The following is a 121,896-nucleotide window of genomic DNA, read 5'->3' as shown; positions in this document are numbered from 1 at the left end:
AAACTGTAAAGTCAGCTACCTGGTGATGGAATCTTGTTTTAATCTACATCCAAAATTGTATTATGTATTTATTTATTTTTTTGCCATGATGTCTCCCTGTGCAACAGCTTGGGTGTGATGAGGTATGAGCTCCAATCAGTGCCAGGCAGCTGATCAAATTTAGACCAAAATGGCACATAATCAACAGTCATGTTTAGATCCAAACCATAGAGCCAAACAGAAGAACTAGAGGGCTGAACTCTCACGTGACAATGTGCCACCAGCAGCAGCGCCGCCATCACATTGCAACCAATGCAACGTTGGGCAATGCTGGAACCAGCTCAGTTGGCTTGTTTACAGTTGTGTACTACTTTATCTGGCTCTATGGTGTTTGTGAGCCTTTGTGTTAGTGTCGTAACACATTCTATCAGTGCGTTATGGTTGTTTCAACAGGAGAAAAGCTGGTGAACAAAATATTTCCACAAGTATTTACAGAAACTTTTTGTCACTGCTGTTTGTGTTTTTAAGAAAAGTTTTAAACAACCTGCACCAAGATGACCAGGAGTGCTGGTGACCATGATGCCAACAAATGAATGTCGATACAGCAGCGTGCTACAAAGCTGCAGAAATACTAAAGATTTTGTAGTTGTTAATGTTTTACATTTTGTCAGGATATTCAGCATCCAATTCTTTATGCATTTGTAACATATGCAAGAACTGATGCACGGATTTACTAAGTTTTGTGTGCACGGACGGCTTTTTAAGTATTATATTGTTGTAACTCACTGAATGCTGTCAAGCTTATACTGCACATAGCGCCAACTGGTGAGTCCAATTCAACGCTGTCCAAGGACATTGTCCCTAAACTGTCAGTTCAAAATAAGAAGCTCTACTTTTTTGCATTTGCAGTAAGTACTAGTAATTTATTTTAATGATTTGGCTAGGATAAATTTATATACTGCTTCATAATTAGGTGACTGGTTTCCATTGTTTGCTAACACTTCTAGTCCCATTCAGTGATGACAGATGGCTCCATATGGTGGCGGAACAAAACAAAATATTTGAACATGTAAATTCAGCCACGCTTCACACAAGATAATTGCACAAAGATGCAATATTTCTGTTAATCATGGACATGCTCTTGGACCCTCTGAAACTCTCCAAGGCCAAATTTTCAAGCCGTGAGCTTCCAGGATGCATATCTGTGAGAACGGAGCCTTACAGCGACATTAGCACATCTGTAACTTTACACCTCTGCTGTCCCCGTCCATCTCCTATGACACCAGACTTTACTGCAAAGAGGTTCAGCGAGTCCTTTTATCTCAGTTCTCTGAAGCACAAACAACAAAATATCATTGCATCGAAACATAAAAACTATGATAGAAAAAGGTTTTTGACACTTCAAATTCCGCAATATGCTTATTCACGTCAGTTGCTGAGAACATCTGTTAGCTATCAAAAGTATAAATGGGTTCATAAGAAGAGTGCTTTCAGTTCGCCAAGTCCTCCGTGTATCCTGTATAAAAACACTATCAAAGAAAGACGAGAAGAAGCCTTTGGGCTCGTGTTGTATCTAGCATCATTAAGGCATTATCTATCCAGTATTGCTAAAACAACAACTAGTTGGTGGACATGAAATGAATAACTATGTGTTAAAGTAACACAAGAAAACCCACACTTCAGAATAGAGTGCAAAAATACACGAAAAAACTCAAAAACCGACCAGTCTCTCGTTGCCTCGTAAATACCAAGCATCCTCAGTAAGGAATGGTGTTGACGGCTAATTTACTCTGGTAGCTTCTAATATGCAAAGTGCACATTTATTTAGGAAATAAACAAGTAGTTTTTTTATTATTTTTTGAAATGTTTGGTTTTAACTGCTTAATCTCCATCAGCAACTGGAAGGATATATAAGTCTTTAGAAACTATCACCTTAGTTAAAGCTTCACTGTGCAGGATTTAGTGTCATCTAGTGGTGAGGTTGCAGACTGCATTGAGCTGTAAACAGTCATGATTTTTTTCCCTTCATTTTTTTGCTGTTTTAGTGACAAGAGATGAAGATGTCCACATTGTCTGGTGAGAAGGTGACAATAATAATTACGTTTTCACTCCTGTTTGTTTGTCTGCTTGTCTGAACATCCTGGAGCCCACAATGTTTCATATATTGTTATGAACATTTTACTGAAGATCCATATCCTCATAGGCAAGAACTGATTCAATTTTCAAGGTCATAGGTCAAAGGCCAAAGCCAGGAAAAATCTTGGAATATTGGAAAAATCCCTATCTAACATTGAACAAATTTTCAAAAAATTCATAACTCTTGTCAAAAAAGATCAAATTTCTCTCATATTTGACGGTGTTATGCAAGATGTCATCTTTTATTGCCTGACAAAGTTTGATCTGGATCTGATCCAGATGACAGATTTTGTGTCCATTTAAATTTAATATTGAAAATCCCATTTAATTTATATTTAACATTATATGTTAAACATAAGTGCCCCAATCACTCTCATATTTGAAAGTGAGGTGCAGACTGGCACTCACTATCACCTGACAAAGTTTGATCCAGATCTGATCCAGATTGTGGATTTTGTGGACATTTTAATTTTATATTGAAAAGCCCATTTGGGGTATATTTTGCATTATATCTCATTCAAAAGTTCCTCAATCACTGCCATTTTTTCTGTTATGGATTTACCTACACCACCAAAATTGGATGGAGGTTCCAGTTTTATGCCTGCTTGTCTGTCTTCCAGTTATCAGTCAGAAACCGAATTGTTCAACCAAAAAGTTGAAAACAAAAACCAAAAAAAAAAAAACCGACACCACAAAAATAATTCGATTCAAGTGCATGAACTAAATACATACTCCTGACATTCTAATTTAGCTTATGAAAAGCCACGACTTCTAACAGGACTTTGACCTTGAAAATATTTTTCTAAGGCAAACATTTTGTGGGATTGGAAACTAGTGTTGGTGGAGGTTAGCACTCTACGAGTGCAGTGATCTAGTTTAACTACATCTGTGGTCCTGATGAGCAGATGCTCAGTAACTGTTGGAAATATGTATTGTCTGGAGTTGTGGGCTGGATCACAACTGCACAGGGAAGAGACGAGGGACACTTTATCCTCAACTCTTTAAAAAAGAGTTTAAAAAAATTTGTGGGTTGGATCCAGAAGTGCTGAGCCTGTTGTTCTGCAGCAAAACATGAGGCTGAGCGCGTGCAGTGACAACAGGTGCTCCAGTATCTCTGACAGGCTTTAAAAAAAAAAACAACAAAAAAAAAAACAGGCTGTGTGAGCGCAGAGCAGCTGCACTTCTACTCAGTGATTTTACTGTAATTGCATCAATATTAGCGCAGTCATCTTTTTAAAATCAAGTCACCATGCAATGTGCAACCTTACCAGTAGATGACATTAAAACCTACACTCTGTAGCTTTAGGAAAATCAGGTGCTCAACTTTCATGTTGGCGCCGGTGCTGTTTTGGCGCCGGTGTGTGTGGCTCACATACCAATGACCATTTATATGCGTTAATACCATAAAGTTAATATCAGGTTGGTTTTTTTTGGTGGGCAAAAATATCCAGTGATGGCTGTTACGGTAATGAATCAGCACAGAAACGTTAACCATAATCTTAAATAGGTGGCAGCAAAGTCTGAGGTAATAATTATCTTCAGGTCAAAATGTCACTAAACCATACACGGATAATTAACTTACACTTTATATAAATAGATACCTATAACATAAAGGAGATCCTGATGAAATTTCGGGGGGTTGAACACAAAGGGAAGACGGAATATTGAGGAAGACGGCTGAGGTTGTGAGAAGAAGTCTGATTCTGAGAGTCCAGAGTGGATGGAATGAACAGAAAGACTGGGTCTAAAACCTAAAGCCAAGATGAGCAGGAAGTCTGGCTTTGATACATAAACAGTCCCATTGGTGTAGCTAACAAATTAGTGCAATTTAAGAAGAGACCACCGTATTCATGCTCTCTGAAAGCTGCCTGCACAAAAACAAAAACCTATGACATCAACCTCTGGTAGAAAGAATTCCAAAACACAAAACACTTCACCTTTCAGTCCGTCCTGGTATACATTCATGAAAGAGGGTTTAAGGAGGAAGATGACAGAAGAAAAAAAAAGAGGCCACGAGTCTCCGATGAGCTCCGTTCAAACGGCAGGAGAAAGTCCAACGTCTTCCTTTCACTTGGAGACGTCAGCCGTTCTTGTCTCCGCTCTTCTCTCCTGCAGCCTAAAAACAACATTCATTTCAAATCTTCCCACCATGACGTCGCACTGTATGCATCATTGGGACAAAGGCTGCTGCTGCTGCTGCGTGCTCACCCCGGGTTTGTGGAGCGTGCTGTCCTGCAGGCCGAACAGGCTGGTTCCTGGCCCGCCCTGCAGGGGGGAGGCTGTTGCTGAGGACAGTAGGTTGGGGGACTGGGTGATCAAGGGTGAGTTTGGGGTGGAGGTAAGTGCTCCTGTCAGTGTGAGGCGCTGCAGCTCCCTTTGTCTCTGCTGCTGCAGCATCTGACACACCACCACCTGCTGCTCCTGGAGGAGGGAGAGAAAAGGAGGGCTGGATGAGGCGTTCAGGACAACTATGACATCTCAAGTGTTTCTAAAAGTCCTCATTGAACAAACATTCTGAGGCATCGCAGACTTTTGGTTTGTAGTTCACAGTCATGACAGGAATTAAATACTCCACAAACAAAGTCTAGAAAGGCATCTGGTGTAAAACTAACGCCAAATCCACATGCGGCTCACAACAGATCTGCTGTGGCAACTCCGAGCAAAACGAGAGCAGACAAGAGAATTTAGAACGACTATTTCACAGAACTATGTTCTTAAAGATTCACACATAGTTAATATGAAATCACATTTCTGTTGGTCACATGACCGTTTGACCTTGGGTGACCTTGCAAGTTCAAACCTGATTCATAACTGTTTACAGCGCATCCAGAAAGTATTCACAGTATTCCCCTTTTTCCACATTTTATCTTCCAGCCTCATTCCAAAATGGAGAAAATTCATTTTTTTCCTTCAAAATTCTACTTACAACAACTCATAATGACAATGTAAAAAAAGAGCCTTTCTTGAGATTTTTGCAAATTTATTAAAACAAACAAACAAAAACCCAACTAAGCACATACTGTAAGTTTTCACAGTCTTTGCCATGAAGCTCAAAATTGAGCTCAGGTGCATCCTGTTTCCACTGATCATCCCTGAGATGTTTCTACAGCTTAATTGGAGTCCACCTGGGGTAAATTCAGTTGACTGGACGTGATTTGGAAAGACACACACCCGTCTACATATAAGGTCCCACAGTTGACAGTGCATGTCAGAGCACAAACCAAGCATGAAGTCAAAGGAAGTGACTGTAGACCTCTGAGACAGGATTGTCTCAAGGCACTAATTTGGGGAATGGTACAGAAACATTTCTGCTGCTTTGAAGGTCCCAATGAGCACAGCGGCCTCCATCATCCATAAATGGAAGAAGTTCAGATCAACCAGAAGTCTTCGTAGAGCTGGCCGCCGGTCTAAACTGAGCGATCGGAGGAGAAGGACCTTAGTCAGGGAGGTGAACAAGAACCCGTTGGTCACTCTTTCAAAGCTCCAGCATTCCTCGGTGGAGAAAGGAGAACCTTCCAGAAGGACAACTATCTCTGCAGCAATCCACCAATCAGGCCTGTATGGTAGAGTGGCCAGACGGACGCCACTCCTTAGTAAAAGGCACATGGCAGCCCACCTGGAGTTTGCCAAAAGGCACCTGAAGGACTCTCAGACCATGAGAAACAAAATTCTCTGGTCTGATAAGACAAAGATCGAACTCTTTGGTGTGAATGCCAGACGTTATGTTTGAAGGAAACCAGGCACAATCCCTATAGTGAAGCATGGTGGTGGCAGCATCATGCTGTGGGGAAGTTTTTCAGCAGCAGGAACTGGGAGACTAGTCAGGATTGAAAGCAAGATGAATGCAGAGATGTACAGAAATATCCTGGATGAAAACCTGCTCCAGAGTGCTCTTTATCTCAGACTGGGGTGACGGTTCATCTTCCAGCAGGACAATGACCCTAAGCACACAGCCAAGATATCAAACGAGTGTCTTCAGGACAACTCTGTGGATGTCCTTGAGTGGCCCAGCCAGAGCCCAGAGCTGAATCTGATTGAACATCTCTGGAGAGATCTGAAAATGGCTGTGCACCGACGCGCCCCATCCAACCTGATGGAGCTTGAGAGGTGCTGCAAAGAGGAATGGACAAAACTGCCCAAAGATAGATGCACCGAGCGTGTGGCATCATATTCAAGAAGACTTGAGGTTGTAATTGCTGCCAAACGTGCATCAACAAAGTACTGAGCAAAGGGTGCGAATACTTATGTACGCGTTGTTTCTTAGTATTTTATTTTTAATACATTTGAAAAAAAAAAAAAAACAGAAAAAAAAAAACTTTTTCAGGTTGTCATTGTGGGGTGTTGCGAGTAGAATTTTGAGGGGAAAAAATGAATTTACTAAATTTGTTTGTTTGTACTAAATTTAAAAAGTGAAGCACTGCTTTCTGGATTTCTGGATTCACTGTAACTCAAAGGAGCCGATATGGACTAAACATGGTGGAAGGACATAAACTCTTTAATTTATCCATTTGTTCAAAGGTAAATGGTAAATGGACTACATTTATATAGCGCCTTTCCATCTGCATCAGATGCTCAAAGCGCTTTACAATAATGCCTCACATTCACCCCAATGTCAGGGTGCTGCCATACAAGGCGCTCACTACACACCAGGAGCAACTAGGCGATTAAAGACCTTGCCCAAGGGCCCTTAGTGATTTTCCAGTCAGGCTGGGATTTGAACAGAGGATCTTCTGGTCTCAAGCCCAACGCCTTAACCACTAGACCATCAGCATGGTGGATTAGTGGTTAGCACTGTTGCCCCACAGCGAGGAGGTCATGGGTTCAATTCCCATGGCCTTTCTGTGTGGAGTTTGCATGACAATTTTTAAAATTGTCCTTAGGTGTGTGTGTGGGTGTGTCTGTGCTTGTTTGTCTGTTTGTGGCCCTGCGACAGACTGGCGTCCTGTCCTGGGTGTACCCCGCCTCACGCCCTATGACTGCTGGGATAGGCTCCAACCCCCCGCGACCCTTAATTGGACTAAGCGGTAGAAGATGAATGGAATGAATGAATTTTAAAAAGTTGATTTGCATTTAGTGAGGTAAACATCTACGTTTCGCTTTGCATTGATGTTTTTGCCTGTTCGTGGAGACAAGAAGCAGTTCACTCTAGTTCTTTGAGCCTCGTACAATAACATTAATTAGCCTGTTAGCTTCTGCTCACTAGTGTGGCATTTATTTTATAAACAAATAACATACGCATTAAATTAATTGTGCTTCGTCCTGCATGAAGCGGTACTACAATGTAGGAAAGATAGATGCCACATAAATGTTTTTTCCTCTTGATGATGCATTTGTGGACATACACGAATAATACTCCAGTGCGACTCATCGCCGGGAAAATATGCCAAGTCTTTTGTTCTACACCAGTATGAGTAAATATTAAAATGCTGTGCCAAATAAAAAACAGTGTACTATTTTCCAGAGAATAATTCTTCATCTGAGTTCTTAATGCTGACTAATTAAATCTGTCAACAGACAGACAGTGTTTTGTGCAGCAAAGTCTTTGGGAATGTGACGAGAATATGAACATGCTGCGGAATAAAGTGAAACTGCACGTGAGCGAGTGCATGCGGTAAATAGATATGATGGAAAGTTTGTGCTCACAGGAGTGAAGTTCTGTGAGGTGAGAAACTGCTGAAGCTGCTGCTGCTCGAGAAGAAGCTGCTTCTGCTGTTCGGATAGGAGAGAAGACCTGCAGGGCCAAGAACACACAATTACAACACAACCACAGACAGCTTTTATTATCAATCATGTTTTTTTCTTTTAAACCGGTATCGCTGACCGAACAGTCCCCCCTAAAAATCTGCCCGCCCTGCCTTCACTGCGCATGCCTCATTAGCCGCGGTTCACAGATTATCACCTCATTTCTGCTTCAAACTTCACTCCAGTCATCATCTGTCTCAGCGACAGATATCTGAAGCTAAATTCAGCATTATTTCATCATAAAAGACAGACGAAGCGATCAGAGCAGTGCGGCGACACGAGCTGCTAGCTGATGCGTTCACTGCGTGTCGGTCATTTCAAAGCATCACAGAGTATCGCCTCGTTTCTGCTTAAAACTGACTTTAGAATGATTTAAGAGGTTTTACCTTGTCATCTGATGGTTAATAATCCCATTAATCCATTTGATCGCTTTGGGTGAAGTGCCATGAGGCAACTTTGTTGAGATTTGGTGTTATATAAATGAAAATAAATTGAAATTGGATGAAGAGACGCTGTCTCAGAGCTCCAAAATGAAGCATACTCAGTGGAGGCACGGCAGATCAGTTTTTAGGGGCGGACCATTCGGTCTGCAACACCGGAAGTTAAAAAATGTTTTTTCAACAACATTTGAACCAAATATACTGCAGATTATTGTGTTCCGAGGTCTCAGAGACTGAAAGGTGCACATTACACAAAAGAACTAAATGTTATGTCAATACAAACGAAAGAGCCAATTATTAATCTAAAGGAGAGACATTTTCACATTTTTTTGTAAGCAAAGCAACTATTATACAGGGAGCTCCCAGTGGGCTGATGCTCAAGAGGAGGAAATAATAAATGTTTCAAGGATATCTTGAAAGTGTAACTGTAATCCCTCAACACTCATGTGGCCTCCTGGGAAACCCCCCCACAGGATCGCTCTGCACAGCGCAGCAGCATCGAGGAAGGACACATAAGTTCTGAAAACAAAAACCTACTGCTGAAGGACAACTCAAACGTGAAGTGCTGTAAATCTGGAGCTCCTGCACTGAGCTGCTGCACGTCTGCCCAACATTTGCCAGAACATTCTTTGCCAGAATCAAATAGGTTTGTCGTCACCTCAGAACTCGTCACTTACCATCATTTACAAATTAAGGTGTCGAGGTCATCATAGACTATGACAGATGAAGAAGAAGAGGAGGAGGAGGAGTTCATTTCTCATGGTTCCAGTTTACATAGCTCTCTGTGCATTATGCACTTACAGTAATTTCACTGTGAAATCTTTTCAAATTTACGTGAAATTTCAGAAAAAGATTACCGTAATTACTGATGTACACAGCATTATAACAGAGAAAAGGCCCATTATGCTGCTGCATGAAAAATTACGCTACAGTTGGGCCGTTACACTGTCTCCAAGGGAGTGTAATGGGGAGTGTAATCATTTTTTTTCCATCAACCTCAGTCAAACCCATTTAAAGACGTCAATTGTGACTCACTTTTCTGCTGATTAAAGTCGCTACCGGACTATCGTTTGTAATTACGGGCAAGAAAAGAAAATCGTCCACCGTTTCACAGTTTTTTTCATTTAATGTTAAAATAAGGAAACTGTTTTTTTGAAATAATAAAATAGTTGCTGTTTAAAGAGCCTTTGCTTTAATTAGAAGCGTAGCAGCAGGTGTGAGTTTGCAGAGATGACGGGTGAGATGGACTTTCAGCACATTTAACCAGATGAAGGTCTCCTCTGCAGCTTCAACTTCAAATTGGTGGCATTTTTAGAAATACTTTCCTCACATTTTGAAACACAGAGATGTTCTCTTCTTCTTTCTGGACATCAGATTTTGGTATATTTATTTAGACTAACAAAGAAGGCCCTTTATAAGCCCATAATGCAAAAGCTTGGGGGGGGGGGGGGGAGCCTAAGCATCCCCCCAAGGTGATTTTTCCATCCCATTACGCTGAGAAAAAATCCTGCTGAGAACCCTGGTAGATCACAAAAAGGCGTCGGATGTGGATCCAGGCTTTTTAAGGAGATCAGGATTACTCATAACCCGCCCACTCTGGTATCAGCACATCCTTAGGTGCACATATTGTACAAAATAAAAATGGTGTGTAAACACAAATTTAAATTCAGTGTCATAAAATTTGCTATTAAAGTTTGTACAGGTATAAAAATTATGTTCATATAAGAAATGATTCATAGTTTCAACATCATGCTGTTTTACACATAAAAAAAATTGTAAGTTCCATTCAATGAAGTGTACAGTTTTTAAACTAAATGCTTTTTCTCCTCTGTAACTTCATGGTTATGCAATAGCTTCAATGCAGTCGTGAACCTTTCGCAGATCTTCGTCGGGGTTAACACACTGGTGGGTGTCACAATGCAATTCACAGCCACAACAGTGAAACTGGAAAAGTGAGATTCTGGACATGATGTAGTTAATGGACCAATCACATCCTGTTCGTTCTCTGTCGTCTTGATGTGTACTTACAATTTGTGGGTGTTGCAGGGGCTCAGAGGGGCTTCACAAGAACGCAGAGGGCTCTGCGTGGCTACGGAGTTGCAGATATGGAGTAGTATAAATTGGGATTAATGTTTAAAAAGCTGTGGTATCTGATCGGTATCAGATACTTACTGACACCCAAAGCTGGTGTATTGTATCGGAAGGGAAAACGTGATTTCAATGCATCTCAAAAAACAGATTTTTGCATGTATGTAAACAGCTAGGTTGACGTGTAAAGGTATAAACTCCACAGTGCACAAAATGTTGACACATGAAGAATCCTGATTGAATTTACTGTGCACGTGTGGTATTGTAGTGCAAGCTGCTCCAGTTATTTTTTCCACCATGGTCCATCGTAAACACAGGAACCTTTGCACGGTTAACACTGTGCTCAGGAGTTAAAAACAGGACAGGTACTTACGGGCTCACACTCTTAGGCAGCTGAAAATTCTGTGCCAATGTTTGGGGGTTGAGCGGTGGAGGCTGGGGCCGTAGTGCAGGGAGCGCAGAATGGGAGGTGTTCTGTACAGGTGACTGAATGACGCCGTTCAGACTGCCCAGCACGCCGTTCATGTTCAACTGAGGACTTCCTGTGAGGGAAGCCATCAGGCCGCCCACCATAGGCAGAGCGGAGCTGCCAGACTGGCCGATTGTCCCCAAACCGTCACTCAATCCGCGACTCAGTCCATTCAGCAGGGGCTGGCCAAAGGAGGCGGGGCTCTGTTGAGGAGGCGGAGTACTGTGGAAAGAGAGGGAGGAGCTACTGCGGGACGGACTACCAGAGTGGAGCTCCTGCATTAAAAAAACAGAAGGTTTGCATTTAACTTTTAAGTACCGCATTCAGTAATTTTTTAATTTACTGCTTAACTACAAATAATTATGATTGCATATGAAATGTGAAATAATCTCCTGTGATTGTGTTTATGCTCATTTTGAGAGCAAATCCCATAAACTGCTTTGCTACAAAGAGGATTAAAAGGACAAAAACATCTTCACAAATATTGTTTGAGGTCAATGTGGAACATTGAAGTTAGGAAAGGATCTAAGGATTCTCACCTCAGAGGAGGTAACAAAGGAGGTGTCATTCAGGAAGCAGGTTTTGGACAGGGGACTCTTATTGGTGCTCAAGGGGTCTAAGGAAGAAAGGCACAAATAGAGGAAGTCAGATATTTTTTATGAGGGTTGTCCAAATTATGCGTTATTTCGATTAATTAACAAAAAATTATTCAAAATATTTATAGGTCATTCCGTGTGAAATCATCACGTGCCTCCCAGGTCACCGACTCGGATGCTCATGCTTTTTTTTTTTTTTGCAAGTACCTATATATGTCTGATGAACACATGCAAAGTGGCTGAGCACTTGCTCACATGGTCAAATCATAAAGAGACTGGAGGCCTATTTTTGACATTCTACGGTCATGTTTGATTTTCAAGAGTCAATAATTCAAAAACCCTTCAAGTTATGACCACAATGTTTTACACACATATAACTAGTACCCCAGATATGTGTATTCTACAATATAAAGATTATCCATTGAATCCCTTCTTTAATACAGCTCTTTGAAATTTTGTAATTTTTTCCGAGAATGAACAAACTGCCATTTTTGTGATGCTACAGATTGAAAAAAATTAGCTCTGTATCCCATTTTTGAAATTTACTACTGTATCTGGGGTGCCCGAATTTGAGCTTTATATCTGCATTTTTAGCAGAGATAATGCCTTTTAAAAATGAAAAAAAGCTCAAAATGCATTCGCGAGTGTAAAATAGGATTGTGGGTACCCTGATTTAAAAAATTATAACTAAAAAAAAACTACTTGAATTAAGCAGAAATATTTTGCATGTGTTCATCAGACACATATGGGTACTTGTAAAAAAAAAAAAAATCATGAGAATCCGAGTCGGTGACCCATAAAGATTTTGGAAAATCTGATGATTTCACATGGAATGATCCTTATGTGATTAATGTAATAATTGCTCATATGATTAATCCCACTCCACGATGCCCTTTGACTCTGTCGCATTACGGATGGCCACGTCATCATCAGCAGCATCATGTCAGTGCTTTGCTGGACAATCACGACATATGCAGTAAACCATCACGATGGACAGTGACATGCGGGGCGGCAATTTTAATGATCCACTCATTAAAATGTTTCCACATAAATTAAATAACAATAAATCACTGAGTATTTATTTATTTACCAATACTAATTTATCATAACGGGCTGAGTTCCAGTGCGCCTCAAATGATTTTCCCAAGCAGCTGTCACCCAGAATTCAGGGGGGGGAAAAAAAATCCAAAGTCCATTGTGACTCCAGGTGAGGAAACGCTTCTTGATATCTTGGATTATTTTTTTCTGTGCACTGAGGGAAAATTATGCACTGAGGTGGCACACCACCACCACGGCCTCCGGGCAGCTCAGTGCCCAGTAACAGCACAGTGTCTCCCCGCTGAGACATTTTGCTGGATTGCACCCAAGTATCTCCACTTGTTTCAGCCTATGCATGGCTTGCAATGAACGCATCTCCTTGGATCTCCAGGGAGGGGAACTCTTCTTGATATCTCAGATTACTGTTTTCTGAGCCCATTATTAAAATTGGAGGCCAGGCTGCATGCCACCAGGACTAGCTGAAGAGCAGGACACACTGCTGAAGCACATGCCAGCTTTGTATAAGCCCAGGCACGGTGCAGCTCAGTTGCTTCACATCAGTGCTGGGTTAAAAAGATCGATTAAATTCTCATTTTAATTCCCACAGATCAATTCATACATCCAAAAACTGATTTTTTTTTTTCAAAAATAATAAAAAATATATAAATATATATGCACTTCTCACCAGCTTTATAACAGCATGTCTGAACAAAATTAAGCTGCAGTTGGACCGTTGTGCTGTTTCCGAGGGTGCGCATTAGTCATTTAAAGATGTTAATCATGACTACCGGGACTGTTGTTGCAGGCAAGAAAAGACAATCTTCCGCTGTTTAATTCATACAGTTGTTTTCCCCCCCCATTCCTCATAACATGCCATTTCCGTGGAAAAGCGCACGAAGACTCTCTAGTATGGACTGTGGGAGCCGTGTTCTCCTGCTGCAGGAGAACTTAGAACTTCACCCGCTGCAGGAGAACTTTTCAAATATCCACATTCTCCTGCTGAAGGAGAACTTCCTCCCGCTGCAGTATAACTTTTCTAATAGTCGCATTCTCCTGCTGCAGCATTCTGCAGCAGGAGAGTTTTGCATGGGAGACCAGAACTGTTATCCCCCAGAAAATTTTTAAATTTAAAACTCTCAAACATTATTATCTGCATTTTAAGGGCCAAATTTTGTGAAGTGGTATTAATATGTTGCATAACTAGACAATCAGGTAACAGCTCAAAAATCTGTTTTAATAACACTAACCCAAATCGATATCGGATCAAATCAAATTGAAATAATCGATTATGAATCTTAAGAATCAGAATCGAATTGATTCTTTAAATTTGAATTGATACCCAGCTCAACTTCACATACAAATAAAGATTTGCCAACATCTTTCATTTATACATGGTCTTCAAGCACACTGCCCTCAGTGCTCAACTTGATCTGAAAGATATTCCCAGATGCAAACAAATAAATATATCTTTAACTTATAGCAGGAACGGTGGAATTTGTTGGTGTACGGCATCAAGGTCTTTGTGTTGTGAAAGTGTAGTGACACGGACCCACAACAGGGGGCGCAAATGAACGGCCAATAGATGAGCCAAAAAGTAACAATTTAATGTTGTGAAATGTGCACAACGAACATACAGACAATCTCAGAATATGATTACAGTCAATCCACAAAAGGTGACGTGTGGGCAGGCTCGAGGATAGAAGACGTCTGTCCTGAGAAGAGCCGGAACCACACGATTTCCGCTGCCACAGAACCTGGTGAATACTGGAGCCGCCAAGTCCCGAATTCCCAGGTGATCACCGTCCCCGACTGTCGGATCTGGTACTGCTGGCGAGAACAAAGACAGTCAAGTGTGGGTGTGTGTACACCCAGTAACAACAACGGTGGGAATGCCACCTCCACCTCTCACTCAATACGGAAAAAGAGTGCCGTCTTGCACAGCCTCCACAAACTAAGGACCTGCAAACACTCACAATAAACAGATTCAGAAAATACCACACAAAAAGGCTGAGGATATTACCTCTAATGAAGTACGATATCTCGGCGATGAGGTGGAGATGACGTCTGGGTTTTATGGAGTGCGATGATGTAGAATGTGTGACAGCTGTCAGGAATTAATGAGTGACAGCTGTCACTCCCGGCTGTGTCCGTGGCGGCAGCGCCCTCTCGTGCCTGAAGCCCGCACTTCAGGCAGGGCGCCCTTTGGTGGTGGGCCAGCAGTACCTCCTCTTCTGGCGGCCCACACAACACTCTGTCTTTGACAGTGGAATTATCCAACTGCCCAACTCTATGTCAAAGCAAAACACGGATGCCCTCAGCTTTGTTTAATCCTACTCTCGCCCAGGTGTCCAGATGTAAACTCACCCTTGATTCCACCAGGCGCAGCTTTATGAAGTCGCTACGGTTTTAAATAAACATGCTGCTTCAGATCCCACCAACACAGTTTTGTGAGCAGAACATTTGTTTACTTGGGATTTGAACATTCTTCCCTGGATATTATGTTTCTACTATGGGTGAAGAGTCTGTGTTGCTACATGATTTTTTTTGTACATTTTAACTGTATTCAATGTTGCTTTAATTAATGAGCTGAAATAAAATTTGCAGTCTACATGGGGTGTGATGGCATTTGTATTTTGACTTCCTGTCTGGCTCAATCTGCTCTGTGCAGTTTAAACCCGCCTAAATTGACGTGAGACTGCTACTTTTCACATTTAAAAATTATTTTCTTTTGTCACTTGACAGCCTTACTTTTTAATAAGCTGAAAAGACCTCAATTCTAGCCATCTGAAACCAGATTGAATGATTCATGTGGGTGTGGAAGGCTGAAAATCTGCCTTTTCAGAAGTTTAAGTGTATTTTTCATCAGAGGGACCAGAGTCCCTGAAGACTGTGAGGTCAGGAACAGAGGGCGGACTCACGCAGAGGGTGTGTGGAGTCTGACCTTGAGTGGATGACAGGAAGCTGATCTGGGCAGAGGGGTGCATGGAGCCCTGCGTGGAATGAACCTGCAGATGGAAGGGAACAGCCAGTTCGGTGTTGAGCAGCTGCAGACGTTCCTTCTTGGCCGTCAGGCTGAGTATCTGGTCCTGGAGGCGCTGGTTCTCCTGCTGCAGGGAGTGTAGCGACTGCAGCATCTCCACAACTAAACATACAGAAATCACATGTTCATTATTATTATTCTTATAATTATTACCTCCTGCAAGAAGACCATTTTTCCTGGTCCTTCTATCATTTGCTGGTATGGCTAGTCAAAAATATCTTCTTTTTTTTTAAAGAAAACTTGGTGATAAGGTACAGAAGATCTGGCACAGAAACTACTACACTTTGCAAAAAGAGTTTTACTTTAAATTGCAGAGTAGGAAATGGTAATGCAACCAATTTTCAGAAAATGAGGTGAAAATATCATGGAGTATTCTGTTTTAGACACCATTAAATACTGGTAGTGGATCTGGATGGAGGGACAGAGACATTTTCATTATTATAGATATTTAGTTTTTTTTATTTATTTATTTATTTAGAAGATTGCAAGGCAGAAAATTTTAATAACTGGTTTTGAAATAATATTTTAAATAGACTCCTGATGGCTATGTGGAATAGGTCCGATTGCATAAAAAAAATACATAAGTAAAATGTGTATGTTGCCCAACTTTGCATGGAACAGTTTTCCCCAAATAGCTTTAAAACAAAACAAAACAAAAAAAGTTAAATCTGGCCTGGAATCATTTCCATTTCATTTTCAGTTGGTGCCACACAAAAGGACCGGGTGAGGAAATTCAAAAATCGTTTTTTCACATTGTGAGATTATGCATTTTAGTAATAAACCAATTTTTATTATAAATTGTTTAAAAGTTGTTTCTCCCCTTGAACAGAAACAATTAAAATTTGAGGGACAACTGCAGACTGGAAACACCGAAATGGTCCCTTCGATTCCGGGTTTTTTGGGGTGGGGTTGTAATTTTAATGTTATTTTTGCATAATTGCATGCTCACTTTTGTAATTTTATATAAACTTCTTATACTGTAGCACTTGTTGTTTGTAAAAATATGAGTGATTATTATTATTGCAACACTAATATTTACTTTTTTTATTATATTTGGTTTTTGCACAATTCAATCACAGTTTAAATTAATAGGCCGATAGAAAAATCCAACAAAATATTTGTCCTGCAGTAAGTAATATAAACATTCCTGTAATATCTAATAACTGTACTTATAATGTACTTATAATCTAATAAAGTGTACTTCAGTATGATTGCTTTTAAAATGTACCCGAAAGTCCACACCAGAAAAGCCAAACTTTGATATAAAAAATTTTGAAAATAATGCAAAGTGGTTTTTGAGAGTTGGCAAAATAAATAAATAAATAAAAAAGATCCCATTTTTGATTTTGGGAGAGATAACAGTGGTATGCATTTGTAAGAGAAAGGAAATGAGAAAAAAACAAAAGTATGAGCAAGAAAACTACAGTTGTGACGATGGTACAGTGTGGAGGAATATATCGATTATAGATATATTAAAAAAGAAAGCAGTGACTGTCAGAAAACAGTGAGCAGTTGACGATACCTCAGAGAAACAGTGTCATCTCGTTAACAAGACAACTGTTATGTGGGCCGCTGAAGAGGAGGTACTGCTGGCCCACCACCACCAGAGGGCGCCCTGCTTGGAGTGCGGGCTCCAAGCATGAGAGGGCGCCAGACCCAGAAGAAGTGACAGCTGTCATTCATCCTCTGCACCAGCTGTCACTCGTTCATCATCATCATCACCATAAAGGCCGGACTGCAACTCCACCTCCTCGCCGAGAAATCGACTACTGAAGAGGTAATTTCTCTGCTGACTCATACGTTGTGTAATAATCTGAACTTCTGTTACAGCCATTTTCCTGGTGGTTTCCTTATCTGTGGAATTGGCGTTTGGTGTGACAGCGACGGCTTCGCCTCACACCCCAAACCAGATAAGTGGTTAATCAGGAGCTGCACGAGTGTGTGATTGGAGGTGGAGGTGCTCCCTCCTAACTGTGTGCAGACTGTGGATTACTGAGTGTGCGGACTCACACTCATTCATCTTGTCTCTGCTTTCTGCCAGCAGTACCAGGGTCGACAGCCGAAGACAAAGGCCACCTGGGGACTCGGGACTTGGCGGCTCCGGTGTTCTTCAGACCGTTGGTGGTGGAAGCCGTGTGGGATGCGGCTTCTCTCTCGTCGGGGGTCTTCTATCTTCGAGCCTGCCCACACGTCACCTGGTGTCAATTGACTTTGCAAATCTTGTGTATTTAGTTGTGTATTATCACAACATTAAATTGTTACTTTTTGGCTTATTCATTGTCCGTTCATTTGCGCCCCCTGTTGTGGGTCCGTGCTACGACACATTCCCAACAGGATTTCTCGGCCAATCGTCATGGATTCCGAGGGGCGTCAACCCGAGCTTGAACGGCCAATGGAAGAGCCAGGAGCGCAGGCGTCAGCGGGAGGCGTGTTGAGTGAGCTGCAGCAAATCTTAACCGCTTTCACGGCTCGGCTGGATTTAGTGGCCGAGCAGAATGTTCTCCTTAACCGGAGGGTGGAGGCTCTCACCGCCAGGGTGGAAGCGCGCGATCAGGGCGCTGCTGCAGCCACTCCTCTTGCTGGTCCTGGGCCTGTAACAGACGTTCCACTGGTCGTTCAACGACCCCCCCCACCGTCCCCTGAAGCATACATAAGCCCTCCGGAACCGTACGGAGGCTGTGTTGAGACGTGCGCAAACGTCCTCATGCAGTGTTCGCTCGTCTTTTCACAGCGTCCTGTCATGTACGAGTCAGACGCCAGCCGGGTGGCTTATGTTATTAGTCTGCTTCGAGGTGAGGCACGCGCCTGGGCTACGGCGCTTTGGGAGCAGAATTCACGGCTCCTAACGTCTTATGCTGAGTTTATACGGGAGTTCAAACAAGTTTTTGACCATCCCAACAGAGGCGAGACCGCTTCGAGCGTGCTGCTGTCAATGAGACAGGGGCGTCGCAGCGCAGCCGAGTATGCAGTCGACTTCCGCATCGCGGCAGCGAGGTCCGGCTGGAATAACGTTGCGCTCCGCGCCGCCTTCATAAATGGACTGTCTCCGGTCCTGAAGGAGCACCTGCTGGCTAAGGAGGAACCGCGGGATTTTGACGGGCTTGTCGATTTGGTTATACGCTTAGACAACCGTTTGAATGAGCATCGTCGGGAACAGGCCGGGGGGCGTGACCAGGCACGAGCCGTCCCTCCCCCTTCCGGTTCCGAAAGGGTGACGTCGTCCCCACGCTTCACTGCCAGAGAGCTCCATGTGGCTACAGCTCCCCCTGCTGAGGAGGCTATGGACACGAGCAGGGCCAAAGTAAAAACAAACGTCAGAGAAAGGAGGCTGGCCCGCGGGGAGTGTTTTGTCTGCGGCTCTTGTGAGCATATGCAGAAGGACTGCCCCAAAACGGTCAAACTACAACGCCCGTCCTTAGAAACTGGGCTAAGGGTGGGTCATAACACGCACGCGGGGAAATCCCGCAAATCTGCACGAATCCCAGTGACGATGCTTTGTGGGGATCTAACCCTTCACGCCCCAGCACTGGTAGACACGGGGTCGGAAGGGAATCTGCTGGATAGCAGATGGGCAAAGGAAGTAGGGCTCCCCCTGGTGGCTCTGCCGGCACCATTGCAGGTGCGAGCACTAGATGGCACCCTGCTTCCATTAATCACACATCAGACACAGCCAGTGACCTTGGTTGTGTCTGGAAATCACAGGGAGGAGATCGTGTTCCATGTAACACCTTCTACCTCCCGAGTGATTTTGGGATTTCCATGGATGGTGAAGCACAATCCCCGGATAGATTGGCCGTCCGGGGTTGTGACGCAGTGGAGTGAAACCTGCCACCGGGAGTGTTTAGGATCCTCGGTTCCTCCCGGCATGACGGCTAATGAGGAGGTTAAAGTCCCCCCCAATCTATCGGCGGTGCCAAAGGAGTACCACGATCTTGCTGACATTTTCAGCAAAGATCTGGCGCTCACTCTTCCCCCGCACCGACCGTACGATTGTGCCATCGATTTGGTCCCGGGCGCTGAGTACCCCTCCAGTAGGTTGTACAACCTCTCACGTCCGGAACGCGAATCAATGGAGACCTACATCCGGGACTCTTTAGCTGCCGGGCTGATCCGGAACTCCACCTCCCCGATGGGTGCTGGTTTCTTTTTTGTGGGCAAAAAGGACGGCGGACTCCGTCCATGCATTGATTACAGAGGGCTGAACGAGATCACGGTTCGCAACCGATACCCGTTACCTCTGTTGGATTCAGTGTTCACGCCCATGCATGGAGCCCAAATTTTCACCAAATTGGATCTTAGAAACGCGTACCACCTGGTTCGGATCCGGAAGGGAGACGAATGGAAGACGGCATTTAACACCCCGTTAGGTCACTTTGAGTACCTGGTCATGCCGTTCGGCCTCACTAACGCCCCCACGACGTTCCAAGCTTTGGTAAATGACGTCTTGCGGGACTTCCTGCATCGGTTCGTCTTCGTATATCTGGACGATATACTCATCTTTTCCCCGGACCCTGAGACACATGTCCAGCATGTACGTCAGGTCCTACAGCGGTTGTTGGAGAACCGGCTGTTTGTGAAGGGCGAGAAGTGCGAGTTCCACCGCACTTCTTTGTCCTTCCTGGGGTTCATCATCTCCTCCAACTCCGTCGCCCCTGATCCGGCCAAGGTTGCGGCGGTGAGAGATTGGCCCCAACCAACAAGCCGCAGGAAATTGCAGCAGTTCCTCGGCTTTGCAAATTTCTACAGGAGGTTCATTAAAGGCTACAGTCAGGTAGTTAGCCCCCTGACTGCCCTGACCTCCACCAAGGTCCCCTTCACCTGGTCGGATCGGTGCGAAGCCGCGTTCCAGGAGCTGAAACACCGGTTCTCGACTGCACCACTTCTGGTGCAGCCTGATCCTGATCGCCAGTACATAGTGGAAGTGGACTCAGGGATAGGAGCCGTGCTGTCCCAGAGCGTGGAGGCTGATAAGGTTCTCCATCCTTGTGCCTATTTTTCTCGCAGGTTGACCCCAGCTGAACGGAACTATGACGTCGGCAATCGGGAGCTCCTCGCGGTGAAGGAGGCTCTTGAAGAGTGGAGACACCTGCTGGAGGGGGCGTCGTTGCCTTTCACGGTTTTCACGGACCATCGGAACCTGGAGTACATCCGGACCGCCAAGCGGCTGAACCCCAGGCAAGCCCGCTGGTCTCTGTTCTTCGGGCGCTTTGACTTCCGGATCACGTACCGCCCCGGGACCAAAAACCAAAAATCGGATGCATTGTCCCGGGTGCACGAAGAAGAAGCCAAAGCGGGGCTGTCGAACCCCACCGAGACCATCATCCCCGAGTCCACTGTCGTGGCCTCCCTCACCTGGGACGTGGAGAAGACCGTCCGGGAGGCCCTGGCAAGGAGCCCGGACCCGGGGACCGGCCCCAAGAACAGAATGTACATCCCACCAGAGGCAAGAGCTGCCGTATTGGACTTCTGTCACGGGTCCAAGCTCTCATGTCATCCCGGAGTGCGTAGGACCGTGGCAGTAGTCCAGCAGCGCTTCTGGTGGGCGTCCCTGGAAACCGACGTCCGGGACTACGTCCAGGCCTGTACCATCTGCGCCAGGGGCAAGGCAGACCATCGGAGGACCTCGGGACTCCTCCAACCCCTGCCGGTGACAGCTGTCATTCATCCTCTGCACCAGCTGTCACTCGTTCATCATCATCATCACCATAAAGGCCGGACTGCAACTCCACCTCCTCGCCGAGAAATCGACTACTGAAGAGGTAATTTCTCTGCTGACTCATACGTTGTGTAATAATCTGAACTTCTGTTGCAGCTGTTTTCCTGGTGGTTTCCTTATCTGTGGAATTGGCGTTTGGTGTGACAGCGACGGCTTCGCCTCACACCCCAAACCAGATAAGTGGTTAATCAGGAGCTGCACGAGTGTGTGATTGGAGGTGGAGGTGCTCCTTCCTAACTGTGTGCAGACTGTGGATTACTGAGTGTGCGGACTCACACTCATTCATCTTGTCTCTGCTTTCTGCCAGCAGTACCAGGGTCGACAGCCGAAGACAGAGGCCACCTGGGGACTCGGGACTTGGCGGCTCCGGTGTTCTTCAGACCGTTGGTGGTGGAAGCCGTGTGGGACGCGGCTTCTCTCTCGTCGGGGGTCTTCTATCTTCGAGCCTGCCCACACGTCACCTGGTGTCAACTGACTTTGCAAATCTTGTGTATTTAGTTGTGTATTATCACAACATTAAATTGTTACTTTTTGGCTTATTCATTGTCCGTTCATTTGCGCCCCCTGTTGTGGGTCCGTGCTACGACACCTTCCCAACAACAACAGAACATTTTAGCAACGCCGCAGTTTCGTGGTGTTACACTCATCACCACTGAAAGCTGGTAGAATGGCCTAAGCAGTGGGTCACCTCTGTGAGTCTGGTCTGCTTGAGGTTTCTTCCTGAAATTATCAGAGGGAGTTTTTTTCTTTACCACTGTCACCTGTGTGCTTGCACTAGCGGTTAGTAAGGTTAGACCAGGGGTGCCCAAGTTCGGTCCTCGAGATCTACCTTCCTGACACTCTTAGTTGTCTCCCTGCACCAACACACCAGAATCCAATGAAAGGCTCATTAAAAGCCTGCTAACGAGTCTTTCATTGGATACAGGTGTGTTGGAACAGGGAGACAACTAAGAATGTCAGGAAGGTAGATCTCGTGGACCGAACTTGGGCACCTCTGGGTTAGACCTTATTTCTGTGAAATGCCTTGAGGCACCTTTGTTGTGATTTGGCTCTATATAAACTAAATAAATTGAAATTCTTGTATTTTGTTTTTATTAACATTTTTGCCCACCTACTGACCAAGTGTTTGGCATTTACAAATACTCTAACAGAGCACAGAATAAATATTACAGCAGCATCTCACTGTCCCGACGTATTTTATCTTTTTGAATGGACATCGGTTCATACGGTTATGAACAGACCGGGCTGTGTCCAGTTCCACTCACTGTTGACTCCCATCTCTCCATTGCCATGTTTCTCCAGCAGGAGCTCGATGTGGGAGCTTGCTGCAGGGACGTTCTCTGGACGGGCTCTGACTCCTGCACCCAGACTGTCTCTGTGGTCAAAGAGTAGAGGAAGACAGCTCATAGGAGACCTGAGTGTGGAGGAGGAGAAGCACAAAGAAGGAGGTAAACATCAGTGCTTGGAAACTACCAACAGCCACTTTGTGGCTGCGGTTGGTAAGATTTTCCACTCAGCCTGGTGGGTAACCCGCTGCCAGGTTACTGGTGTTTTCCAAATGCTGGTTACTGAAATACAAATGGCTCTGAATGTAGCAACAGTACAGGAACAATGGTCTGTAAAATGTGGAACATGGTGCATGGCAAAATTTGCCATGCCATGGTTGCTGAATTAAAAACACACACATTATCAGGTAAACTCCAACAATGTGAGGCTGGACTTAGATCTATAGTAGATTTGGGGCTTGGATACGCTCCTGTATACTGACTTAATCTAAGCATGTTTTGGACCAGTCAGCTAGTATTAGCGGATAGTCCAGTCTGTCCACTGTGAGTATTTCCTCGTCCATGGCACATAGAAAGAATGCAAAATTATTTAAATATCATTTCAAAACAAATACCCTTGTTTGCATCTATCGTAGCACTGGAGAACTTTAAAAACAAGAATGCACAGTTGTGCACCGAGTATCCCCTGTTGGTAGTTTGCACCACAGTATTGGCTTAGTGTCAGCTTGATCTCTTATATATCACATCTTTAGTGTTCTGATACTCTATTTGGAAAGAGCATCAACCATCTGCGTTTCTGACCTAACCACACTACCACATTGGGATTTGGGTGATTAGAATAACGGCAGTTCTGCTTCAAAATTTTAAAGGCAGAGGGTTTGTAATATATTTTTCTCCTATTTTGTCCTACCTGTTAAAAAATGCCTCTCGAAGAGGGAAAAATATATAATGGCACCTTTTTCAGTATTATCAGCACTTCAATTTGGGATTTTTATGCAATGTTGTAATGTAGTTTTTATTATTGGTTTTTATTCTTTGATTGTTGGGAGTTTATTTTGTTTAGTGTGTTGATTTCTGGGAAAGCCCTATAAAATGTTATTATAATTATTATGATTAACAAATGTATGACTTCTCGGTATATAAGTCCCAAGACCTCCCAAACTAGCAACAAAAAAAGTCTCTGACTTATATTCTGGAAAATAACCTGGGTACCACTACCAGGTTACTACCCATTTATACCTGAGTGGACTGAGACAATACGAATCACCTTATTTTCCAGAATATAAGTCAGAGGATTTTTTTTGTTGCTGCCTCAGACTGGCATCCCGGTGGAAGTCAGACTCTCACCCGCTTCACGCTACAGAATCAGGAAATACTAAGCTCAGCACCAACGAGCCTCGGGGCCTATATAGGACTTACTTCTTCAAATTACCATGAGCACAATAAAGTGTGACTAGCACATGGACAAACTGGCAGAGTGGATTTATGTGTGACAGGGATAAAAAAAAATGTCTGTTTTAGACTTTTATACTGACATATCCATATGAAGAGTAAACAGTAGACATACTGTGAGGAAAGACTTTCTCTGGGCGAGTTTCCCTGACATGGGAAGCGACAGTCATCGAGGTCAGACTCTAAGGGAGAGAACGGAGCAAGAGTCATAAAGTTGTACCTCTGTTTGGACAGTAGGACTGTAAAGACACAATACTCACTCAACCAGCTGCAATTTAACAACAAATGCAAATAAGTGACGTTATTCTTGCTCGACATCGCTGGCACGCCGTCTCTTACCTGGCAGTGAGGTCTGGGCGTGGCTCAGTAGTGGCGGCAGCGGTGGTGCAGTGGAGAGACAGCTGGCAAATGACTGAGTGGAGGTCAGGCTGTAGGAGGTGCTGGAGCCTGGATGAACCTACAAGAAAGAAAATACTTAATCATGCAGACTCCAAATTCCCCTGGTTTTAACAAGTTACAGTTGCACTGGTTACCACATACTGGTCTAAGCTTAGGAATTATATCATCGCATGCATTACCCAAAACAGTGTCTGGGGTAAAATACCAAATACAAGTAGCAGCACACATTCAGGGGTTTTTAAGAGTGACTTTACAACAGAGTGTTCTGTTCCGTCTGATAATATTTAAAACTGAAATGTGTGCCATGTTTGGTCCATATTGGGGTGAAGATCAAATTCCTTGACCTTTGCCAAATGAATTCTATAAAAGAACATTTTGAGATAACCCTTCCCTGAGAGAACAAGTATGGTTAAAAAATAAATAAATAAATAATCAGCAAAAGGACCTGGGAGGAATAGACCTACAAACAGACATGACCTTGACTCCAACTACTGGCTGTTGGCAAATCTGACTATAGTGGGCCATTCTGAAACTCAACCCATATGCATGCCAATTGTGGTCCAAATTTGAGTGAAAAAACTTACATTCTGACCTTTAAGCCCAATGACCTTAACACCAAAGGCTGTCCCTTGGTAAACTTGATTTCGCCGGGGCAACAACCCAACTACATATGGGTGCCAAGTTTGGCTGACGTCAGAGTGAAAAATCTAAAATATTGTACTTTGCCAAAGCAAACCACTTCAGGTTGACAAAAGGATCCAGAACATTGCTCAATTTGTATGATTCATTCATTTTCTATACCCACTTACTCCAATCAAGGGTCACAAGGGGGGGCTGGAGCCTATCCCAGCAGTCTTAGGGCATAAGGTGGAGTACACCCTGGGCAGGGTGCCAGTCTGCCGCAGGGCCACATATAGACAGACAAACACAGTCCTACAGTCAATTTAAAGTGGCCAATTCACCTAACCTGCATGTCTTTGGATGTGAGAGGAAGCCGGAACACCTGGAAGGAACCCATACAAACACAGAAAGGTCTCAGATGTGAAGCAATCCCACTGTTACCTCATGCTGTGAGGTAACAGTGCTAACCACGAAGGCACAGTGCTGACATAATATGATGTAAAAGTCTTATACAGACCCAGAAGCCCATTGATGGTGGTGATTAACCCAGGAAGTTGCAGTGTGACGCAGCTGACAGACAAACCACTCAAACTGGATGAGACGCCAGTCTGAAGCAGCTTAATTCTCCAGCCAAGGCTGGTACCCATTTACAGCTGGGTGAACTGGGACAATGCAGATGAAGTGTCTTTTCCAAATGACAGAGACAGGTAGTTTGAAGCACACACTGGGAATCGAACCCTGGTCTCGCTATTATATTGGTAGTCACACTTCTACCCCACAGCACCACCTGCCTTACACAGCAAGATGACACAGCCTTTTTTCTTTGACAGCACAGTAGGGCTTTTCCCCCTCTTTTCATAAATTACCTGTGTGTTTGAGACAGCGCTGACTGACGGAAGTGAAAGCGAGGAGACGTGGGACGGAAGAAGTCCTGAGGAGAGGGGAATAGTGCACATGCCTCCTGCCATAGACAAGGAGGTGCTACATACGCCTCCACCCAGGGAGAGTGGGGTACTACACACCCCTCCACCCAGTGCGAGAGGGTCCTTGAGACTGGAATAGATACCTGAGAGAAAGATTGAAGAAATAAAGACCAGTAAAGTGATATTAATATCACTTCAGACGCTCAGGTGGAAGTAGGGCAGCAAATCTGCACTGCACACAAAACCCATATCTGGGACAACATCTCTGCGACACAGATTTAGAAAGAAAAAGTTTTTGTTTTTTTGAATTTACAGCACTTTCATGCACAAATCGAGCTGCACAAACAATACATTTGTCGTGCGCGGCTCTTATTTCCACTGGGTGGTTCTGTTTGAACGTGTGGTCTGATCTGCAGATAAGCTGCTGCCTTGCAGACGTGTGTCATGGAAAACATTTCACCACTCTGCACACACTTCAAAGCAATACACAAAAGAATAAGGGGATAGATAGCTGTTTTTTTTTTTTTTTTTTGCAGCATAAACTCTCTCGCAGTGTGAGCGCACAGGAAACTGGGGGCTACCACACACACGCACGCTGAGACTCACCGGAGGCGAGCAGCGAGTTGCCGCGGCCTGTAGAAAAGCTGCCAGCAGAGGAAGAAGAGAAAGATGAGGAAGAAGTGGAAGAGGATGATGAAGAAGTAGTAGAAGAGGCGGCAGTGTGAGGTAAGGTGGAGGGGAAGGCAGGGTGAGAAATGGAGGATGGACTCGGGTAGAGGGAGGAGGTTAAGGCAGGAGGAGGCGGCGCTAAGTGATGATGGTGGTGGTGATGCTCCTCTTCCCTCCTCTCTCGGTTCTTGCTGCCCCGTGGGCGTCCTGGGCCGTGGCGGCTCTTCTTGTTGCCGCGGTGCCTCCTTTCTCGAGGCAGTGAAGGAGGCGTGGCTTTGTCCTCCAGGTCTGCCTCCTCCAGGATGGGCGGCGTGCTCAGGTGAGACTGCTTGCAGAGAGACTTGGAGGGCTTGTAGTCCCCTGAGGAGGAGATCTTGCGGATCTTGCTACTGCTGCTGAGCCCCGACGAGGTGGTGATGCGCATGATGGAGCCAAAGGTGGAAATAGTGACCTTGTTTTCGAAAGGGCTCGAGTTGCCCTCTGACCTGTCGTGACCCTGTGCCCCTGAAAGGGGGCCATCAGCGGGAGTCAGCGCTGGTGGCTTGTGGTATTTACTGTCCTCTTCCTCCTCCTCCTCCTCCTTGTCCTCCTCCTTTTCATCCTCTTCTTCATCTTCATCCTCCTCCACCGCCGGCCTCCTGTGGCGTTCCTTGCGGTCTTCATTACTGTGGTCGTCAGCTCTTCGCTCGTGGTCCCGCTCCAGGCGTGAGGATGATGAGAACTGATGGAAATCCTGAGACGTAGACAGTGAGCCACCTTCAACCAAAACACAAACAATCGTCACTAAGCAAGAGGACAAAAAGTGTTAAACAAAAACCTTCTTGGCACAAATTTTATTAAATGTCTTTGGCAGATTTGAATGTTCTCCAAGACAAGTCAGTGAAGCCATCTTTTAAAGAAGAGCAGCATAAGAGGTCAAACCAGACCTCAAGGAAACCTAGAGACGTAATCAAGTTGATTTTGAGGTTACATATAGCAGCAAAACAAGCAATTTTGGAACCCATGAACACAAGTGCAAGAGTGACTGGGATTTGACCTCCTGACCTTTCTGCTGGAGGACAATGTAGATACCAAGAGAGATATCAGATAAACTGTTCAGCGGCTCGGCTCTTCGCTCCTCATCTGGTACCTGTGTTGAATGGACTGGAGGAACACGATGAGGAAGAGCAGCTCTTGCCCGTGCTTCCTGCTTTTTTGCTGCGATGACTGTGGGAGCTCAGCTTCTTGGACTTTCCCTCACTTTCCTTGCTACTGTGGTGACTGGACGAGAGCTGCAGCGACACAGATAAATCATAACAGATTTCAGCTGACGTTTAACATGACTTACACAAAGAGGCCTATATGAACTTTGTTGGGTCGACCGAAACAGCTGTTGCATTTACTCCTGATCCGGACAACACACAATATTAATTTTCAGCAGCAAACCTTAATTTTCTTTTTTGTTTGATAACAATGGCTGAGCTACATTAGCTCACTGAAACAGCATATAACACATATTCACACATAACTTCATCCATCTGGGCTTATTGGTTGTTGAGATATACAAAAAAGTATTTTTCAGAGCATGTTTTCCTTGACCTTCAGCTTTGACCAATACCACTCCAAAATCTAATCACTTCTAGATAACCACCCAAGTCATATTCCCACCAAGATTGAAGGAAATCCGTCCAACCATTTTTGAGTTATCTTGTCCACAGACACACGTGCCAGCGAAAACAATACTCTGCTATCCCTCTTCAGATGTGCAGGGCAAAAACCAAACCAAACCAAAAATAAAACTCAGCAACAGGTTTTGTAGGTCACACCTTATCTATGCTGCTGGTCGTTACAGAAGTGGTGAGGCTATCGGACGACTTCTTGTGTCGCTCTTTTTGCCGAATCTTGTCCTTATGACTCTAAAAATGCAGAAACACAGAGGGGCTGTCATACAAACACAATGCACTCCAGTCCAACACAACACACAGATACAAGCATAAACACAAACACTTACCTTCCTCTGTCTGTGGTGATGGTGTTTGTCCTGTGTAGGAGAGCTGGAGCGCCCCCTGGAATGACTGAAGGAGCTACCTGTGTTTCCACTAGAGCGCAATTTCTTCTGCTGTTCAAAGCAAAAAGGAAAAGAAGAAGATAGTGAGAAATGTTGCCAAAAAAAAAAAACAATAAAGAAAAACCTTTGTTTCTCCTGTGGCAACCCTGAGCTAAAGACAAAACAACAACAACAACGAGAGTGCCAAGGGGCCTGTGGGTACCAGTGTTGCACACCGAACGGTTCACCCCTAAAAATTGGTCCGCCCTGCCTCCACTGCGCATGCGTCATTTCAGCACTCAGCCACTCGTCTGAGTCTGACTCTCTTCACCCAAAGCAATCAAATGGATTAATGGGATTATTAACCATCAGATGACAAAATAAAACCTCTTAAATTATTCTCAAGTCAGTTTTAAGCAGAATCGAGGCAGTTTGAAACTGAAACGAGACGATACTGTGTGATGCTTTGAAATGACCGACACGCAGTGAACGCATCAGCTAGTAGCTCATGTAGCCGCGGTGCTCTGATCGCTTCCTCCATCTTTTATGATGAAATAATGCTGAATTTATGTGGAAATGATTGTTGTACAAAAGCTTCAGATATCTGTCACTGAGATAGATGATGACTGGAGTGCAGTGTTAAGCAGAAACGAGGTCATAATCTGTGAACCGCGGCTGATGACGCATACGCAGTGAAGGTAGGGCAGACCGATTTTTACGGGGGGCCGTTCGGCCTGCGTCACTGGCTCAATTAAAGCCCAAGGCAAAATGGCCATTTTCGAACAAATGAATCTATGCCAATAATTTGGGGATGGGAACACTGTCAATGACTATTGTGCCCTTGTTAAATTAAAAAAAGTTATGGGACAGTTTTTGAGGAAATTGGGTCCAAATACCCAAATTGTCTGTTTTCTGCATTTAAATGGTCACCATTTCCACACGAACAAATCTATGGCTATAATTTTTTGACGTGAAATATGTTAACGACACATATTACGCTCTTGACATAGAAAAAAGTTGTCAGTTTTTGAGAAAATTGACTTTAAGTGCTCAAAATGGCTATTTTCGGCATAAAAATGGCCACCATTTACAAACGAACTAATCTACGAATATGATTTTTAGACAGGAACAATGTCAATGACCCATATTGCACCCTTGCCAAGTTAGGAAAAAGTTATCAGACAGTTTTTGAGATATCGCAATAAACGGACGCCGACGCCTGCGCCTACGCCGGACGCTGCACCACGACATAGAGTTAGCTGCCTATCGACCAGTAAACCCACAACAACTGCTCAAAAGAATATATTTTATAATCAGGCTGATTTGTCCTGTGTCAAATGATCCATCACTCCAAAAATATTAACTGTCGTTTGAACAATGCGAACATGCCAGGGACAGGAAGTGAATGACCCTATCTGACACCCACCATAAATCAGTGCAAACCCAACCAGAGTTCTACTGATGATTTATTTTTATTCTTTTGCTATGATATTGCTATACAAAAAAAACATGCCCTTGCTGCGTCATCTTCACTGTGTACACAGAAAGGTTGGAGTTAAATAAATCCTTCAACGAGCCAGTAATCCTTTGCCTTGAATGGTTGATGTCATATTCAGACAAGATTTCCCATGAATTAATCAACATTGTAAACACCACTGTTTTTCACTCGGTACTTGGATTTTCACTGGCATTTCCCGCCAGTTGAATAATGAAGTGTGCTGGGACATGCCCTAACTGTTGTGTCTGCCATTAGCATCTTGACTTTTTTCAGTTATTGCCACATATAATGACAACAAGAAATTGCTCATTAGTTATTTACCTTGAAAAACAAGAACAGGTCGTCAACACTGAGTTATGAACAAAGTCAATTATGTCGTAATCAGCATTATTTGGCACAGACGCATCACTCAGTCTAATGAATGTTAGCTCGCCATCTAGCTTATTGTACATCTTACCATTTTGTTGTAGTGATGCTTGCAGTAGCCACAGTATTTCACATTGTCAGCTTCTGGGCTTTCCTCCTCACACAGCAGACCAGCCATCTGAGCACTGAATAGCGTAACACAGTCAGACAAGCACAGAGTGACAATCATATCACAGCTTTTGTCTCACCAGTTTGCGACAATATGAAATCAATCAAAGCTCCCTGTGCTCGCACACATGCACACACAAAATTTGACATTTGATCTTCCAGGCTTGATTTTACACTGTTGCTGTTTATATTGTCATATGACTCCTTTGCATCGTTGACAATTTCGGTGCACAAAGAAGTGGAATAGAACATTAAAGGGACAGAGAGTATGTGTTGTGTGGGCCGCTGAAGAGGAGGTACTGCTGGCCCACCACCACCAGAGGGCGCCCTGCCTGGAGTGCGGGCTCCAGGCACCAGAGGGCGCCGCCGCCTCACGTGAGCAGCTACGGTGACAGCTGTCACCCATCACCTGAGACAGCTGACGGCAATCATCTGTGGGGTATATCAGCAGGACGGCACCTCCACCTCATTGCCGAGATATCGTTTCTACCAGAGAGGTAACGTATCGAAGCTACGGAGTGTATCTTTTTGGATTTGTGCTTAGTTTGTGGATTACTGTTCCAACGAGAGGTGGAGGTAACTTCCCTGCTGTTCGGAGTCCTGGGTGCAAACGCGCCCCCATCTAACTGTCCTTTGTTCCTCGCCAGCAGTACCAGGTCCGACACGCGGAGGCAGTGGCCACCTGGGAGTTCGGGACTTGGCGGCTCCAGTATTCCCGGGGTCCTGTGGCGGAGGAAGCCGTGTGGTTCCGGTCTTACCTTGGAGAGGCGTCTCCTATCTTCGAGCCTGCCCACACGACACTTTTGTGAATTGACTGTTGTCCATTGCTGTGATTGGTTGTATTCGTTGTGCACATTCACAACAGTAAAGCTTTGTTATTTTGACTTACTCCATTGTCCGTTCATTTGCGCCCCCTGTTGTGGGTCCGTGTTCCTACACTTTCCCAACAGTATGCCTGTGTAAGTGTATGTATATGTCAGGTAAATTTAAAATTCATGCAATTTTGTGTCATCAGCAAACAGGACTGTGATATTAAAAAAAAATAGGGTGAACTGGTCTGTAAGTTGCTTTTATTTTATTGCTTTATTCAACAAGAAGCTCAATGAATTTAATCAGAGCATCTATATTATAACAGACAAGTGGCTTCTGTGTGTGTGCTAGCATGTGTATGCTTCGATCATGGAGAAACTGCGGAGAGCTGACATTTGACTTTTGGTATGCTTATGTATTTTGCGTCAAGGAGGAATGCCGCAAAAACGGAAAGTGGATAGGACTAATATTTTTGGAGAAATTAGCTAAATTAGATAACAACAGTGAACAATGGATGTTAGGCCGCAATTCACCATGGGAGTTCAGGGTTTTAGGATTTTAAATGTTTTTGTGGTTCATATTAGTTTAACAGTGCTGTTAGTGTCATTGATTTATTGTGTTGTTGTAGTTCATTTGGTTTAGTCAGTTTATATTGCCGTTACCATAAGTGAGAAGTGTAGTGTGTTTGAGGTCTTCCGCCACTGTCTCTGTTTGTAGGTATGTAAAAATAAAAACACCTGCTTGCAGCAGAATGTAGAAAAGACAAAAGCTCTGTGGGCGTGTGTGCATGCATGCGTATAACGTTGATCATGGACAAACTGCGGACAGCTGACATTTGCTGTTTTGTATGCTTATGTATTTGGGTCAAGGATGAATGCCACCAAAATAAAACGTTGATAGGACAAATATTTTTGGAGAAACTACTGACATTAGCTAACAACACTGAACAATGCACACTGATAATTACATTCTAGACTCACACACCATTCCAGCACGGGGTGGTAAATCATCAGCATATTAAAAGGGTGCATACGTGAGTGTGTGCTTTTACTTAGTAAGTTCAAAGTAAGTACATAATATAATTGTAAATATGTTAAAAAATACATGGATGACAGAAGAAAGTGAAAACACTTCTTTTCATTGTGGTCGATTTAAAAATAAAATGACAAAATAGAAGTAATAATAAAATAAAATAATAATACTGATAACAATAGTGTACATATGGCAACAATAACCTAAAGAATTTATAAATGCATTAAGACAATAAATTAACATTAAAAATACATAATTAACAGGAAATAAAAGGGTTGAGTTCTTCTTCTAAAAACTGTTGAGGTCTAAGGTTCTAAGAAACATTCTGGACTCAGACGCCAATCCAACTCATTATAGAAAATTTGCATAATTTATTACCACCTTTGAAAAATGCCAGCTAACTGTTTTATAAATATTAACAATCTAGAGCCTGTGGATCCCCACGGGCAACACACTAGTTATTTATTTATAATGCAAACACTACATTAGCAAGCAGAAGCAAATGGGCTAATTATTTAAGCACAAAGAACTCAAGACTAAACTGCTTTTTGTGGCCAGTACATAAAAGTCAATACGGAGCTAAATGTGTACACATTTACCTCAGTAACAGTAATTAAAACATTTTAAAATGCATATTATTTTTAAAACCTAACAGTTTGCCTTACCTTAAGGCCTGGTTACACTGCACTAACAAAAGACACCGAAGCCAAATCAAAACAAGAAATATGGACTTATGTTGACTTTCAGAGATGTCGTGTAACCGTCATCCAGCTTTGTTCCTGTAGCTAGCAATTCATGAAAATTTTCAAACTGTTGAAAAATGTGAACGAATCCTGATGACAACCTCAATTCGTCCGTATTCCGTTTTGCTCTCAATGTTTGTTCCCGTACTGTCAGCATTCCATTTGATTGTTGTACAACTTCGTCCAACCTCCCAAGTCCGACATCTTGCACAAACATTGACGATATCTGAACGGATCAATATCTAAAGATCTGATGAGCTGAATGTGACTCGTCCATGTGTGGGATGCAAAGCAAGGTTTCCATACAGAAACAACAGCAGCAAGATCATTTGATCAACTACTTTAACTATTTATGCACATTCGCATGCCGTCTCTGGCTCCAACGTGCATGTGCGCACACACATCCAAACCTGTTGTCAAGACAACGTAGCTGGAGGTGGCTGTGGAGAGCACAGACTCGCTGCAGAAATGATGACAGTGTCAAGGTAGCCGTTCGCTTCATTTTTCACATATTCAGAAAATATTGTCTGAATTCTCTGAAAATATAATTCATGTTTCAAGGACTATATAACTGTTAAAGTATGGACAATTATGTTATCAATTTTGTATTAATATATATATATATATATATATATATATATATATATATATATATATTATGCGATGTGTGCCTATGATGAGGAATTTGAGTTTATTGATTATTTAAGATGTCTGTGTTTTGCTGTTCTGCTCACTTTGTTTTGTTGGTTTTGCTGATGTAAAAGGGGTAGGTGTATATAAACTTTGCTTCTCCCTACACCCTTTCGGTTGCATGGCTTGACTGGCTGACAAATCAGTTTTATTTATTTTGTTTTGTTGCAAAGTTCTTTTCTCTGAACAGAATAAACTTGAAACTTGACCTTGAACTTTTCTTTTGTTAGTTTCGTTTCGGTCTTTTATGCGCTCTGCACTCACAGGCTTTTCGGTGGTAGGAGACGTGCTGGCTCATTCGTCCACTTTTTCTCGATGATTTGTGGCTTTGTGACTTTTTTCCTTCATTCAGCAAATGCCGTGTGCCGTGTGACCGGGCCATTAGCCTAGCTACCATGCTTATTGCTGTTTTAACTGTCCCAGACAGGCCAAACAAGTGGAGTGCTGAGTTTTATGTGAACGTCACATTTCCTCTCTATATTCAAGAGCATGGACTTTCAGTTTGAGAGCATGATTTATTGTGTTCATTCATTCTCAAAGACCCGCCACATCCTTCTCATGCAGATGTTCTTTTTTTTTTTTTTTACAGTGGTTGCATCCAACTTAATGCTCCAATATTATGACCTTCAGCTCTGGCATGTGAACCACAATGCCGCTTTCAAATCAATATACTCCAGTAGCTTTTCATGCACGTAGACATGCCATCTTGTAGCCGTAGATGACGTAGTATTTTTTTCATATACATTCTGACATATACTACACGGGACTAGCAAAACACAGTTAAAAAACAAAAAACAAATTTGTGAGAGTCTGGAAAATATGGTAATTTTTTTTTTTTTTTGGCTTAGATGAGCCATCCTTTCCCACAACTGCCTGATGCTTCACTTCCAACTGTATCTCTTGGCATGTATTTCTCACAAAATCCATATTATTGGGTATTTTATGTCAGATAATTTCTGGCAACATTAAAATCACTGCTGCAGGTCCTTTCAGGGAAATCCACACCTTCAGTGAGTGGTCATTTTGCAACACTGACCGTCTTGCCATCCATAATCTTTTATGAGTATTTCACTATCCTGTTAGTGACACTTACCAGGTGACATGGAAAGCCTGTCTGCAGCCTTGCCTGTTGCATGTCATGCAGGCGCCACAGGCAGCCTTGCTCTCCCTCCCATGGTCTTCACAGATATAACACGTCTGGTGAAGAAGAAAAGACACAGAAGGAAAAAAAGGCATTTCAGAGTAATGGTCACCTCATTTTAAATACAGTATGCCTGCAAGCAGACATCCAAAGATTATAATAAGTCCTTGTACAGCAACAAATCCTGTACGTCTGAGGGCAGGTTCCTTAGTCACGTCCATGGTTTTGTTTATACTACAATGTACTGTTTGGTTTGTGGGTGTGTTCCACACATGCATTGTAAACTGATCCCAATCTCAATTCAAGAAGAGCATCTGTGCAGAGGTCTACACAGAAGTCACTGTAGAATCACACTGGTACATAGTCAGGCCCATAAGTATTTGGACCTCGATCTCTGCACAGCAACACAGCGACGATGAAATGAAACAATCAGGATGTACCTGTCGAGAAGACTTTCAGGTTTCATTCACATGGTTTAATAAAACATATCGCAAAAGTCAGAGAGGCGAGATATAGATGGTTTGGACATGTGCAGAGGAAAGACCCAGGGTATATAGGGAGAAGGATGCTGAGGATGGAACCACCAGGCAGAAGGAAAAGAGGGAGGCCAAAGAGGAGGTTTATGGATGTGCTGAGGGAAGACATGTAGATGGTTGGTGTAACAAAGGAAGATACAGAGGACAGGGTGAGATGGAAACAATTGATCTGCTGTGGCGCCCCCTACCGGGAGCAGCCAAGACAAGGAGAAGAAGAAGAACTATTAAGTTGTTTGAGTCATTACAATATGTAGTTCTTTTGTTTTCACAGGCCATAACTATTGGACAAATTAAGCAAATTCTAAATCTCAGGATTAAATCTTCACTTTTTCACACTTCTTTACACAAGTCAGGGGATGATGAAATGAACATTTCCTGCAATCATTATATAAATTTTTTCTGAAATAGGCACTTCTCAAAAAGCGAGCAACTGTGCTCGATAGAGGTAAGTGAGGGAAGCCACCAAGAAACCCATGTCAATTCTTCAATTGCACCACAGACTAAAACAGTTAAATGTGGTCTATTAAACATTAGGTCTCTTTCTTCTAAGTCCCTGTTGGTAAATGATATAATAATTGATCAACGTATTGATTTATTCTGCCTAACAGAAACTTGGTTACAGCAGGATGAATATGTTAGTTTAAATGAGTCAACACCCCCGAGTCACACTAACTGTCAGAATGCTCGTAGCACGGGCCGGGGCGGAGGATTAGCAGCAATCTTCCATTCCAGCTTATTAATTAATCAAAAACCTAGACAGAGCTTTAATTCATTTGAAAGCTTGTATCTTAGTCTTGTCCATCCAAATTGGAAGTCCCAAAAACCAGTTTTATTTGTTATTATCTATCGTCCACCTGGTCGTTACTGTGAGTTTCTCTGTGAATTTTCAGACCTTTTGTCTGACTTAGTGCTTAGCTCAGATAAGATAATTATAGTGGGCGATTTTAACATCCACACAGATGCTGAGAATGACAGCCTCAACACTGCATTTAATCTATTATTAGACTCTATCGGCTTTGCTCAAAAAGTAAACGAGTCCACCCACCACTTTAATCATATTTTAGATCTTGTTCTGACTTATGGTATGGAAATAGAAGACTTAACAGTATTCCCTGAAAACTCCCTTTTGTCTGATCATTTTTTAATAACATTTACATTTACCCTGATGGACTACCCTGCAGTGGGGAATAAGTTTCATTACACTAGAAGTCTTTCAGAAAGCGCTGTAACTAGGTTTAAGGATATGATTCCTTCTTTATGTTCTCTAATGTCATATACCAACACAGAGCAGAGTAGCTACCTAAACTCTGTAAGGGAGTTAGAGTATCTTGTCAATAGTTTTACATCCTCATTGAAGACAACTTTGGATGCTGTAGCTCCTCTGAAAAAGAGAGCTTTAAATCAGAAGTGTCTGACTCCGTGGTATAACTCACAAACTCGTAGCTTAAAGCAGATAACCCGTAAGTTGGAGAGGAAATGGCGTCTCACTAATTTAGAAGATCTTCACTTAGCCTGGAAAAAGAGTTTGTTGCTCTATAAGAAAGCCCTTCGTGAAGCTAGGACATCTTTCTACTCATCACTAATTGAAGAAAATAAGAACAACCCCAGGTTTCTTTTCAGCACTGTAGCCAGGCTGACAAAGAGTCAGAGCTCTATTGAGCTGAGTATTCCATTAACTTTAACTAGTAATGACTTCATGACTTTCTTTGCTAACAAAATTTTGACTATTAGAGAAAAAATTATTCATAACCATCCCAAAGATGTATCGTTATCTTTGGCTGCTTTCAGTGATGCCGGTATTTGGTTAGACTCTTTCTCTCCGATTGTTCTGTCTGAGTTATTTTCATTAGTTACTTCATCCAAACCATCAACATGCTTATTAGACCCCATTCCTGCCAGACTGCTCAAGGAAGTCCTACCATTATTTAATGCTTCAATCTTAAATATGATCAATCTATCTTTGTTAGTTGGTTATGTACCACAGGCCTTTAAGGTGGCAGTAATTAAACCATTACTTAAAAAGCCATCACTTGACCCAGCTATCTTAGCTAATTATAGGCCAATCTCCAACCTTCCTTTTCTCTCAAAGATTCTTGAGAGGGTAGTTGTAAAACAGCTAACTGATCACCTGCAGAGGAATGGTCTATTTGAAGAGTTTCAGTCAGGTTTTAGAATTCATCATAGTACAGAAACAGCATTAGTGAAGGTTACAAATGATCTTCTTATGGCTTCGGACAGTGGACTTATCTCTGTGCTTGTTCTGTTGGACCTCAGTGCTGCTTTTGATACTGTTGACCATAAAATTTTATTACAGAGATTAGAGCATGTCATAGGTATTAAAGGCATTACGCTGCGGTGGTTTGAATCATATTTGTCTAATAGATTACAGTTTGTTCATGTAAATGGGGAATCTTCTTCACAGACTAAAGTTAATTATGGAGTTCCACAAGGTTCTGTGCTAGGACCAATTTTATTCACTTTATACATGCTTCCCTTGGGCAGTATTATTAGACGGTATTGCTTAAATTTTCATTGTTACGCAGATGATACCCAGCTTTATCTATCCATGAAGCCAGAGGATACGCACCAATTAGCTAAACTGCAGGATTGTCTTACAGACATAAAGACATGGATGACCTCTAATTTCCTGCTTTTAAACTCAGATAAAACTGAAGTTATTGTACTTGGCCCCACAAATCTTAGAAGCATGGTGTCTAACCAGATCGTTACTCTGGATGGCATTTCCCTGATCTCTAGTAATACTGTGAGAAATCTTGGAGTTATTTTTGATCAGGATATGTCATTCAAAGCGCATATTAAACAAATATGTAGGACTGCCTTTTTGCATTTACGCAATATCTCTAAAATCAGAAAGGTCTTGTCTCAGAGTGATGCTGAAAAACTAATTCATGCATTTGTTTCCTCTAGGCTGGACTATTGTAATTCATTATTATCAGGTTGTCCTAAAAGTTCCCTAAAAAGCCTTCAGTTGGTTCAGAATGCTGCAGCTAGAGTACTGACGGGGACTAGCAGGAGAGAGCATATCTCACCCGTGTTGGCCTCCCTTCATTGGCTTCCTGTTAATGCTAGAATAGAATTTAAAATTCTTCTTCTTACTTATAAGGTTTTGAATAATCAGGTCCCATCTTATCTTAGGGACCTCATAGTACCATATTACCCCATTAGAGCGCTTCGCTCTCAGACTGCGGGCTTACTTGTAGTTCCTAGGGTTTGTAAGAGTAGAATGGGAGGCAGAGCCTTCAGCTTTCAGGCTCCTCTCCTGTGGAACCAGCTCCCAATTCAGATCAGGGAGACAGATACCCTCTCTACTTTTAAGATTAGGCTTAAAACTTTCCTTTTCGCTAAGGCTTATAGTTAGGGCTGGATCGGGTGACCCTGGACCATCCCTTGGTTATGTTGCTTTAGACGTAGACTGTGTTTCATAATTATTGTATGGCCTTGCCTTGCAATGTGGAGCGCCTTGGGGCAACTGTTTGTTGTGATTTGGCGCTATACAAGAAAAAAGTTGATTGATTGATTGAATTCTGTAGAAGCTATAGGCTTCTGTGACTGTACAAACATAGTGCGACTTTACTCTCTTGCATCAACAATCACAGCTTCTTGGTGAAGTGGAATAGAGAAAGGTTTTTTCCACAGTGCAGTAAAATACCTGATCTCCTGTGAAATAGGGCAACCAGGACAAAGTCAGATTAGTTGACGAAAAAAGTAAATAAATTCTGGTCAAACTGTGCAAAACAGAAATGATTCTATGATGTGAGTGAAGCTAAAACAAATGGGAAATACTGCTCCTCAGGTCAACATATGGAGACACCAGAAAGAACACTGTTTGCATGGTGCAAGATGTTATGATGCTGTTGACCAGATGTTCAAAGATGTTGGGGCGGAACTACTTAACACTGAAATTTTTATGCATATCCAATTCCAGCAGGGAGCTTTAGGTCTACAACACAGGAAATGAAGCTTTTGAAGTTTTAATTTCTGTTGCCTTGCTTGTTACTTGTTACAGTCCTTGTCATTCATTTATTTATCTCTACTTGATAGCTGTGTGATGGTTTCTGCAAAAGGTACACAAGGACACACACCTTACTGCAGGGATTTTTTTTTTGTGAACGAAAGACTGGAAATAATTTCTTTTGGCGCATAGAAGCTGACAGTGTCGAGTGTGAAGAAACCGTCGGTATGCAGTCTCACAGCCATGTAACTATATACACATACATAGTACACACAAGCGCACACATACAGCTTTTGTGCAGTTTTTGCCCAGTGAGAGGGGGCTGTCTGGGGTGGAGAAGAGGCCTAGCAACAGGTGCGGAACAAAGGAACAGCAAGCTCTTTACCTTCTTCTTTCAGCTCTCTTTCTCTTTGTTTTGCATTTTCTCCGTCTTTCTCTCCTTTACTCTCATAGGATGTCTGGTTTGAAGAACAACGCCAGATGCACAACTGCACCAAGCATGAAAAAGGAAGACCGGCTTCTTATGTTTTCACTGTCCATTGTGCGGCTGTCTCGGAATGCAGGCAACAAACTGTGGATGAATGGCTGCGACGGGGTAAAGCTGCATGCAATTTACTGTAGCCAACACAGTAATATGAAACTGGGGGCTCAAGCGCTCACATGTGTACATTTATATGCAGGCACACTCGCGCGCACGTGCATACAGAGCACGTCAGTGACTGGCCGCTCAAGTCTACACGTCAAAAATCAATTTCTTTGTAATGCTTTTTGTTTCTAAAAGGCTGCTGCCTGTTGGTGATATGACAACTGCTGCACACACAAATCACTGCTTTTGCAGTGCACACGGCGCCAAATACAAAGGCCACAGAGGGACAAAAATACGAGCAGGGAGAAAGTGACAATGCAGCTTATACATGGATCATATTAAAGTGATAGCACGCTATTTGAGTTGTCACTTTTTTAGCCAGTTGTGCGTTATTTTTCTTCCAAGAATATCTTTAAATCATCTTATTTATTCCACAGAAGCAAATGAGAAACCAGCACCAGTTCAAACTGGATCACAACAATGATAAAATTTGCAGAATTTTCCCCCCAGTATCTTCATACGATTCATCTCACACTCAAGCATGTGCCACTAAAAAACGTAACCACGTAGAAGCATTTCCAAATTGCTTGCTTCCCATTACAGGTCGCCACAACAGATCACCAGTCTCCATTTCACACTGTCCTCTTCATCTTCCTCTGTCAGACCAGCCACCTTCATGTCCTTCCTCCCCACATCCAAAAACCTTCTCTTTGGCCTCCCTCTTCCTGCCTGGCAGCTCCATCCTCAGCATCCTGCTCTTGATATACGCTGCATCCCTCCATCACATATACTGTATGTTCAGGCGTATAACTCCTGCTTTTTTTTTTTTATCTCCGCCAAGGAGGTTATGTTTTTGGTCGCATCCGTTTGTTTGTTGGTTGGTTGGTTTGTTAGCAGGATTACTCAAAAAATCCTCAACGGATTTCAATGAAATTTTTTATCAGGGGTGTATATTGGCCTAACTTAGAATTCATTAAATTTTGGTAATGATCCAGAACACGATCCGGATCCAGTAATTTTTTAAGGATTCTTTATCATTGCAGGATAGGGCCAATTTCAACAATATTCGTTTCTCCTCACTGAATAAACTTGCTATTAGAAAATAAAAAAACTTGTGTAGTTCATGCAGTTTCTCTTTATAAATACATTTGCTGAAGATCTAAGGGTTTAACCTTCTGGGGCCGACGCCATCGGATACGACTGCTGAGACCAAGCTTTACTAAATTATAAATAACTTTTTAATGAGATAAAAACTTACTTTTTTTTGCTGAAAAGTTAACAGATTCAACTCACGTGACACACCAAAGATTGTTTTTAGGAGTGATGTGTTACTAGTTTATTATAGTTTGCTATGTGTTTTGAATAAATGTGTGTGGAAAATTATTTTCTGCTTTACTTTTTCCTTATTTCTGATTGTAAACCTTTATTATACTTATAAAACACAACTATAGCATATATATTTTGAAAGTACAGGTTTTCCTGAAAAAAAAAGAGACATAAAACTTGACTGTGGGATGCAGGGAGAGTTGTTAACAGCAATAATAAAACATTTATGCCAGGCGAGTGAACTGTCCAAAAAAATGCCCTCGGACCCCAGAGGGTTAACCACTGAGTCTGAAACTTGACGGTAGATGTGTGAAACGACGTGGAATAAGTCTCTTTGCCAAAGGGTATTCCATGTGATGTCAGTGACCCTATGGATATGGCAGAGGTTTGCGCTCTCTGAGTGATCTACTTTTTTTACTTTTCTTGCCGTTCCTGTGGCTTGTATTTTCAAAGTGACTTACGTATTTAAAAAAAAATATTGCATTATCAGCTATGGCCACAAGATGGCAACTGTTACATATGTGACACACTGCTCCTGCATGGTGATCTGAAAGAGGTACTGCGAGTCCCACTCCAGAAAAGAATGTAGCAGTAATGCACCATGAAGCTGCATGCCACACAATAATATTAAAGAGCCCATTAGTCTCTGCTTGCTAACAGTGTTCGTGTTGTAAATTATGTGCAGATTAAATTCATTTTGCTCTTGTTGCATGAAGAAATAACACCGTATTTCAAAAATAAATGGAACTTGTAACTTGTAGACTGGTGCAACCTATATATGTTTTTAACCTCTTCATGATGCATTTTTGGACAGATATGACTAATAGTCCAGTGTGACATATAATCCGGAAAATATGGCACTCACACCATTTAGTCCATCTCATTTTGTACCTAAACCTGCATGGTCCATCTAATATACTTGTTCTTATTCATAGTCTTCACTTACATGTACTTGCTTCTATTGAGTTTTTATTCCCCTTCTCTCCAGAGCATACCTTCACCTTTCTAGGCTTGATCGAAATGTCATCTGTAAACATGACAGTCCATTGAGACTTCCATCTGATTTTGTCTGTCAATCAACCATCTTCATTACAAACAAGAAAGAGTTCAGAGCCAACCCTTGATGTAATTATACCACCACCTTAAACACGCCTATTAGGGATGTGAATCTCATCACTGCCAACTTTTCAATACGCATCTCGATACACTACTAGTGATACGATACATCTTGCGACTGACGATACGATGTGATACTAATCACCCCTGTTCCCCATTCGATGCGATTTGATATCAGCTTGGGACTCCGGCGAGGACGGTTGCATCTCCTCCTCTCTCCTCTCCTTCTGAGCTTTTCTCTATCTCTGCCCCACCTTCAAAAGTCCCAACTCCACCAGACTGTGTATTCTTCGAACTATATTCAGAATAACTATGGAATTGATCAGCTGGTCTCTCAATGCTACTGACACCATTTATTTTTTGAACAAGGAATCAGGGCTGGGGGTCCCTGCATGCACAGATGGAACCTATCCTGCAGGCTATGTTCTCGACACCTGGGAGAAGTGGTGCGTCGTGTGCTTGGCACCACTCTCCGTGGAAGACGTTGAGGATTTATTCTTATTTGTCTTTATGGTAGGACGTCTTTTGCTGCTTGAATTATATGCTGTCCTGACCTACCAGAAAATTGGCAGGACGGCTGCTACCAAAACCACAACCCTACATCTATCCGTCATGATTAACGAGGTGGGAAAGGTGGTACAATCTCAGACTGCGTTAACTTTTGAACTTAAACACAAGTGGAAACCATCTCGGCGCAATCTGTCTGCCTTGCAAAGGAAGGATGTTGGAGACCAGTGAATATTCACAAATGGATCCGGACAGTTAAAGAGAGGCTGTATTGGAATTCTGTGTCTCTCTGCCTAACCCAAACATGGCAGCCTTATCAGCTACCACAGGTCAAACTGTCACAATGTTTTCCTCCAGAAGGATTTCAATGGCCTTGGTGAAGCATTTGGCTCCCTCTCCATTTGCCCTCCCCTACAGACTCTACACACACACGGACAGAGACTGATATGAACATATCTGCACACATGACGCACACCCCCACCCCTACCCTTCCTTTGTGTTTCTGTTCACACCCCCGCCCCATCCCGGCCTCCAATCTGCCACTCTGGGAGGCGCGGCACAGTTTAGCGTACATAAACAAATCAAATGTATATGTGCAGCTGTTTTAATTCTGATGTGTGCCATTATTACGTGCAACCAGTAATAACTGTGGATTAATTGCTGTATTTCTGAGGTAAATGGGTGTGAAGATAATTTTGTTGCACTTGTAATGACGATAAATCATCATTCAATCATATGTATTAGACAGCGATTCAATTCCTCACAATATGATACGATGCGATTTGGTGCGATAAGATGCGATTTAACATGATGCAAAGAAATTATTCCAAAAATTTAAACAGGAAATAAGAAGCTGCACTTCAGTACAGTACTATGGTATTCTTCTTCTTCTGATTCTAATAGAGGCAGAGGATTTGTTTTACTCCTTATAAGCAGCAAATTTACAAGATGAAACATTAAGGAACAAGAATCTGTTCCCTCATAAGTGGAACCTGTTTGATCACACTGTCAGAACTTAAACAGTACAGTAAACAGTAAAACAACGTCACTCTCAATTACTGACTTAAAGTGAGTCACTCATCGAGAGAGTACCGCCTTGGCAACTAATTTCAGATACTTTCTTACCAGTCTTGCCAAGTGGCAGAGCAGCGGCCATGGGATTCTTTCCCATCTTTTTAAAAAAACAAAAACAAAATACTGTATCTCCAAATGCCTGATTTGAATGTTTTAGGTGCATCAAAAACATCTTTCAAATGCTTGCTGCTGTTCTCGCGGGTCTTCATTTTGAAATAGATTTGTTGCGGTAAAAATGTGCTTTCAGGCTTCTGTCAGTGATGGTAATTCAATGTGCCTCGGAAAAAAAAAAAATCAATGCAAGCACGCAGCAACCGATACATCGCAATTTCAGACGACAAATGAATCGATGCACACTGAATGAATTGTTACACTCACATCGCGCACGTTTGTATCTAGCGATCTACCGATTTGTATTGATCTCTAAACCCTAGTGCCTATCATTCCTACTGCAACTCACCACTAATACCACACTGCTTTTCTTGGCACCTTATAATAAGTTTTCTCTAAATCCATAAATGCTTCTCTAAATCCATAAACACACAATGCAACTTCTCCTGGCCTCATCTCTCCTTCTCCAGCAACTCTTTCAAAGCAAATGCTGTATCTGTAGTGCTCTCTGCATAAACCATACTGATGCTCATAGAGCTTCACCTCTTCTTTTCAGCTGCACTTCCCCTATTCTTTTCCATATCTTCATATTGTGGTTGATCAAGTTCATGCCTCTGCAGTTACTACAGCTCTGCACATCACCCTTAGTCTTAAAAATCTGTAAAAGTACACTTTCCTCCTGACTTTCAATATGTCATGAAACAATCTAGTTAAAAACTCTACTGCCATGTCTCCTTTCCTTCACCAGTATGTCATCTGGACAAACCCTTTTCAATCTTTATTCTCTTCACTGCTGTCCTCACTTCATCCTCCCAAATTCGTCAGGCCTCTCGAGTCCCTCTGTACATCATACAGCCTTCTCTTCTGTTCATTAACTCATCAAAGTACTCCCTCCACATTCTTAACGCACTCTTCTCGCTGGTCAGTATGTTCCAACTGCATCCTTTACTGTATCTCCCTAATCTAATGTATCATCCTTTCATTCACACTCACTCTGTCTGGCAAATCGAAATACATCCTTTTCTCTTTCCTTAATGTTCGACTTCCTGCAGAGCTCGACATACACCGTTTCTTTAGCTGCTTCTCTTTTCACCTTACACCACATCTACTTGTACTCCTGTCTACTTACTTTACCTGCTTTTTGGATAAATGATCACATCTGCATTTGTCTCTTATGAGCCTCTGTACTTATAGGTCGAGTCCAGTCAATGAGCTCCATGACCATGACGTTTGACCTCCAAATCTACAAGCTTCTTCAGGTCACTATGCGTAATGCATATTCTAAATTCGGTAATAACTGGGCCAATACAACTGAAGTAATATTGCTCAAGATTTTTACAAAGTATGCTTCAGTGACCTTGACCCAAGAAATCAATAGGCTTCTTGGGGTCACTGTGTGTAATGTATAATCCAAGTCTGGTGATGAAGTAATATCGCCTACAAGTAAAATGCTACATAACTGACTGACTCACTGCATAACTGACTGACTCACTGCATATCGTGACGTTCAGCCCACTGGAGCACCGAGGGACAAACAGACACCAGCAGAATATTTTAGATCAGATTTCTAAATGTCTAAATGTGACCATATACAACATTAGGCAGTTAGATGGGAAAGTCCAATCAAGGGGAATCTGTTCTCCCAGGAGAAACTCTAAGATTAGAGTTTGGTTTACAGTTAAACTATTGATTTGGCAACTGAAACTATGACTGAATACAGAGAATCGGCAGTTCCACTACAGTTTCCCCTGTGCCGTATACATTCAGGTTGTTTTCCTTCCTACATTTAATACTGTAAATTAACACACTCAATCATCATCTTTGTGCTCCGTCAGTCAGTACTGACAATAAAAGGATTGTTCACATATCGCTCACCAGCAGGAACGTAGTTAATTCTTCCACATTTGATAAAATGGAGATTACATGAAAACGACATTCAAAGAAATTTTCCTGCCGGACAAAACCAATTCATAAAGTTCTGAAAATGACAAAGGGTATTTTGTGATGAAGTGTGTCTTTTGGTGTTCTCTTGAATCATTTCAGCTGGAAATCTCCCACATTTCCCAGAATGATTTTCAGCAACCTCCAGAGAGGAGGCATGACCTTTTCACATCGAGTTCTGGGTTGGTCGGGTTGTGTAGGTGGACAGAGTCACAGTGACACACAGGAGGAGGCAAAAAAAAAGGTTTCCAACTGAGGATAAAGTGAGAGATCTGCCGTTTCTCCACGTCTTACAGATAGACTCAGTCACTGTGTCGAGGCTCCTGTTGGTGAAGTTGCTACATTATGCTTTAAGGTCGAGCAGGGACCTTTTTAACATGTATTAATATTTGTATTAATAAAATACAAACAAAAAACAGAGTCGCATTTGCTGAACATGTATAACTGCATTAAAAAAAAACATTAAAAAAGTAATTCAGGTTTTAAAATTCATAGAGCAGATATGAAAACAGTCCAAACTGAACTCTTGACCAAATCAGACAATTATTAAAGGGGACTTATTTTGTAAGCTCACCATTTATCTACTTTTCACATTTTTATGTTCTTGAGTTTTCATGTTAAATATCCCCAAAGTCTTTTCTCCTGCACTAAGCATTTAGGCCTGATAACTCATTTAAGATTTGTGTGACATATGTCACAGAAATACCCCAAATAATTTTTAATTAAGATTCTCAAAAGACTCCCCCACTCAGTGCCACAATTTCTCCAAACATATCAGTCCTATCAACTTTCCGTTTTCGCTGCACTCATCCTTGACCCAAAATACATAACCATACCAAATGACAAATGTCAGCTCTCCCCAATTTCTCCGTCATCAAAGACATACACACGCACGCATGCATACACGCACACAGAGGCCACTTGGCTTTTAATATATAGATACATACACAACAGCAGGTGGTGACAAAATCCTTGAAAAGCACATGTTCTCCTCCGGCACTACTTTTTATTAATCAACATCTGGAGGAACCAAAACTGGCAAAAATCATTCTATGAGACACAATTTAGACTCCCGGTGCCAAATATCATTTCTCTGCATTTTAACACTACAATCACTTCTCTACACAACATTAGCATGCTCACAATAGGTACCAGCATTAAACAGTCACAAATAACACAATGCCACAATTATTCATAATTACTTACAGTCTCACAATTTTTAGTTTTCAGAAATTATTTCTCCAAAAATATGTTGGTTTTTTTTTAGGGGGGGTGGTCATCAAATATTTGGGAGTGGAGTAAAGAAGGATTCGAGAAAAACAGATCAGGCTTTCCATGTGCCTTCCGGCAAACTGCAGATGAAATTTTGCTTGTCTATTTAATAGCCGAAATCTGTAACTTTCAAATGGGAGAACCCCATCCATACATTCATATACCATAAGATCAATGAGGCTTACTGAGGGCGCATAAAGATATTCAAAGGTCAAAATCCACATTTTTACTATGTCACTGTTTTGGCCCCTTTAACCCCTACCCTAAAAAGGGCCGTAATTCTCCACCCAAAGGGATCTTTGGATAGAAAACGTAATTTTTGTCCATTTGGACAATATACGTTATTTCCCCTAAAAAAACTTCAGTGGCCTACTGGAACATGATATATCACCCCTTTCTATAAACCAGTCCACAGTTACAGACTATGGCTCTTAAGAAAATTTTCCTCTATGCCACTTCATCATGAAGATGTTTAACTGGTTGTTGGGGAAAGTGTAGTGACATGGACCCACAACAGGGGGCGCAAATGAACGGTCAATAGATGAGCCAAAAGGTAACAATTTAATGTTGTGAATGTGCACGACGACTATACAGACAATCTCAGAATATGATAGCAGTCAATACACAAAGGTGACGTGTGGGCAGGCTCGAGGATAGAAGACGTCTGTCCTGAGAAGAGCCAGAACCACACGATTTCCGGTGCCACCGAACCTGGTGAATACTGGAGCCGCCAAGTCCCGAATTCCCAGGTGATCACCGTCCGCGACTGTCGGATGTGGTACTGCTGGTGAGGAGCACAAACAGTGAGATGTGGGTGTGTGCACACCCAGTAACAAAAACAGTCAGAAGGTGGAAAGTCACCTCCACCTCTAATCACACACTCGTGCAGCTCCTGTTAACCACTTATCTGGTTGGAGTGTGAAGCGAAGCTGTCGCTGATCACACCAAACGCCAATCCCACAGATAAGGAAACACTTACACGAAAACAGCTGCAAAGAAGTTCAGACTATTAGTCAGTGTTTTCAGTTTAGCAGAGAATTACCTTCACAGGTAGATGATATCTCGGCAATGAGGTGGAGATGACGTCCGGGTTTTATGGAGTAGTATGATGAAGCATAGATGGGTGACAGCTGTCATGAGATAATGAGTGACAGCTGTCACCCCCGGCTGTGTCCGTGGCGGCAGCGCCCTCTCGTGCCTGAAGCCCGCACTTCAGGCAGGGCGCCCTCTGGTGGTGGGCCAGCAGTACCTCCTCTTCTGGCGGCCCACACAACAGGACCCCCCCCTCAACGGGCCCCTCCTGGCGCCCGACCAGGTTTATCCGGGTGTCGGCGGTAGAAATCGGCCAGGAGGGCCGGGTCCAGGATGAAGCTCCTCTTCACCCAGGAGCGTTCTTTGGGTCCATACCACTCCCAGTCCACCACATACTGGAACCCCCGGCCCATTCGACGGACGTCCAGGAGCCGGTGCACTGTCCAAGCCGGCTCCCCGTCAATGATCCAGGCAGGAGGCGGCGCCGGACCGGGAGCACAGAGGGGTGAGGTGAGGTGTGGTTTAATCCGGGAGACATGGAAAACAGGGTGGATCCGCAGTGAAGCCGGGAGCGGGAGCTTCACTGCAGCAGGACTGAGGATTTTGACGATCTTGAATGGTCCAATGAACCTGTCCATCAGTTTGGGGGAGTCCACCTGCAGGGGAATGTCCTTGGTTGATAACCACACCTCCTGCCCGGGCTGGTATGCAGGGGCCGGGGACCGCCGGCGGTCTGCATGGGCCTTAGCCCTCGTCCGGGCCTTTAACAAGGCAGAACGGGCGGTGCGCCACACCCGACGGCACCTCCGCAGGTGGTCCTGGACCGATGGCACACCGACCTCTCCCTCCACCACAGGAAACAATGGGGGCTGGTACCCCAGACACACCTCAAATGGGGAGAGGCCAGTGGCAGAAGACACCTGACTGTTATGTGCATACTCGATCCGGGCCAGATGGTTACTCCAGGCCGTCGGGTGCGTGGATGTCACACAGCGGAGGGTCTGTTCCAACTCTTGGTTGGCCCGTTCTGCCTGTCCGTTCGTCTGTGGGTGGTACCCGGACGAGAGGCTCACAGTGGACCCCAGTTCTCTGCAGAAACTCCTCCAGACTTGAGAGGAAAACTGGGGACCACGATCAGAGACTACGTCAGTTGGTATCCCATGCAGACGGACGACGTGGTGGACCAGGAGGTCTGCTGTCTCCTGGGCCGTTGGGAGCTTCAGGAGGGCCACGAAGTGGGCCGCCTTGGAGAATCAGTCCACTATCGTGAGGATGGTGGTGTTGCCCTGGGACGGCGGGAGGCCGTGACGAAATCCAGGCCGATATGGGACCAGGGGCGATGAGGCACAGGAAGCGGTTGGAGAAGTCCTTGGGACCTTTTGTGGTCTGCCTTGCCCCTGGCACAGGTGGTGCAGGCCTGGATATACTCCCGGACGTCGGCCTCCATAGACGCCCACCAGAAGCGCTGCCGGACAACTGCCACGGTCCTTTGCACCCCTGGATGACATGAGAGCTTGGAACCGTGACAGAAATCCAAGACTGCAGCTCTGGCTTCTGGTGGGACGTACATACGATTCTTCGGACCAGTTCCGGGGTCCGGGCTCCATGCCAGGGCCTCCCGGACGGTCTTCTCCACGTCACAGGTGAAGGTGGCCACGATAGTGGACTCCGGAATGATGGTGTCCGGTGGATCCGACAGCACAGTTTTGACTTCGTCTTCGTGTACCCGGGACAAGGCATCCGATCTCTGGTTCTTGGTCCCGGGGCGATAGGTGATCCGGAAATCAAAACGTCCGAAGAACAGTGACCAGCGGGCTTGCCTGGGGTTCAGCCGCTTGGCGGTCCTGATATACTCCAGGTTCCGATGGTCAGTGAAAACCGTGAACAGCACAGACGCTCCCTCCAACAGGTGTCTCCACTCCTCAAGAGCCTCTTTCACCGCAAGGAGTTCTCGATTGCCGACGTCATAGTTCCGTTCAGCGGGGGTCAACCTGCGAGAAAAGTAGGCACACGGGTGAAGAACCTTATCGGTCTCCCCGCTCTGGGATAGCACGGTTCCTATCCCTGAGTCAGAGGCGTCCACTTCAACCACAAACTGGCGGCTAGGGTCGGGCTGCACCAGAACTGGTGCAGATGAGAACCGTTGTTTCAACTCCTTGAAAGCGGCTTCGCACCGATCCGACCAGGTGAAGGTGACTTTTGGAGAGGTCAGGGCTGTCAGGGGGCTAACTACCTGACTGTAGCCCTTAATGAACCTCCTGTAGAAATTTGCAAAGCCGAGGAACTGTTGCAGCTTCCTACGGCTTGTTGGTTGGGGCCAATCTCTCACCGCCGCAACCTTGGCCGGATCAAGGGCGACGGAGTTGGAGGAGATGATGAACCCCAGGAAGGACAAAGAGGTGCGGTGAAACTCACACTTCTCGCCCTTCACAAACAGCCGGTTCTCCAACAACCGCTGCAGGACCTGACGTACATGCTGGACATGAGTCTCAGGATCCGGGCAAAGATGAGTATGTTATCCAGATACACGAAGACGAATCGGTGCAGGAAGTCCCGCAAGACGTCATTTACCAAAGCTTGGAACGTCGCAGGGGCGTTGGTGAGGCCGAATGGCATGACCAGGTACTCAAAATGACCTAATGGGGTGTTAAATGCCGTCTTCCATTCGTCTCCCTTCCGGATCCGAACCAGGTGATACGCATTCCTAAGGTCCAGTTTGGTGAAAATTTGGGCTCCATGCAGGGGCGTGAACACTGAATCCAACAGGGTTAAAGGGTATCGATTGCGAACCGTTATATCGTTCAGCCCCCTGTAATCAATGCATGGACGGAGTCCGCCGTCTTTCTTGCCCACAAAAAAGAAACCTGCACCCATCGGGGAGGTGGAATTCCGGATCAGCCCGGCAGCTAATGAGTCCCGGATGGTGGTCTTCATTGATTCGCGCTCAGGACGTGAGAGGTTGTACAGCCTGCTGGACGGGTACTCAGCGCCCGGGACCAAATCAATGGCACAATCGTACGGACGGTGCGGGGGAAGGGTGAGCGCCAGATCCTTGCTGAAGACGTCAGCAAGTTCGTGGTACTCAACCGGCACCGCCGTCAGATTGGGAGGGACTTTAACCTCCTCATTAGCATTTACACCGGGAGGAACCGAGGATCCTAAACAATTCCAGTGGCAGGTTTCGCTCCACTGAGTCACAACCCCAGACGGCCAATCAATCCGGGGATTGTGTTTAATCATCCATGGGAAACCCAAAATCACGCGGGAGGTAGAAGGAGTTACAAAAAACTCAATCTCCTCCCGGTGATTCCCAGACACTACCAGGGTTACAGGTAGTGTCTTGTGTGTGAAAAAAGGGAGAAGAGTGCCATCTAGTGCTCACACCTTCACTGGCGAAGAAAGCGCCACCAGAGGGAGCCCTACCTCCCTTGTCCATCTGCTATCCAGCAGATTCCCTTCTGACCCCGTGTCCACCAGTGCTGGGGCTTGAAGGGTTAAATCCCCGCTCAGGATTTTAACTGGGAGTCGTGTAGACAGATGTGTATGACCCACGTGAATGTTTTGACCCCCCCTCAGCCCAGTCTCTAAGGGCGGGCGTTTGTGTTTTGACCGTTTGGAGCAGTCTCTCTGCTGATGCTCACTCGAGCCGCAGACAAACCACTCCCCACGGACCAGCCTCCTCTGTCTGAATGCGGCCTGCTCGTGTCCCTAGCACCGTCAGCAGGGGGAGCTGTAGCCACACGGAGCGCTGTGGCTGTGGAGCATGGGGAAGACGGCTCCCTTTCGGACCCGGGAGGAAGAGGGACGGCTTGTGCCTGACCACTCCCTTTGCCTCGCTCCCGTCGGCGTTCTTCTAACCGGTTGTCCAACCGTATAACCAAATCGATAAGCTCAGCCAAATCCCGCGGTTCCTCCTTAGCCACCAGGTGCTCCTTCAGGACCGACGACAGTCCGTTTATGAAGGCGGCGCGGAGCGCAGTCATATTCCAGCCGGACCTCGCAGCCGTGATGCGAAAGTTGACTGCATATTCAGCTGCGCTCCGACGCCCCTGTCTCATTGACAACAGCACGGTAAACGCGGTTTCGCCTCTGTTAGGGTGATCAAAAACAGTCCTGAGCTCCCTCACAAACCCAGTATAAGTGGTAAGGAGCCGTGAACCTTGCTCCCAAAGCGCTGTAGCCCAAGCGCGTGCCTCACTCCGAAGCAAATTAATCACGTAAGCCACCTTGCTGGCATCAGATGCGTACATCACGGGACGTTGTGCAAAGACGAGCCAACACTGCATAAGAAAGTCCGCGCACGTCTCCACACAACCTCCGTACGGCTCTGGGGGGTTTATGTATGCTTCAGGGGATGGTGGGGCGGGTCGTTGAATGACTAGTGGAATATCTGTATTCGGCACCGGGTCGGCAGGAGGAGGAGCTGCAGCAGCGCCCTGAGCGCGCGCTTCCACCTGCGCGGTGAGAGCCTCCATCCTGCGATTAAGGATGACGTTTTGCTCGGTCATCAGGTCCATCCGAGCAGTAAAGGCGGTGAGGATATGCTGCAACTCACCAATCATGCCTCCAGCCGACGCCTGTGCACCCTGCTCTTCCATTGGCTGTCCAACAGATGGTTGACGCCCCTCGGGATCCATGACGTGGCCGAGATATCCTGTTGGGGAAAGTGTAGTGACATGGACCCACAACAGGGGGCGCAAATGAACGGTCAATAGATGAGCCAAAAGGTAACAATTTAATGTTGTGAATGTGCACAATGACTATACAGACAATCTCAGAATATGATAGCAGTCAATACACAAAGGTGACGTGTGGGCAGGCTCGAGGATAGAAGACGTCTGTCCTGAGAAGAGCCGGAACCACACGATTTCCGCCGCCACCGAACCTGGTGAATACTGGAGCTGCCAAGTCCCGAATTCCCAGGTGATCACCGTCCCCGACTGTCGGATCTGGTACTGCTGGTGAGGAGCACAAACAGTGAGATGTGGGTGTGTGCACACCCAGTAACAAAAACAGTCAGAAGGTGGAAAGTCACCTCCACCTCTAATCACACACTCGTGCAGCTCCTGTTAACCACTTATCTGGTTGGAGTGTGAAGCGAAGCCGTCGCTGATCACACCAAACGCCAATCCCACAGATAAGGAAACACTTACAGGAAAACAGTTGCAAAGAAGTTCAGACTATTAGTCAGTGTTTTCAGTTTAGCAGAGAATTACCTTCACAGGTAGATGATATCTCGGCAATGAGGTGGAGATGACGTCCGGGTTTTATGGAGTAGTATGATGAAGCATAGATGGGTGACAGCTGTCATGAGATAATGAGTGACAGCTGTCACCCCCGGCTGTGTCCGTGGCGGCAGCGCCCTCTCGTGCCTGAAGCCCGCACTTCAGGCAGGGCGCCCTCTGGTGGTGGGCCAGCAGTGCCTCCTCTTCTGGCGGCCCACACAACACTGGTGATGCAACAGATAAAAGTTGCACTATGCACACTTTCTCCAACCACAACAACTGAAGCCTGTAACTCCTTCATGGGTGTCTTGGTGGCTTCCCTCACTAGTCTCCTTCCAGCATGGTCACTCAGTTTTTGAGAACTGTCTACTTGGCAGTGTCTTAACATAGAGTGCCATACTGTTTGTATTTCTTCATGATTGATTTAAATAAAGTCCAAGACATATTAAGTAATTTGGAAATGTGAATGTATCCATCCCCTGACTTGTCTCAAGAAAACTGGGTCTAAAAGTGATGATTTAAACCTCCTATATTTTGAATAAATAACCCCTGTCTGAACATTTTTTTAATGTGCTTCAGGCCTTAAATACAGGAATGGATTAATAACAAAATAAATTAAGTTAAGTATCACTGCATTTTCCATGTTGTCCCAACTCCTTCTAATTTGAGTTTGCAGAATTCCAAGACCATACATTTACCATGTCACAAATCTGAATATTTTAAACAAAAACTGTATTATGTACAGCTCTACGCCTGGACCAGAGTTTCCATCCATATGCACACATTCTCCTCTCTGTTTTGTTTCTGTCAAATTCAACTTTTCTACGAGAAGCGACTTGTACATTCTTTTGAGGCCAGTTCTGCGTATATACAAACTGTTACAAACAAGGTACCTGATTTTGTTTGAACTCAGGATTTGCAACTCAAACCCAGATGCCACAACACCTCTAATAAATCAGGTTTTTATGTGCTTCAGACTGGAGACAAACAGATGCTTCTCATTAGGACTCATTTTCTGTCTGTCCACTTTTTGGCCAAGCGGGACAGGCTAGCCCAAAATAGTCAGTCCAGACCTTAGATTTGCAACTTGTCCTACATGGTTTAGTGCAGGTTTTATCTTTAAGGTCCAAATACTCAAGTGTTTTCCATTCCACTAATGCATCCCCTAGGGTAAAAATGTACCGAGTTTGTAGGACTTTAAAGCAAGACCGGACCGTCTCATTTGTTCTGAGGTATGCGATGAACAGTCCCCGATGTGTATCAGTACCTTGATGTATCTCTCATGTGGGACGTACTGCAAGATGATGGGCTCCATGGTGAGGACGTTGGCAAACTGCACCTCAGGGATGTAGAGTGCACACACAACATGGGCCCAGCCTGATGGGATGAGTACAAATAGATCACAGACATGATCAGAACAGTGCGCGCAAAACACACACACACAAAAGAGTCAAGACATTCAACAACCTCAAAACCCTCTGGGCTAATGTCAAGTTATAAGCTTTCTGGATCATCTACTGTACTGGTGCTTAGGGCCCCTTCACATATAGTGCGAAGTTTGGACTAAGTGCACACTTAGTGCGCACGAGGCAGGAATCGTGTGCAAACCGTGTAATGTCATTCCTGCCGCTAACGACTTTTGCTGTGATTTGGCGCATTATAAGCTAATTAAATTAAATTAAATTAATGCCTCGTGCACCTGTTGCTACAACTATATGCTCACACAAGTGCCTGAAAGACAAAGTGTGCGAACCTATCGCACCCTCTCGCAACAGGTGTCAGCCAAATTCCAGGTGACTCGCACGAACATCTAACACCACTCGCATTACACTTAGAAAATGTATGGCCAATTGCACTCTTGGCATGACAACAGACTGTAAACAATCACTGTCATACTGCTGTCAAATCTGTCTAAGTTCCCCACGACTGTGACTTTGCACACACACTGACACGTAGGTGTGTGCGCTCCACTCACGGGAGGCGTGGCTTCTGACAGAAGCAGCTGTGGTGATCTGTCATTCTGGGCATTCCAGCTACACAACACCTACTGTGTTTGGACAGTCATGGAATAACAACTGTCCACTGTGAGGCGCATGTGTCTGATTGCTGTATTTACATAGACATAAATAAAAACATATACTGCAGTGATGGCGACAAGCTGCAGCAAGCGAGCGCACTGAGCGGACACTGACAGCCCCCCAGGTTGAAACGAGCCATCAGATCAGAACACGCAGAAGGCAATCTGACCGTCACGTCACCCATGTGAGCTCTGTTCCACATGGCGCGGTGTCTGCTGCACTGCGCTGTCCACAAGACGCGTATCGAGTAGAACACGCATGCAGCCGACTGGACGCACCTGACCAGTAGATGTGGACATCAGAGCACACTGCTTCTCATTCATGGCATTGCATGACTGTATGTGTGTGACCATGGGTCATCACCAGAGGAACAGATGGATCATATTTGTATTGCTCGCTTGATAAATGCAGTGTTTTATATGGTGTGGGAGCTTAATTGTTTTTTGGTAATACTTCCATGTCATTCCTGATATGAGGTAGCCTCCCATAGCTTTCAAAGAACAGCTCCGTAGCTCAGTGGTAAAGTCTCTGACTGGGAATCAGAGGTTTTGAAAGGTGTGAGTTCGCATCCCGGGTGGTGTGTGGGTTTTATTTTTTTATTATCATTATTCCACATACGTGGTGCAATATGGTCCCCAGGCACCACCTGGTTTTTATTTCTTCCACATAAGCAGCTCCACATGGTGCACCTAGCACTGTTCCTACTCGACAGACACCAGCGCGCGCACAAACTCTTGCACCGGGTTCGTGCACGCCTGCCCATCGGCTCGATGTTTCGTGCGTTAATTGAACTGTTTCGCCATCCAAACTTTGCACTATGTGTGAAGGGGCCATTACCCGTGTCCATGGAACACAATGAATCTGGTTGAGAATGCACAGTTCAGTACGTGTTGGTCTAATACAACTCTGTCCGACACGGTATCAGGGTGGTCTGGTTCCATCATGGAGTTCTGATCATTTTCATAGCACCAGAGTCATCGTGTTAGATCGGCTCACTCTGGGTACACTTTATATTGATGTTCTTGAAGGTCATATTATATTGTACATATACTGATATTATATATATATATATATATATATATATATATATAAAATATTGAATATACCATCTTATATTGAGGGTCTAGACTTTTACATGACATATACATCCACAACTGTAGGTGGCAGCAAATTCCCATGAAATGAGTGCGCGCCCCAGGACTGAAGAGACCAGCCCCATTGATCAGTCTTAAAAAAAAAAACTGAGACGTTATGATGCAAACTCATTTAAGCTCATAGTTAGAAATGCAGCAGGGCCATCAAACAACTCTAAAGAAGCTCATCAATATGGTGTTAGAGTGTAATTTTAGAAGATGGCAAGCCCAATGCTAAAAATGCTAACAGTCACAAAGCTTACCATGGTCCCAAAAGCAGCACGGTGTCAGTATGTGGCTAAAAAAAAAACTAAATGAAGGGCTGCCCATAAAATGTGACTTGATTAACATTAGTCTTATACTAAAAGCATTTTTTATTTTAAAAAAGATTTTTGCTTAAAAGATAATTTTTTGACTTTTTTTTTTTTTACCTTGGACAAGGGGGTCGTCTTATATTCAGAACAATACGGTAGTTTCACTTTGATATTCTCACCTTCAGTCTCATGATGCTTCACCACTCACATAATTTCACGGATCACATTTCAAACATGGGAACAGTGAATAAAATCCTAAATAAAATTCACAGCAGCCGGATGGCCGTGCTGCTTTGTGTGCTTGCTTTAAGGAATAAGGAGACAGAAGATGAGCCTGGAGAAGAGTGGCGTGCCCTCGTTTACCTCCGCTGTCTGTCCTCTTGAGTGCTCCATCTTTGTGGGGGCATAACTCACACCTCTGCAACAGGAAAGAAGAGAACACGGCGTGTTGACACAGCAGCGTCGACGTGCCAGGTGGCACGAAGTGGCAGCATGTGGACGGATGTGGGTTTTATACTCACCACACGTGCTGCCCTCTCCTGTGACTCACACTTCCGACAGAACCACGGACCTGTGGGCACCTGGACGATGCCGTAGCACGCTGGGAACGACACACAGAGCGCGTCAGTCATACTGATGGTAGCACGGGCATCAATTATCTGTACATTTTTATTTTTTCTCACATTCACAATGATAGCACTCCATTTGTCCCAAAGATTTTTTTTTTTTTTTGCGTGAAATAAGTATTACCTAACACGATAAACTGAGGCAAAAACCTAAAACAAATACATATTTAAAATAAAACCTCAAATATGGTTGGACATGTGAGTGTTGTTGGTTTTTTGGAGGGTTAGATGCAAAACGGCAGATGGTAAGAATGAATGTTTGTATCCGTTTTAGCGGAAGGGAGCCTCAAATGGGAACCAGAAGGTAAAATCTGAAACTGTTGATGGAGACGATGATAAACATTCCTTCATTCAGCCCGAAACATTCTGAAACAAAAAGCATCACTGAATACAGACACAGGATTAATGCAAGGAATATTTGCACATCCGGTCTGGATGGCAACCATCCATGAACACAAACAGTCCAACTGAACAATTACTTATCAATAAAGTGAAAGAGATGAAACAACGATCCAAATGAAGGATGACTTGATCAACAAAAAAGAAATTCTGTGATTTTTTTTTTTTTTTTTGAAATACCATTTGACATTTGAGGTGCAAATTTGAATATACTTTTTGTTTATATAACTGTAAATTTAATAAAATGGTGAGAGAAGTCTGAGAAGATGCAAGTTTGGGCTCAAGTAAACTGTCAGTTTCCAATAACCTCCCCTGCAAATCTATGAAAAGACAGTTTAACAGAAAAACATTCTAAATTGAAAAAACTCATTAACACCAACATGTTTTTACAAAGAAATGACAAAAGCTTTTTAATTCGTGTGATAAACTAGACTTCATTAACACATTGAATCCATAACATATGTCTTCTAAAAAAAGCCGAACTGTCTGTTTTTACCATTAAAATGTCATTAAAAGAATAGAACCCTTTCATGTTACATCTTTGTTTTCTTTTATATAAATCCAGAGAGTAAAATATTCTATCACACATTTGGAAAACATTGTGCAACTCAAACTGTCAAGGAGCTCCAAGTACAGACGTGAGCGTTTCCTGTTGGAAATGGAAAAACAGAGTGTTTTTACTGAATGAAAATCAGGGGCACAAGACAGAAGACGCACACGAAAAACTGAGTCTGAGGTGAAGGTGTCATTTGTTTCTTTGGGGGTTTGTAGCCTCATAAAAAAAAAAACACTACAACAACTGGAGGCGACACAGAGAAAACACCATTTTCAAATTGATGACATTTATAGAGTAAAGATTTAACTCAGCCACATGGGGTGTGCAGCCAGTACGCTCCGAGTGCCGGACCCAAGCCCGGATACATGAGGAGGGTTGCGTCAGAAAGGGCATCCGGCGTAAAACAAGCCAACATAATCATAGTAAGTCCCTTCGGCTGCTCCCTTGTTTGCACTCGGGGTCGCCACAGCAAATCCAAGGTGGATCTGCATGTTGATTTGGCACAGGTTTTACACCAGATGCCCTTCCTGACGCAACTCCACATTACATGGAGAAATGTGGCAGGGGTGGGATTTGAACCCAGAACCTACCGAACTGAAACCAAGCGCATTAACCACTTGGCCACCACCCCTGCAGAGTACAAATCGAATTTCCAGACCAGATCGGTCGAGGCCCGGGTTAACATCGACCGCCAGTGGCGCCGTTGCCCAACAGGGTGCCAGCAGAAATTGGGCTACTGCTGGGTGAAGAACAAGAAGAAGAGGAGGAGAACGTGTCCACAGACAGTGGAAAAGACAAAAACTGCAAACTGGAAGGTTGGAAGCGAGATTCAGGACTTTGAATGTTAATCATGGATACGGACAGAGACATCTATGCAGATGTCTTAAGAAGTACACGAAGCCGTAGTTTTTATAATATAGTGATTTATATGAACCATTTGCCAGTCTTAGATGTTAGCTCTGATTAGGCTGGTTACCGCGGATGTTGCACAGCAGCAACAGCAGCAGCGGCCTTGGTGACCACCACCTTAAACTTTGGAAATGAAAGAAAAGGACAAGCACATTTCAAGCTGTAACTTCAACCACACCTGCTCCTCATATCCATCACCAAATAGGTAACTGAAATAAGCAGCACAAACTTGCTTTTTCTATTGATCTGGGACATCAAAAGAGAAGAAGACAACCAGATGCCTCGACAGTTCCTATGTAGGACCCAGGATGGTTCCATGTTGTGGTCTGACATATCATATTTAACCAAATTTTAGCCAGTTTATCCTCATTTTGTGCCCTTTTAATTTTGAAACTCAGAAGATGATAGCATTTATTACCATGTTAACAAACATGAGGGAATGGACTCAGCAATGTATGTTGTAAGTAACCTGAAAATGTAACAACACGTTAATAACGACACTATAATTGTTAAGCTTCAGGAAAACAGGCTTTGGGTTCATTTATAGCTCTACTGCCAGTGTCTGACTGATACTCACGTATCAATAATGTGCAGAAAAAGGCGATTTCGCTCATACTGACTCAAGTGACGAAGTCGAGTGCAGCGCTCACTGGCTCGATTGCAAATAACATTTTAATTTGTCTGAGATTGTAAGTAATGAGTGCTGCTGCTGGAGGCGTATGCTCTTGTGATCTCCTTGCTACCAATGTTTGTATGTATCTTAGCAAGATATCTTCAGAACACCTTGTCTGATTTTGATCAAACACTGCAGATGCATTGGACCTATGGATGGGAAGAATTGATTTGACTTTAGTTACAATTGGGTAATAATGAACGTCAGAGGTAGGGGTTGAATTTATGGCCCTATGCTTCTTCTTCTGACTTCTTCATAGGCCATGCTGCAGCAGAACATCAGTCTCCATCCCACCTGTCTTCTGTATCTTCTTCTGTCACACCAATCACCTTTATGTTCTCTCTCACCACGTCCATAAATCTACTCCTTGGTGTCCCTCCATTGCTTTGAATAGTTGACCTCAAGTATTTAAACTCATCCACCTTCACAACTTCTGCTCCTTGAACTTTAACATTCCATCTTGTGCCCTCTCATCAATACACATGTACTTCCTACTGCCTTTCATTCCCCTTCTTTTCAGAGCATACCTTCACCTCTATAAGCCAGTTTCAACATGCTCCCTTCTCTTACTATGGATCATATATATATATATATATATATGAAATATGGAAATAAACATATATAACTTTAACTGCAGTCCCTCCTGACTGTCTAGCAGGTGTGTCATTATGACTTAGACTCATTTTTTATTGTCACTCAGTAAAAGATGTCACAGAATGAAATATCGATGCACTGCATGAATAGATAAACACACAGAATAAAAGCACATAATACCAGTCCAAGGTGTGTGATAGTGATAAATAGGGTAAAAAAACATCGATAACTGTCTCTGTGTCTTTGTTTACACAACATACAATAAATAAAGAAAGGACACAGGCTATTGCACATATGATGATGCTACAAGGACAAAGTTGCTACCAAATGCTACGATGTATTCTATATCCTACATTCTATGTTGCACAGTTCTTTCTATGGCTTTGTATTTAACTGTCTTATGGCGGTTGGGTAAAAGTCGCCCCTGAATCTGCATGTTTTCCCGTCTACCTGAGGGCAGGAGGGAAAACAGATTGTTAAAGGGATGTGAAGTGTGCCCGATTATCCTTCTTGCACTGAACAAGCAGCACGTTCACCAATGTTTGGCAACCTGGCACTAATAATCTTCTCTGCTGCCCCCACAACCCTCCCTACTGCCTTCCTGTCTGCAAGGCTGCTACTTTCATGCCACAGAGAGATACTACTGGTTATTATTTGATTGAAAGTTATTTTTTAATAACATTTACATTTACCCTGATGGACTACCCAGCAGTGGGGAATAAGTTTCATTACACTAGAAGTCTTTCAGAAAGCGCTGTAACTAGGTTTAAGGATATGATTCCTTCTTTATGTTCTCTAATGTCATATACCAACATAGAGCAGAGTAGCTACCTAAACTCTGTAAGGGAGTTAGAGTATCTTGTCAATAGTTTTACATCCTCATTGAAGACAACTTTGGATGCTGTAGCTCCTCTGAAAAAGAGAGCTTTAAATCAGAAGTGTCTGACTCCGTGGTATAACTCACAAACTCGTAGCTTAAAGCAGATAACCCGTAAGTTGGAGAGGAAATGGCGTCTCACTAATTTAGAAGATCTTCACTTAGCCTGGAAAAAGAGTTTGTTGCTCTATAAGAAAGCCCTTCGTGAAGCTAGGACATCTTTCTACTCATCACTAATTGAAGAAAATAAGAACAACCCCAGGTTTCTTTTCAGCACTGTAGCCAGGCTGACAAAGAGTCAGAGCTCTATTGAGCTGAGTATTCCATTAACTTTAACTAGTAATGACTTCATGACTTTCTTTGCTAACAAATTTTGACTATTAGAGAAAAAATTACTCATAACCATCCCAAAGATGTATCGTTATCTTTGGCTGCTTTCAGTGATGCCGGTATTTGGTTAGACTCTTTCTCTCCGATTGTTTCTGAGTTATTTTCATTAGTTACTTCATCCAAACCATCAACATGCTTATTAGACCCCATTCCTGCCAGGCTGCTCAAGGAAGTCCTACCATTATTTAATGCTTCAATCTTAAATATGATCAATCTATCTTTGTTAGTTGGTTATGTACCACAGGCCTTTAAGGTGGCAGTAATTAAACCATTACTTAAAAAGCCATCACTTGACCCAGCTATCTTAGCTAATTATAGGCCAATCTCCAACCTTCCTTTTCTCTCAAAGATTCTTGAGAGGGTAGTTGTAAAACAGCTAACTGATCACCTGCAGAGGAATGGTCTATTTGAAGAGTTTCAGTCAGGTTTAGAATTCATCATAGTACAGAAACAGCATTAGTGAAGGTTACAAATGATCTTCTTATGGCTTCGGACAGTGGACTTATCTCTGTGCTTGTTCTGTTGGACCTCAGTGCTGCTTTTGATACTGTTGACCATAAATTTTATTACAGAGATTAGAGCATGTCATAGGTATTAAAGGCATTGCGCTGCGGTGGTTTGAATCATATTTGTCTAATAGATTACAGTTTGTTCATGTAAATGGGGAATCTTCTTCACAGACTAAAGTTAATTATGGAGTTCCACAAGGTTCTGTGCTAGGACCCAATTTTATTCACTTTATACATGCTTCCCTTGGGCAGTATTATTAGACGGTATTGCTTAAATTTTCATTGTTACGCAGATGATACCCAGCTTTATCTATCCATGAAGCCAGAGGATACACACCAATTAGCTAAACTGCAGGATTGTCTTACAGACATAAAGACATGGATGACCTCTAATTTCCTGCTTTTAAACTCAGATAAAACTGAAGTTATTGTACTTGGCCCCACAAATCTTAGAAGCATGGTGTCTAACCAGATCGTTACTCTGGATGGCATTTCCCTGATCTCTAGTAATTCTGTGAGAAATCTTGGAGTTATTTTTGATCAGGATATGTCATTCAAAGCGCATATTAAACAAATATGTAGGACTGCCTTTTTGCATTTACGCAATATCTCTAAAATCAGAAAGGTCTTGTCTCAGAGTGATGCTGAAAAACTAATTCATGCATTTATTTCCTCTAGGCTGGACTATTGTAATTCATTATTATCAGGTTGTCCTAAAAGTTCCCTAAAAAGCCTTCAGTTGGTTCAGAATGCTGCAGCTAGAGTACTGACGGGGACTAGCAGGAGAGAGCATATCTCACCCGTGTTGGCCTCCCTTCATTGGCTTCCTGTTAATGCTAGAATAGAATTTAAAATTCTTCTTCTTACTTATAAGGTTTTGAATAATCAGGTCCCATCTTATCTTAGGGACCTCGTAGTACCATATTACCCCATTAGAGCGCTTCGCTCTCAGACTGTGGGCTTACTTGTACTTCCTAGGGTTTGTAAGAGTAGATTGGGAGGCAGAGCCTTCAGCTTTCAGGCTCCTCTCCTGTGGAACCAGCTCCCAATTCAGATCAGGGAGACAGATACCCTCTCTACTTTTAAGATTAGGCTTAAAACTTTCCTTTTCGCTAAGGCTTATAGTTAGGGCTGGATTGGGTGACCCTGGACCATCCCTTGGTTATGTTGCTTTAGACGTAGACTGTGGGGGGGTTCCCATGATGCACTGTTTCTTTCTCTTTTTGCTCCGTATGCATCACTCTGCATTTAATCATTAGTGATCGATCTCTGCTCTCTTCCACAGCATGTCTTTTTCCTGGTTCTTTCCCTCAGCCCCAACCAGTCTCAGCAGAAGACTGCCCCTCCCTGAGCCTGGTTCTGCTGGAGGTTTCTTCCTGTTAAAAGGGAGTTTTTCCTTCCCACTGTGGCCAAGTGCTTGCTCATAGGGGGTCGTTTTGACCGTTGGGGTTTTTCATAATTATTGTATGGCCTTGCCTTACAATATGGAGCGCCTTGGGGCAACTGTTTGTTGTGATTTGGCGCTATATAAGAAAAAAGTTGATTGACTGATTGATTATGCACCTGTAAACACAACAGCCTCAGAGCTGACAAAACCTCATGCTCCTCCAGGATCTTTGGTGAGCCCCTGAGAAGGGGGGTTCAGACCCCAGGTTGGGAAAAAGTGGAAACCTCAGGCAGAATGTTCAGGATGTGTAAACTCTAGCTCCTCAAGCTAACTGTTGAAAATTGCAAATGATACTGTTCCGTAAGTTTAATTTTGTGCAGATCTTTTGTTCTTGACTAGCCAAACCTGACAGGAGTGTTTGCACCATAGTGTGATCTTGGAACAGTGATTTGTATTGAATTGGGAAAAAATTCTGGAGTTATCCCCTTACCTTACATACTTCACTAATATATAGGAAAATAGCTAATTTTATGCACAGTAGTGCAGTCATTTGTTGCTAAAATAGACTGTTTAAAAGCTCTCCACAGTTGACACGGTCGGCGCTATTTAACCACTCTGTAAGTCTGATGCGTGAAAACTGATGATGTCCCAAAAGTATTTTCATTAGGGGGATTTTTGGGGGTGGGGCAGTAAATATTTGAAAAAAAAAAATCTGTCTCTGATATTTGAGGAAAAAAAACTCATGAAAGTTTGCCGAATTTCCGCATCAGACTTAGAGTTAATTAGCGCTGAGCAGTTGACTAAGGGTGCCGGAAAAAATCGATTCACGTCCGAATTCCGATTCTTATTTATTAAGATTCTGAATCGATCCAAAATGTCCAAGAATCGATTTTTAAAAAGTGTTTTTTAAACATTTTCTTGCTTACTTGCTGGGTGTACTGTTTGTCAGGCAACGGCTTCCGTACTGCAGCGTCCACGCGAGGGGAGGGTCCGGGGTGCTTCAAACATTCGTGAGCTGCAGCTTAGCATGGCGGACGAAGCGCTAATTCAGCCAGCACCGTCTTTGCTGAAGGCAAATGTTTGGGCGCACTTTGGATTTTATTATTTGCTGCGTAAGGAGCCTGACATGACTTATGCAGTGTGCAAAATCTGCAAAATGAAAGTTAAGTACTTTGGAAACACTTCAAATCCTCGAGCCCACATGCTACACTATATCACCCCGAGCTAAAAGAAGCGGAGCAGAGGTCTCTGCCGACTACTGACCAGCGCTTCGCTAAACTGCCAGCCAACTCTGAATAAGCAAAGCAGATAAGTAAATTTACATCTTTAGAATCACTTGATTAACCTTGTAAAGCTGCATTTTCTTAAACATAAACATTTTTAAGTAATATAACTATTTCTCAGAGCTCGATTCTGAATCAAATCGTCACCCCAAGAATCCGAATTGAATTGAATCGTGAGTTGTAAGATTCACATCCCTACAGTTGACACTTGGGAATGTAGTGTGGTACTAGTTGAATTTATGGCTCTATGTTGGGGGCTCATTAGCACCCCCTGGCTACGCCCCTGTGATGTGATAAACCAGCAATCATCAGTGTTATGACTTAACCCCTGTTCACCTGCTCTGACAAGTCAGAATGAAGTTTAAAGATGATTAAAAGCAAAATTACCTGACTGTTTCCCCAGAACGCCGTGAAATTTAACAACAAAACCAACACTGGTTAAAAATAAATCAACCAGAAGTGAGATCACAGTCCTGCCTGCACGTCCTCTCACCTTTTTGTTTGTTTTTTTTTTTTTAATCGACACATTAGAGGAACAAAGCGGGAGTCACAAAGTGTCCACACCGACCGACACAAAAACACGCCTCCTGCTGCCGAACGTCGTGGAGCCAACCGGGCCGGGAACGGACGCGAGGTGACACCGCGGCGCCATCCGCCGGGCTCGGTGTCAGCCTGCTCGGCCCTGTCCGTGCGATCATGTGTGCTGGCGGAAACAACAAACAGCACGCCTACCCCTCCCACATATCAACACAGACCTGCTCCCGGAGCTCCGCGGTGGAGCCCGCGGGGCTCAGCGCTCGCGGCTGCCCGCTAATTACACTGTCATAGCGGCTAACCGTACCTTGGTGGACGGCGACGCTGCAGCCGTGTCCATCACAGTAAACCAGCGGATTCTCAGCCCAGCCTCGCTCGTCGGAACACACGCAGCAACCTCCAACCATTTCCCGCATGCTGCTCCCATACGAAGAAAGCGATTTCCTCCCCGGTAACGGCGCAGTCCTGCTCCAGGCCTGTCAAGTGGCGGTCCCGCTCTTTACCGCCGCACCGGACATAGTCGTGGGGAGAGGCGAAATCTCAGCGTGGGGTTTCGTGGTGCTGCTGCCGCCGCCGCTGCTACGTTTTTTCCGTGATGTCCTCCTCGTCCCCATACAGCCGATGCAGTGCGCATGCGCAGAGCTGCTGCTTCTCTGGGTCACAGCAAAGGTGGCAAGTTATTTATCAGATTAACCTCAGCCGCACACGGTCATAAAATCTCCACTGTAAACGTCTCAGATATGTCATCAAGCCGTACCCGCTGGCGGATCTCTTCCGCAGCGTTTATTTTGTAGAGTGAGTCAGATTAAAAACAGAAAGAGAAAATAAAAGCGGATCAATCACTCGAAACCGCTGGCTGCGTTCTGTGTCGGTGCATATTCAACAGCGCCATCTTCAGGATATCCGCAGCATAGCAGGGCGACGATTACAAGCGATTTCAACATCCAGCAACATTATGTCAGAATATCACGTCATTTTGCTTCAAGATCTGAGACACAATGATGTCGTAAAAATAATGAAAAGCTTTTAAAATGTCATATCATTCTGAAGTGAGTGCTAAGTATTAAAAACACCCCCCCCCGATACCTGAAATTATTTGAATTATTATTTATTATTTTTATGTCATCATGCATTGGATTTTATTCATCTGAAAAGGTATGCAATACGTCATTTTCTTGAATAAAGTAGACAAAATCTTTTTGAAGGACCAATAAATCAATCAATAAATAATATTATAAACAAACACAGAGGTGCTTGAGAATCATAGGCTTTGGAAAAGTCTGCACATGTACCCTGTAAGTGAGTGAATGACTGAGTCCATCTTCTCCAGATTGCAATCATTATTAAAATAAATAAAAATCAATAAATACTGTCATTTTGTATCTTACCAAATTAACATGGAATATAATGATAAACTGATCAGACATGGGTTAACTTTGACAGACCACATCAATCAAAAAAGCAACTTTGTTTTGCTTGTCATACGTCATAGGCCTGTCAGCCATCTGCTTAACACTGCCATCTCATGGACATGTCTGGGTGTGTTGCAGGGAATAATCTTTTCATCCCATTCAGACCTTGGCTTTGGAAATCAAAGAAAGTGATAAGCTCATTTCAAGCTACATGCAATTTCAAAACCACACAAAGGTTGAAGGACAATGAGAAGGAAGAAGTGTCTGCTTTGGCTACATTTGTGCAAATTTCTTCCTGCAGGGTTGTGTGGACTTGTGACTGTGTTATTTGAGTTTTAGAGTGTAACTGCTCTTAAACAACTGGAAAATAATAGTTTATTTCTGATTTAGTATTTTCTGTACAGAAACTCACTCTCTTAAGGAACCCATTCACTGTGTAACTCACACGACCATCTCTCTCATCTCTCTTTTTTTTTTTTTTTTTTTTTTGAGGGTGAATTCATACCATATAATTTTTTGGAGGATTTGGGTGGTGTTATAACCACTGTGAAACCATCAGAATGTAACAGCTCACTTCTGTGATTTTGAAAAAAAATTCTGTGCAGAAGCAGCTTGTCTCTCTCATTGACAGCCACACCTGTTACTAATCCACCATCCACCCAGCATCCACTAACCATCCAGTAGGTGGCATCTATGGGACATTACATCAATATTCAAACATGTTAGGGTTTGTAATCATTATATGCCCTTTTGATATGGTGAATTACAAAATGCAAAATACAAAATTATTTTTTTAGATAAGAAAACCATAGAACCCTACTGTATTTACATAAAAACAGCATGTGTGCCAGATATAACAATAATAAAAATGTGTAACAAATATGGAAGTTATAGTAACTGAGATAACTGTGGGAACAGACGGATAAAATTTAAAGCTACAGTGTGTAAGATTTAGTGTCATCTAGTGGTAAGGTTGCATATTGCATTATGCACTCGCTGGTCACAATATTGTTTGTCTTCAAGTTTTCCAAACTTTGATGATTGGGATTCATGCTCCCTTACCTTCTCTTGTGATGGACAATATGTATGAGCATCAATTCCCCCCAAAAAAGAGGGTTCTCAAAGTTATTAGCCTGCACTAACAACCACTAGACATGTATAGGGGAGCAACCACAGATTATCGTCCAACTCCTGGCCACACTACAAAACATAAAAGATGGAGTAAGTATGTCCCTTTTGGGCTACTGTATCAACACAGCTATAGAAAATGGCAGCCTCCACAAGGGGGAGCCACCCCAATGTAGATATGAAGAACTCAATCTAAGGTCATGAAAACACATTGATACATTGTTGCTGGTAATTATACACTGATAGTGAGATGATAATGAATGCTTCATTCCATTTCTAATAAATGCCCCTAAATCCTACACACTGTAGCTTTAAAGAGAAATAAAACATAAACAATCTCACTAAAAGGCAAAAATATATATTTTTAAGTGTTTTACTAGTTGGTTTTAAACTACTAATTCTTCCTAAAAATTTGAGTTTGATTTCACCTTGGCATTTGATGAGCTAAGAACAGTTAATAACATTTTTAACTGACCTCTTTTGTCTGGTCTCTAATTCAGTGACAATTACAGAAAAGCGAAGATATTTCAGATATCACATTCTGCTGTGTATCAAAGTTTCATTATTGAGCTCATGCATATACAGAAATCATTTTGTGCCATTTTGTCAAACAGGTTGACTCGTATGCTTCAGTCAGCAGATGTCACCAGAAACCACTGGTGTCATTCTGACTCTCCGGATCCGCTTGAGTAACTCGTCCAGCTTTCAGTTTTATCATCACAAAAAGCTTAAGCTGCTGCTGAATGCAAATCCTATTATCTCCATTTTTTTTTAAAGTTTCTTAGCTTTATCTTTTCATTCCTTAGCCGCAAATGTCAGCATTCAAACAGATAATCATAAAATTGCTCAGTTGAAAAATACCCTAAAGTCATCAAGACCTTATTGGGGAGAAAAGAGAAGCAGCACGGCTGCACTTGTGAAATGGATGACTGGGCTTTATAATCTGACATATGTGATGCTGTGAAGACAGTTTGTCTCACAAGTCTCACTTCTGTTCAAACCCAAAGACAGAAAAGGGAACTGGCACTGACGGAGAGGACAGATAACATGGTGGCAGGTGGATGAAGCCAACATGCCGTGCCGATCCGAGGGCAACAAAGCATGACCAAGTCCTTGCACAGACAAGACGCCGAAGTAAGAGGACGAACTAACTTAAAATAATGCTCATTCAAACTCATGCAATGCATATGCCAAAATTCTGGAAACACATAAAAGGCAGGTTAACAGTCACAGCAAAGGCTCTGCACGTTACGTTAGAGGTCTCCAAACTATAACTCAAAAATGTATTTTGACAAAATATTTAAGGTACAGCTTTTGGGGTTAGGGAAGAGTTGAATTAATTTTTAGGCAGATAATAATATGATTTAAAAATAGTTCACATTTCATTTTAACTCTTTCAGGGCATTTCAAGAGCCAGACCTTGTGACATCACAAAGACGAGTAAATACGTTGGAAACATTTAGAATTATGGCTTCATACTGCGTTTGATTGTGGTCAGACCTTCATTTACGATGTTGTCCCACTCAAGATAATCAAGTCTGAGAACCTGCATGTGCATTTTTCAACGTCCACATGCAGAATTCCAAGTTCCATGATTATTTCCATTCAATCATAAAATGGAACATTAATCTCAGCCTGTTTTGTGATGACACGAAGACCTAAAGAGAAGTTTAAAACTCGCTTCTGTCAGTGGGCGGAGGTCACTGTTGTCTGAGGTCAGCACTCGTACCTTTGGTTAATGTGACTGATGCAACATGTGGCTGCTGTAAAACTGCAGTTTGGAAAATCGGGCATTAATAAATAACCTAAAATAAATTATAGGTTATTTATGCACGTGGTGAAAGCTGCTCAGAGGGTCTTTGCACATATCCTTCCTTGCATGAGTGACATTTACAGTGCATCCAGAAAGTATTCACAGTACTGCACTCTTTTCTACATTTTGTTATGTTACAGCCTTATTCGAAAATGGATGAAATTAATGTCTTTTTTAAAATTAAAATTCTGCACCACAATACCCCATAATGACAATGTGAAAAAAGTTTTGTTTTCGTTTTTTTTTAGATTTTTGCAAATTTATTTAAGATAAAAACAACCTAATACATCACATGTACGTACATAAGTATTCACAGCCTTCGCCATGAAGCTTGCTTTTGAGCTCAGGTGCATCCTGTTTCCACTGATCATCCTTGAGATGTTTCTACAGCTTAATTAGAGTCCACCTGGTCTAAATTCAGTTGACTGGACATGATTTGGAAGATACATCACCAGTCCACATGTAAGGTGCCCACAGCTGACAGTGCATGTCAGAGCACAAACCAAGCCTGAAGTCAAAGGAACTGTCTGTCAACCTCCGAGACAGGATTGTCTCGAGACACAAATCTAGGGAAGGGTACAGAAACATTTCTGCTACTTTGAAGGTCCCAATGAGCACAGTGGCCTCCATCTTCCTTAAATAAAAGAGTTTCGGATCCACCAGGAGTCTTCCTATAGCTGACCGCCGTCTAAAACTAAGCGATCAGCGGAGAAGGGGGTTAGTCAGGGAGGTGACAAGATCCTGATGGTCACTCCGTCAGAGCTCCAGCATTCCTCTGTGGAGAGAGAAGAACCTTCCAGAAGGACAACATCTCTCCAGCAATCCACCAATCAGGGCCTGTGTGGGAGAGTGGCCAGACAGAAGCCACTCTTTAGTAAAAGGCACATGGCAGCCCACCTGGAGTTTGCCAAAAGACACCTGAAGAACTCTCAGGCTATGAGAAACTAAATTCTCTCGTCTGATGAGACAAAGATTGAACTCTTTGGTGTGAATGCCAGGTGTCCTGTTTGGAGGAAACCAGGCACCATCCTACAGTGAAGCATGGTGGTGGCAGCATCATGCTGTGGGCATGTTTTTCAGTGGCAGTAACAAAGAGACTAGTCAGGATTGAAGGAAAGATGAATGCAGCAATGTACAGAGACATCCTGGATGAAAACCTGCTCCAGAGCACTCTTGAACTCAAACTGGGGCGATGGTTCATCTTTCAGAAGGACAATGACCCTAAGCACACAGCACACAGTCAAAGGAGCGGCTTCAGGACAACTCTGTGAATGTCCTTGAGTGGCCCAGCCAGAGCCCAGACCTGAATTAGATTGAACATCTCTGGAGAGATCTGAAAATGTCTGTGCACCGACGCTCCCCATCCAACCTGATGGAGCTTGAGAGATGCTGCAAAGAGGAATGGACACAACTGCCCAAAGATAGGTGCATCAAGCTTGTGTGGTGTCATATTCAAGAAGATTTGAGGCTGTAATTGCTGCCAAAGGTGCATCAACAAAGTATTGAGCAATGGGTGTGAATACTTATGTATATATGATTTCTTAGTCTGAGTGACTGAGTGCAAAAATAATAAAAAAATAAATTCATGTCATTATGGGTTTTGTGAGTTGAATTTTGAGGGAAAAAAACTGAATTCCATCTATTTTGGACCTAAGGCTAATACTGGAGCAGGGCCTCCAGTCTTATGAAGGACCCCCACTCACCCCGTCCATGGACTGTCCCTCTACCTTCAGAGAGAAAGGTGCACAGCATCAAGGCCAGAACATCCCATCTGTGGTCCAACTTTTTTTCCAGAAGCTATCCGACTGATGATCAAAACGTCACACACCTAATGCAACGTTGCTAAACGGGACTGAGTGCAACATGGTCACAATGCACTTTCTGCAGTTCACCACATTGGCTCTTCTGTTAAACTTATTATGGGTTTAACTTATTTTAGTTATGTTGAACTTTTATTGTGTATTTTATTTTGTAAACATTTTGCATATCTTCTACTTTTTCTTATATTTTCATGCCACCACCGGGTTTTGAGTACTGAAATTTCACTCCTTTTGTGTAGTACATGTTTGGAAGGACAAATAAACCTTGACCTCAACTGGTAAAATAGTAAGGAACAGTAAAAAATTCTTATAAAAAGAGAGAGAGAGAGAAGAGAGGAGAGAGAGAGAGAGAGAGAGAGAGAGAGAGAGAGAGAGAGAGAGAGAGAGAGAGGGAGGAGGGAGGGAGGGAGGGACGACCTCATTGATCACTGTTAGATCAAAAACTACTGCTGCATTTCTGAGGTGGTTCTTTCAATGTTGAAATCATATTCATCTGAAGAAATGGCGATCACCTGACCTGCATGTTTTCTAACATGCCCTGTTCCACCCACTGCTAATTAAGTCAGGTGTGCTCAGCCAATCAACTGGGAAACACAAGAATAGACTAATCAGCTTTAGCTACAGCACACATAGAAAACATGCAGGGAAGGTCGTCTTTTAATACTTTCTGTACCGTGAATAAACTGCATGCTGAATGTAAACTACAGTTTAATTTGTTCATGTGCATGCAAAACCTTTTTGGGAACCTCCATGTTTATGCTTCAACATATTCAAAGTTCAGCTCTTCAGATCTAATTCTAAAGTTTTTTAAGCAAAAAAAAGAAAAAAAAACTAAATTCATACAATATAAGATAGGGGATTCAACTCAATGTTTTAGCGGTTGATCAGTTTAGGATTAACACAGTTAATGTTTGGGCCACAGATTAGTGCTCACTTTGAGGTTAGTTGTGCGCACCACATGGTGATACTGACTTTGTTTCATGCAGCAGCAGATGTAGCATCAAACGATGACAAACGACACCGAAATAAACCTAATACACTATAAACCCGAATGTTCAAATTAATTAAATAGATTAAGTAGTGTAAACTCAAAGTTTTAAGAAAATGTTCTACTTACTTAAATATTTCAAGTTTGTGTAACATGTTCTTGCTTTGTGAGTAAATTAAACTCAGAACTCATTTTTGATTGACTTGAACTAATTGCAAAACCTCAAAGCATAACTTAAGGACAACTTAAAAGAATTAAGCAATTATATATGAAAATATTTTAGTTGACTTAATGAACACTTCAGCAGGGGTGGTGTCCAAGTGGTTAGTGCACTTGGTTTTGGTGCAGAAGGTTACTAGCTCAAACCCCACCTCTGCCACATGTTTGCATGTAATGTGACGTTGGATCAGGAAGGACATCAGGCGTGAAACTTGTGCCATTTCAACATGCAGATTCACCTCGGACCTGCTGTGGTGACCCCGAGTTAAAACAAGGGAGCAGCCCAAGAGACTTAATGAATGCTTTTTCAATTTATTTCATTTATATAGCGCCAAATCACAACAAAGTTGCCTCAAGGTGCTCCACACAAGTAAGGTCTAAACTTACCAACCCCCAGAGCAAGCACACAGGCGACAGTGGTAAGGAAAAACTCCCTCTGAGGAAGAAACCTCAAGCAGACCAGACTCAAAGGGGTGACCCTCTGCTTGGGCCATGCTACAGACACAAATTACAAAACAATTCACAAAAACGAATATACAGGAAACGTTGCAATTTAATTAAATCATAATCATGAGGTACGAGTAGCATAAAGTTGAAACTTTTAAGTTCTGGGAACAATTAACTTTTAAGTTTATGAACTCAAAAATTGTGTGGCAATTAATTGCCTCAGTATTTTGAGTTCTGCTAAGTTGTTTGGGTTTGCAGTGTATTAATACTCTGTTGGTCAGAGATGAGCCTAAAAGTTAATGGGGTGCAGTACCTTGAAAAATATTAAAAACATGGCTGATCCTTATTTGTTGAATAGTTACATTTCTACTTGACCAAAATGGTGTAATCCAGCACAGGCTGTGGATAATTTTACTCTGCATGCATGAATATGAACTTAAATTTATCTCACCGTTCCCACTGTTCTCTATTCTTATTCTGTACAATTACAAAAGTTTCTGCAAAACTGCGAGTTGTTTCTGACTTGCAGGCGCACTGAGTGAGAATAATATTCAGGAGAGAGAAACCAGCACGTGGTGTCCTTTGAAGCCGTGAGCTGCGTTCTCAAAAACCACAGCGTAAAAGCAGATTAAAAAAGATTTTTTTTCTCAACACTCTTGAATTAGTAAGTCTTCGTCACACAAGCAAAACTTCTCAGAGGAAAGGTTCAGTCTTTGTGTGATAAAAAAAAAATAAATCACTTTTATTTTTTTTGCAACGTAACACAATATTCCAGCAGTAGATCATTGCATTAATTCCACCTTCATTTTGAACACGTGAATACAGTTTTATAAGACACAAGCAGCAGATACAGCACTGATAATGAAGTCCAACTCCAACATATGAAAAAGAAGTAGAATTACTCCCGCATGTAGACTTTACAGGTCATCTTTTCAGATGAGTACATTGTGACTAAGAACACTCATATCAACACCACACTCCTATAACGTCTCTCTCACTCTAATACACACACGCACGTAAAGACAAAGAGATAGACAAATAACTGCCGCTTCATGCTTTCATTTCTGATACTACGGGCTACATATATGAGCAAATGTCTGGGTCACACAGCGTCGTCTGGGCGCGTGTGTTTGTGTAAGCATGTGTCATCATGAGAATGTCTGTGCGATTGACATCTACTTCAGTTCCACTCGGTGCTCGCTGCGCACTATGTGGGATGAGAACTCGTAGCGGTCCCGACTGCGGTGACCACACACGTTGCATTCGAGTGGATCGCGGAACCCATGGCATCCCATGTGGATGGTGAACATGACATAGTCCAGAAAGATCACCCTGCAGTGGCTGCAGGGGTACACGCCTCCCGCCTCCCCGTCAACACTGGCCACCCGTAAAGCCTCCAGCGGCGACAAGGGGATTGCCTGAGTTTGTGCATGAGAGACGCTGTTCTGGTGGTTAAGACCCCCCAGGAGGTGCCCTAAGCTGTACATGACAGGCTGGGATATGTGGGGAGTGTCGGTGTGGAATGAGTCCATGTTGAGGTGAGGCTGGCTGGTGTGAGGGAGCCCGAGGAGCGGCATGGCTATCTTATGGCCGTTGGTGAGGGCCACAGGGCTGATGTCGTTACGAGTTAATGACACCGGGTAGGACCTGTGGGAGGGGGGGGGGTCGCTGTCTGGGCTTGTGAGAGTGGGTTGTTGCAGGTGGTGGGTGTCACACCCAGGGGAGCCCGGCGGATCCTTCACATCAGTCCGGTGAACCAGCTCCCGATTAAAGCTCAAGTCCAAACAGACACCGTTGTCGCCTACACCAGGATGAAGACATTACATACATCCAATAAAAGGATGCCCACGTTAGATCCACCCCCCTGCCTCAAATCCCCCCCCACAAAATCTACACAGATTCATACAACAGATGATTTTAAAGCTTTAAATCATAGGAGTGTGTCCTGAGCCAGCAGATAGATGTATAAGGACGGACGGCGGAGAGGAAGCAGACAAAGCAGATGAAGGCCTGGAGTGCAGCTGCACCACAAAAGCATAGACAGAGAGAGACACCTGCTCACGTTTCTCGCCTCTGCCTCTTCTCTCTCTCTCTCTCTCTCTCTCTCTCTCCCTCCCTCTCGCAATGCGGTTGCAAACCTTACTTTTCTTTTCCCCTCTGTGGTTGTCATATTGAAAGATCACACTTCATTTGTTAAGTCGATAGAGAGACACAGGAGACCTTTTTACCAATACGCCTTTGTTTAGAGAGCAGCTTGAGGCGTGATTGTGAAACTACAATCCAGTGCTAGCTAGCTACGCTACAGAACGATGGAAGCCAACAACTGAAAAATCACTCTGCATGCACGCCCTAAAAGTTCTGCAAATTGCTGCACAAATGTGAACATTTAAATACTGAAGTGTGAGAAGTACCAAATGCATACAAACATGCATGCACACACACTCTCTCTCTCTCTCTCTGTCTCTCTCTCTCTCTCTCTCTCTCTATACATATATATATATAGCTACAGTGTGTACAATTTAGTGTCATCTAAATGGTTGCAGAGTGTATTTTACTGTCACTAGTGAGTATTTTGTTTGCCCCATCACATTTGTGCTTCTTTGGTGGCCGGTGTTCTTCAAGGTGAGCTGCCCTGTCGAGTTGACCTCCCCGTAGCGCAATTCATTACGCGTGTCGAGCTGAGCCCCCGCTGTCAAGCTGAGCCCACCATCATCTAGCGACAATATATAACGACACATTACTGTATTTTTTATGTAAATACAAAACTTTTGTGGGCTTTCTTCAGTAGTGGAGCTCGTCTCAAATGGGCTCCACCGTGCAATTACGCAGGTGTACCTCACATGTCGAGCTAAGCTCACCCACCGACGAAAACTAGAAAACCCACGTAAGTTTTGTCTTTACATTAAAATACAGTAATGTGTCTTTTCAATTAAAAAAAAGGAAAGATTTGCATGTACACACGCAATTGTACTTTGATGACAGGGAGATGCGCATGCGCAGTTGCGCGGTGGAGATCCTCTCGATGGGTAGATCATCTCCTCGGGACACCGGCTCTCTTGGCTTCACTTGTGATCAGCAATATGCATGATTTTCTGAGTTCTCAAACTTGTTTGCCTCCAGGAGCAACCAGCAGACTGTGTATAGGGGAGTCACCACTGATTCCTCTTTTTTCTTCAGTCTTCCAGCTGCACTGCAAAAATGTAAAAGACGGAGCAAATACGTGTCCGTTTTGGGTTTCTCTATCAACACGGTGCTGCAACATGTTGCCCCTCCAAGATGGGACGTGCTCACGTGCAGATATGAAGGACTCATTCTAAGTTTATGAAAGGACATTGATCCATTGTTGCAGGTAATTACACATTAATAAAGAGATGGTTATGAATGCTATATTCCATTTCTGCCCATAAATACCCCTAAATCCTACACAGTGTAGCTTTACATTTCTAACCAATACCCACCTACGACATAGGTCTCTTGGCTCTACGCTGTGGTGTAGGTGCTCTGAGGTGGTGGGGGCCAGCAGAGAGAAACAGACAAGCAGGCAGCTGAGACAGACAACCTGAAATAATCTGCAAATCACAAACTGGCTAAAGATGCAAAAAGTTTAAAAAAGAAAAGCATGGCAAAAAGCACAAATTACAAATAGATTTAACACAGAGCAGCAGCATGTAGCTGTAGGAGCTTTGCAGTTTAGAAAAGAACTCAATAAAAGGAATAAAGGAAGAAACTATGCTGATTTCTAATAGCAAGTAAGAAACATTTTAAAGCAATGTGGAATTTTGCAAATCTTGATTATATCTAGACCTCAGTGCTGTGTGTGCCTGAACTGTCAGTCAAACTCAGGACGCTCTTACCCGTAAACTTTTGTGGCATTGAACTCTTGCGTTTGGCTACATTACTGGCGAGCCTGTCGAGAAGCAGTGCACGCTCGGTGCCCATTTGACTCCTGGATGTGTGACCGTCCTCTGCGTAAGAACGAGACAAAAAAGTTTTATCAGTATCTCTTCATGATCAGTAAACATCTCACACATTGTACCTTCCCAAATGCTTGAAACAAACTCACCCTGGAAGGAAGATGATATTAATTTGAGATCAGACGCTGTTTTGACCTCACTTCCTGGGTTTTTTTTTTTGCTTCATCAGTGCAGGAGAGGAGACCACAGGATGAGGATGTACTTCCTCACCACTCCGGCACCATTAGGCATAAGCTTACGACATTTGGCGACCACAGAAAAAGAGCACTTTGTTTGTGTCGCAACCATGTAACTGTCCTGCCTGTATCAAAAGTCATTTTCTGGGGGCAGGTTCGACACATTGGTTGGGAGGGGATGTCTGCATGCGTGTGGATGGTGGTCAGGCTGAAACATTTGGCCTACATACTCTCTATGGTTTCCCCTTTGCTGCTACTGACAGGAGCGGCAGTCTTCTCAGCACTGTGCCTGCACACCACAGCACCCATAACCTATTTAGAGCTAATTACGGGGCAACAGCTATAAGCGCATTAATTTAATGTTCCTGTAAAATTGCGGCCTGTAAGCAATAACCACTTTCTTTTGACACATGCTGTGGGTACACAAACGTGTTAAACATCCACTGTAAACGTGCGTGCGAGATCCTGACTCTATCTGCACAGACAAAGCGTCCACGCGCTCCGTGAGGGCACAGCGGAGTTTCGATGACGTTTCGCGCCCGGCGTACCCGAGCGAGAGACGAGTGAAGCTGCTCACCTCGCTCAGTGGGACCTTTGCTCTGAATGTACACATGGCACCGCTCTCTGTGCTCTTCGAGGGAGCTGCGCTGCTTGTAGCTGCGACTGCAGTGGTTGCACTTGAAGGGCTTCTCTACTGCGAGCAAGAGTTTCAGTTAGACACTCCACAACATCTAAGTGGTACAGCAGGTTATTATTTTGGCGGTACACAGTTTCACAGGTTGACAAAAACATGATGGTGTTCACACAAGAAAAGTGTGCAGAAAGTCTGCAGGTAAACACGTGAACTGAAACTGAATGAGTAAGTTTCCAGAGGTGAGAGCGTACATTATTGTGTGTGATGTGTAGAACTGTATGAGTGCATGGCAGGGTGTTACTGGAAAAAAACCGTGCATGCTCAGCAGACCTCATCTGCACAGGTTTAAACAGAGTGAGAATCACACACACTCTCTTTGATGCTGCAACAGGTGCTTCCAGTGTGTCTGTGTGAGAGTTTGGTGGGGGTGAAGGAAAATATTGTACCAGAATGGGTGCGCAGGTGCCCACTTAGAGCATCACGCCGACGGCAGGCGTAGCTGCACATGGGGCATTTGAAAGGTTTCTCCCCAGAATGCAGTTTGATGTGGCGAAGCAGGTTTCCCTTCTGAGTGAAGGACGCCCCGCACTGAGCACAGTGGAATGGACGCTCACCTGAGAGACACAAAACACAAACTGCTCAGTTAACAATTTCACAATCAATACAACATCACAGACCAGACTTGGGGAAAAAGAGTTGCACGGTTGCTGAAGAGACCAGGGTTCAATTCCTGCTCAAGCTGCCTGTCTTGCATTCTGGGACAAGACTCCACCTGGCTGTAACTGGATACAGTCTTAATTTGGGGAAGTCACCTGTGATAGACTGGCTTCCCATCCAGGGGGAGCTGTAGACTCTCATCCCCTTTGCTCTAAAGTATCTGAGGATAAGCGCCTATATAAGACTTAACATATTTTCCTTTTTTTGTTTTCCTGTATTTGGAACTCGCTTTTTAACATGGTGTTTCCTTTGGAGGAGTTTAACAACTCACAAGAACTCAACAGCACATGTGCACATCAAAGTGGATGTTGTTATTTAACAAAAGGAGTTTTAAATTCCAAAAATCAGATGCACAGTAAAGAGTAAAGAGTTAATGCACAGTAACCTTCTATATACTTGTACAACTTGTTGTTGTTCTCTGGGGAACATGGGATGGACTCTGCTGTAGGAACAGATCCGATGAGTGGCTCAATGAATTTACATTTTGCGCCTGGTACAATAACATTAATCAGCTTGTTAGCCTCTGATCGCTAATGCATTAGCTTATTAGCCTCTGATCACTAATGCAGTGTTTGTGTTATGAATCAATAATGTGACGGTTAAATTCACTTTGCTTCTTGTTGCATCAAGCAGTAACACCACATTTGAAAAATAAACGTGACTTAAACAGTATACTCTAGCGCAACTTTTATATGTTTTTTTTTCCTCTTCATGATGCATTTTTTGACAGATGCGATTTTAGTCCAGTGTGATTTATTGTCCAGAAAATATGATAATTCATTTACAATTTTACCTTAATATGGTACATTTACATGTATTGTTATCTTTAAATTGCACCATTTGACATTCATGCATATCCAATTCCCTTGTGCATGCCCAATGACAAAGTTCTTGAATCACGTCTGCATAGTTTCACCTTCATTTCCTATAAAATGAACGCAATTCAAGATATGATAATAAATGATTAGAAGATGCAATATAATGTGTGGGCTTCTCTACCAATGCAATAAAAATGCATCAAACCACATAACCACAGGGGATATTTCACAACCACCTATTACTGAACATTTTAAAACCTGTACGTCACGTACGATGTAGACGTTCATGTTCTTAATCGTAGGCACCTTTCATCGAACATCTTGACCTAGTGCAGTAGTGGTAGATTGTGGGCGCAGCACTATCTACCAAAGCTATCACCTCCTCGGTATGTTGATTGCACAACTGCAGCATTTGAGGTCGTGTTTTTGGATGTGTTCCTGTGCTCACCCGTGTGGCTACGCTTGTGCACCAGCAGTACGTTGATGCTGACGCAGGACAGGCCACAGATGTCACAGTTAAGTTTGCCTGCTGCCTGAAGTCGGGGGGCCATGGTTTCAGCCACGTAGCTCCCTGCTGCTGCATCAGCGTCCGATGGGACCGTGCTCTCGTAATGCGTGTAGTCCACCATGGACAGGTCCTGAGGCTCATTGAGGGAGTCTCCTTCTTCATCCCCTTCAATGTCCTTCTCATCATCATCCTCCTCTTCTGTCCTCTCCCCATCTAACACTTCCTCCATCCCATCATCGCTGGCACCTTCTTCCTCTTTCAGCAAGTTCGGTGTTTTCTTTGTTACAGTTGGAGAGCGGCTCATTATCTTCCATCTCTTCTGTCTCAGTCTTTATAGGTCTCATATCTAAGAAAGGAAGAAGCAAAACACGCACACGCGAACACACACACACACACACACACACACACACACACACACACACACACACACACACACACACATATGGACAACAATGTTGTGTTCAGTCTTTCATAAGGATGAAACTGTTTCTTAAGTTTTAGACACATTAAATGCACCTAAAACATTTGCACTGAACATTCTCCTTTCAGCTGCCCACATTCATTCAGTGTAACTGCACCAGATCCAGGATGGATATACATCTCGACTTCACACAAGTTGTGCACAACTGATGACTAAGTTTGGAAGTACAATTAAAAAGAACCTAATCTGCATGTTTTTAATGGTAGGAGGAACTGACAGTTCTTGGAGGTGGACTTGAACCCAGAACTTTCTTGCTGCTGAGGAAGCGTGCGAAACATTGTACCACCATACTGCCCACATTTGAAATAATGATATTTGGCCATTTCAAATTAGCTTTTTCTACTCACACTGACAAAGAAAAACAGAACAGAACACTGGACAAACTGCTGGACATTATGGACGATGCCAGTCACCCTCTGCACACCGTCATCAGCAACCAGAGGAGCCTCTTCAACCACAGACTGCTCCTTCTCAAGTGCAGGACCAACAGACTGAATAACTCCTTTGTCCCTCAGGCCATCAGACTGTACATCTCCTCACTCGGGGGGAGGAAGAGCAACAGAAAGACAGAGGACAGGAAGGAGAGGAACAGTAGTAGCCAGTAAACCAGTAGCGAGCATAATTCTCGTATTTATGTTTGTATTTAAATTTTGCAAACTGGTTTTTTACTTTCATTTTGATACTCTGTGTGCTTCTTACCCTGTGTGCTGCTATACAATGCTGCTGGAACCTCAATTTCCCTGAGGGAGTCTTCCCAAGGTTTTAATAAAGTTCTCTCTAATCTAATCTAATGTAATCTTCTTCACCTCACAGTATCCAGGGATAAGCACTTGTATAGGGCTCGTATAGGACTAACTTCATACATGGGGAAGAGGGAGATAAACAAGGAATAGAAACACTATGGCACAGTTTTTCCAAATAGCAAGTGGGAGATTCAAGTTGAGAGTTCATGTGTCTTCATTTTTAATAATGTCTTTCTCTGTGTCATTCTACCAAAGAGACTTGTAACTCCTTCAAAGTTGTCATGGATGTCTTGGAGGCTTCCCTCACCTCACTCCAGTTTTTAAGAATGACTTGTCATATTCTTAACAATTCCTTGCAATTGATTCAGCACTTGAAATATCCTTTTTATCCGAGAATAACAAACACCTGACTGTGAAACAACCAAACAGTTAAATGTCCAATTATTTTGGCCCCATAAAATAAAGACTGCACACAAAATGTTTAATTTATACACCCAGTATGGGTGTATTTACCCTTAAATGGAGGCTGACAATCTGCACAATGTGTTCATATATGCCAATTGCTTTCAACTGTAATATAATGTGACAGACAACCAAAATTAAAAAAGCCACTGTCCCAGTATATAAATATATATGGGAAATAAGTGCTCTACTTCTCCAACCAGAATGTGTGAAATAGTGACATGTCTTCACGTCTACAATCATATTTATAGTTGATAGATGAGCGTTAGTATGAACACAGCTCCAGAGGATGGGCTGGCTAATTTTGGCTGATGCACACTGTCACAAATTCAGAAGATGTGTGCTTGAGATAAAGCAAAGGCATTTCCTCTCAATGCACAGAAACCAGAACCACGGGAGGAGAAACAAGTGCATAACACCTCAAACTTGATGCCACTAATTCCTCGTTTGCGTTTAGAAATCGACTGCAATGCCTCTACCACAGAGGCTGAAAATGACGCATGCAATTAATATGTAGGGTGAAATGTTTTAACAGTAGAAATGGTAGTTTGTAGTGCAAACTTCCTTAGATTAGCCCATAGCTCCGCTGAAGAACTTCCTCACTGTAGAGGATCTGTCTGTACTTCTCAACGCTGCAGCTGCAGACAAGCAGAATCCTATTGCCTGGTACGGTACGGCTTGCAGAACCTCTCTAGCCTCGTGCTAAAATGTCAAAACCAAGCCCTCAGAACACTGTGTAACATCCAGAAACCACAGTGTGGTCTTGGTTGTGGCTAATGATGAGCTGAAGAGCAGCGCCTTCTCTTGTGGAAAGCGCTCAGAGGTGCTATGGAAACTTTGCACGCACAGAGCTCTGGGAGGCCCGATATAGTGTCCAGGGCCTGAGAGCAGTAAACCGCAGGCTGAGTGTTAGACGCAGAACATGGTTTTAGTAAGAAATGCACGCAATGGGGCAAACGGCTAGCAGTCAGAAAAAAAATGAGCGAGTGCTCGCTATAGCACCAGGTTTTTGAGAGATAAATAAAGGGTCAACGCCACACATCTACGAGTAAAAATATGACCACGATAACAAGATCGGGTGTGAAGAAAGATGTGTGGATGCTGTTCTCTAGTGTGCAAAATCTTCCTGTTGTGGGAAGAATATTCTGCAGAAAAGAACATAGTCTGACCATATGGTAGGAAACATAAAAGTATCGCAATTTATAAGTTTGTTGTTGTGTCTGAAGTATTTATCACATCAGGACCGTCACAGCTAGGGACACGCAGTGGAGCACAGATATAAGTACAACTGACTGTTCAACCATATATCCTCTTCAGCCAAGGCAAAATTATAATCTTTTTTTACACATTTTACAAACTTCATGTCTTGACAGTAGCAAGGCTCCCATTTTGACTTAAATGGGAATTGGTCGGTAATTCATGCAGATACAGTTTGTCCACAGTAGGTTCTGTGATGAATGATATGTGCACAACTTAATCATCGGTCTTATCAGATGGTTTCACCGTCCAGCAAAGTACAGAAGAGTTGGGAGGGAGAGGATTAAGCCCAACCCATATTCCAATACTTCAACCAAATGTATACTTTTTCTTTTATATATATATATATATATATATATATATATATATAAAATGAAGGCAGGCGCTGCAGATTTGCAATGGTTAAATATCTGATTTTTCCTGTTACTAAAAATTAATTTGAGCCTGAGACGGTTAATGAAAGTATTCAATCATGAGAAATGGACAAAAATGCTTGAAACGTTTTTGAAATTATTTATAAAAAAAATTGCTTTTTTCATGCTCCATAGGTTTTTGAGTAATTCCGGTGACAAGCAAGCACACACATAGGACTTAGGACTTAGGGCATAGGACATGTGGACCTTTGTAATTGTCCACATGAAGTGAGAGACATTATCTCCTCTACAGTTTATCAAATTCTGACACACTTAAAGGTGTAGTACTGTACATTTCGATTTTCCACAAAATTGACAAAATCTACTTTGCATCGAAATGTAGTTACTAGAAAGCACTTTTTTCTGTGGTACGTCACAAAATTGCAGGTCATTTTATTGCTTGTAAAATATTTCTTTTGGGGGATTCTGTGGCAAATATTGTGAGTTGGCCCGTAGAGAGACTGCAGACAACATGGAGGAGGACACACATATGCAAAGGTCCAACGTTCATGCTGCATTCAAATGAAACTGGGAACTCTGACATTTTGGCTCATGATGAGGAAAACTACAGTATATGTAACAAAAATATGATAAAACTAATTTGTGCAAACCAAGAACAAACATTATAACTCTATCTAACCTTACTGACACAGCACACCTGTGTGGGTGTTGTCTTACCTGTCCAGCAGACATCCTTCCTGTAAAGTATGGCTAGATTTTATCCTGGGTTCTTCCCATCTCTGGTCACCTATGTTTATTAGCTGTGTCCATCACTATCGCTCTCTTTTCATTTTACATCATTTTTTTAGCAGGTCCAGCCATAATCGAAGGACTAACATCTTTGGAGCCCTCACACCATCATCTATATTTTAACCCATGTGGGTCCAAATTCAAAATTCTTTCTAGACAAGGCAAATTTTGATGATATTTGCTATATAAGGTGGGGAAATATTGATATGAAGATTAAGATGCAAAATTATAGAAGTGCTAAAGAAAATCCTTTTTATGACTGACATGGTTACAAAACATCAAAAGGTACTGCAACTTTAATTAAACCAAAGTTTTTCAAAATAAAACTGTAACATAAATACTGTGAACACACTATGAATACAGAAAAAAATAAGTCTGTGTGTGTGTGTGTGTGTCCATATGGATATTGATCCAACACACCTTTAGTACAATCCATTCCATTTTCAAAGAATGACTTATCTTCTTTCTGCTCTTCCTTCCGTGGCTTCACATCTGTCACGCTGTTGCACATGTCTGAAAAGCGTCACATTTTGCACATGTAAAAATGTTTGTAACATTTCACTGCGTTTGGTTTGTAACACTCTACATGACCATGAGTGAAATCAGTTCAAGCCCATATAAATGCAGTAAGTGCTGCTTCATGATGCCACGGTAGACATGAAAGCTGAAGGCCTTCACGTGGTCTGCACATATCCTTTCTGCACTCACCCATCCCATTTGCTTCAGGAGAGTCGATTTCTGGATGCTTGTCTGTGTTCATGATGACAAAATCTTCTGCTGGATGGAATCACAGTATCTGGACAACAGGAGACATCACAATGACTAATCTGGGCAAATTCATTGTCACAGTGTCTTTTCAGAGCAAAGTCTTTAAATGACAGTAGGAGGGTTTGCTCATACGTTTAATGGTATTATTTCTAGCACTTAAATGTGTTTAACAAAGACCTTTCTGCCAAATACACGCAACATTTGCAATGGTTTGTGAAACAGCGATAAGGAGAAGTTTTTATTTAAAGACAAAAAAACCCACGGTTGATTGATCGACCCTGTCGGTACATGCAGCCTAAAAGAAAAAAGTTGACTGCACATGTATTTCCTGCCAAGTCCCGACATAGGAACAAATGTTAAAGCACTTTCCACGCCAAGACCATGTGAAAATCCAACATATGAAACCATGAATTTGAAACAATTAAGAAATAAAAAAACACACAGAAAGATGCCCCACAGCACCAATAACTTAAAGTACTACAACAGTAAGGATGAATGAGTACAAAGTTATTAGGTTATAGCTGTAATCATTAAATGTTGATTCAAAAATCATTTATAATAGCTGTTGTTATTACTATGGTCTGGTGTAAAAGAAAAGGTAAAATAAATGTTCTTGTGTAAAAGAACTAAAGCAAAGTGTCTCCAGCTTAAATTCTAAAGTATTTGTAATTTGTTGGTGGAAGATCACATTTAGTTGGAATTCAAGTTGAAATGATCGTACCTGCTGATTGTTGAGCACCTGGAGAAGATTCCACACTCTGCCTCTGGACTTTCTCTGACTATGGAATATAAGAGACACCGCTGAAGTCACTTTTGGAGACATCCCTTAAAGGAACAGGAACTCATTTTTATCAAGGTGGCGTGACAAAGAGAAATGCACAAATGCTCAGTCAAACATGCAGAAGCACCAATGAGTTAGTTTGTTATTTACCATTTTCACCATCAGAGCACATAATTCTCAGCTAAACTTAAACCAGTTAAGTCTTAAGATGAATGCCTTTGGGACTAAAAGGAGAATCAGATTAGGAGTTTGACATCACATCATGCTCAGTCCACATGGTGCTTGAACTTCAGTTGAAGGAACTGTTACTCCATCTGGTGGTTAAACCATGAAGCTACCCTCCAGTGCAACCTTTCGCTCACATTTTGTGATATATAGTCCCCCCTTTTTATGAAACAGTACAACAGGTTAATGAAAATAAATATGTAAAATAACCATCATACAGAAGAAGAACCTACTGATGTCTGAAGAATCAGCAACACACATAATGAGGCTTCTGCAGCTTGCTGTCAAATGAGCTCACTGACAAACAAACAGCAGCTCTAAGAGCTACCAAATTCTTCGTTATACTAATAATACAGTTATTTAAAACGGTCAGCTTTTGCACTGAAATATTTGAATAAATACAGACTATTTTTAATGCCTTGCTGTTAATGTGTGAACCGGACTTGTAGCAGGGCAGATGTATGAAACGATTGTGCATTTGTGCAAAGGTTTAAAGCACAGTGTTGTCCTTTTGGCTTCTTATGATTTTGTTCTGGGTCACCACAGCGGATACAGCCAGATCTCCATTGGTATTTGTCACAGATTTTACGCCGGATGCCCTGCCTGATGCAACTCCAGTTTCACCTGGAGAAACACACACAGCCGCTGGTGATCTGAAGAAGTCTCCCATCCAAGAACTAATCAGATCCGGTGTTGCAGACCAAACGGTCCCCCCTAAAAACTGATCCCCCCTGCCTTCACTACGCATGCATCATTTCGGAGCTCAGCCGCTCATCTGAGACGGACTCTCTTCACCCAAAGCGATTAAACTGATTAATGTGATTATTAACCATCAGATGACAAGGTAAAATTATTCTCTTAAATCATTCTAATGTCAGTTTTAAGCAAAAATGAGGCCTGTTCTCTTCGCTCACTGGATTCTGTGGATGTTTTTAGACAGCAACTAAAGACACATTTTTTTAAACTGGCATTTTAGTGTCAATTTATTTTATTGTTCTATATTTGTATGTGTTGTTTTTATTGTCTATTTATATCGTGTGAAGCACTTTGTGACCTTGGTCTGTGAAAAGTGCTATATAAATAAAGCTTACTTACTTACTTACTTACTTACTTACATTTTAAGCAGAAAATGAGGTGATAATTGGCAAGTCGATACTGGCGCTCTGAAATGACGCCGGTGCTGCAGCAGCTGCTGTGGCGCTGTGATCAGTCCTCCATCTTTTATGATGAAATAATGCTGAATTTATGTGGAAATTATTGTTGAACAAAAGCTTCAGATATCTGGCGCTGAGATAGATGATGACTGAAGTGCAGTTTGAAGCAGAAACGAGGTGATAACCAGTGAACTGCTGGTGACACTCAGAAATGACGCATGCGCAGTGAAGGCAGGGCCGACCGATTATTAGTGGGGAGCATTCGGTCTGTGACACACGGCACTGCTTAGCTTCTGAGGTCTGACGGGATCAGGCTTACACAGAGCAGATTGGCTGCAGTAATAATAATAATAATAATTATCGTGTGAAAACCTTATAAATATTCATAATTAAATTAAATGTGTGAGGGATTTCAACTTTGATGATAATGGATATGAATATTGGTTTTTATTTACGCACGATTTTTACAAATATGGCCGCTGGGTATTTGCGTCTGTCCGTGTGTCTGTGTACAGCATAAGTCCAGTTCTAACACTGCAAGAGTCTTCAAATTCACAGAAGACATTCTTGGGACTCAGACTTTGGACAAGTGAAGAGATGGCTAACCTTGACCTATTTTAAGAGGTTAAAAAATGACATTGTGTTTCATTCTGTTCAGTTTTTTTTTTTTTTCTGAGGGGTGGGGGTGACAGCCAATCAGAGTAGAGCGGCACCGCGATGTCAGTGGCTGGTCTCTCTGGTGCTTCAAAACTGCTTCGTTTATGTGTAAATATAACACGTTTCTCATATACAACCCCTGGCAAAAATTATGGAATCACCGGCCTCGGAGGATGTTCATTCAGTTGTTTAATTTTGTGGAAAAAAGCAGATCACAGACATGACACAAAACTAAAGTCATTTCAAATGGCAACTTTCTGGCTTTAAGAAACACTATAAGAAATCAGGAAAAAAAGATTGTGACAGTCAGTAACGGTTACTTTTTTAGACCAAGAAGAGGAAAAAAATATGGAATCACTCAATTCTGAGGAATAAATTATGGAATCACCCTGTAAATTTCCATCCCCCAAACTAAAACCTGCATCAAATCAGATCTGCTCATTGACATTGACCCTATGCCATGACATTGATCCTATGTGTCTTTTTGCAAGGAATGTTTTCACAGTTTTTGCTCTATGGCAAGATGCATTATCATCTTGAAAAATGATTTCATCATCCCCAAACATCCTTTCAATTGTCCAAAATATCAACGTAAACTTGTGCATTTATTGATGATGTAATGACAGCCATCTCCCCAGTGCCTTTACCTGACATGCAGCCCCATATCATCAATGACTGGGGAAATTTAGATGTTCTCTTCAGACAATCATCTTTATAAATCTCATTGGAACGGCACCAAACAAAAGTTCCAGCATCATCACCTTGCCCAATGCAGATTTGAGATTCATCACTGAATATGACTTTCATCCAGTCATCCACAGTCCACGATTGCTTTTCCTTAGCCCATTGTAACCTTGTTTATTCTGTTTAGGTGTTAATTATGGCTTTCGTTTAGCTTTTCTGTATGTAAATCCCATTTCCTTTAGGCGGTTTCTTACAGTTCAGTCATAGACGTTGACTCCAGTTTCCTCCCATTCGTTCCTCATTTGTTTTGTTGTGCATTTTTGGATTTTTGAGACATATTGCTTTAAGTTTTCTGTCTTGACGCTTTGATGTCTTCCTTGGTCTACCAGTATGTTTGCCTTTAACAACCTTCCCATGTTTTTTGTATTTGGTCCTGAGTTTAGACACAGCTGACTGTGAACAACCAACATCTTTTGGAACATTGCATGATGATTTACTCTCTTTTAAAAGTTTGATAATCCTCTCCTTTGTTTCAACTGACATCTCTCATGTTGGAGCCATGATTCATGTCAGTCCACTTGGTGCAACAGCTCTCCAAGGTGTGATCACTCCTTTTTAGATGCAGACTAATGAGCAGATCTGATATGATGCAGGTGTTAGTTTTGGGAATGAAAATTTACAGGGTGATTCCATCATTTTTTCCTCAGAATTGAGTGATTCCATATTTTTTTCCTCTGCTTGGTCTAAAAAAGTAACCGTTACTGACTGCCACAATCTTTTTTTCTTGATTTCTTATAGTGTTTCTTAAAGCCAGAAAGTTGCCATTTGAAATTACTTTAGTTTTGTGTCATGTGTGTGATCTGCTTTTTTCTACAAAATTAAACAACTGAATGAACATCCTCCGAGGCCGGTGATTCCATAATTTTTGCCAGGGGTTGTATTATTTAAAAGCTAGTGAGAAAGAAACACTTCTAAAACCGAAAAATGCTGTTTTTGAAACCTGATAACACCTCTGGAGTTATGTACAAGACATTTTGTGGATGTTAGCATGGTGACGTCATTGGCTGGTCTAGCTAGCTGCTAACTCAGTTTTGTTTGTGTGTAAATATAACATCTTCCTCATATATTATGTAAAAGCTAGTGAGAAATAAACACTGTAAAAACTGAAAACGCTGCTTTTTTAACCTGATAACATCTCTGGAGTGAGATATAAGACATTTTGTGGACGTTAGCATGGTGACATCACTGGCAGGTCTAGCTAGCCGCTAACTCAGTTTTGTTTGTGTGTAAATATAACATCTTCCTCATATTTTATGTAAAAACTAGTGAGAAATAAACACTTTAAAAACTGAAAATGCTGCTTTTTTAACCTGATAACACCTCTGGAGTGAGATACAAGACATTTTGTGGACATTAGCATGGTGACGTCACTGGCTGGTCTAGCTAGCTGCTAACTCAGTTTTGTTTGTGTGTAAATATAACATCTTCCTCATATATTACGTAAAAACTAGTGAGAAGTAAACACTTTAAAAACTGAAAACGCTGCTTTTTAACCTGACAACACCTCTGGAGTGATTTACAAGACATCTCGTGAATGTCAGCGTGCATGCTAACTTCCGCTAACTCACAGCTAACTTCTGCGCTTGTCAAAAGCTCATGTATGCGCACACACACGCCCTCCTGCAGGCACCGTTAAAACGTAAATACAATATTGTTTATGACTGACTGAGGTTATTCTGCAACATCAATATGAACATACAGAGGTGAATGTATCAGTGATACACTGATCACACAATAAAGCATAAACACTTATTTCCATTATGGTCCTTGTGAAATGATCAAGTGACAACATATAGTTTGCACTGAGATACCAGCAAAACAACTGCAAATTGTAAAGACAGTGCTCATACAGCTGAGGGTATTTTACCATTGTGTTATAGTTTGGTATACAGTATAAGTTGCAGTATAAGTCGCAGGATCTCAAAACTGTTTTAAGGATAATGTGACTTAAACTATGAGTAATTGTGTTTTACAATCAATTTAACATGGCATTATCATTTGCAAGTGTTTGTGTGGTATTACACTGGCCAGAACACTTACAAAGAAATTATTATTATTTATTTATTTGTTGACATGCCAATAAAAAAAAAGGGGGGGGGGAGCATAAAACACTACTTTTATTATAATTCTAGGATGCCTAAAAATATTGCATAGTACTGTATAATATATTTTGGAAATACTTACAAAAACACAGAAAACAACACTTCATGTTGTGTGACATCTGAAGTGTTGTTTTCCACAGTTTGCTCATAAAACAATGCTTGTGCAAAATGTGCTTCTACTGTGTATCGCACAATTCTAGTGATATTTTACACACATCTGCAGCACGACTGAAACAAATGCTGCAAGTAAACGTAGATAATATATAGTATATGTGCAAGGCCGTGAAATGGACTGTATTTCTACTGTTTTTCCATTCAATCCAGATGCTCAATGCGTTTTATGATGATACCTCACTTTCACTCACTGACTCACGCACACACACACACACACACACTGATGTCACTGTGCTGCCATGCAGGGTGCTCAACTGCACACCGGCATTTTAGGACATTGTTTTCAATGTGTGGACTGTACTTGCATGAACCCTGCAGTAAAGAGGATACATTGATAACTAGAAGCACTCAGAGACTGCAAACCTCTGCCAAGGCCATAGGGTCACTGACCTTAAAGAGATTCCCTCCTTGGCACAGTGATCTATTCAACAAATCAGTGTTACAACCAAAACTATGATACATACACTTTTCTTTCCTGTATATTTGACATCCTTGACCATGAAAACATACCACTAGAACTTGGAATCACTTTTATGTCTTTATTAGTTGAAAAGTTATTGTATAAAAACGATTTTTCGGTAATGGCGGTTTTCTTCTGGATGTAGCTCCATAACATTTGAAGCTACATCAAATCTGATGACACCTTACTGAATCAGTACAGATTCAGCTACAATTTGGTGTTAGTTGTGCATCTCTAGCTTCATTTGTCACCTCACACTGACACATTTTCTATTTTCCATATATTTTTGCATATTCTGGATCACCAGATCCAGAATCTGGATCCAATCATCACCAAACTTTGTTGTTTGACAGAACATATGACTATGTTACACCTTAATTTGTTTCAAGCCTTTCTGCCTTGTTTTTGTGGAGTTAGAAACTAGAATGTCAAAATTCCCCCTATCCCGCAATGGTGAAGAATCCTTTAAAAAATTCCTGGATCCGGATCATGATCCGGATCACCACTAAAAGTTAATCACTTGTTCCTCTTGTTATTTCCAACCACTCCACAAAATTTCATCAAAATCTGTTCAAAACCTTTTGAGATATCCTGTTGAAAAACAGACAAACAGACAGACAAACAAACAGACGCGACCGAAAACATAACCTCCTTGGCGGAGGTAATGAAAAGCATCAGGGGGCTGATGTATGCGCTGCATGTAAGATTTTTTGTTGTCGTTTTACTGTATATGACTTCAAATTTTTTTGTTACTTCATTATGAAGTCAGTTCTACTAATCAATCACAGATTTTTTTTTGGGGGGGGGGGGGGCATGCTACATTTTGTTTAACCTTGTCCTTTGACCAATATGTTTGAAACATTAATTATGTGGAGACACTAACCCAAGTAATATTTCCATCAAGTCCAGTGAAAATCCATCCAGTTTTTTTTAGTTATTTGTTTTCACACACACACACACACACACACACACACACACACACACACACACACACACACACACACACACACACACACACACACACACACACACACACACACACACACACACACACACACAGGAGTGATTAGAATACGCTGCCTGCCACATGTGCAGGGTGATAAATCTACACACCAGGCCATTAAATAGACTGCATTTCTATAGTGGTTTTTCATCAAATCCAGACGCTCAAACCACTTTACAATGATGCCTTACACACACACACACACACACACACACATGCTGACGTCAGCATCCTGTCATGCAGGGAGCTCAACTGCACACCGGACCAACTTGGTGGAATAAGGACTTTTGGGCGTTTTCTGTCTGCCAGGGAATCAAATGGGATCCTCTATCACATGCATCCATCTTTATCTGCCAGGCTACCACCTCCCCAATTTGAAGAGATCCACTTCTGAACAGCAGGGACGGGTGGGGACTTTGGGTAATGTGTAGCTAACAACACATATTGTGTGTAGCACCCACCTGAGGGCTGCACAGCCTTGAAAGGCTTGGCTGCTGCCCATAGCCCGCCTATGGCAGCCAGCCATCGGCCTGAAGAAAAAAGCTGAAGGAGAGCACTCGCACAAAGGCATTACAATACATGCTGGGTTTCCATGGCAAAACAAGAGGCAAAGCAACACAGGAAAAAAGGAGACATCCACCAATAAAACCGCTGATTCGAGCCTCTGTGGAGGTCAAATCTGCACACACGTGCAGAGCAGCAACGCTGATTCACTCGCTCTCTCATGATCAGACACACTTTTGTACAGTATAATAACCTGTCCGGGTTTACAGTGTTGTTAAAACCTGCCCTGCGATCACCCTGGTGGGAGGCATTGTTTTTAGGAGCCACGGGGGCAGGGCGGCAGTGGAGGGTGGGCATTTGTGTTTTATAGCTGCCCGTCTGTGACGAGAGAGATCTGAGGGCAGACATAATGCTCAGAGGAAGGAAGGCGGCGGGGGTGGGGGTCAGCAATGGAGAAGAGTAGACCCACGGCGAGACCCTGTAGAAGAAACGGGTACGAGTCTTACGTGATTGCAAAGACAGCTACATATTACTGGTTAAAGTGGAACAGCACAGGCGCGTTTCCTGTTTTTTGTGCTCTGTAGTTATTTGCTTACGAGTGATGATAATAATGGGTAGGCTGGGTAAGTGCATGTCCCCCCCCACCCCCCCACCCCCATCCACCTGAACAAATGAGGCAGCAAATGTTTCTTTTGCAGTTTTCTCCATGCTCCATTTCTCCGCGCTGAGGATCGAGAGAGGACAAGCGAGTGAGTGTAAATAAGCTTGCGTGTTGGAGAGAGTGAGACAGAAGGAGAGAGAGCTTCAGCTTTCCTCCGCTGTGCCTTTCAGCTCCTCTCTCGCTGTGGAAAGAGGCGTGTCCATGGACCAGTATAAAGTCCAAGGAGAGCCACTCATGTTGATCCATTCTCAGGAGACAGTCCTTTACACTGCACACCAGCAAGGAGCAGAAACTACAGCTGTTACTCAAAACACCGTCTTTTGATTACTCACTTGCATTTTGGTGGCTTTGGTCAGATTTTTCCGAAACCTCTGGACTTAGAGTGAACTGGACTCCAACGGGCAGAGGGACTCACCTGATCACCCCGGCGGATATCCTTCTTGCGAGTATTCATTCCAACAAAACAAAAACAAGTTCTTATCACTACTACATCTGTCTGCCGTGCAGACCGAGTGCAGACTCCAGTTTCTGAGCTGTGAAATTGAATCGGAGGAACGGATACAGCAGAGGCATTGTGTCCCTGGACTTGAAACACTAACCAGCTGAAAATATCAAAGACCATCGTGGACAAAGCATTCCTCTCAAGACTCCTTTGTCTGTGGTTAAAGCAGACACAGATCAAAAGCTGAAAAACCCTCAGAGAGGAACGCAAAGCTAAGCTACCATACAAGAGGGCAAAGGGATTGCGTGCAGGTGCCGGGGCTGCCATGGTGCGTGGAGGCGGTGTGGCAGTAGCTCCATCCTGCTGGGGCCTTTGGGCATTTGGCGCCCTGTCGCTGGCGACGCTGTGTTTGACGGACCAGGCCATCCGCTGCCCTGTCTGCTCAGAGGAGAGGCTGGCAAGCTGCCGCCTGCCCGAAGGCTGCGAGGAGACGGTGCGAGAGCCCGGCTGCGGCTGCTGCCCCACCTGTGCCTTACCCAAAGGCACGCACTGCGGCGTCTACTCACCGCGATGTGGCACAGGCCTCCGCTGCTACCCGCCGCGTGGCGTGGAGAGACCACTGCACTCACTGATGCACGGCCAGGGGGTGTGCATCGATGAGAGAGAGGTGGAGGAGAACTCAGGTGAGAAAAACTCCAAATATGAAATGGTTGATTAATAGGTACTGATAATTATAATTTAGCCTCACAGCATCACAGAAAATTCATCTGATAGCTTGTTGGCACGTGCATCAACCTTCAACCATGTTTTTTCCATCCTGGGACTGTGTCTCTGTTCCCTGGGCCTGACCTGAACTGGACTGGGTTGCAGTGACATGGGGTGTTGATCATACTGCCAGATAAGCCTTGAACCCATGCGTGCGTGCGCGCACACACACACACACCAGCTGCACGGCCTAATGAGACAGCATGCACAGTCCCTCTGCTGTTTTCTAGCTGCTATCTGTGAAAGGCGCCTTGCTGGAAGATGCAGAGCAGATTTCAGAGAGGCCGGCTGTGCTGATAGCTGAGGTGGGGAGCGTGTGCACGTGTATTTGGAAGAAGAAAGTTGCACTGCATGGTTCCCGTGCACAGTGTGCACGTTCATTTTACACAGATATACAAGAAATGCAGTTCTTTTTGTGGCATGTGCACATGCAGGTAGTGGAGCTGCATTGTGGAGGAACTGGGAATCTGAGATTCCGTGCGTGCATGTGTGTGTGTGTGTGTGTGTGTGTAATGGGAGAAGGCAATAAAAGCTGCTGTATGAAATGGCTGTAATGGAGTGTGGCCAGTCTGGGGCTATTAGAGCTTGATGCAATCAGTAATTCACTCGGCACTCTTTCACCGACACACCATTCCTCTCATGTCTGTGCTGCAGATATCTAAGTCATCTTCAAGATGTCTTTATCCAGAATCTTCCAGGCCAATGTCTTCGTCTCTGTGTTGTTACATTCCTTTTGCAATGAAGAAAATGTGTTTCCACTTTTTTACACAGCGGGATGCCCATTTCTGCAAGGCTTATCTGCATATCCCATTCAAGTTTGTGAGGAAACTGCTCGTGCTCTCCACCAAAACAATGGCAATGGTTTCCATTATGCCATATGAGACAATTGTTACAATTTCTCACAGGCAAAGGCGGTGCATTCATTTGTTCCAGACTATCTGATAACTGGCCCAGCATCACTTCCAGACGTAAAGCCAGGACACCAAAGATTTGGATCATCAAAGCTGCCAGGATGCTCTCCTCCACTGGAGCATGTGTTTCCCCTGGCTTTGGGTACACAGTTTCCCCATTTCTAGCTCGAACAACCCTTCGAGTGCATCGCCCACCACATCCCGCTTCTTCATGACGATGAGCTCATCAGCGCTCTGGCTGCCAGAGCTGAAATGAGAGCCTTCTGCTCTCTGTGCGCAGCCAGCATAGGTTAGGCCGGCACATAGCGTGACTAAATGGAATCAGAAAGCTGTTTAAGGGTTTGTCTCTTCTTACACCAGCTCTGTCCATCCTTGCTAGTTTAACTTGCAAAACATTCTCCCAAATATGTTTTGTGTCATCTTTGATGTAGGATCGGTGGGCCACAGAGCACTGGGAGAGGTCAGTTCTCAGGGGTAGGGAGGCAATAAATGGATTTTTGAAGGCTCAGAAGTTTTGTTTTCGGTGTTCCGCAGTCTGAGTTCTGTTCCGACTCCGCACTCTTTCTCACCCCTGGAGTTTGTCATAACAAAAACACTCAAGTTCTGCTCAATGAATCTCACTGTAAATCAATTCTTCTGGGCAGCAGCTCAGAGTCGCCTCTAGAAGAATGTAAACCGTGACAATCAAAGGAGAGGCGAAGAGCAACTCCAGTCTCAGGCAAAACATTTTTTTTCTCCTTTGTGGCACATTCACTGTACTTATGCATTATTAAACAAGGGGGTGCTTCTCCTGAAGACACATCTGACACTACCCCACTCCTAGCAACAGTGGATATGCCAGATAAAAATAGAGAAGGGACTTCAAAAAAGAGAAGAAATTATTACAACCATTTAGGGTAGGGAATTTAGAGCACATAGACTAATAGTCCTGCATCAAGACACTTCATGACTGTCACTTTATTTTTAAGAGAAGTTGCTGAGTGTGACCATAAGTATTTATTCGGCAAAACAGTAAGTCAGATTAGCAAGCGTGATGAGCTCCCAACGCGTTTTGATTGGTTCATATTGGTGCAGTCCAAAGCCTTCTCTCAAAAATGTATCAACCTTAAGTCTATTCTTAAAACCTATTTCCATAGCAACAGGAACTATTCAGCATCTTCAGTCAAAGTCAAACAGCTGTGGTGCCTATGACGACCCTATTCCTCAAAACTCTGTTAGAATACTTTGGATAAATGATATCACTGGCATCATTTATCCTCTGACTCTGAGTCAGAGCTTTTACTCCTACGGGCATTAAAGAGGTTGTATGAATTATGCTAATTTACTGTGTCACACAGATCTTTACGAAGCCAATATGCTTAAGCTCATGTTTCCTTTCTCCTACAAGGGAACACTCCTCGGCATGTTCTCGATGTTATAAAATGGTTAAAGATGTGGAAGTATATTTCTGGTGCCAGATGAGGATTCACTCAAATCCCCTTTCAGCAGATGTCCCCTAATGTTGTGTATTTGCTTTCTTTGGATTCTGCAGCACATTTATACAGCTGGAGCACTTGTGTAGGAGTAAATATGATTAGCTAATTGCTGTTCTTCATGGAACAGGGACCCCCTTCAAGCACTGGGCCTGAGAAGGTAGAGACACACAAACAATCCAACGTTGTCTTGCCGATGACCCACTCTTAATCTGCAGTGGATGGTAACGCAATATGGATTGGGACTATTAAAGCAACAATCTCTCTCTCTCTCTCTCTCTCTCTCTCTGAAGGGTGGTATGTATGTTCCTCAAGCTCGGGTTCTCTACTAGAGGCCTGGGAGTTTGAGGGTTCCGTGCGGTATCTTAGCTGTTCCTAGGACTGCACTCTTCTTGACAGAGACCTCTGATGTTGTGCCTGGAATCTGCTGGAGCTACTCTTCCAATTTGGGGGTTACAGCTCCTAGTGCTCCTATTACCACTTGGACTTTACCTTCCGCATCTGCTCCAGATACTCCTTCATCCCTTGGTACTTCTCTATTTTCTCATTCTCCTGCTGTCAGCTGGGATTGTCACATCGATCACAACTGCAGTTGTCTTTCCCTTCTCAATCACCACTATGTCTGGTTGGTTGGCCAGCAGCTTCTTGTCTGTGTTGAATTTGAAGTCCCACAGGATCTTAGCCCTGTCGTTCTCAACCACCTTTGGTGGTGTTTCCAATTGAGACTTGGGGGCTGCGAATCCGTATGTGGCACAGATGTTCCTGTACATGATTCCAGATACTTGGTTGTGCCTCTCAGTGTACACTGTCCCAGCTTGCATTCTGCTACTGCGTGCTGGACTGTCTCTGGGGCACTTTTGCACAGCCCGCACCTTTGGTCCTGTCAGCTGTGGTAGACTCCTGCCTCTATGGATCTGGTGCTTAGGATTTGCTTTTGTTCTGCTATGATCAGCGCTTCTGTGCTGTCCTTTACGCCGGCCTTTTATAGCCACTGGAAGGTCTTCTTGATGTCAGCCACTTCCTCTATCTGTTGATGGTACATCCCATGGAGGGGCTTGGTCTTCCATTATCTCCTCTCCTCCTGTTCCTTATCACAGTCTGTCTTAAGCAGCCTGAGGCATTCTTGGAGCAGCTGATGTCAGGGGACCATCTTTCTGTTGTATTCATGGATGCTCCTCATCTCATCCTGGACTGTTGCTCTGACAATCACTAATCCTCCCCCTCCCCCTTTGCTTTGCTCATAGAGCCTCAGGGTGCTGGACTTTGGGTGGAAACCTCCGTGCATTGTGAGGAGTTTTCGTGTCTTGACATCAGTGCCATCTATCTCCTCCTGTGGCCAACTAATTATCCCAGCTGGGTATCTGATGACTGGTAGGGCATATGTATTGATGGGATCAGATCTTATTCCTATCATTGAGCTGGCTTCTCCGCAGCTGTTTTACCTTCTGGAGGTATATGGCTGTGGCTGACCTTCTTGCATCTTCATCATGGTTCCCACTGGCTTGTGGGATTCCCAGGTACTTGTAGCTGTCCTGTATATCCCCTGACTCTATATATATATTAGTGAGTTCTAAAAATGGCGTTTTCAAGATAAAGGAATGCTTAAGTCCACTGTGAATTACTGCTTTAAAGCTTTGTCCTTGCTTAGGTCGTCAGCCACAGTAAACTTAAATTTGAAAATCTGCGTGCTAATTGCGCTAAAACCACTTTTCCCACAATGCATTAGAGGTTTCCCTGCGAATCATGACATAGTTTGCCAGTCACGTCTTAAACAATGACAAGGTGCTGACATAGCTCCCATTCTGTGAGAATCATACATGCTGCTGTCTGAACTACAGACAGTCAGTCTGAACTACAGACCTTCTGCTCTAACCACCCCCAGGAACATAAGTTTGGGGTGATCGGGACTCTTCAACACAGAGCTCTACAGGTGCCCACAACTACAAAGGGAAGGGCTAAAGAACAACAACATGTACGGAAAGCCCTCACAGTATGTGGGTACCCACGATGGTCCCTGGATAAAGTGCAGAAGTCCCAAAGAACAAAGAGACCAGACAGACAGGAGATGATGCCAAGAAGAAGAGGAGTGTCTCTCCCTTATTTAGCAGGAGTAGAGGAAAAACTACAGAGGATCTTCAGACAGCACAAAATCCCAGTTTACTTTAAACCTGTTAACACCTTGAGACAGAAATTAGTTCACCCTAAGGACAGGATCCCTAGTTACAAACAGAGCAATGTGGTGTATTCTATCAGATGAAGGCTATACCAGCACCGCAGCGAGGGCGCCGGTGGACCTCAGTCTGCAGTTTCATCTCCACCTTAAAGACACTAACCACACGTCTGAGGACAAGGAAGTTAAAACTTAGCCAGAGAAAAGAAATGGTTTGAGAGGGGAGTGAAAGAAGCATTGTATGTGAAACAGTTGAAACCCAGCCTTAACCGGGGAGGGGGTCTGAGACATGCTTTGTCCCCTGTTTACAATGGGGTACTCGGATCAAAGCAGTTCCAGTCTTTTGTTCATGGTAATGAGTCATTCACGTTGTCAGGAGAGGTGTCAGTCCCATTGTTAGGGGGGACAGCTGCCCTGTCATTAGGAGGGTGCTAACTAGAGCACAATAGGTGCTAATTAGAGCAACTGTTATAGTCACTAGCTTATAGCAGTCTGCCTCTTGGTAGGAGGGGTCTGGTTAGGTTTAAACTCCAGCTTATGCTGGCTTCTGTTATTCTTCTCTACAACTATCATCTATATTGGGAAAATAATTGATTCATTTGTTGTTTGTTTTTAAGATCAAATATATCTGCTGTAAAAACAAATCTTTCAGGTCGATTATAAAAGTCGTCTTACACCAGTTCACCACGCATAATAAACATATGTCCATTTCCCTCTTGAACTTCACCTCAAGATATATATTATATTTTAATACTTGCATAATTAACTGAAATTAGGTTTATGATGTGACCCAGAATAGTTTGACCTGTTTCAATAGAGCAGCAGGTTTCCTATTCATACAGTAGATCTGTTCATCTGACACAGTAACGGCTCTTCAACAAGGCGAGGACGGGCGCACACACACACACACCCACATACACCTTACTGAAAAACACTCAACGTTTTAATGTGCCTGTGGGTGAAGGTGATCATAATGTCCCAGTTCAGTTTCAGTGGCAAACTGACACAGTTTCATGGTTCTATGTGAATATTCTTTATCCACATCAGAAAGCATGAGCCCCTTTTAAGACAAAATCACAGCTCACAGTGAGGGGTGTGAATGAGGAAAAATTCCACATCTGTAAAGAACGATACATATATTTTAACCCAATACATACAATTCGCCTGTATGTTACATTACTGACAACAAAACTGCAAACATCACTGAATTCAAACTGCTGTTTTTGTTGCCGTTCTTCATGGGTCCCTGTGAATTTAAAGTTACACTGCATCAGATCTATGGGTGTTTATGAGCAGAAATGGAATATAGCATTCATAATCACCTGGTCATCAGAGGATGATCACCTGCAACAACAATATGATTTTTAAGCTTAGTATTTCCAGCTTCAAATCTATCCCCCACAAAGGCCGCCATGTTGACATCATAGCCCGCAAGGGGTCAGGATGCATTTTGTAGGGTTGCCAAAACACTGAAGAGAAAAGAAGTGTAATCAGCAGCTGCTCCCCTGTACACTGTTGACTGTTGCTCATCCAGGCTAACATGTTTGTGAAACCCCATTAAAACCCAATAAACACTTCTATAACAAAAACATTGTTTTTGAAACCTGATAACACACCTCTGCAGTGATGTACAAGACATTTTGTGGACATTATTGTGGTGATGTCACAGGCTGGTCTAGCTAGACCAGTCTGTGACGTCACCATCTGTGTGGAAATATAACCTCTTTGTCACATATTATGTAAAAGCTAGCAAGAAATAAACACTTCTAAAACTGAAAACGCTGTGTTTGTAACCCGATAACACCTCTGGAGTGAGATACAAGACATTTCGTGGACATCAGCACGCACACTAACTTCCGCTAACTCAAAGCTAACTTCCGCTCTTGTCAAAAGCTCATGTATGTGCACACGCACGCCTCCTGCAGATGCCGTTAAAATGGAAATATTGTTTATGATTGATTGATTGACTGACAGAGGGGCTTTATTGAACATGTACAAACTGTATGTAAGGCAACAGCCTATAATTATTAATAATAATATTATCTAATAATAATTAATGAAAATAACAAAAGATGTATAATTATCTATCTATCTATCTATATATATACATATATACATGTGTGTATATATATATAAAAATTACACACCTTTTTCAGCTTAATTTTTTTTTTTTATTTAGTGTACTTCCTCATGTTTTTTTGTCCTCTGGAACCAGGGATATGCACCAGCACCAGTGAGCCTCACCGCCTACTTGATTTTTTTCTTCCTTTACTGATGTTTACAAAACCTTAAAACAGCTGATGTGGCAAAGAGTCCAGAGTGATTTGTGAACCATATTTCTGTGATTGACAGTAACCTGCAGTTACACAGACTTTTATGGATTCACACTTAAAACCATTTTTGGATGCCATCGCTGAAATGCTCCACATTCTAACGAGAAGCATGGACGCACATTTCTGCCTCCTAGCTGTGACTCAGATCTGCTTCATCTTTCCAGCTCTCAGTAGACTTTACAGATAACAAACCGGGAGCGTCGAACAGTGTTCTTAAAACTGCACATCGACTCAAATGATTAACGGACTCAAAGAATCCTGCTGCCTGGAAATCAGTGTTCTGATGCTCTGGCAACATCCAGTATTGACAGGAAAAGAATTCTTTGTGGCATTAAGTCGAGCTGACTTTTGAGTTTGTTGCCAGAAAAAACACGACAGAACAATCTGGAGCGGTAGCCTCCCCAAAGAATTTTAGTATTTCAGGAAATTAGCTGTGGTCAATACAGTGTAAATGATCTGACCTGGTGCGACAGAATTTTAATCTTTCAAGCACTCCTCATGGTTTTTTCAATTCCGAGTTGTCACAGTTGGCAGGTTTGAAGGCAGGGGGAGGGGGCATTTTAATAAAATCTGAGAAACTGCAGTGTTTGGATAGCAAATGAAAATCAGAACAGCCAAGACCTTGACCCTGGGTGTGTTTGCAGATCTGGCAGTACCATGGTACATGGTTACTGATTGCAACTAAAAATATAACTTAAATCAAAGGTTGCAACACTCAATGTCAGATTACCTCATGAACCAAATTTTATATTTTGTACACTTCAGCTGAGATAAACCGTAGCATGTTTGGCACTTTGGCTTCAAGAGGTGAGTTAAAAATCCTTCATATTTATCTCCACTGGTACAAATTTGTTGGCACAGTGGTTGGTACACTTGCCAGCAAGAAGGTCCCTGGCTCAAGGTCACCAATGCCCAGTTCCAGTCTTTGCGGAGTTGGATTTCTACTGGGTATTCAGGTTTCCACTGCACATTAGGTTCTTTTTCCTTGTAGACCTGGAGATGTGTCAGGAAGAGCATCTGGCAAAAACAAACAAACAAAAACCCTTAAGCCAAATTAATACACAAATCTTAAAAATTGGACTTCAATACCAGAGATGGATGATCTGCTGTAGCAACCGTGAACAAATAGAAGCAGCACAAAGAAACTAGAAGGGGCACTCAGAAAGTTATAGGTTTAGCACTGATTCATTCATTCTTTGTGATTCAGTGATAACAAAATTTATGGTTCTTTCTGGCCCCAACATTTGATCAATTCTGCCTAAAAATGAACCAATTAATTGTTGCCTAACAACCATGCCACCATTTTTCATCCATATTGCCTCCACACTGTTTGAGGTAAACAGCTGTGACGGTTAAGGTTACCCAAGGTCAAATGTCATGAGACCAATAGAAAGGTGACGTGTGACTTCATTAGTGTTTGTCTTTAACCACTTTCTTGGACTAGCCATTCTAAATATCCCCAGAACACTGTTTAAAAAAAGACCTATTTTTTAAGTGTATGGAAAACAATGCCCCCCCAATGGTCATTTAAAAGGTTATTATACCAAAAAAGAAAAAAAAAAAAAGGATGCAAAACAAAATGTTTGTCTATAGTTTACAATCTAGCACACTGTCATTTTATTCATTTGTCCAAAGGGAATTCATGTTTACATCAATTTTCCTTCAGCGTGTGACCTGTAACTATGAGCTGTGTGTGTGTGTGTGTGTGTGTGTGTGTGTGTGTGTGTGTGTGTGTGTGTGTGTGTGTGTGTGTGTGTGTGTGTGTGTGTGTGTGTGTGTGTTTAATGGCTGAAGTGCTGTTGTTGTTTTTAAAAGGCTCCATCTTCAACTCTTGTGCAAGAATGTCTCATACAGGACTTACTACTGGCTTAGGTTCAGGATCCACGCTAGGACAAGTATAAACCTTTGGAAAGTACCCGGCCAAAAATCGATGAGTGCGAGTAAATATTTACTTGAAGAGGATATTTGTTTTTTGAGGTTTGGAAGCCACAGCCAGTGAAATGGGAAATGTAATGACCCCTTAAAGTCTCTCGTCATGTCACTGTCGCAACGAGCGGCCACTTCCTCCCCCTCTGCAGACTACAGAGAGAAGCAAAAAAAAAAAAAAACAACAGAAAAATAGGCAGACAGACAGATAAATAGCAGATTCTCCTTTCCACTCAACCATACAAATGCACGGTCACTCAGACAGATTTACCGTGATGTGTCACTGTAATGATCTTTCCATTTCTGAACGACTGATGTAATTGACCTCCCTGGGATATCTGACACTTGATAACAGATCTCACCCTCTTATCTTATGGCTTCACAATGAAATAACCAGGAAATAACAGACTTTGCGGTGCAACAATTCAGCAGATACTTGTCCAATAGGTTTTGATCCCTTAAGACGGGGGAAGCACCCACAAAAACTGCAATAATTCCTGACAGCCTGCAACACGACCTGACATTCACTCTTTGCTTTTATCTCATGGCAATTGTCATTTCTAGGTTTTAAATGACACAGTTGTAGTTTTAACAAACAGTGCCCACATTCTTTAATTCACGAGAGGACATTTGTGTGCTCATGGGCATGTCAGTCTAAAAATGAGGTGAGGCATGTGCACTCTGTTTGCTTTCACATTGAAACACAACCTTTCAACAAAATCAAAGCAAACACTAATGGAAAAATACAAAGCTTCACCTCAGGGAGCTCTGGTGGCTGCTCTCCACTCACATGTTTTGGTGCATTGGAGCAGACCTGTTGTCTTGGCATCAGAAAGCTGATGCATAACCTACCCTGCACACTCTACACAATACAATATGCCTGTACAAGCAAATATATGAACGTCTGTAATGGTGTTTTTGTTTGTCTGTGACTTCAGCATATGACATTTATGTGACTTCATTATGAAGTCATTCATACCACTCAATGACAAATATTATGCTGATCAATATATGGTCACCCATCTAGGGATCTTGGTTGTTGAGATATTTTTCACCACGTTTTTCTTCAACTTTGACCAAACTACTCTTAAATATAATCACCTCCAGCATGTTTGAAGGAAATCTGTCCAGCTGTTTTTGAGTTATCATGTCCAGAGTCACACAGACACACATCAGTGAAAACAATACCCTGCTATCCTTATTGAATTCATATCAACCACAAAAACACACATCACCTTTGCACCTGGTGCCTTGGTTTATGCTTAGATTATGCATCTTGTAAACAGTAAAGTGAAGCTGGTCAGGCTCCAAATAGCACATATGCTCTCACTTCAGACTGTGCACTAGATCAACACGATAAGGCCTTTAGATGCTGTGACAGACAGCTGAAATATGAAAAACTATCAGTCCTCAAATGCACAGCAAGCATATGGAGCCGATATGTTCCCATGTTTATTCAAGGTGTTTTTTTAATTGTTGCTCTACAGCTGCGGCTGTAAGCACACTGCATATTCAGTTGCAGGGTTGATAATGCACTGAGTTGTTGATCCACTTTGAATGAAACCACAGAGAGAAGAGGCACTTCCTCCCTGGAAAGCAGCAGTGGTAGCAAACAGGACATGCCACCCCTGACACACTTCGACATCACTTCAGCTCTGCTCACGAAATTGTGCAGAAGTGGAAAAGTGTGACACGAGAAAAATGACTTTCAGCTGGGGAAATGGCAGAAAAGCTGCTGGGGGTAAGAAAGGACAGATGAGCCAGGGTAACAACAAACCGAAAACAACCGCTTTCCACCAGCCAAGTCAAACACGGTCACTGTCTATGAGGTTAACAGACAACCATCATGTCCAAACCGCCGTCACTGAACTTCAAAACTGTCGCCAGTTATAGTCCATGCATAAAGCAAAACCTGTGGAACCTGCAGTAGCATAACAGGAAATCTGCACGAGTAATAAGGCAAAATTACAATAAAAGGATGCTTTTAATACAGTGCACATAAAAAAACACACATTTCACAGGATCAAAGAAGGGAGCCACCCACCTTCATTGTGCCTTTGCCAACAACAATCACTGTAGTCTTTGCAGGGACCTAAAACATTAACCAGAGCCCCGATCTGGTTCTGTGATCAGAGCGCGCACAGCTTCAAAATGGAACCCGCCACCATTTTCGTTCCTTTGATTTCAGTGCCAGTCTTTAAAACGCTACAGATTATAAGCAGAAAGGACAAAACACAGGGCGGCCAAGTCTGACACGCCACAGGTGAAGCTCGCAAAACACCCACAATTTATCCCCCATTTTGCTCATCCCCCCAACCCCCCCCACCCCCCCACCCACACACACACACACACACACTCGTGCCCACTTGCCACAGTGCAAATACCCTCTAACAACTTCCATCTGTCCCACAGTGAGGTTGTTGCGGTGAGTGGATGGGGGGTATATTTCCTGAGGAAGCAGCTGGCTCCCTGCAGAGCCACAGAACAGCAGGATTGTAAGGATGCAAAGGTGAATGTGGCACAAACTACAGCACGCAGAAGGTGGCAAAGCAGGGTGATATGATTTAAAATGCCACAGTGCTCATGGTGTGAATGTGGTGCATGAGTAGAAAAGAAACTCTCCCCCCTCCCAGTGCAGGAACAGACTGCTACATCCTCGAGGTTAACCTGGCTTCATTTTTCAGCCTACATTTCACATGTTAAGCTTTAGGGGACATTCTTTTGAAGGACCAACAGAACAGCTCAATATCTGACACCCAACAAAATATGCAGGAAGACTCTCCTGCTAATCGCATGCAAGGCCTCTGCATAAATAAACTGCCTACATGGCACCGCTCGTTTTATTGTTGAATTGTAAGGAGTTCAAGCATTTTTTTCCCCCTTGTATTACAGTGACTGACAGACAGGAAGAGGTCGTCCCTGAGAACCCAAACAACAGTAATATCCGCTGCAGTCCACAGGACAAGCGCTGCATACAGAAGAGTCTGGCCCGACAACCTTCGAAATCCACAAATCAGAGGAACAACAATGTCAGAGAGGACCCCAAAGCAGTGCTGGTGAGAACAGCGTTCATACAGCAGCACATTTGACTGCAATCAGTTTCACACAAACAAATGAAACCAAGAAGGTGCGCACGGAAAGGACGTGCCACTGCCAACATAATAATGTCGGCCAGCTATCCATCAAAAGAAGATAGCTTTTAAACAGGATATTTGTGCATGCCCAGTGGTAGTACTTGTAGTGCTCTGACACTCTGGTTGGCGACAATAGAACCCAATCATTAACAATGTATTGTAGTACTTAATTATCAGAGATGCAACGGAGCCGTGAAGGGTTTTTTTTTCTATTTCCTTTATATAGCGCCAAATCACAACAAAGTTGCCTCAAGGCACTTCACACAAATAAGGTCTAACCTTACCAACCCCCAGAGCAAGCACACAGGTGACAGTGGTAAGGAAAAACCCCTGATGATTTGAGGAAGAAACCTCAAGCATGCTACCGACATGATTTACAAAACAATTCACAAAATGAATATACAGGAAATGTTGCCGGTGCACAGGACAGGACACATCAAACAGAGAGAAAAAAAAAACAGAATCAGGCATCAGAAAGACAACAAATACAGTATAATTTGTCAGTATTAAGCAACAAGAAAAACAAAAGAAATACTAAGGTGATCGCCAGCAACTAGCCCTAAGCTTCACTAAAAGACCCAGAATTTAGATTAATTTGAGGCCGCGGCCCGTGCCGTTTCCTAATAAAATGAATTAAAAGAATAAAAAGCATATTAACATACTATGCCAGTATGCTAGCCATAGGAAAGAGAAAATAAGTGCATCTTAAGTCTGGATTTGAAAGTCTCTACAGAATCTGACTGTTTTATTGATGCAGGGAGATCATTCCACAGAACAGGGGCAAGATAAGAGAAAGCTCTGTGACCCACAGACTTTTTATACTGAGAATGCAAAGCCCGGGCTGGTACGTAAGGTTTAATTAGGTCAACTAGGTAGGGAGGTGCCAGTCTGTGAACAATTTTATAAGCTAGTAGCAGTACCTTAAATCTGATCTTACTGGGACAGGAAGCCAGTGAAGAGATGACAAAATGGGTGTAATGTGGTCAAACATTCTGCTTCGTGTCAAAGGTCTGGCAGCAGCATTTTGAAGCAATTGGAGAGCCCTAATGCTGGACTGCGGTAAACCAGAAAATAGAACATTGCAGTAGTCCAATCTAGAATAGACAAACACATGAATCGGGGTCTCTGCATCAGCCATAGACAGGAGGGGACGGGTTTTCGCTATATTTCGCAGGTGGAAGAAAGCAGTCCTCATAATATCTCTAATGTGGAGGTCAAAGGACAATGTAGGATCAAAAATTACCCCAAGGTTCCTCACTTTGTCAGTGTGATGTATGACACAGGAGTCTAGGCTAAGTGTTGGCTGGTCAAATTGATACGGATGTCTCACTGGACCAAGACCCATCATTTCAGTAAGTAAGTCCCTTCGGCTGCTCCCTTGTTTGCACTCGGGGTCGCCACAGCAAATCCAAGGTGGATCTGCATGTTGAGTTGGCACAGGTTTTACGCCGGATGCCCTTCCTGATGCAACTCCACTTCACATGGAGAAATGTGGCAAGGGTGGGATTTGAACCGGGAACCTTTTATCAGAATTTAAAAGAAGGAAGTTGCTAGACATCCAGCTTCTTAATGGTCCAAGGCAATCTTCTAAGGATTTTATGTGGATGAGATTACCAGCAGTTATCAGCATGTATAACTGAGTATCATCATCATAGCAGTGAAAGGTAACCCCAAAACACCACAATATGTGCACAAGGAGTGCTATATAAAGGGAGAAAAGCAGGGGGCCTAAGATGGACCCCTGTGGAACCCCAAATTTCATGTCACTAAGGTTAGAGGTAGTGTTATTGTACAAAACACAGTGAGAACGACTGGTCAAGTATGTCAACCATGCAAGGGCACTCCCAGTAATCCCAAAATTATTCTCCAGCCTATCGAGTAGAATATGATGATCCACGGTAGTGGTGTCTGAATCCATTGCAAGCAGAAGATCATTCACTACTTTAGTCAGAGCTGTCTCTGTGGAATGATATTTTCAAAAAAGATGATTTTCAGTAAGATAGTCCACGAGCTGCCATGAAACCACTTTTTCCAGCATTTTAGAGCAATATGATAGATTTGATTTTGGCCTAGTTTTTCAATACACCAGGGTCAAGATTAGATTTCTTAAGTAATGGTTTAATCACTGCAGATTTGAAACATTTAAGAACAGATCCAGAGGTTAATGAGAGATTAATAATTTCCAGCACAGTCGGCCCAAGAGTGGGCCACAGATCCTTAAACAATTTTGCTGGTATGGGATCAAATAAGCAGGTTGTGCTTTTTGTAGACTTTACGAGTTTCATCAGCATGCTTAGTGAGATATTCTCAAATTCTGTAAAGCTAGGTAATACCTCAGTGATGGCGCCCACCTCAGTAGCAGGGTGTTGTGGCTGGGTTAAGGCACGCTGGGATATGTTTAACCTAATGTCTTCTATTTTATTCCCAAAGTAATCCAAGAAATCTTGTGCTGTAAAAGGAAAGCGACTTACAAGTGATTGTCCATGAATAAGTGTTGCCACCCTGTCGAGCAAGAACTTTGAGTTATGCTTGTTTTTGTTGATCAAATCAGAGTAATAGGTCTGCTTTATAGCCAGCAGTGCATGCTTATAGTCTAAGATAGCATCACACCACGCGAGGTGGAATACTTCTAATTTTGAACAATGCCATTTCCGTTCTAGACCTCTAGCCTTATGCTTGAGGTCACACAGGTAATCATTGAACCAAGGTGGCTGTGTTTTGGGGGGGCGTGGTTTTAACAAAAGTGGCACAATCATGTCAAGTGTACTTTTGAGCGCTGAGTTTTCAACAAGACTGCCTACTGATTGGGCATTTTCCAAACGTGAAGCTAAGATATCAGGCAGTTCAAGTTCAGTCGTAGTTGAGGAGTTAATGCATCGCCGCAGTGATAAATAAGGTTGCTGTTGCACTAAACACAGCAGCCAAACTGTAAACTTAATAACTGAGTGATCAGAGGCCACCGATGAAAGAGGTGGTCTGTGTTTTACTTCATGAAAACCTTTGTGGAGCATTTAATTTGTTTCAAGAACTGATGGACCTGTTTTTCTCTTTCTTTCCCACAGGCTCCATGTCGCGCTGAGCTTCAAAGGGCACTGGACAGACTGGCATCAAACAGCCGCACACATGATGACCTCTTCACAATCCCTATACCCAACTGTGACAAGAACGGAGATTTTCACATTAAACAGGTCTGTTTCACTTCAGGCACACACTATAAATGTTTAGAGCAACTTGATTTCTACAAGGGCAATGTGACCTGTGATTTTTCCATGAAATAGGCCATCTGAAAAAAAAAGATCTCATCTTTACAATTCAATCAGTTTCTTCCTAACTACATAAGCAAAGCTTTGGGCCAAAATACAAAGCATGTGTACAGCCAATAAAAACACTTGCTCGCTCCAGATAAACACAAAAATGTCTCCAAACAGGCTGCATGCTCATGCCAAAACCTTGTTTTTCCAAAGCAGACACGAAAAGTGATTCATTTTCAAAATGCAGGAGTTCAGCTGCTTTTGTCAAGTGGTTTATCTTTTAACTGTTGGATAAAAATGACTAATACTCTGATGATGGGCGCAGTAAAGTTTTGCAAGGTGTTTTTCTTTAATGGTATTCCGCCATTGTAAGACTGGCCAACAGATAAGAGCTAAAGTATTAGAGAAATATTAAAAACACTGATAAGATGAAGGTACATATGCAGACAGACAGGCAGCTCCCGCTGTTAGAGAGGGGCTCGGACATCTTTCAGCCTTGTTCTTGGGTTCATTTTTTCACTCAGGATTAAAACGATTTTAATTGGTGTGGTAGTGATTTAGAACACAAACACTGTCACGGGCTAAACAGCTACATAATGTAAGCAGACAGGGAAACCTAAAACACAGTCTAGGAGCATAGAGAGGATTCCCAGGGAGGCAAACCAAGCCCCAATCTCTGGCACTGAAAAATGAGGCCAACACGGAAGTGGCTAATCTTGTCAATCCTGTCACTGTCACTTGATGCTGGCTCCAAAACTGAATCATATCCCATAGAACCCCATGTTAAAATCCCCAAATATGTTAATGGGGGGGGGAGCAGTGAATATTTTATTCTTTTTTAATAACTCATCAGTTCCAGCGATTTTAAGCCATACATTTAGTAAGGTTAGCCCTTACTTGTGTGAAGCGCCTTGAGGCAACTTTGTTGTGATTTGGCGCTATATAAATGAAAATAAATTGAAATTTATGAATAATTAAGGGTGTGGTCTCTTTGAGTAACAGCACTGTGCTGGAGTTAGGCCCCACCAGCATTGGTTGCTAGCTGCTGTGGACTCATCTGCTGTGGACAAACAGGGAGAGTTCACTGTTTGTCCTTTCTGAGCATTTTATTCTACGTATCTGAGGTTATATGGCTTGCTGTGCATTTAATTGTCCTAATGAACCATCAAAGAAGTCAGCGCATCAGTATTTCCGTTAGTTAAATTTTAATATTATTTAATTTAAATGTTAATATCATGTTAGCATGGTGACATTGGGTCCACTAACGGTGCAACTACTACGAAGACACTATGCTAGTGACATGTTTTAATACTCGCACCCACCCACTGCCCAGTCCACAGCTGTGGAGATGGAAACATGTTCGGGTTTCATATATCCTGCCCAGGTCACACCTTGCCCATTTTCCAACTTTTTGCTGATTTATGGCTTGGTCATGAGATAGACAGGATGCCAATATGGCCACATTTGGAGCTACCCTATTATAGCTTCAAAACAAGTCTTCAGAAACCTATGGGTGATTTCACAGGTTTGTCCAGTATATATCCAGAATGTTTAGCTCACAAAATATAAAGCAACATTTTAAGACAACCAGCTATATAGTTAGCTACTTACTGGAGTCTCCTGGTCGTTTGGCAGGACAGCTGTCCACAGAGTCATTACAAGTCGATTGTCGATGATGGCCTGGTTCTTCTGGTTAAAAAACATGTTCTTGTATCCATCCCCTGACTTATCTACAGAAAACTGTCTGTAAAAGTGATTATTTGTGTTAAACATAATGCTAAAAACTTTTTTCCAATTACTTATGGAATACTCATTCACTCATCTTCAACTGCTTATCCGGGATCGGGTCGCGGGGGCAACAGCTCTAGCAGGGGATGCTAAACTTCCTTTTCCCGTGCCACATTAACCACCTCTGACTGGTGGCTACTGAAGTGTTCCCAGGCCAGTGTGGAGATATAATCTCTCGACCTAGTTCTTCGTCTTCCCCGGGGTCTCCTCCCAGATGGATGTGCCTGGAACACCTCCCCAGGGAGGCGCCCAGGGGGCATCCTTACCAGATGCCCGAACCACCTCAGCTGGCTCCTTTCAACGTGAAGGAGCAGTGGCTCTACTCCGAGCTCCTCACGGATGGCTGACCTTCTCAACTTATCTCTAAGGGCGATATCAACCACCCTCTTGAGGAAGCCCATTTCAGCCTCTTGTACCCGCAATCTATTTCTTTCGGTCACAACCCAACACTCATGACCGTAGGTGAGAGTAGGAACGAAGATTGACCAATAGATCAAGAGTTTCGCCTTTTGGCTCAGCTGACACAATAGTACAAGCATATTATCTGTGCCATTATTCAAGTACTTATGGACATGACTGTACATAATAAAACGTATTTTATGATCAGAACACCATATCCTTTGTTGGACTCTCATAACTTGTGTTTGATGCACACAGTGTCATCCTGCACGTGATGGACAGCGTGGAAAGTGCTGGTGTGTGGATCAGAAGACAGGCATGAGGCTTCCAGGGCCGCTGGAACTGCGTGGAGAGCTAGACTGCCACCAGTTGATGACTGCAACCCTGAGGGATTGAGAAGAGAGGCGTGGCATTGGGGGTACAGGACCAGCTGAATTCTACTGGTGCTTATTAGTAGAACTACACAAGTAAAAGACTTTACCCTGAAGCCTCACATCACCTGAGGCTTACGGTACTTGAGTTTGTGCAACAAAAAGAAAATGTTCTTTTTGCTATTTTGTTTCTACGTGAGTGTATGTGATATCGATGATTCTTTTGAGCACTTGTGGGTTTTTTTTTTTCTTCTATGTCAGGGGTCACCAACCCTATTCCTGGAGAGCACCTGCCCTGCATGTTTTCTAACTCTCCCTGTTCCACTCCCAGGCAATTAACTCTATCAGTGTTCTCAGCCTACCAAAAGATGGAAACACCCATTTAAAAAAAAAAAAAAAAAAGAAAGAAAATCAGGTGTGACCTAAGTACGTAGATGTGGAAAACATGCACGGCAGGTGACCCCTGTTCTATGTGAACGTAAGACTCTGTTGACACATGCGCTTTAAAATAACAAGTGGTAGAAAACCTTCCAGAAATAACACTTTTGTAGATGTGATCTGTGTTAGAGGGCAAACTGTGCTGTTTTCTTTCATCTAATGCGCTTCAGTAGTCGTAATAACAAGGTAATGTGTTCCATATCAATGACAAGCTCAAACTTGAGATAAAACAAGAGCAAATAACATTTATTTAAACACTTTTTACCTGCTGCATCAGGACAATCCAGAAAAAAATGGAATTAAGCTTTTGTAAGTGTTTATTGAGTGAATAAATGTTGTCAACCCTGCCTATGGTGAGCACGTTAAAGCTACAGTGTACAGGATTTAGTGTCATCTAGTGGTGAGGCCGAAAACTGCATTATGGCATTGTGCGTCATGAGTTTGCTTCCCTTCACATTTTTGCTTGTTTAGCAAAAGAGCTTCATGCTACCTTGCCATTTCTTGCAATAATCAATATGTATGATCCTGAATTTCAGAAAAACAAGGGTTCTCAAAACTGTTAGCCTGCACTAGCAATCAGGAGACAGTGTATAGAAGAGAAGCCACTTCTTTTTTAGTGCAGTCGTTCGGCCACACTGCATAATATAAAAGCCGGAGTAAGAACGTTCCTTTTGGGCTACTGTAGCAACATGGAGGTGCAACATGGCGGCCTCTGTGTGGCGATCCTTTCCAATGTCAATATGACGGGTTCATTCTATGTTTAAAACACACTGTTACAAGTAATTATACACAAATGAACAGATTTATGAATGCTGGATTCCATTTCTGATTCTAAACATCCCTAAATCTTACACACTGTAGCTTTAAAGCAAACAATAAAATCTAATTGCAAACACACAATGTCGCTCAGTAGGGACGGATCAGCAATAAAGATGGGCTAGAGATAAACTTATAAAAAGGGTTGACATTGGGAAAAAGGAATTCAACAACACCCTGCCTTGAATTATCACTCGATAAAAGCTTCTTTTTTTTCTTAACAATGAGCACAAGTTGAAAACTGCTGTTTTAAAGAGATAAGTCTGAAAACTTCATCACCCTTTTATATTTCGACATAACGACCCTTTTCTGACAACCTCTGTCTGGTGTAGTGGTTCCGATCGACTGGCAACACAGCCGGGTCACGAAGTATGAATGTTGCTGATAAGAAGCTGGTGCTAAGATGCCAGTGTGACTCTTGTGTTTCTGTGTATGTACTTCAACACAGCACAGGATCCCTCTCCAAACAGGCTGCTAAGCAGAACTTTGGCGGTGCTATATACTAATTGTGCCAAAATACAGTACAAAGCAAACATTGACATGCACACTTTCTCTGGGCATTGTCTTGGATTGGAATGAAGGACCGGGAATTTGAAGAAGCTGTGCAATTATGTTGTGACGACATCCTAAATGCATAATCATCTATTTGACCAACATTCACCACAGGCTTTTAATGGTAGTGCAGACAAACAAAACATACCTGTCACATGCAAGTTCGCATGGTCACTCAAACTAACTGAATGAATATTTCAGTGACGGGCGTTATCACACGCATGCATGTTTTCAAATATGCAAGAATAATCACTCCAGTTTTGACTGATTATCCTTGCAAAGGTGAAACTCTATTGTCTGTATGGCATCACAAAGCGGTTTGCAAGCCACCTACATATATGCTGCAGGCAAGACTGTTAAAATGTTGTTACCATAATTTAGTTGTCGTTCATGGAGTAAGTCATGCATTCAGAGCAGACAAGTAGGTTGAAGATAAGAAAGATGTTTGCCATCACCAGATATAGACAGCATGCTCTTTCTGTCCCTTGGGAGAATTTGGTTATTTATTGACACAAGCACAGATTCCACCAGAGAGGACAGATGCCACTATTGGTGTTAGTGTTACTCTGATAATTATTGTCTGGGTTTCGGTTCAATAAACGGAGAGGGACAAAGGACAGGAGATTGCAGTCATCCCCACACATGACAGCATACCTAGTCAACAAATCACACATCTTAGATTTATGCTGCAGTAATGCCGCACATGCTGCATACAAAATTATATTACCGTACATCAATATTGTTAGATTGACTGTATTTTAGTTTTTTTCTTTATAACAACTGCTTGAGCACAATACAGTAAAGGGAGGTTAATTTAGCACCACAGAAAAAAGTGCCATTAAAATGTTCTCATTATTGCATATTTGCACATAGTACATATTCCAGAATGAATTTGGTATAACTTCCGTTCAGTTGCAACTGTACATACAGTACACATACACACACACATATAGAGGCAGAGAAAATTAAAACATACTTGCTTTGGTATTGTGGCCTTTTTTATGATGTGCAGGGGACAAAAATGTAGGTTAATCAGGAGTAAAAATGTTTTCTTTTCCTAACTAATGTCACATTTACTCATCTTCAATCACTTACTCTAATATGGGGTCACGGGTGGGGGTGGGGGGCTGCAGCCTACCCCAGCAGTCACAGCAGTCACCTATTTTGAGTAATCTCAAAATAGGCAATTAAGGACAGCTGATTATGGATCAACCTATTTGCAAATTCAGTTAGATCACTTTAGATCTTATTACCAGACTAAAGGTTTCTCTGATGCCTCTTCAGTACGTCTTACTTTGACTTGATCGTCCTGAACAATTTCGAAGTATTTCCTGGAAAGACGAACTGAAAGAAAAGTGCTGTTCCTTTCTGATGAATATATCATATAAACTGGACAAATTAGCAAAGCTAAACTATTGTCTTGACACTGTGCTGGCTGTGTTACTCTGTCCTGTTTAACACTGGCTTGCAGTTAGTCAGAAATCCAGAGTTCAGTCCCCACTGAATATCTTTGAATATCTTTGAATATCTTTCCATATCTTTCCAGTGACTGTAAGCGAAGTATTTGTAGAAATTAAAGCTCATTCAGTAAACTCACGGGTTCAGTCACATCCTATCTTATCATTAAGTAACCAACACTTTCTTGCAAAACATATTGAAACATTGCTTTGGACAATATTTCTAATCTTTGAGAGACATTACAAATGATTTTTGGCTCCTACATAAACTGTGTATTTAAACTATAGTGCATTGCTTGACTTCTAACTTTGTTTTACTAAAGTGTAATTGCATTTTTGAGATTAGGGTGTTCGTGGTTGCCTTTGACATTATCTGTTATTAATGTCTAGGACATAGGACATTTGCATGAAAAAAAGGACCGGGGTTTGACAGAGTTAAGGTTTTGTGTTCATTATAGTCAAATGACAAATGATTAAAGAACTGAGATTAAGTTTCATCCATTGAAATAGCTGTATTGTAAATGTTTATCTGATACAAATGTACACATTGTAATACATCAATTAAAAGTCTTTAGAAACCAAGCAGTGTTGTCTTTACGATCATTATTACCTTGTTATTAATGTCTGTATGAGTTGCAGTAGCGGAGGTAGTGATAGAGGTAGCAGTAGCATTGGCAGCACATGGAGGAGTAGTTTGTGGTGAATTCTAAATGTATAGATGCTATTTTACAGTGACAAAACCAAATAAAAATTTTTGAAAAAAAGCTTGCAGATGCATGTGTATATAATGCCAGTATGGAGTCCACACCTAATTTAAAGTTTTACGAGAGCACTTCTGAGTTTATCGGTCTACATGTTGCTTTAATTAAATGGTAAAAGGTTGTAAGAGTCTCCAGAACTATGGCATTACTCCAAACATTTGCAGAGAACTCTTTGTATACACTCGCCCTCAGACGAGGATATTTTAATGGCATTAGTTGTTTTTCTGTGCGTATGGGTGACTGTACACACGCCTGTACCTCATAACTAAAACACTGACAGAGCTTCAGCCTGAAGTGTTGTTTTATGACATTACACAATGTGTGAATTGAGGGGAAAAACAAACATATGTAATAAACAAGTACAGCGGCATGCTCAAACTTTGAGCTTTTATGCATTTTTAAATTTTTGTGACACCAAATTAAAAAATAATGGTATATTAAAAATTTTAAATGTATATCCTTTAAACTCACAGGGACAACAAAATTCTACAAGATGTTACAAATTAAATAAAAATACCAAAATCTATTTCAATTCAATTTCAATTTCAATTTATTTTAATTTATATAGCACCAAATCACAACAGAGTTGCCTCAAGGCGCACAACTAAGGTCTAACCTTACTATCAAAATAATGGAATGCATAACTATGGACACCCTTTACCATAACACAATGAAATCAGCCATGCAAGAAGAGACTAGTGAAGGAAGCCACCTAGACATCCATGACAACTGTGAAGGAGTATAGGCTTCTTTGCTTGCACGATTAGAGAAACTGCGCAAAATGCAACTTTTGTTTGTTGCATCACCAGTCATTCAGCGTCATGGTGGAGTGGAACAGAAAAGGACTTTCATCAAAATCAGACATCAAATTTCAGCTCAAGTTTGCCAGAAAGCACATGGGTTCGGGTTAGATTTAATGTTTTCTTGTAAGAAAAACACAATTTATTAATAAATAAATAGTGTGTCACCTTGTTTGCTCCATATCAAACATAACCAGGATGCAGATGCAGATGTGTTCAAAGAAATTATTTTAAATGATTTATAGTCAATGATTCTAGAATGTAGCTATATATTCTGGAAGAAGGTGTATTATTTTTCAGCATGAAGAAACTCTGATATTTTTGAAATACCAGCTTCCATCTACAGTGATATGCCCAATCCTGCAATTAAAATTATAGGGGACACACCTTCATGAATCAAATCAAATCAAACCAAACTTTATTTGTACGCCCCTTTACAACAGTGACTACTGAACCAAAGTACTTCACATCAACGCATAAAATCAACAACAAATGAACAACCACAATAAAACTATGTACTAAAAGCAACTCTGAACAAACAGGGTTTTTAGTTTAGCTTTGAACAGAGATAGAGTACTTATCGAGCGCAACTCAATGGGCAATGAGTTCCAAAGTCTAGGTCCAGCCACCGCAAATGATCGGTCTCCCCACTGTTTGCTCTTGGTCCTGGGGACCTCCAGCTGGTGTTGACTGGAGGACCACAATGTTCTTGTTGGTGTTTGTGCAGCTATCATCTCACACAGGTAAGAAGGTGCAAGTCCGTGTATAGCTTTAAAAACAAACATTAAAAGTTTAAAATCAATTCTGAAGCGGACTGGGAGCCAGTGAAGACTAAACAGCACAGGAGTAATGTGACTGTGTTTGCGAGTGTTTGTCAGAAGGCGGGCTGCAGTATTTTGAACCATCTGCAGACGTTGGAGACAGCTCTGGTTGACACCCACATACAGTGCATTACAATAATCTATCCTGGAGCTGATGAATGCATGCATAGCCTTTTCTAGGTCCGTCCGTGAAAGGAAAAGTTTGACTTTGGCCAGAAGACAAAGCTGAAAAAAGCTGGCTTTCACCACACTGTCAATTTGTTTGTCAAATTTTAAATATTCATCAAATTTGACCCCCAGATTTCTTACAACTGACTGACGGTAAGGAGCAAGATCATTTATGTCAGGTAAAGCATCACCAGGTTTCAAGCCAAACAAAATGCACTCAGTTTTGCTCTCATTGAGGTGCAAAAAGTTCTGCGAAAGCCAGTGTTTAATGTCTGACAATGCATTTTGCATGGACAACAGTGCACAGGACCTGTTGTGTGTGACTGGCAGATACATTTGTAAATCATCGGCATAGAAATGAAAAGACATATTGTGTTTGGATAAGACAGAACTCAGTGGCAACATGTATAGGGAGAACAGCAAAGGACCAGAACCAAGAATATCTACTAATCTGCCATAAAAATCCCAAACTGGACAAACGTGTTTCCATACCTGTTGTACAAATCCAGCTTTCTCAAAATAGTTGGTTCTAATTACTTTCAGTGTATGACACCAATTCAACAGGACAAATGTTTGTTTGAACACAGATTTGTGAGTCCTGCTTGGTATCATAGGCAGTGGACTATTGACAGATATTAAAATATGTTCAGAAATAAACGTAAATGAATCAATTTGCTCTCATCAGAATGTGAAGCCATAAACTGGAAAATCCCCTACCCAGCTATGGTTAAATTTCTGCAAGGGATTACATCATGTCTGAGATACTAAGGACAACTTGTACCTAGTGGTGCCTTGGGTCAGTTACAGGTTGTGTTAAAATTTTGCAAACCTCATTGAAAGTAATATAATCTCTATGAGACAAAATATGATTTTGCACTCACTGAATTAAAAACACTTACTCATATATAAATCAGGGAATAGTTGTCAATATTCTAAATCTCAGTCACATGGGGTGTGCAGCCAGTACACTCTGAGTGCTGGTCCCAAGTCCAGATAAATGAGGAGGGTTGCGTCAGGAAGTGCATCTGGCATAAAACAAGCCAACCCATCCATGCAGAGTACAAATCAAATTTCCATACCGACTCGGTCAAGGCCCAGGTTAACCACAACTACCACCAGTGCTGTTGCCCAACAGGGCGCCAGCCGAAATTGGGCTACTGTTGGATGAAGAAGAAGAGGAGAATGTGTCCACCGACAGCCGGATGAAGAGTAAAACTAGAAGGGTGGATGTGAGAGTTGGGACTTTGAATGTTGGCAGTATGACTGATAAAGGGAGAGAGTTGGCTGATATGATGGAGAGGAGAAAGGCAGACATATTGTGTGTGAAAGAGACTGAGTGGAAGTGGAAGTAAGAGCAGGAGGGGGGGGTTCAAGTTGTTGTATCATGGTGCAGATAGGAAGAAAAATGGTGTTGGGGTCATTTGAAAGGAAGAGTATGTTAAGAGTGTGTTGGAGGTTAAATGAGTCTCAGGGTGATGAGTGTGAAGTTGGAAATTGAAGAGCTGATGATGAATATTTCATGAGGAAGTCTGGAGTGGCAGAGAAGTATGTGAAGGTAGTGCAGGACATGTACAACTTAAGGATAGTGTGACAGCGGTAAGATGTGCAGTGGGAATGACAGACCTATTCAAGGTGGAGGTGGAATTACACCAAGGATCAGCTCTGAGTCCTTTCTTTTTCACAATGGTGATGGACAGGTTGACAGATGAGATCAGACAGGAGTCTCCATATACCAAAGATGTTTGCAGATGACATTGTCATCTGTAGTGGAAGTCAAGAGCAGGTTCAGTCTAGCCTAGAAGGGTGGAAATATGCTCTGGGGAGCAGGGGAAAGAAAGTCAGTAGGAGCAAGACTGAGTACATGTGTGTGAATGAGAGGGGGCCCGGTGGAATAGTGTGGTTACAAGGAGTAGAAGTTGTGAAAATAGATGTGTTTAAATACTTGGAGTCAAGTTCATTCTGCCCACAAGAGCTACCAATGTGGAAGGTTTGGTTTATATGGACATAGGGGCTTTGGCGATACCCTAGCAAGCATGGGAGAATAAAACTTACAAAGTTATTTGGGGCCCCTTCACACATAACACAATTGAGGCCAACATGTGAGTGATAGTCCACATGACGTGGTGTCCTTCGGCGCAGCATGCGCTGGACAGCTGGACATGCGGAGCTGGCTGATGTGTTCATGATCATTGAATCATGTAAGTTCATTAATTCCTTGTTTATGTTCATGGCCATATGGTTCATGTACAGAGGAACAGGGAACAGAGGGCTGTTAATTCTTGTATTGTCTGCTCTTTATACCAGGAATTAAATATTTTGACAGGCAAAAAGCAATCCATTCCTTCCATCATTTCCAACACAGACCATCACATCATCAGGCATCAACTAGACATCATAAGAATAATAAGAAGAACTTTATTAATGCTGAAGGAAATTGTTTTGCCAGAGTGCCGAAACAGTAAATTGTTTTTTAATTTACTTTTATTTTTTTTATTAATTTATTTTATTACAGTGAGAACAGAATTATTACCAAATTGTCTTACATTTAAACAGTACATTAATTGTTCTTATAATGTTCTGTGCTCTCTCTCATAATTTTGTCCTTATGTAACGGAGGCCAGCGGCTGTCGCTGTGCAGATGTAGTTAGTAAACCTCACTCCCAAAAGTAGAGAAGCTTGAATCTTCGACTGGACTGGGTTGCTTGATGCGAGGACGTTTTGCTTCAAATCGCAGAAGCTTCCTCAGCTAAAATTCTTGCTCTGGTAGTCTGACTTCTGTCTTGAATCTTGTAGAGAAGAATAAACAGAAGCCACAAAAGCTGCAGTTTTAAACCTAACCAGACCCCTCCTACCAAGAGGCAGACTGCTATAGGCTAGTGACTAAACAACAGCTCAGTTAGCACCTATTGTGCTCTAGTTGGCACCCTCCTAATGACAGGGCAGCTGTCTCTCCTAATGATGGGACGGACGCCTCTCCTGCCGGCTTCCTTGATGACTCTCCTGATGACGTGAGTGACTCATTACCATGAACAAAAGACTGAAACTGCTTTGACCTGAGTACCCCATTGTAAACAGGGGACAAAGCGTGTCTCAGACCCC

At 42.7% G+C, this 121,896-nt stretch overlaps 3 protein-coding genes across 3 annotated transcripts; 1 reads left to right on the top strand and 2 right to left on the bottom strand.

Moving 5' to 3' along the window:
• Positions 1 to 2,865: 2,865 nt before the first annotated feature.
• Positions 2,866 to 66,797, bottom strand: LOC117525623 (protein AF-17-like). Its single transcript, XM_034187521.1, has 20 exons — positions 66,337 to 66,797; positions 57,814 to 57,893; positions 57,656 to 57,710; positions 55,035 to 55,144; positions 35,021 to 35,124; positions 30,576 to 30,669; positions 28,585 to 28,692; positions 28,400 to 28,489; positions 27,724 to 27,865; positions 26,532 to 27,350; positions 25,869 to 26,068; positions 24,322 to 24,439; positions 24,098 to 24,164; positions 22,510 to 22,658; positions 15,430 to 15,630; positions 11,394 to 11,470; positions 10,759 to 11,129; positions 7,759 to 7,846; positions 4,324 to 4,536; positions 2,866 to 4,231 (listed from the first exon to the last, which is right to left on the bottom strand). The coding sequence occupies exons 1-20, from the start codon at positions 66,443 to 66,445 to the stop codon at positions 4,196 to 4,198; spliced, it is 3,231 nt and encodes a 1,076-aa protein (XP_034043412.1). The 5' UTR covers positions 66,446 to 66,797; the 3' UTR covers positions 2,866 to 4,195.
• Positions 66,798 to 74,561: 7,764 nt separating this feature from the next.
• LOC117526871 (zinc finger protein Aiolos-like) lies at positions 74,562 to 86,514 on the bottom strand. Its single transcript, XM_034188947.1, is given in 9 exon segments — positions 74,562 to 75,657; positions 77,711 to 77,821; positions 78,584 to 78,700; positions 79,087 to 79,254; positions 80,624 to 80,975; positions 80,977 to 81,029; positions 85,210 to 85,302; positions 85,498 to 85,585; positions 86,279 to 86,514. Coding segments are annotated over 8 exon segments (1,572 nt in total). The 5' UTR covers positions 85,550 to 85,585; positions 86,279 to 86,514; the 3' UTR covers positions 74,562 to 75,031.
• A 7,627-nt stretch (positions 86,515 to 94,141) lies between these two features.
• Positions 94,142 to 113,716, top strand: LOC117526874 (insulin-like growth factor-binding protein 4). Its single transcript, XM_034188951.1, has 4 exons — positions 94,142 to 95,147; positions 106,934 to 107,097; positions 110,238 to 110,363; positions 112,872 to 113,716. Exons 1-4 carry the CDS (start codon positions 94,790 to 94,792, stop codon positions 113,007 to 113,009), a joined length of 786 nt encoding a protein of 261 aa, XP_034044842.1. The 5' UTR covers positions 94,142 to 94,789; the 3' UTR covers positions 113,010 to 113,716.
• The last annotated feature ends 8,180 nt before the right edge of the window (positions 113,717 to 121,896 follow it).

Source organism: Thalassophryne amazonica, chromosome 15 (genome assembly GCF_902500255.1).
Source record: "Thalassophryne amazonica chromosome 15, fThaAma1.1, whole genome shotgun sequence".
Taxonomy (NCBI): domain Eukaryota; kingdom Metazoa; phylum Chordata; class Actinopteri; order Batrachoidiformes; family Batrachoididae; genus Thalassophryne; species Thalassophryne amazonica.
Note: the sequence above shows the minus strand (reverse complement) of the source record. Positions and strands in the feature narration are given on the sequence as shown.

What these genes read in the sequence shown, in the direction of transcription:
- LOC117525623 (XM_034187521.1), bottom strand. Translation starts at nt 66,445, where the DNA reads ATGCGGGAAATGGTTGGAGGTTGCTGCGTGTGTTCCGACGAGCGAGGC. An exon ending in CAAGAGGACAGACAGCGGAG is followed by an intron (nt 55,145 to 57,655) that starts GTAAACGAGGGC and finishes TCATCCCATCAG; the next exon opens with GCTGGGCCCATGTTGTGTGT. An exon ending in CCTTTGTTACCTCCTCTGAG is followed by an intron (nt 11,130 to 11,393) that starts GTGAGAATCCTT and finishes TTTTTAATGCAG; the next exon opens with GAGCTCCACTCTGGTAGTCC.
- LOC117526874 (XM_034188951.1), top strand. Translation starts at nt 94,790, where the DNA reads ATGGTGCGTGGAGGCGGTGTGGCAGTAGCTCCATCCTGCTGGGGCCTT. An exon ending in AGAGGTGGAGGAGAACTCAG is followed by an intron (nt 95,148 to 106,933) that starts GTGAGAAAAACT and finishes CTTGTATTACAG; the next exon opens with TGACTGACAGACAGGAAGAG. An exon ending in GAGATTTTCACATTAAACAG is followed by an intron (nt 110,364 to 112,871) that starts GTCTGTTTCACT and finishes TGATGCACACAG; the next exon opens with TGTCATCCTGCACGTGATGG.